This window comes from Chenopodium album, chromosome 23 (assembly GCF_948465745.1).
Source record: "Chenopodium album chromosome 23, dcCheAlbu1.1, whole genome shotgun sequence".
In the NCBI taxonomy this organism is placed as follows: domain Eukaryota; kingdom Viridiplantae; phylum Streptophyta; class Magnoliopsida; order Caryophyllales; family Amaranthaceae; genus Chenopodium; species Chenopodium album.
This window is the reverse complement of record NC_137856.1, coordinates 3,254,533-3,398,711: the sequence shown is the minus strand read 5'-3', so window position 1 is coordinate 3,398,711 and position 144,179 is coordinate 3,254,533. Positions and strand designations below refer to the sequence as shown.

The following is a 144,179-nucleotide window of genomic DNA, read 5'->3' as shown; positions in this document are numbered from 1 at the left end:
TTTTTTTCCATGTATGCAGGTTGAAGTTTGCATGTTTGGGAGGTTGCTGGAGTCCGCCAAGTTGTTTTTGTTGCTTTTGCCTGTTGAATTTGTAGAGTGCTTCACAGCATAAACCAAAAAATAATAATTTTTGGGAACATATATTGATTGTTGAGGTTGATATTGTAAACCTCTGAAAATCAATTGAATTACTGTTCTACATCTACATATTGAATATCAATCTTTCCAGTTTCGTGGATATGTAATGTGTTACTACATGCGTAATTTTTTTTGTTTTTATTTATTTATTTATTTATTTTTTGCTATACTATGTATTGCAGTGCACATATCCTTCTACTCTGTAACTCCTGTTGTAACTCTTTAAAGAACCCTTTTCTTACCACAGCCTGATCATTTGCATCATGCCGCATAATCAAGTGCAATAGTCAAGTATGATGATTATCGGGCATCTGAAGTATAAGTTCAAAAGCCAGGATAATAGTAAGGGAGCATCTTAATTCTTAAACATAAATCAAATCAGTTCACTATATAACATGATATAAATAGCAAAAATCAACTAAAAAATTAGCTACTTGTATTTCAGTTTTTTAATACTCTTATCTAACTCTCTACAGCTCAGAATTTAAAATGCCTTATAATTTACTACTCCCTCCGTCTCTTTATTAGAGTTTCCTTTTTAACATTTATTACTCACATAATAAAGAGAAAGGGGATTCTAATAAAGAGACAGAGGGAGTATAAATTTAGCCTAATATCGTTCGTGTTTTACGCTTTTAATCAATGTGAAAATTTCGACAAGGATGTTATAGCTTTTCCTTTCTTTCACAAGAAAGGTTATAACTAAATTCTAATTCAGGTTAAAGACCAAGGGCATACTTGTTTCATTTTAAGTTAAGATAAGTTGAGATAGTTTTTATTATTTTTTATTTTTTTATTATATTTATTTTTTTTATTTCCCCCTCAAAATCGTTAGATAGAATTGTATAGACAAAACAAATTCAAATAAAGTTCAAATAAAATAATATGAGATTATGAGTAAGTTTAAATAGATACGAAATGCAAGCTTAAAAAAAGTCTCCAATTAAAGTTTTTATTTTTTTTGTTTGATCCAAATAAGTTCATATAAGCTAAGCTCTATTTGGTTCTTGTAATTTTATCTGAAATGCTGATGTCAGTTCGCCAGATAGGCAGATACCATACAAGGTGAGAAGGACCTACATTTGTGAGGGGCACGTGCCCTGCGTTAGGTCAAATAGGATAAGGTGCTTAAAGTCGACTCGTTGCCTAAGCTTGGCACGAGCACTTCAAATGCCATTAATTTAGAGGACTTCCCTTCATACGACCCATATTTGAAGATGCAGTGCTATTTGTATTTATTCAAATATTCTACTTCAACTGGCCTAACTACTTGCATGCACCCCACTATGCAGCAATGTTGAGAGATCTTTGGTGTCATCCAGAATCTTCCACTTCTAAATTCTTGTTATAATTTGTCTAATTACAATTGAAAATTTATAAATTTTTTCTTATTTGAATTTTCTATGAAATTTATCAAATTTATATAATTCATTAGTTGACCATTATCATTTTACTTATATAAGTTGGTCAATTGTTGATTGAATACTTTGTAGTTGAAAAAAATTAGGTTTCATGAAGGATATGTATATATTGACGATGAGAATAGTTATTACTTTTTCTTATTCATGATTTTTGTGCAAGATTAAAAGTCAATTTGAGGAGGATTACGTAGATAAATTGATTAATATGCCTTCTCAATTTGAGGCGAGGATGCATTTAGAGTAAAATATGTGTCTAAAAAAAGTAGTATGTATTCAATAACTTGAACTCAACTAATATGAAGTATATAAGTATCTTACAAAGTAATTAACTTTCAAAAAAAAAAAAAAAAAAAAACGGTATCCTTTAATCTTATCAACATTTTAATACATTATAATAACTCTTAAATCATTTAAGTAAGGGGGGAGTTGACACTCTTAAAGTCAATGATCGAACATCATCCTTCAACGTCTTCTTTAATAATTGATTTAGCATCAAATTTATTCGACAAAGACATAAGATGCTAGAGGGTAGTTATATTGTACATACTTATCTAAAATACCCCCAATTTGACAAGTGTCTATATTTTATTTATCGTTTTATTTTTAAAATATTACAGTATATAATTGTAGTATAAAGTTATCCTCAAGATGTTATACCAATAAAAATGATTTAAGCACAATAAAAAATAATTACACCACAAGCTTTCACAAGAAATACACAAGCTCATTGCACGTATAATTATATAATCATGGAATATAAAATTTATATCGAAAGTTGTAATTCACTAAAAAATGGTTAATGATAATTAAGTTAAATAACGGCGTAAGAATTCACGAGCCAAGCAGGTTTAATCGTCACTCTTTATTTTTAATTACTTGTTATAATCCAAATACATTCATAAACATTATTAAATTAAACCACCTGTATATATAATCGATCTAATTAACAACTAACATAACATAACATTGTCATACATTGCATCTTATTAAAGTAAACAAACCCAAGAAAAAACTTACGCATTTTTATAAACCCAAAAACAAATTCAAGAAAAATGTTGGCAATGTCTACTTTATGCCCTACTACTTTAGGATGGGAGTATCCCTTAGAATTAGACACAAACCAAGATTTTGACAACTTCGATTTCGATATCGATTCTATGTTTCTTGCAAATGTTTCATCTTCTCAAGCTCAAGATTGTGGTGTTAATAATAATCAAGTAGTAGTGTCTAGTGATCATGCTAAGCAAAGCAATTCGCCACAAGGTACAAGCTCAACAGATCAATTTGATAATAATCCTTTGTTATCAAAGAAGCTTAATCATAATGCAAGTGAGAGAGATCGAAGAAAGAAGATCAATGACATGTATTCTTCTTTACGTGCTTTGCTCCCTGCAAATGATCATAGGGTAAGTACTTTTTTTAGAACAATTATTTTTTCTATCATTTCCTCTAATTTTTACAAGAAAAAGGGTTTATATCGTACTTATAACATACAAGTAAATTATAAAGATATATATTTTCGTGTCAACTAAATTCGCCTTGACTAGGTTTTGTACTTTTGTCAATTTATTGACATGATTTTTTACAAGACGACGTAAAAAAATTACAATTATATGGTGCTCATATCCAACATATGTTATTCTTACGTTTAAATTAAATATTTTACATTTTAATACAATCATTAATTAGTTTCTAACATGCTTAAATTACGTTGCAGAAAAAACTAAGCATTCCAGCAACAGTTGGACGGGTGCTTGAATATATACCTCAATTACAAAAGGAAGTGGAGAAATTAAGTCATAAGAAAGAAGTATTTTTATCAAAAATTTCAGCATTACAAGGAAATGTTGGGAAAATTATTCAAGAAGAAAAACCCAAAAAATGTGTAGTTAATGAAACGATGTCGTGTTCGATTTCTTCAAATAAATTGAGTGATAAAGAAATGGTGATCCAGATATCAACAGTAGAGAGATTATCAATTTGTGAGGCGCTTTTGGTTCTTGAGAAGAATGGTTATATTGTCATTGATGTTTCATCTTTTCAATCTTTTGGAGGGAGGACTTTCTACAATATCCATTTATGGGTAAGTTCTCTAAATTATAGTATTTTAATTTCATTATTATAGAGCATAAAAGGTGTATATATGTCTAGGACGACTTAGATAATTTACGAGGAAAAGTTAAAATCACTAGTCTAAATTAAAGTAAGTCCAAACTATATGGTTGGTCCACTTAAATACACGTAATTTTGAAATTGTCGTCTCTATTTGAGTGATCTGTATTGTTCATATTTTAGTTACCCTATCAATAGTACCAGTAGACCTATGTAAAGTATATCGATCACGTGACACGTTCTTATATCATATATGTTGAACCTTAAATTTATTTTATAAGGCTAAGTTCTAATTTTAGTACGTGTATGTTGTTGTAACAGACGGAAGGAGGTCAAGGAAGCTACAACCTAAACTTTGAAAAGTTAAATGAAGTGTTGTTGTCTCTGCTCCAAGAACAAAACCAGATGCAAATGCAGATGTATTCCTAGTGTATTTGGTGAAGGGATAACCAATTCACGTATACAACTCGTATATCCAAATGCTTTTTTTTTTTTTTTCTTTTTTCTTTTTGTTTTGCTTCTTGTATAGAAAGCTAAAAAAGATATATATAGAGGAGCAATATATAGTTGGAGCTAAATCCAAATCCTAGATATCAACTTACAAGATTTAATGATCTAAGTTAGTTGACATTCATGTAATTTAAGTGTTTCTAGAGCTGTTATAATTAATTTGAGAAATGTATGGAGCTCTAGATTTCAATCATGAAATATTTTCCTAAAAAAAAAAAAAATCAATTTTATTACGAGTAGATGTTAATCTAAAATTGTTTTTTTTTTTTTTTTTTTTTTTTATAAAAAATGTTAATTTAAAAGATGTCTATACATAGCTAGCAAGAAAGATACACTTTGTTGTGTATTATAAACAAAATAAAAAATAAAAACGCCTTAGGTGTTTGGGATAGAACACCTTTTTTTTTTTTTTCTTTTTTTTTCTTTTTGGGTGCGCATTGAGCTTTTTTATGCTCAGTATGTTGGTGCTTTAATAGTATAAAATACTTGGGTGGGAACCTGAACTGTTGGAGCTTGGGTTAAGATAGAGGAGAGACAACTAGTACATAAGTAAAGTTCCATCCTAAAATTCCATTAAACAAAAAAATAGGTTCCATTCTAAAATTATATGGCTATAAATGTAAGCTAATCACTTTCCCAAAACATTTTTTTTTTCAATTGATGTAAAATAATATGGAAAATAATTATTTTTGTTGAATCATATAGAGTTGTCAAAAACCAACCTAATTTAAATTGGTCCAAACAAATCCTAAGAGACTCAAACCTAAATCTAATCCATATACACACTAACCTGGCCGAACATGACCCAAATTCAATACAACATGAACATACAAGATTCGAATCGAATAATATAACTTACATCACTTACATGCTTGATTCAATAGCTTTAGCTATAAGGGCCTATTGACTTTAATTTCAGTTCAGTTCAGCTCCTTATTTCCAATCTCTCATAAAATATTCATTTCAGCTCTATTCAGTTTATTTCAATCAGTTCAGTTCAGTAAATATGAATAGGTCCTAAGTCTCTTGAAAGATTTGAAACATAAGAGGACTTGCTAAGAAGATAATATAAAGTAGAAACCAATTCAAATTGAAAGTACAACTATTAATTTAAGGGTAAAAGAGGGAGGGACACAGAGATTGTGAATTTTGAAAATGTTCTTATTTATTAATTTGGCAATTGGTTTATTACAGATCATATAAATATTAAGGAGGTTTTTTTTTAAAAAAAAATTATTTATTTTTAATCATGTTATATCATTATTTATAATGTATAATTTGAATTTTGGGTCAAAATTTAGTCTCCCTAACTTTTAATAGATTTAGGAGAATATATAAAATTAGTCTTTATATGCACCTGATATGTTCGTGAAGTCGTGAACCTATGAATACCAATAGTGATATAATAAATATAATTTTATATTTTTAATTTACATCTTTTTTGGTGTTTAGAGAGCCACAAGGGTGGGGGTGAGAATTGATCCCAGTATCTCCTGGAACCGGGAGGGAAGTTCTAACCACTTGAGCTATCTCTCACTCTCATATTTTTATTATATTAAGTAATTATTATTTTGTAGATGAAAATTATGATTAATGAGGGAATAATTTTCTATAATATATAGGGAAATCATGATTTATGGGTTAATTGATTTATTAAATGCACTGATTGTGGGGGTTTGATGAAAATACAAGGATTAATTGAAGATTATGGAGTGAATCAGATCATGACATAATCTTATGAGATCAATTGATTGAAGATTATAAAAAACTAATTGAATCGATTAATGGTATATAATTGATTGATGATTAATGAATGAATAATGTAGAATTACTTTTTAGCCTCATTTTATTATTAACCAAGGGGGGTTTTTAAGTCTTTTAGGCAGACACCGCAACCTCACCCCTTGGCTTATATAATTGAGATTTGAATATTTTGATGATAACTTTACTAAGCAGCATAAACTACCTGTAAAAATTTTAACACATAATATCTTTTTCAAGTTTGTTATGGTTGTTTATTTTTGAAAGTGAATTACTTGATTCATAGCCACAAATCTAAAAATAGAAATTATGCTTTCTATGTTGAATACCTTTAATAAGATACAAATATGATAGTTGACAGATGTATCCATACCTCCTCGATATACATTTAATCTCGATGAATTTTCAAAGTGACCAAATCCAATAGAAAATAATTAATATAATGATTACAAATTAAAGAGTAAAGAGGAAAGAAAGGCAAGTCAAGACTCAATAAGAGATGCATATAACAATATCAACTACTAGCCATTTCATGCTTTGTAAATTTGCTCCTTTTGCTTTTGCATGCTTTAATTTGGGACAAAAAGAAAACATGCAAACACACTTTCTAAGCAATACGTCCCCTCGTCTCCAAGCACATCACGTTCTATTTTCCTTTTGTAATTTGCAAGCTTATACATGGGCCTATACGTTAATAGTCGGTGGCTTGGTGCCATTAGCTTCCTAGTTACTTCGTATTAGCCATGTATACCAATTGCCAAAATCCATATTTAGTTGTGTGAGAGCATTATTCGAGCTTATTGTCAATTAGTTTATCATAAAAGTTGAATCAAATACTATGTTTATATTAACTATATAAATTATAACGACATTATTATTTTTTAGCTGGATAATCATTTAATCACAGTGCACACTAAGAAAAGGCCACATTTACAACCAACTATAAAGATGATGCGCGTTTCTAGTCGCAAATTGAAATATTTTGATGAGACATGATTACGGATTTAAACTGTATAATCAGTCACAAAATGATTAATAATGATTAAGTGCTTATAATATGTGAATTCCTGTTCTAAAATTAAAGTTTTCTTAAATTATATTGAACGATTTATGGTAAGTTTTAAATTGTTACTTATTTTTTCTGTTTCTTTTAGTTTGTCTCATTTATTTTCCTTTAAAAATAAAGACATAGTTAATAAGCAAGATCCTGCATACAATTGATTTTTTCTTACATAAATTGATTAATGCTCATGGATCAATATATTTCTCTCAAAAAAAAAAATATTTTAAATGGGACAAACATAAAGGATAGGAGGGAATAGTAGTTAGCTGTATTGTATTAACTATATACACATTATATGTTTTATCTACTTTCTATGGAAATTTTGGTTTACAAGGATGTGATATTTTTTACTTGATTTTTATTATTATTATTTTTTTTTATTAAACTAACTCTTTTTTTTAATTTTTTTTTTAATCACTAACATAATTTCACTTTTTGTGAATGACTATACATAATAATTATTCTTAATTCGCTTATGTAGCCAACCTCACTTATGGGCTTAAGGCATTGATTGATTGATTGATTGACTGACTAACATCGATTTTAACTATTATTAATTAGTTTTACCAATTGAATTATATACAATCTAAATATATTAGATAACAATTTTTTTAGGGAAATCAATTACTTATTTCTATCACATTTATTATTTCAATAGTATTTTTATTTATTTATTTATTTATTTATTTATTATTATTATTATTATTTTATTATTTTTTTTAGAAGCGACGAGAACATGTAATGAGAATTGATTCCAAGATTTTTAGAATTGGGAGTGAAACTCTAACCACTTGAACCACCCCTCATTCTCAAAATTAATAAAAAAAATCACTAAGTAATACTTCCTCCGTTTCTATTTAGTTAACGCATTTGATTTAGGCACATATATTAAGGAGAGGAGAGAGAGTGATAGAGAATGAAAAAGCAAGTGGGGTAGCTTGTAAATGCAAGGTAAAAAATTTACCCAAAAAGGAAACGTGTCAACTAAAAAGAAACTTCCTAAAAAGGCATACGTGTCAACTAAAAAGAAACGGAGGTAGTATTTCGTATTAGATTTACTTTTAGGTTGAGCTAACAATCAAAAGATAAAAGAGCATTTCCCAACTTGCATGTATCATTTTTTTTAACCTTGGTACTTTACATTTTCCATAAATCATCTCTATTATTGTATTATTACTACTATTGTTGTTGTTGTTGTTAACACTATATTTTTTTTTTAGTAAAACCTACATGTATCATTAAGAAGTAGAAAAATAAAAGTTTTGCAGCCTTGTAATATGGGGCGGTACCGTGGTAGGCCTTAACTTTGGTCCAAATGAGTTGAGACTTCCACTTCTTGTGGCCTTATACCTTCAAGAGGTCTTGTCTTGTGTTTAATTGAAGGACATAAACCTTTTCTTTTCTTTGTTTCCTTATTGTGTCACTTCAAATTCTTTTAAACCTTTATGGAGTACTAGTGTACTACCTTACTTCTTTATTTTCTTTGTTTCATTGTTGAGTCACTCACTTCAAAATTTCTCAATTTGTAATACATAATCTTTGATCATCACTATTCACTAACAATATTTAAAATGTTGATATCTTGAAAAGTACATAAAGACGAGTTAAACAGGATCTCACGTGACTTTATTTTTCATTAGATATTGTAAATAAGTCATTATGTATTGTTAAAGTAGAATATGTAAATATAATTAAAGTAATTTTTTGCACTCACAAAGATACAATGTAATAATGTATAAAAAACACAAAGATATGATGAATGTTATCTATTGCTACATACATTATTTTATCAATTTACATATATCTCTTATGAGAATTTCATATCAACTGCAAACTAGCCTCTTCTTATTACACACACTGTATATCACATGGGTTACCTTAAAAATGATGAATGATTGGATGAAGTAGTAGTATAAAAAAGCATATGTTGTACCTTGATTTTATAATAATACGGACTAAATTTAGCTAATTTGAAAATCTAAGTTAGGTTAAGAAAACTTGAAAATTGGCTGGAACTTCAATACAAACATTTCAAACTGTTGGGAAAAATGGGTTTGAAGATTAGAAATAAGAACATACAAATAAGACAAGAATGCATACCATGAACAGAATAATTGGTTTGTTAATTAGTTAGTTGTAGTAATCTAGAGTTATGCACGTAATTTTATCATGCATTCCTAAATCAATATCATTTTCTTTTCACCAAACGAACTTAACTTAGGGCCTGTTCACATAAACTGAATTGAGCTGAACTGAACTGAACTGATTGGAGCTGAACTGAACTGAAATAAGCTGAAATGAATATTTTATGAGAGAGGGAAATTAGGAGCTGAACTTTACTGAACTGAACTGATTAAAGCTGAACTGAACTGAAATTAAGTAAATGTGAACAGACCCTTAAACTCCAATGCAAATTAGGTTGAAATATTTTACGGTTTTGATTGGCTGATTAACACTTTAAGTGAGTGATAAGTATATTCGAATACATAATAAACATATTGGGTATGGTAATGAGCAAAAGTGTCAAAAATTGACCCGACGACTAACAAATTCCTCCTTTTTATTTCGACTTGTATCATGAACACAATAATTTAGCATGACTCAAATTTTAAATTAGACCCGATTCAACCTCACTGAATCCGACCCAATAATTTAGTACTCCCTCCGTTTTTAAATACTTGCTCCATTTTTATTTTTTGCACTATTCATTTATCCTACATTGACTAATGTTTGTGATTTATACATAAGAAAAAATATAGTCTTGTGGGTACTTGTTGGAATCATCTCAATAAATAGATTATTAATTTTCAATTGTTAGAATTTATACATATTGATAATTAAAGATATTAGTGATCAAAGATTAGCATCGGCATATATACGTGTCCAAGAGAAATGAAGCAATTATTTAAAAACGAGGGAGTATGAGCTAGCTAATCCTTTATTAAACGTTTAGAGGGTTTTTTTGGGTATTCTATAGGAGGTTTGACTTTTTTTTTTTTTTTTTTTTTTTTTTTGAGGAAAAAAGGAGGCCGTTTGACTTATATAGTGTTATAATTATAAATTCCATAGAACATTGAATTATTACTATAGATGGGATTATTGGAATATATGTGATTATGTACATATAGGACTACGGATCAAGTATGGAGGGGAGAAAACCTAATTCAAAAGTATAATGTTAGACCACTTTAAAATTTATATTTCAAAGGAAAAAACAAGCCATTCACTATAAAAAGACTTGGAAAATGACATCCATTGAGAAAGTGTGGCCTGAAGTTTTTTGGTAGCAAAGAAAATCTTTCATTCAAACGTCAAAGAATGATTTTGAGATGGATTGGTAAAGTAAAGCTGTGACGTAACAATTTTAACGTCAATTAAGTAGGTAACTTTGTTCATAAAAAGTAGATTAATTGAATGAAGCTAAGGCCATCTTCTAGAAGATACTAAACAGGGCAGTTAAAAACATAATCATCACAGGTTTCTTAAATAATTATGACATTAACACTTACAAATATTATAAGATTAAATTTAATGGTACAAATCACTTAAACAAACTAGTTTTAGGTTCAATAAGTTGTGTTAAAGTCCAATAAGGTACAATAAGTTCTATATTCCTAATTAGATTTACAGCTTCTACATTTATTCTCTCTACCTCTTGCAATTAGGTCTAATAAATTGCATTGTGATCCAATCTGTTCCAATAAGTTTTAATTTGCACTTAATAAGTTTATATACATTCAATTTAAATAAGTTCTTGAAATTTCAGACGAAGAGATCAGAGCGTATAAAAAATGAGCTGGCCCATGTTACTCATAATGAGTAACAAAGACTGTTACTCAAATGGCTATGTGGTAAATACTTGCCTTGAAAGACACAAATAATAATAATCTAAAGCACTGGTCTAGGAGAGAGGAAAGCAAAAGTCAGGAGAGAGAAAGCAAAAGTAAACAAAAGAAAGCGGAGAACCACGATCGGCGAAGCTACGACGTACGATTCTGCGGTGAAAGGTTCACCAAGAAGCCCAACAAAGCAACATCGGAGTCGCCGTCATGGTCTTCTTCCTCTTAAGTCACCGGATCGCCATTATAATCTTCTTCCTCCACAAGTTCAGGTTCAGGTCATAAAGTACTTGATCAAATAGATTTTCGGTTAAGATTAGGTCAGGTTCAAGTCAGGTTACAGGTCACTAGTTTCACTCCATTGCTTGAGTACGGGCTGGGTTCAGATCTTTGTCCTTTAAGGTCGATTTGGCAAAAAGTGTAAAGACCCCTAGGGCATACATCTCGGGGTCATATAATGTCGTTTGAAACCATATATGATCATTATATGTTGTCATAATTAAACTTACTTGGTAGGCTTGAGTTTACGAAATCAATGCAAGTTATGAGCAAGTAAAATGACCGTTTAAGGACATATTGGATGGTTCCACCGACCCAATTGGACACCCAGAGCGTAATAGGAACCATGGTAAACATCTCGGCAATTTTTACTTCCGGGAGAAAAAAGGTTAAAAAATTACAAAATTAAAGGCTATAATCCATGCCTTTTTAGGAAATTATGAGGTTTGGGGGTCTGGTGGCGAAAAGTGTTGAGACCTTAGGAAATATATCTCGGTATCATATAATGCCGTTTGAAACCATATATGATCATTATATGTTGTCATAAACAAACGTACGTAATACGCTTGAGTTTACGAAATCACTTCAAGTTGTGAACGGGTAAAATGACCATTTAAGGGCACATCGGACAGTTCTGCCGACCCAATTTGACTCGCGGAGGATATAAAGGACCATGATAAACATCTCGGAAATTTTTATTTCCGGGTGAAAAAAAGGTCAAAAAAATACAAAATTAAAGGCTATAATCCACCGTTTTTGAGGAAAATTTGAGGTTTCGGGGCCCGGTGGTGAAGAGTATTGAAATCTTAAGGCCGGGTTACATCTCGGGGTCATATAATGCCGTTCAAAATTATATATTATCATTATATGTTGTCTTAAACGTCCGTGGTAGGCTTGAGTTTTCGAAATCACTACAAGTTGTTAACGGGTTAAATGACCGTTTAAGGGCATATTAAATGGTTCCACCGACCCAATTGGACTCTTGGAGGGTACTAGGGACCATGGTTAATATCTCGACAATTTTTTTACGGGCGAAAAGAGGTTAAAAAATTAAAAAATTGAAGGCTATAATCAACGTTTTTTGAGGAAAATTTGAGGTTTCGGGGCCTGGTGGCGAAAAGCCTTAAAACCCTAAGGGATACATATCGAGGTCATATAATGTCGTTTTAAACCATATATGATCATTATATGTTGTCATAAACGTTCGCGGTAGGCTTGAGTTTACGAAATCACTGCAAGTTAGTTGTGAACGGGTAAAATGGCCGTTTAAGGGAATATCGGACCGGTGTCACCGACCCAATTTGACTCCCCGAGGATATTAGTGTCCACGGTAAACATCTCGGCAATTTTTATTTGTAGGCGAAAAAAAGACAAAAAATTACAAAATAGAAGGTTATAATCCACGCTTTTTGAAAAATTTTGAGGTTTCGTGGCACAGTGGCGAAAAGCCTTGAAACCCTAAGGAATACATCTCGGGGTCATATTATATATGATCATTATATGTTGTCATAAATGTACGTGGTAGGCATGAGTTTATGAAATCACTGCTAGTTGTGAACGGGAAATAAAATGACTGTTGAAGGGCATATTAGATGGTTCCACCGACCCAATTGGACTCCTGTAGGATATTAGGGAGCATGGTAAACATCTTGGTAATTTTTATTTCCAGGCGAAAAACGGTCAAAAAATTACAAAATTGAAGGCTATAATTCACGCTTTTGAGGAATTTTTAGGTTTTAGGGCCCGGTGGCGAAAAATCTTTAAACCCTAAAGGATACATCTCGAGGTCATATAATAACGTTTGAAACCACATATGATCATTATATGCTGTCATAAACGTACGTGGTAGGCTTGAGTTTACGAAATCACTGCAAGTTGTGAACGGGTAAAATGACCGTTTTAGGGCATATTGGATGGTACCACCAACCCAATTGGACTCTTAGAAGGTATTAGCTTAGGGACCATGGTTAAGATCTCAGCAATTTTTATTTACAGATGAAAAAGAGGTCAAAAAAGTACAAAGTTGAAGGCTATAATGTAAGCTTTTTGAGGAAATTTCGAGGTTTCGGGGCATGGTGGCGAAAAGCCTTGAAACCCTAAGGGATACATCTCGGGGTTATATAATGCCGTTTGAAACCATATATGATCATTATATGTTGCCATAAATGTCCCAGGTAGGCTCGAGTTTACGAAATCACTGCAAGTTGTGAACGGGTAAAATGACCATTTAAGGGTATATTTGACGGTTCCACCGACCTGATTTGACGCCTGGAGCGTATTAGAGACCATGGTAAACATCTCAGCAATTTTTATTTTCGGGCGAAAAAAGGTCAAAAAGTTACAAAATTGAAGGCTATAATAATCCACGTTTTTTTAGGAACTTTTGAGGTTTCGAGGCCCGGTGGCGAAAAACATTGAAACCCTAAGGCATACATCTCAGGGTCATATAATGCCATTTGAAATCATTTTGTCCGTGGTAGGGTTGAGTTTACGAAATCACTGCAAGTTGTGAACGAGTAAAATGACCGTTTAAGGGCATATTGATGGTTCTACCGACGCAATTGGACTCTTGGATGTTATTAGGGACCATGGTTAACATCTCGGCAATTTTTATTTATGGTCCAAAAGAGGAAAAAAAATTACAAAATTGAAGGCTATAATCCACGCTTTTTAAGGAAATTTTGAGGTTTCGGGGCACAGTGGCGAAAAACCTTGAAACCCTAAAAGATACATCTCGTGGTTATATAATTCCGTTTGAAACCATATATGATCATTATATGTTGTCATAAACATCCGTGGTAGGCTCGAGTTTACGAAATCACTGCAAATTTTTAATGGGTCAAATGACCGTTTAAGGGCACATTGGGCGGTTCCACCGACCCAATTTGACTCTCGTAGGATATAAGGGACCATGGTAAACATCTTGGTAATTTTTATTTCCGGGCGAAAAAAAAGTCAAAAAATTACAAAATTGAAGGCCTGGTGGCCCAGTGGCGAAAAGCCTTGAAACCTTAAGGGATACATCTCGAGGTCATATAATGCCGTTTGAAACCTTATATGATCATTATATGTTGTCATAAACATCCGTAGTAGGCTTGATTTTACGAAATCACTTCAAGTTGTGAACGGGTAAAATGATCGTTTATGGGTATATTGGATGGTTCCATCGACCCAATTGGACTCTTGGAGGGTATTAGGGATCATGGTAAACATCTCGACAATTTTTTTTTCCGTGCGTAAAAAGTCAAAAAATTGAAGGCTATAATCCACGCTTTTTAAGGAAATTTTGAGGTTTTGGGGCCCGATGGCGAAAAGTGGCAAAATTCAAGGCTATAATCCACCCCATTGGTAGGCTGGGTTCAGATCATTGTCGGTTAAGGTCGGGTCCTCGGGTCGGGTCAGTTTCTGACAGCTTTAAGGTCTCAATACATTTTCGCCATCGGCGAAACCTCAAAAATTCCTCAAAAACTGTGGATTATATAGCCTTCAATTTTGTAATTATTTGACCTTTTTTTGCCCAGAAATAAAAATTGTCGAGATGTTTACTATGGTCCCTAATACCCTCCGAGAGTTTAATTGGGTGGGTGGAACCATCCAATTTGCTTTTAAATGGTCATTTTACCCGTTTTCGTACATGCCTCTTGTATTGGCTATAAGCTCTCACGGGGCCTTTACGTTGCTGGATAATGGTCACTTATGGGTCCACCCAATTTTATATGATCCCGGGATTCATCCTGCAGTGTTCCATGAAATTCCAACACCAGCTCCCGACACCTCCTAAATCGCTCCGATTTTGTGTATTATAGTAGAGTTGTCGATTCGGGTATTCAATTCGAATTTGCATTGGGTCAAATCATGTTTTGGGTTAAATTAGGATCTGGTTTTGTCGGATCAATCTAGCCTCATATCAGGTTCAAGTTCGAGTTGGGTCAATTTCGGTTGAGTTTATTCTGGGTCGTTCACCTTTTTGAATATATGTCAGGTTCAATTCGAGCCAAATTCGGATCGGATCAATTTCAGGTTCGGGTTGTGTGAGAGTCAGGTTTGAGTGGGTTAATAGATGGTACATTTGGGTTCGAGTTAGTGTTGAGTTGGGTTTTGATTCAAGTTCAATTCCAATAAATATTGATGATGTGCTCAAGTTGAACCTATATAATTACGCCTTCCATAATTTGATCAGCTTTATTAAAATTTTATTAAACCTATATATGAGTAATAGAGAACAAAAGGTATACAAGCTTAATCGGATTGTGGGTTTACAGATTTGTACCCGTATATAAGTCGAACAAAAGGCATGTAAATTTTATTAAACCTTCCATGACTCGGGTACAGGTTCTAATTGGGTCGAGTACTAGTTTGGGTATAGATTTTTGTTAGGTCGGATTAAATCGGTTGACGGTTACTCTCAGGTCGGAAGCTGGTTCGGGTTCAGATCAAAAAGTATTGGATCAAATCGGTTGTCGGTTAACATATGGTCAGGTTCAGGTCGGGTAACAGGTCACTAGTTTCACCCCATTGTCCGAGTAGAGGTTGAGTTCAGATCATTGCCGGTTCAGGTCGAGTTTTCGGGTCGGATCAGTTTTTGACAGCTCTACTTGAGATATACATATAGTAGCATTATATTGTAGCCCTTTAACTGTTGGTCTTCCGAGGAAAAAGGTGGGGGGTTTTGGGGAGTAATTGAAGAAACATTATTGGAGAGTCATAGTCACAGTCCTAGCTAGTTCCATCCCACCTTGGTTGGACCAGGTGATATAGGCTGGTTAAATGGACCCACACTCCGATTATAAACGTGCTTCTAATTCATGGTGGTCAGTTCACTCTAACGCATGAAGAAGCATCTAGAATATGCTACCATGTTTATATATATATACAGATAATTTTTTTTTTTTTTTTTGAAACAATATATACAGATAATATAGTAACAATTAAACGTACTAAGATGTATGTGGAGCAATATATCAAGTTGTACTTGATCTAGTGATAAGAATTATATTGTATCTTTCAATTATGGAAATTTGGGATCAATCTTTACTAGGGACAACTTTGAAGGTGACGATTCTTTTCCCCTTCCTACTAATTTTAAGGAGCCTTGCCTACTGATTCACTTAGGTTAACTTGTGACAGATTTCGGTGTGATAGAAAGTCTTCTCCTTACCTACAAAAAAGGAGTGTGGAACGAATAATTATTAGCAACTAGCCTAGTGCTATCTAATTGTGTATATTTGTGGGACCGCCCGAACCAAATATGTTACGGTAACACAAACTCATTGCAATAATTGAGATTTTACTTCGTATATTATTATTCAAATCTTATGTTAAGGTCGATATGTATTTGAAATAATATAACCTTATGTATGTGCCCCTAGCAGCCTAATTGAGATTGACAAGCTAAGATTACTACATAACCTCAAATTAAAAAATAATTAAAAGAAATACTACCTCCGGTCCAATTTACTCGCAACAAAGGAATATTTTATGTCTCACAAATAATACCCCTTTGTTGTAAGTAAATTGGACCGGAGATAGTACGTTTAATTGCATGAAGAGTTGAAGACTATAGTATAGTAGTATGAGTCAACCAATAACCCATATCTTAATACACATGTATGCAATATGCGTCATTGGTTATTTGTATCAAGACACAAAAATAGCAGACAAGAAATGAAATATTAACATAATTGCTGTCCAATAAGTCCACAATTTCTCCATCTTTATTCCACATTTATATGGACCCCATCATAATATAAATCCCTTCATATCATTATCATGTACTAATTTCTCCTTCCATATATAAACCTCTAACAAATGTAGTTAATTTTGATTAAATAAAACTCATACATAAATTTTATTTTGTCTAGTTGTATTTGGTAATGGTAATCATGCACAAATGAAGCAAAATTCCATGAAAAATGAGACCCAAGTTTTGTGAAGGAAGTGGGTTTGGGTTGTTTATGGGGATGCTAGTAATAGCCATGTTTTTGCTAGTTTTGCCACAAGTATTGCCACCAACGCTACCGCCACCACCGTCGTTGCTACTCTTTCTTCCGGTCATAATAATGGTGGTGTTGTTGCATTTTGCCATACACTCGCCACCACAAGTTCCTATTGTCATTGATCCTAATCATGCCGTGACTACGGAGTTTTAACTTTTGAGTATGTTGTGTAAGCAATATTCCCTAGTTTTTTTTTTTTAATTTTTTTTTTCTTTTTGAGGAAATCCTTAGTTCCTAATTTCAACATAAATATGCATATAATTGAAGTCCATTGTTTTTCTTTTTTTCTTTAATCTTTTTAGGTTAGCATAGGTATGTATAAATTATTTTATAGAAGTCTCAAAAAGAAATAATGTAATTAATTTAATAATCAAGCTAAGATTTGATTTCAGATCAATTTTGAGTACTACTCCAAACTAAGCTTGAACACTTGTTTGCTTTATTTTGTACCTTTCTCTTTCTTTATAAGATATATTATATTACCTCCGTTTCGCATTATTTGCAACAAAGGGGTATTATTTGTGAGATATAAAATATTCCTTTGTTGCAGATAATGCGAAACGGAGGTAGTATATAGTTTAGTAAATGGGCAATTCATTATTCGACGAAAGAAATCCACTTTTTCAACGAAATTCACCAAATAACATATACTTCGTATATAGTTCTCAATATTGATTTATGCGAAAGAAATAATTTTTTTGTGAAAGAATCACTTGCCAAATAAATAAATAATGTAATATCTAATCTCTGAATCAATATAATGCAATCAATCAATCAATTAACCTATACTAAAAGCGAACCTAAAGTGATACTTGTCACGATGTCAATCAATTAACCTATACTAAAAGCGAACCTAAAGTGATACTTGTCACGATGTCATTAAAATTTTTCCCGCCTTTTTTTTTTGCCAAATTTTAATGACTTTCATTATATATCCTATAATAATACTTATTTCCATTTTGACAACACATATAATCCAATCATACTCAATTAATTTTTTTTTATTATTATTTTAACATATAGTTTACATACTAGAAATCTTTTAGTTACAAATATACTAACATAGATTATAATTAAGGTATTGAAATATATCATTATCCAAGATTATTATAATATTATCAATTTTCCAACTTAAAATTTCTTTTCATTAAAAATAGAAAAAATTACTTTGGTAGCATACTTTGTATAAATCTTAAAATTGTACATAACGTTTATAAGAAAAAATGAACAAAGTCATTTTACTATATTATACTCCTTCATTTTTTTTTTATAAGTTATAAGAGTAGTTGGATTTGCACATTTGTCGAGATACAACTTTGACCATCAATACCTTTAATTAGACACTACTGTTACATATATTTTTTTTTGGTTAAAATATTGTTGAATTAACACCATTCTTTATAATTTTTGTTGTAAAGTTTAATTATGACCGTACATGACACGGGACTTAACCTAGTTGATGGATATAATGGAGGTATGTAATGTTTGACCACTATCATAACAAATTGATTAAAATAACATCTATTCATTGCTAATTTAGAGTTCCATAATTGATCAGTGTTGTCAGGCCCGTCTTTAGACAAGTTTTTTCTCACACACGGAATAGGGCCCCCAAAAATCAGGGGCCCATCATAATTTAAAAAAAAAATTATAACCTTACATATTCACCTTCTTCCTCGTAAAAGACCACTATTTCCAAACTAAAACCTAAAAATTCATCTTTGATTATGAAGATATAATTGAGGATTTTACTTCAAATAATATTATAAGGATGACTTTTAAATAAAAAGTTTTTTTTTTTTTTTTGAAAAACTAATAAAAAGTTTTTGTTTGTTGTTTTATTGATATACTATTAAACTTAGTAATATGAATATTTAAGCTCTATAATAATTTGTAAACTGTACTTGAAAAAAAAAAGCCATTTTATAATAATAATATTTTTAACCTTTTAAAATAGTCGTCTAAAAATTAAAGGGCCCATTTTTAATTGTTAGAACAGGACCACTAAATTATCGGAGACGGCCCTGAGTGTTGTAAGTATAAATAGATTGGTGCTTGTTGTGTTTGGCCAAATACCAAGAATGGTGAAGGCTTTAAAGTCAATTTTACTACCAAGCAGGCGAACATGGACAAATGACACAACAATTAACTAGATAAGTCAATACTGGAGTTTGATTTTTAGGAAGAAGTGATCAAAGCCTTTGTTTTGATGATAGTATACTACAACAAAAAATGGCTTTAGTGGTATTTAATGTATGATATCTTTCGAGTATGAACCGAATAATATTAGATAGGTAAAATTTTAAGATTAGGTTATGTACAATCTCATGCGTTGTGGTTCGACATTTGAGATCGGAGGATAACCTATCAATCGTACAACCCAAAATGGATCGCCAGCAATACTACATTTTAAACTCGTTGCTTGACCCACTCAAAGCCAATGCAATACCTCTCATTATCTTTCTATTAAGTTTTGCTCAAGTTCTACTCGCGTAGTTGTATATACAAAGCAAATGAATCTTCTAAATCAAATCAAAGTCGAGCGCATACATGTATACAAATTTTTATTTTTATGGAATAGGTAGAAACCATTTACATATGACCTTGAAAGTGCTGAAAATCGTATGTGTGTAAATTTCATATTTGTAGCAGAGCTATCATCTTTATAATACAATTGATTTTAGATTAACAAAAACAAATTCTTAATAAAATGTAAATCAATTTTAAATCTTTACAGTAAATATTTATGTAAACATTTTTAATGGTATTAAAATTTGAAACAATTAATGTTATATATAAATTATATAATATATAATATATTGCACATATATATATATTTTCTATAGTAATATATAAAGTGAGAAGGGGTTTTAGGCGTAATTTTCACTTTCCCAAAATACTTTTCTGATTTCCTTTTCTTAATTTTAAAATAACTACCACCTTTTTTTTAAAAAAAAAACCTACCATTTTTTTTATATTTTTTTGAGATAATTTATACTCTATAATTTAGCGTCATGAACTCATAGACATATATTATTTAATAACATATGGTTTTATAATAGCAATTTTTTAAACAACAATTTCTAAACCCATTAATTATTTTATTTTACTTTTGGAAACTGTATTTTTAAGTGGATATACCAAAGGTCGTTAACATAATAATAATGGTCGAAGTGAGTAGGATGGAGAATTAGAAATTTAAAACATCACTAATATTTGCAATATGAACATTATTATATATGTTTGTGATGTTAAACTAATGATCAAATACTTATATATATACACCTTTTGAGCATGAATCGAATAATACTAGATAGGTAAAATTTTAAGATTAGGTTATGTACAATCTCATGCGTTGTGGTTCGACATTTGAGATCGGAGGATAACCTATCAATCGTACAACCCAAAATGGATCGCCAGCAATACTACCTTTTAAACTCGTTGCTTGACCCACTCAAAGCCAATGCAATACCTCTCATTATCTTTCTATTAAGTTTTGCTCAAGTTCTACTCGCGTAGTTGTATATACAAAGCAAATGAATCTTCTAAATCAGATCAAAGTCGAGCGCATACATGTATACAAATTTTTATTTTTATGGAATAGGTAGAAACCATTTACATATGACCTTGAAAGAGCTGAAAATCGTAAATGTGTGTAGATTTCATATTTGTAGCAGAGCTATCATCTTTATAATACAATTGATTTTAGATTAACTAAAACAAATTCTTAATAAAATGGAAATCAATTTTAAATTTTAAATCTTTACAGTAAATATTTATGTAGACATTTTTTATATAATTAAAATTTGATACCATTAATATTATATATAAATAATATAATATATATTATATTATATTGCATATATATATATATATATATATATATATATATATATATATATATATATATATATATATATATATATATATATATATATATATATATATATATATATATATATATACATGTGTATATACATGTATATTTACATATATATATATATGTGTGTGTGTGTATATATATATATATATATATATATATATATGTGTGTGTATATATGTGTGTGTATATATATACCTATTAGTTTAAATTTTCACAAAAGCACATAAATTCATTACTAATTTTGTATAATGATAAGTATATATATTTTAAATTTTGAAATATAATTTAAAATTTAATAAACAATCTGGACACCGCGCGGGCACAAAATTAGTTTTCCTATATTCCTAACAAGAAGTCTCGCAAAATTGACTCTACAAGTCTACAATTAGGGTTGTGAATGAAGTTGCATTGGAGATTTAATCAAATAGAGGAGAAATGATACACATTACTCGTGTGTGTAAGTGTGTCACAATAATTGTTGAGCCTATATAGGCTATATTAGACCCCCCTTCCCCCACTAGTCAATAAAATTAGGGAAAATCTTGCAATCACAGTAATTGTTGAGCCTATATTAGACCCCCCTTCCCCCACTAGTCAATAAAATTAGGGAAAATCTTGCAATCTTTAGTTTTGTAGAATTCCACATGGTAGGATACTAGGATTTATATTTTATTTTTGGGTTTTTCTAATTTATGGCCCAAACTTCTGCAAATCTAAGTTGTACCCATGCTTTTTTAAATGTCTAAGCTGTGCCCTCAACCTTACTAATTTTTATTAACAATAACTTTTGACGTTAACAATAACCTTTTTTTTTTGTTATTTTATTTCACTAGTAGAATAATGCAATTAGCCACCGAGCAATGGCCACCGATTTTTAAAAACTGGTGAGGAAAATATGGAGAATATGCGGGATTATGAGGAAAGGGTATTGCCACCGTTCAGTTTGAACCGGTGGGAAAAATATTAATCCCGCCGGTTCAAAACCGGTGGCTTTGTTTTTTTTTTTTTTTTTTTTAAAAAAAAAAAAAAAAAAAAAAAACCCCTAATCCTAAATCTCTCCTCTCCTCATCCTCTCTCTTTCTTTCTCCTGCTCTCAAAGGGTATTGTTGATAAAATATCGTGAGTTGGAGGGCACAACTTATAACTTTGAAAAAGTATAAGTACAACTTAGAAATCGAAGAACTTGGGGGCATAGCTTAAAAAAAAACCCTTTATTTTTTAATTTTTTTTACTTTTAATTTCTTAGTTCATGCATGATTTGGGATTTTGGGCTACACCCATCCATGGTCGGGGTGTTGGCTGCACTAAAGAGGTAAAGACATACATAGTTTAGTCTAATTATGCCTGACGAAAATAAATACAGAATGAGGAGAATAATGAGAATTTCCTTAACATTATTATTATTTCACAAATTCTTATAGAATTCCTTCGTCAACGTTTTAGGGGTTTTCTTCGTCAGTGTTATAGGGATAACTTTGTTTAATTACAAACGGTCACAGACCAATTATACACAAAACATGCTTATTTTTTTTTAAAGAAAAACATGCTATTTTTAAATAAAGAATAAATCATTAATTAAATTAAAATAAAATTTTAATCCCTTCAAAAAAAAAAAAAAATTTAAGGAGAAAAACCCATTAATTACAGTTGTAACCGCAACTTTAACACTCCCAATATTATCTCATTGTCTTTAAACCCCCATTAAAATTTTCATCTTACATTCCTTCCACCAATTAATACATTTTTCACCCAATAAATAAAATTAAATCTCCTTGCCTTACACAAATTTTCTAAAGTTTATCTTTTCAAAGAAATAGGTTTGAACTTGGAGAGCAAGGGTTTTAAAAGAGCCTATTTATTCTCCAAGTTTTCTTTTTATTATTTTTTAATTACGGAGTAATATACTTGTAATTAACAATGACTAATCACAAAAACAGTCAATGCATGAATTGGAGAAATGGTGGTTTTCACGGCGATACTAGTAGCAACGCCACACGTACTCGTGGATGTTCCGCCTCCGCCACCGCCTTTTGTCCTTTGTATTCCGCTTATCATCGTTGCAATCCTCTTTTTCTTGGGTTTTTACATGCCCTATAAAATCCCTGATCATCCTAACGCTGTTTTTGGTGCTTAGTTTAGTAATTTGATTAATTCCTTAATTGGGTGATTTTGTAATAAGTTACAAATTATTAATTGATGTATAGTTATTAAAATATCTTCGTTGTGACAATCATCCTTGTCTTTTTCTTTATATTTACGTATTCCATGAATAATTTTATCTTTGCTGGTTTTGCTGACTTTTCATTCTTACTAATGTGAATTAGTCGAAAAATTTACATAATTAATTAATAATTAATTAATGTCAAGTAATAATCCCATGTACATGCATGGATGTTTCTTTCAAAAATACGGTAGAGTCTTATTCAATTCACTACTGTACAAATTGGATAATATATCACTTTTTGTAAAAATTGAATGCGTAAATTGATAGAATTCTGATCATATTGATCCCGTTTATTTGATGAACAAACGGAAAATATAAAATTAACCAATTTTTGATGGAAATTCTCACACAGAGTACGAAAGTTAGGGCCTGTTCTGATTGACTAAACTGAACTGAACTTATTGGAGCTGAACTGAACTGAATATTTTATGAGAGAAGGAAATTAAAATAAGAACTGAACTAAACTTATTGGATTTTTTCCTTCTGTTCTACTTGTATTTTATGCGGGTTCATTGCATATATGTGAACAATTATATATATTTATTTACATATAAGTGTAAATTATGAAAATCTGACTTTGGCCTATTGGGATACCAGACAATAAAACAACTCTAACAATATCTTAAATTATAATTTTTGTCTTGTATATTGGTAATGAATTGAAATACAATCTCCTGTCAAAAAAAAAAAAAAAAAATGACGCCAATGGACAACTTTAAATGATAATATCATTATTTTTTTTTTCTTGAGAAAAGATAATGTCATTAATTAACAGTAAAAATAAGTACTCCGTATTATAAACTATAAAAAAAATCTAATATTTAAAAACTATTTATACATTGAGGTAAATCTAACAAATATCCACATTAGGCCTAACCCTTAGGCGGTGCAGCCCGCGCAACCCCACAGGGTCCATTAGCATGGAGTAAATTACTAACAATGGTCAAAGTAATTAAGTGGTTATGTGAATTATACAAAAAGTCAAAATTGGACATATATATTGAAATAGAGGGAGGATATGAATATCTTACCTCTATTTGACAATGTATGTGGTCTTATAACTTTATACAAAAAAAATTTGTAAGTTATGGCCTATTCACATTTACTAAACTGAGCCGAATTGAACTGAACTGAACTGATTGGAGCTGAACTGAACTAAACTGATTGGAGCTGAACTGAACTGAATTGAACTGAAATGAAATTAAGTAAATGTGAACAGGCCCTTAGGCTTTAAATTTGTATTTATGGGTAAGCAAAGATGAAAGGAGGAAGTAACAAAAATGCAAAATTAACAAGAATGACAACGTTGGTTAATTGGACCACATAATAATGGGTTTTGGAATCAACATTGGCTAGTAGGTCAAATGACTAGCGTATGGCCTGGTCTTATGGGGCAATACACACCGATTAGCATTTAACTGCATTAATTAGTAAATGCTTGATTCAATACTCCGTATTAATACGGATAAACATTGGGCAGTGAAAATTCACGAGGAAAACAAGGGAGTGGTTTGTTGGAGTTAGCACTTTAGCTGGCGCCTGAAATTGGAACATATGCATGTTTGACACTTCTTACTCTCTTTCTTTCTCATTTTTCACGTTTATTAACACAAGTAATAAGTTATTACATTATCAACAGCGACTAATTTAACTTAGCTGCCTAAAATGCATGAAAATTGAAAGGATGATAAAGCTAACAAAGTTAAAGTTGGTACGGCGTTAATAATCACCCTAGAAAAATACTTCATGGTCTTTGACATAAATAGTTAGTCTTTGACAACACTGATGCAATGTCTTTCACGGTTGCACCCTGTTTGGGCCAAGTCCACTGTCCTAAGCTCAATGTCCTGAAATTACAAAAATACCCTCCGTGGTCCAGCCCATCATTAATGGTTGCAAAGTACATATTTATTCTTAATCTGTCCAATTAAGTATAACTCATGCCACCTGAAAGTATAACTATAAATAGCTCTCCAATTATTGATGAAGGGGACTTTTCTCTCTCTCTACTTTCTCTCTCTAATTACTCCTTCTCTCACTACTTTCTCTCTCTAAAAAGGACATTCGCTGACTTTAGCATCCGAGGGGCTTTCCCGGGTCATACCCCCGGGGCAGCTAACCTTCACTGTTTTGCAGGCCTTAGCTCTCAGACTTGCAAGCGGAGCCCTCGGACTTCCTCAAGCCTAGCGGGGCTAAGGGATACTTAGATATTCGGACAATAGCTCTAGGGTACCTTGATATTTCTTGTAATATCCTAAGACTCCTAGGAGCACTTCTGTTTCCAGAAACACACCCGATAATGATTCTTGTTGCGCAAAGTGCATCAACCCCATTTGCATGCAGGTCATGCACCTATGGTTGATCATGTTATTAATATTAATTTTTCCTTTTAACTTGTGACAGTTAGGATAAAGTTTCACCAAGTGTGTCAAACCTTATTAATTCGACATTTATGAATTATGATACGTATTTCCTTGACAACTCATATAGAAGAGACTAAAAGAGGGAATAAAAATCTTTTGAAGTAACCAGGCATATAACTTTGTAGACTGTCCCTTAGCTTACCACTAAGCATTTCTTACTCAAGTACCCACCTGTCTATTTGGTGTCCAAAACAACATAATGTACTCTATATTATAACTACACTTGAGCTAAAAAGTTTTGGTGAGAATATCCATTTCAAGTCTTAGTTCTTTGCATCCATCCCACTTGTATATATATTTTTGCTAGTGCCAAAACTAGTTGTTTCAATCAAATAATAAGCATAATGTAGATTATCAATGCACCAAACAAGAAAGTATGAATCCATGATGTAGATTAATAAAGGTACAACCATCAAGTGGCCTTCGCAATATGCAAACAAGCAAAAAAGAGAATTAACTAGCTAGGATTTTATTGATCCTATACTATAATATCATATAATCAAGCAAATATAGTATTGTTTTACTCTCTATTATGGAGAATCTGATCCTCTAACATGATTATATAACCTAAAATACGTATAACCTAAAGCTTAAGCTGATGGTTGAGGCCCAAGAATATGTTTTATACTCTATTACACCCCCTCACACGAGAGCCCGTTGGGCTAGAAGTGTAGATGCAGCATGGGCCCTCCTCATACCCTGCGCTTAATATTCCACTTGAAAGTGGGGGTGGATGAGATTCGAACCCGTGACCTTTGTGTCACGCTGGCTCTGATACCATGTTAGTGGACCAACTCAACCAAAAGTTTAAGCTGATGGTTGAGGCCCAAGAATATGTTTTATACTCTATCAGTGATGAATAGTAATAATCGATTTTTTACAATGTGTCCAGGATTATCATTTGTCTCATACTTGTATAGATAGACTTAAATTGTACTTCGTAACAATTAAGGGTGCGTTATATATCTAATTAATACTTATTGGAACTAATCTTTTATATCCAATTCAATCTGATATGAATTTATCAGATCTTATTAGAACTTATTTTAGCTATTAAAATATACAATAATTTTTTCCGAATATTACAAAATAGTACTCCGTAGTCCGTATATGTAAATAATGTATTAGATACGAGTATACGACTAAATATTATAGAAGTGATAGAGTAATTAATTACATAAAATTGGCAACATATTGGATTAGATGTAGATTAATCATGCCAACTACTTTAATTTGTGCACCCAATAAAAGAAATTTTATTTCTTTAAAGAAAAGGCCAACTACTCGGGTAAGAAAAGGACAGGAATTTGGTAGAATCATTCCCTCAAATATAATTATATGAAATTTATATGCAAATAAGCAAAAGATGCATTGAATGTTGTAGGAAAGTATACATCACGTATCCAAAATTACCTCAAAATTTTCTTAAGTCGTACTTGTTGGTGGACTCCTTAAATCCATCGACTAAACAAACAAACTTGAACCTTATTTTTCATTTTGTCAGATTTTATACCAGCAAACGTGCTACTATGGACCCCTCTATATATTTTTTTTTTCGAATAAATTTATATTAAAAAAAATTATAAAAAAAAAAAGGGAAAAAATATTTGAAAACAAGATTTTGTAAGTTTGTTATGTGGGTGGTCCATATTCTCAAGGCCTACCCCTGAACTTAAGGGCACGACCCACAATTGAGCCATTTAATACTAATATAATTGCTGTTTATAATAATATATATAGCTAGTTAAGTAGTTAACTACTAATTCAAGGGGCGATGACAGCTTATACTCATGCATGCAGTTGTTTATGAGCTTTAGAATTCAAGGGGCGACCATAAAGCAAAATTATGGTAACACAGCGGATAAGGGTTTTGAGATAGATAATAACGCGTTTTATGTACTTGACTGACTAAATCTGAACTTAATAAGCTTATTAGAGATTACGTGAATGCATTATTTTTACAACATAATGAAATTAGTAGAATTGATTTTTTTTTTTATTAAATGAAAGGTTATATGCATGCATAAACACAAAATTCAAAATTGTATATAGAAATAAATAAAATTAATTAAATATATTGTTGATAAGTAGTAATACGGAGTACTACTAGCTTAGTCGTATTAATGGTTGTGCATGTACAAACACCAAAATCAAAATTCATGACAATGTAACTTGTAAAATGAAATCAATGTACCTAATGCTTATTGAAATGCATTAATAATATTGGTGATAATTACTCGTACAATTTTAAATTAGGCTATTGATGTTTTGTTTTTCCTTTGCGACTTTTTTTTTTTTGTTGAACTTAAATTGACCTCTTTCAAACAATGTTTATTATTACATGAGTAGCTACTATCATGATCTTCAACTTCACGCTAACCCTTTCTAGAATTTCAACCTTTTAATAACTATCAAAGGGGAAACTTATTTATTTGATCATGTATAAAAGTTTATACCGTTTCTTTTAATTTAGTAGAATTGTAATTATCTTTCTCATAATATATTCGTAATTACTAATAATAAATAATTTGGAGGATTTATGATTAGGTTAACTACCATTTGTTAATTTGCTAAATTTTCAAATAGATTAACATAGAGCATCTAAGAGAAGAGGAACCAAACAAGACTTGGGGCCTGTTCACATTTACTGAACTGATTGGAGCTAAACTATACTGAACTGAAATGAATATTTTATGAGAGAAGGAAATTAGGAGTTGATTGGAGCTGAACTGAATTAAAAATTAAGCTGAACTGAACAGGCCCTTAATCAATTACTTCTTAGTAACTCTGATCCACTAAATGATTTAGCGGTCCCAGTGCAATTCAAGGCTAGCCTTAATGCTTGTTAGTTCGTTGTGAGAGTTTACCTCCCCCTTTCACTTCTCATAAACTTGGCTCACAAATAATCAAATAAGTACTTAAATAAGTGACTCAGATTCAGAATTCATTCCATCACACGTAGGTATCTAAAAATAAAAACCATAAAGACAAGAGGAGGGCCAAGGTCACGTTAAATGGCGCCCAATAAGACAAAAAGGAAAACGAAGTTTTTTCAAAGGATTATAAAAAGGAATTAATTAAAAGGGTATTATATGGTTGTGGTATTTGTATATATATATATGGTTACTTTGACTCATTCCCTTCTTTAGCCATATATATCTCATAACCCAAATCTCTCTTTATTTTCCTCTCTCTCTTTCTTACTTTCTTTCTTGACTTGAAATTTCTGAAAAAGTTTCAAAAAAACACACAACATTGATTACTACACCAAAAGAGTCAAATCAAATATACAAGATGAGCTGAACTTAGAACAACTCATGAAGTAAGTAAGCATTTAACACACAAAAACAAAAACAAAAACAAAACTACACGCATTATCATTATTATTAATATTATCATCATCATTATTATCATTTTACATTTACATTTACATTTAGCCATAAAATTTGTTGGTACAACTTTACGACTACTACTAATACTAACACATTAGTATGTTGTAGGCGTCGTAGTAGTTGGCCTATTTATATTTACATAGTTATCAATTCAATAATATTGAGTATTATTAATTAGATGTGTTATTGTAGGACGATATCGGCCGCGATGGTGGTGTTGATGGTGTCTATTACGGCGTTGCTGTTGATTCTTCCGTTGTTATTGCCACCGCTTCTGCCGCCACCAGTGTTACTTTTATTTGTTCCAGTGTTGCTTTTGCTGCTTCTTTTTGCTTTGGCTTTTACTCCTAATACATTTCCTCCTCATCCTTCTAATACCTTTGTTTTTTCTAGCTAATTAACCAATTTTTAGTTTAATTTTGAGTTGATTAACCCATGTATATATATAATTCTTACTTTATTAGATTGATTGTCTGCAGAATTTTGAGAGAAAAACTGTAAGATGAATTATTCCTTTTACTAGATTAATATAGAAAAAATTCAGCAATTCTTTTTTTTTTTTTTTTTTTTTTTTTTTTTTTTGTTTATTTAATTATATATTGTTCAATTCTAGTCATTTTTGTACAATTGTAGGTGTACATGATCAATTGTTAATTTGTTAGAATATATATCAAATCTTTGCAGATTTTATTTATAACAGGTTTATTGTATACAACAAGTTTGTTCGTCTAAAATCAACTATGGAGTATTTTGAAATTCTTGTTCACAATTTATAAAAATTGTTATATATAGGTACTTAGAATAATTTATGGTATGCTTTAATTTGATTAGGATGAATGATGATAAACCCCTCCTATGATAATAGGGACATCCCCGTATCTTACCGTGTAAGTTCTAAATGTTGTTACCTGTTTTCACCTTTTTCTTTCACTCTAACTCTCACATTTGAATTCCAAATCTCATAAGAAATGTCATTCTTGTCGTTGATGCATTCAACTATACCTACATTGTATACCAATTCAAAATTCAAAATTGGCAACTTCATTTCACTTCAGCAATGGTAATCTTATACAATGCATGTTTTTGTTTTAACCCTCCATTTTGCTTGTTGGATGAAAATTTGATGAAGAAAATATGAATGGAAAGCAACGCATATGCCATGCGATGCTCCCTTGCACATTGAACCCTTTTCACGACGAGTCTTGTGTATCCTACACCATGCTGAAACCTCGATCTTACTGGATCGTAAGGGCCGGGCTGTGCAAGCTCACGTCGTGCCCAATGCAAGACAAGAAAAGGCGTGTTGTGTCAGATTTGTGCTGATCTTTCATAAATGGAGCCCATGTAGTGCACAACTTTAAACTATGTGTCGCACCATCAAACTTCTTTAATAATTTTTATTTCTTTTGTAAATTGGTTAAAAGTGAGTCGACCTTTATGTTGACAATTGACAAATTTAAAAATGGTATGTATATGCATGCCCCACCAGTTTATCTCACAATCCTGAGTCCGAACTTGTTATGGGTTCATGCAAAAGCCGATCAATTTTCTTGTAATGTTTGACTGGTATATTACAGGCCTAACCCATGCCCAACTCGACTCGTGAATGAGCCAAATAAATCTCATGTATCATGAATGTCTCCCTACCATTATTCCAAAGTTTTCTACTTAGGACTCTTTAATCAAAAGTATCGATATTATCAAGACACCAAGCAACCCATTCTATAAGTTGGTCAATTGAGAACGTATAGTTAACATTGTGATATGAGTTAAAAATTATAAACAAAATTAGTATGATTAAGCCCATTAAGGTTCCAAACTTACGTATTCTTTAATCTAATCTCTGTATCTTGTGGATTTAAGAAAAATTAAAATTTTCTTTAACAAACAATTACACAATGTTATATTCACAATATTCAAATTATTTTACGAAAAATAAGTTTGAATAAGGATCAATAAGTTCATACAACATACATTTAGAAAATAAGATTTATTAAAAGTTCGTAATAAGACTGCTGCTTGAATTTAATTAAAGGCATGGCAACTGATTAACAATTAAAATAAAGTCTAATAAATTTGAAAAAATTCAGATAAGCAAAAATCAGTTATCACCCTAAGGACATGTTCACATTTACTAAACTGGACTGAATTGAACTGAACTGAATTGATTGGAGCTAAATTGAACTGAACTAAATAGTGCTGAAATTGAAGTGAAAGGCCCTAAGTTTAAATTGTAAACATTCTAAACCAAACACCCAAATGATTATCCTTTATCTTAAACACATACACATTGGTCCGATCCTTTCATACCTATCCGAGGCCAACAAGTCAATCCCATACAATCCCTCATTCCCATAGTAGTAATAATAATACTACGTAATACATTAATACGCCTAGAAGATCCAAACTCGAGGAAAGGAAGGAAGGAGTGAGAAACAATCTGTCTAGACACACATGACACATGTATAGTTCACAACTTACTACTATACATTACAATTTTATTTTATTTTTTTTAAGGTAAGAAAAAGAACCCCTACTAAGCCGGCACCTCTCACAGGTTTAACCAGCCCAGCTTCGCAGGTCATCGCTTGAGAGTAGAGGAGGAAGGTCAGGGAATCCTTCTACTCCCAAGCATTTTGTAATTGGTGGGGCTCGAACTCGTGACCTCAAAATGACAAGGTGAGTTACCCACTACTTCCCCACCACTACATTACAATATTACATTACTCTAGATTACATAAATAAAGCCATGCATACATACGGCGTAAGAGAGAATTCAAAATTAAACAACGACACGCGGTGGCTCACATTTCCATGATTCCATACAATAAACCAAACGTGTATGTTTTTGATATGATTTATAAGTAGGCTATTAATAACAAATTTGGATTATATCTTCAACTTTAAAAATTAAAAACATTGAATGAATTACATTCGGTGATACATTGCATCTACTTCAATTTTCTGGTTAACATGAATTCATTCATGACAGTTTACAATACTTTGGCACTGAAAAGTGTATAATTTTGTAGTTAGTACAATTACCTACTTTTTTCTTTTAAAATATTCTTTCTTTTGTTTTTTTGGCTCCCCTTTTTATTCCGGGTCTTCCTCTTGTTTTGTCATCACTAAGCTACTAAAAAATTGCTCTACGTGTCGGTCCAAAAGTAGTGAAAGTAAATCTATATGTCCCAAAGTAGTCATTTTAAAATTGTATTGTATAAAACCTAATTGCCTCGTTTTGGGTTTTAAAGTAGTGATTGTTTTGATTTGGTGATCCGTATAAGAAAGTACATTATAGAATCTCATATGGTAGAGGTCCGAGATTTGTATCAAATGAGGGTGTTTAGGACTTGGGAGAAGAGATAAAAGTGTCTAACTTGCAAATAACGGATAAAAAAAAAAAAAAAAAAAAAAAAAAAAAAAAGATAAAAGTGTCTAACCACGTATAAGCTCAGTAGAGTTTCATACTCAAACTTATTGATCATAGCCTCACAGGTGATGTAGTCAAAAGTTGATAATCTTTCCTTAAAATCCCTTTGTAAATTATTTACTCAACAACCCCTTAGCATATTATCTTTTTTACTCAGTATTATTTATTCGAATGCTCGAGGGTCTACCCGTTATTGACCTAATTGCACTTAAAACCCAAACACTCCCAAGACCCCGGTCGAGCCATTGATAGCTAACGCTGAACCTGCAACAGTATTACAGAAATAGATAGATCTATGTATGTCAGGAACAACTGTACCTTCGTATTAGAAATGCTTGTTGATACCGTAGATTATAACTAGCAATAACTATCAGTCACACATCTGATTGTGGACATAATGATCTAACAGCAATCATGTTGCTTAAAATACAAAACAATTAGGAAACTTGGAAGCATGAACACAATCGACCATATCTTTTACCTACACAAGTAAAGTTCATACGGCTTTAATCAACAATAAAATGATAAGAGGTTACAAATTAACAAGTTTGATATAGAACTCGAAACAGATTATTCAGAGATACAGAGAATTTACAAAGTAAATACAGTTCTATGAGGATTAAAAAAAAAAAACTAGCTGACTGAACTTGAATAAATATACTGGGAGGAATATAGAATCCGAGGTATTTAACCTCAAAAACAGTAACTCCATCACTATACAGCTTTGTGACATGAGTAGCAGAATATATACAGATCGAATCAGTCCATAAGAAAAGGTTCCAAAATTTTGAAACTAGGAAGATTATTTAATGAGAGTTTTAGGCATCAAAGACGCATAATATTTACTTAAGTTATTCATAATTTGGACAAGTTGATGCACAAATTACATGCAGCACTTGTATGCAGGTCAACAATATACCTTTAGGATCTAAGATTAGATCTCAAGGAAAAAAACACCCCCCAAAAAACTGAGGACAGTAAGTATGAGAGAATTTACAGTTGCAATATATACGGTTCTCCTCACATTAAGACATTCATGAATAGATCAGGTCCCAAGTCGAAGAAATGAAGACCTTCATCTCGTGACAAAGGAACTCAGCTGAGGCACAGAGTGTGGCCTTAACAGGCTCCAAAAACAATCCCTATACATTGAGCAGAAGGTGCAGCTGACCGCTCCACACCTCTCACTCTTCTTCCAATTCAAATTGTGACGAGTAATCTGGACATCTTCAGGTGAAGAAATGACGTGTTGTAGCAATTCTCTCTATGCAGACTGTAAAGTGGCCTCCTCCTCAGTAGTTTGCTGCTCAAACATTGCAGAAGCCTCAGGAGTGTCTTCTTCACTAGGTGGCACCAGTTGCCAAAAGAGTGGCAGATACTTGTCCCAGTCCTTCAGAATAGTAGCACCTTTGGAACTTCCGGTTTTTTCCTGCATTTCAAAAGATAGGTTAGCAGGTTAACCATATGACATTAAAATCACAAATGGATGAGAACTGGATATAAGGCTACAGACGACTAAGCAATTCTTTTCTACAAACATGATTAGCATATGTTACATTGATCCTTTTCAGTAGTTTGTCTGTGATATAAGTCTTGAAGATTGTGGTGTCTTTTGTAAGAATTAAGACATGATAATGTTTTTGGGTGCTTAAATAATCAACACCATGCACAAAATTGACAAGCATTTTCTAACTTTGGAAATTAGTGTAACGCTTTGCATCATTTTTATAATTGTCAGTATCACAAGTACAAGGGTATCAGGTTAAAGATGAATTTGTGCCATTTTCACAAGTCAATTTTCAAGATTTTTTAGTGTCATTCTATGAGACATTGATATGCCATTATGTGTCATTTTATGAGGGTTAGTGCCAGTTTCACAAGTCATTTTTCCATTTGAAGGGTCACTTCTAAGACATTTTTAGATGAAAACCCAAACCTCATCATAAGACAAATAAAGGCACATTGTTTCTGCATAGTAATTTTGCTACTTGCATAGAATACTTACAACATGAGCTTCAATTAGGCTCTTGAGTTGCATCTGCCCAACAGGAGCTGTCACCCTCTGAACTTTCACAATTTCCTTGTTTACCTGGTTCAAATACACGCAGCAATTAGTATACACTTTCATCAAATTAAAACTTCGATAGAGAATTAACAAGCACACTGGAGTCAAACAGGGTGCTAATCTAAGATTATATGCCATTCTTGAGTTTCTTTACTGTCTTGCCAAAAAATTTACACTTAGAAGAGCAGAAGGTTCAACAAAAAGAATAGCCTTGCATAGCAAAGAACTGGGCTATGTCTACACATGCAGCATTTAATATGCTCTTGCAAATAGCCATCATCCCTAATAATGAGCACAAGGAAAACACATGCAGAATGAAATCCAACCTTTGGAATGAGTGTATCGTCTTCATCAAGTATGTATGCCAGACCTCCAGTCATGCCGGCAGCAACATTTCTACCAACTCTGTTGAAGGGAAAGAGAAAGGTAAGAATATTTTCTTCTTTTCTTTACAAGTGCAAGATATTTAATATTAGTTAATAAGACTACACTCACTTTCCAAGTATGACAACACAACCACCAGTCATATATTCACAACAGTGATCACCAGTACCCTCAACAACTGCCTCGGCAAGTGAATTTCTTACAGCAAATCGTTCCCCTGCTTTACCTCTTACAAAAATTTGACCTCCTGTTGCTCCATATAAACAGGTGTTCCCAACAATTGTAGCTTCTTCTGGGCAAAATCCAGGATTTTCTGCAGGAGTAACAATCAACTCACCTCCAGCCATACCCTGTGAATATTTAATTCAAAACAATTGTAAATATAGTGATAGGAAACTTAATAAGATAAACCTGAAATTTGGTGAAATGTAATGGATTTCTTATTATAATAAATTAACAAGTCTCTCATTAAGCAACAAAAGAGAATTTTACTCCACACCTGATCACTAATTTAGAAATTATCCACCAGAATGCAACCCAAACGAACTTACAGAGGAGAGGGAAAATGGATTAAAAGCCAAGCTGTGTTCATTTAATGATTTAATTACATAGTTGTTTTAATTAAAATCCAAACATGGATTCAGGTATTGATTCATATTGCCAGTACAGAGAGCATCAATGTTTAATTAAAGTTGATGAGGAATGGTCATGAGATGTTGCAAAATCTCTACTATACCAAGACTTAAAGTTCAAGAATGACAGATGGTCATGAGATGTTGCAAAATCTCTATTATTTGCATATCATTGTCATACGGTTCATACCTTTCCTACATAGTCATTAGCTTCTCCAACAAGGCGAATATTCATTCCAGGTGTCAAAAAGACTGCAAAAGATTGGCCTGCACTCCCTTCAAAACTGCAGACATGAATGAGGTTAATTGTTCTATTAGCCCAAACTTTCCATACGAGTAAAGAGTTGAGGAATGAGATGCAGTCTTGAGATGAATAATTTAAAACATCAAATAGACATATTACGTTATATTCAGCTGCCCAGCAAAACCAGTGTCACCATACTTCTTGGCAATAACACCTGCTACACGGCCACATACAGCTCGGTCCACATTGAATATCTTAACAGTTTTGTTAACAATCTTTTCGTTCTCAATAGCATCTATAATCTGCAGGAGTTGTGAGAGAGAACTTAGAGATTTAATTTAAATATTCATACCAATAAAACCTTCTGGACTTAAATGTATCCATATTTAAAAATACAATTGCAGAGCGCTTTTTGTAACAGACTTGCAGATAGTTAATTTACATTAAAAAAAAAAAAAAAATAAAATAAAATAAAATAAATAAATAAAAATAAGACATGGTATGTTTTAAAAAAACAGATTATCTTATGTTGCTTGATCATTTAGTCATACTTACGTAAATGTCACATTTACTATTCTCTCAATGCATTTAACACACTATTACACCAACACTTAATCCTGTAACTGCTTGTCCATAATATATTCTCCATGTTCACTAACAATAAATGACTAAATGAGTAGGCATTAACCAATAGTATGTTAATATAGAAGGAATAGTGATAGACTGAGGGAGTGTTTCTTTACACATTGCTGCTGGTCAACTCTGGCAATTATAGTAAAAGACAAAATTGAATACGAAGATTTAGCAATTTGCATGCTCCAAAGCCATTCTTTATAGCAACTACCTGGTGGGTTAGCTACATAACTCTTTGCCGTAAAAGTAGCCATTCTGGTCATAAAATGTAGCAACAATAGCTACAAAACTTTCCTGCCATTGGAGTAGCATTTCTAGCAATACATTATCATTTGCAATCCTAACCTTGTGGAATCAGAAATTTTGAACGAAACAGCAGCATCAACAAAAAAACACAAAGCATAAAAGTATAAAAAATGACCAAGTAAACAAATCAAAACCAGACTAGAAAAGCCTTCATGACCATGGTATTAAATCTCAGCCACATCACTGCATCACGACCCATGGTAAGGAATTTTGAGCCTACCATGACCAAAATATTAGGCCACAGCAACCGCATTGTTCGTGATATTGGTTCCGGAGCCATTACCGCAATCGCAGCGGCATCCAAGATTCAAAACCATGTTCATGGCCCAATTGATAAGTGGTAATGATTGATAAATTTGCAAGGAATATCTTGTGTAAATGCCTAAGGTAATGCTAATCAACCCCAAAATCTCTCTTTTTCAACATAAAATTTTTCTACCATTCATTTTCACTTGAGAGAAAGTATTTGGTGATGGAAATTTATGAAGAAAAACACAAGTTTGGGGAATGGGTGGCATTACCATGGACATTAAGATGAAACTTGTAAAACTAAACTCAAGTTTATTCCCAATACTTCCATATATACCACCTACCAAAGAGACCATCAATGCCACAACAAATTTTGCTTTTCTTATTGAAAAAAGAATTAATTTATGATTCCTAAATTTACCTCAGGATCTGAAAGTATTTGATCATCCAGCACCGGTCCATTGGTATGAACTTCCTGTTTCCTGATGGCAGTGCTGCTCATCCTTGGTAAACCAACACTCTGGAAATAGAGTTTTTTTTGGGGGGGGGGGGGGGGGGGTTTCCACACCAGTTAGAACAGAATTACGTGAAGTGATGAAGAAACAATCATATAATTATACATATAACAAGTTTGAACTGAACATACAGAAAGTACGTAGTTGAGATCAAGATGTTGAGTTTTCATCAATGAGATATCTCTTGGTTTTAGAATATCTGTTCTCCCAATCACATCATCCAACTTCTCAAAGCCCAACTGCGCCAAAATCCCTCTTACCTGGCAACCATTAAAAAAGGTCACTGCATAAAGACTACATTCATGATTTTGTTAATGTATAATCCAATGTCCAGCTACTACTATAAACCACAAAACCACATTATGTCCCAGTCCTCCCATAAACTGATTGTTTTTAGAATTCTCAGAATCTAAGTAAACAGTTAATTACCTCCTCAGCAACATATAAAAAGTAGTTCACCAGATCACCAGGCACACCAGGGAATCGGGCACGTAATTCTTCCCTCTGTTAGTGATTTATGCGAGAATGGAAGTGTAAGAAAGACAAACCGTGGAGAGAAGAAAAGTAATAAAGTGTAATAGCAAAAACGGTATACCTGGCTAGCAACACCAACAGGGCAGTTGTTCGTGTGGCAAATGCGAGCCATAACACAGCCTGTAGCTATCATTGCCAACGATCCAAAACCATACTCATCAGCACCCATTGCTGCAGCCATCATGACATCAACCCCACTTTTTAACCCACCATCAACTCTCAAAAGGACCCTTTCTCTAAGTCCATTTGCAATAAGGGTCTGTAAAATAATTTAGTCAGTAATGAAATGAGAAATTAGATAAGCAAAAAGAAACATTTTGAGACCTTCCTATGCTACACAAACCTGGTTGGTTTCTGTAAGTCCAAGTTCCCAAGGTCCACCAGCATGCTTAATTGAACTTATTGGGCTAGCTCCAGTTCCACCATCATGTCCTGAAACCTGCAAATCAAGCTGTGAATTGACTCCAGTCCTAAATTGAAAGTTTGGAGCACAAAAGGATATGTCGTCCCAATACAGGACAGAAAATGCAGTTGGTTCATTTCTTATGTCAAGCCACATTGATTCCGGCAGTCTTCCCATGTAGTGAGAGATCCACCTCATTGGTAGCTTCCCAAATCACCAATCTAATTAAATCTAAATGAGCTATCTAGGATTTCATTGGGTTTTTAATATCACTAGCTTCAAAGCTCACAAGATTCCATAAGTATTAAGTATCGCTCACTCTCAAGAAGAACACTTGCAGTTAAAAACCCACTACTTCCAGATCAAAAAAATATTATGATTCTATGACAAAAAAGAGGACTGCTCTGAGCTAAAAAATAAAAATTTAATTTGACTGTTTCCAACGCTGGCATGCAATCATGAAACTAACATCAAAATATCAAGAGAAGAAGGCCCACATTAATAATCATCACTGTCAGTTCAATAATATTCTTACTAAAAGGAAATTGTTCTGACATAAATATGTAAGGTACTAAGGTGACATTATATTTGTGCAAAAGTATGCCCTACTGCAAATTAAAATTAACAATTAAAAGTGACTACTAATCTGACAAATGTGACTCATACAAGTGCTTCATTTACATATTGACCATCTAGCCATGACTAAATTGTATAATTTGTTTTTCTTTCCATCTGTTCTGTTTATGTAGATGTTAGTGTAAGCCATTTTTAGAACACTCTAACAGTGATACAGAGGAATTCATACCTCAATATAACATATGGAAAGGACATATATACCTGAATGATGTCCGCATTACCCTTTGCAACACCAGAGGCAACAGTGCCAATACCAGCTTCTGCTACTAGTTTTACTGATACCTTGGCCTTTGGGTTAATCTGATAAATTTTCATAATGAGTGAAAGCTGTAATTACTTGTAAATGGATCTCTATGACATTGATAAATAGGATTTGTACCTGATGAAGGTCATAAATTAACTGTGCAAGATCTTCAATGGAGTAAATGTCATGATGAGGTGGTGGAGAAATAAGAGGAACCCCAGGTTTCGAGTTTCTCAATCGGGCAATATATGCACTAACTTTTTTTCCCGGCAACTGGCCTCCTTCACCAGGCTTAGCACCCTGTGCAATTTTGATTTCCAATTGATCGGCATTAACCAAAAACGTTGGAGTAACACCAAAACGTCCAGATGCAACCTGAAGAAAATAAAAAGCTTGTAAGATTCAAGAATTGCAGGTCAACCATTCAACGGAAATAATGCAAGATTTTAGACAAGAATTTATGCATGGCCTAAAAAAGGTGAGACTATAGGTGCTCATTTGAGACAATAAGAAGAATCTTTGTAGTTACATATATATATATATGTGTGTGTGTGTGTGTGTGTGTGTAAAAACAAGCTGATTATATAAAGTCACCTGCTTAATGGCACTAGTTGCTGTGTCTCCATTTTGAAGACCTTTTAGATGAGGCAGAGTAGGGGAATACCCATCAACTACATCGGTCAGGGGACGCCATCTAATTGGATCCTGAAAAAAAGGAACACCACCAATAACTAGGGCGCATATATTGTGAAAGATTGCAACATAAAAATGAAGCACAAAGATTGTTAGCCATGAAAAGTTTTTATAGAAGAGAGTGAATACCTCACCACCTTCTCCTGAGTTGGATTTTCCACCCAGCCTATTCATCGCAATGGCAATTGCTTCATGAGTCTCCCTAGAAATAGCTCCAAGGGACATTCCACCAGTACAAAAGCGTTCGACAATAGATGTAGCAGGTTCTACTCTACCCACAGGAATTGGCGCCCGGTCACTTTTGAACTCCAGAAGATCACGAAGAACCTGAAACAATTTCATCTCATATTATCTTTTCAGTACTTAAGTCTTTAGCAATATTTGCAGACACATTAAAATTTGTAACAAGATACAGAATAGCATATCCCTGGGGAGCTGAATGGAGTTCACAAAATACAGAATCAAGGATAGTGAGAACTCTAATCTAAAAAGTGATTCAGCTCTCTACTTGGAAACTGATTAGAAATGGTAACAGCCTCCTAAAATTTGTAAAAGGCTATGTCAAGAGATCTTGGGACTTTTGAAATTGTTGGCCTCCACAAGGATATAACTAACATTAGTATTTAGTACAACAGTAATACGATATGCAACACTTAGTGAGTAAGCCTCCCAAGTAATGCTTAAAAACTCCCAGCAGTGACAATAAACAATTCAAGAAGTAATAATTGACCCCCTTCCCCACCAAAGAAACAAAGGAGCATCAAAAGCACTAAAAAGGATCCTTTCACACATGTAACACACGCTATTAATGAGGCCCTCACAGGATTAAAATGGATGCGACTCATGCAAGACAATTAGCTCTTAAATCAACATGGATTCAAGAAAACTCACGCTGACAGGTCTGTTAGCCAGATGCTGCTGATAAACTGCATAAGCACTTTCGCTCTTGTTGCGGACAGCTTTGTGAAGCAGCTTTGACATCTCTGGGTTGTTTACATGATATTCCCCTTCAAAGAGAACATAAATAGTGTACGAAACCAATCAACATTCAGAATTCAAGGAAACAGAAAAATCAATAAGCTAAACGAAATTAAAAGAGTAACTGTTTACAGAACCAAAATCATGGACTGAGCATATTCACAAAGGAATCAAAATGCAGTTACATTGCCACAATTTTTTTATGTTGTTAAGTGCTGCAGAAGTATAGACATTAACAATAAACATAGTAAGATGAAAAATATAAGAGTTAAGGATTGGACTTGTTGACTTAAAGCCCAATAACCTTTCATATCCAATTTTTATAAGCAAGCATTTATAAAGGCTGTGATATTCATGACAACTTTTCAAAATCCCAATAATCTATTAAAGAGGCGTAAAAATAACGTCATGAATGCTCTGGCCTTCCCAATTAGAGCTGAACAATGCAAGGTCTTATTTTTTTAGATCAAGTTAAGAAGATCCAAAGCTTGTCAAAATGTTCAAATTTCAGAAGCAAAGCAGCAAGAAATTTATCCAACAAAATCCTACTAATAAAAAGTAAATTGGTCATTTGGACTCTTGAGCTTTTAAACTAAGATATTTTATTTTTATTTTTTACTAGAAAATTAGGTTACTTGGTTAGCAATCAAGTAAAAGGGGGGAGGAGAGGGAAGGAGTGAGCTAGCGTATTTCTTTGGTTTATTCAGAATCTAAAATCATACACCGTGAAATATGTACTCACTTGACAGGGAAAGTAGCAAAACAACATTCATGTCATCATCATCATGTCAAGAGTTTCGACAGGCAAAAATAAGACATCAGTGTGCAAGTCATACCTCCAGGCCTGAATTGTATAAACCCGAAATTTTCCAGTCTTTTGGCTGTATCCTCGGAAAATGCCTTAACCCAAAAAGACAATGTCTCTCTCGCAAGCTACAGATAAATATTCGCCAGAAAAAGTCAGGATAAGACATGGACTACAATCACCAGAACAAATAGAAAATTCCTACTATTACATATATTTGATTAATAATGAATCCCAAGATAGTTAATTGGCAAACCATGAGCCTTTATATGAGAAAACCATGCAGATGCCATAGGAGCTTATTCAATAGGATCAAACAGGTGGATCAAAGCAACATTAATCATTGGATAATGCATGATCCCCAAAAAGATGGGACTGCATCACTGCACAAAATTCCCACCAGAAGATTGGTTGGGAGCATGTCACAATGAGTCCTTGGAAATTCTTCAGGTGCATTGTGGGTGCTTAGGACATTCATGAGCATATATTGACGTAGAACTACAGGAAATAAGGCCTCCAGGCACAAAAATATATGGTAATCTCAGTACAATAGGTCATAAATTGTATCCAGACAACAATACATCATTAAGAACTGATATAGCTACTAATTATGCATATAAGCAGTCAAAGATATGATAGTCGTGATACAAGACAAATTATGCAGTATAAAGGAATATGTGTACAGGAGTGCTTCCTAACTTACCTCATCAAGAGTCATTCCACCAATGCTAGAGACACTTCCTCGGAAAGCTATATCAACAACATCTTTTCCCAACCCATATATCTCAAATATTTGAGCACCGCAGTAACTACATTGTGAAATGAGATTAAGATTATCAATTTAACTTGCCATAGCATAAACTTGAAAATAAATTAAGAAAACTTATGCAGCTTTGGAGTAAAGAGTGCATACCTAGAAAGCAGTGAGATACCCATTTTTGAAAGAATTTTAAGAAGACCAGATTTAACAGCCTACGAGCAAATAGAATAAAAATTATTAGTTTGGAAGTAAATCAATCGTACTTCTTTATTTTATTTTATTGGGGGAGAGGGTTTTTATCTTGCACTAATTTAAGGCTGTCATAAAGCTATTCTGGGAGTATGTTTGAGTTTTATTAATAAAATAGAATACATTAAAGAACGCAATATTAACTATGTATAGTTGTACAGCAATAACTAAAAATAAAATGAGGAACTAAAAGGCAACAACTCAAACAGCAAGTTGCACAGGCATCTTTTTCAGGGATGGGTAATCCGGGATTGGTATGCACAAACCTTGCAGAAGTTCTTTTGTGCTTGTTCAATTGTAACTGTGGGAATTTTTCCAGTTCGCATCAAATTCACGGTTTTATTGCTCAATCGCCATTGTCTACATGTCTCCAATGCCAAGTATGGGCAAATGGCACTGCAAAATTATATACATATATATACATTAACATCAACATATTGAAACAGGATCTAAGAAATACAACACAAAGTAAAAACAACTGAAACAACAAAGCCGGATCCCCTGCCTTTCCCAAGTAGCCACCATCTCAACCTATTCTCTCTCTCCTTCGCTCACCAAACGAAACAGGTAAAGATAGTAACAAATAAATGTGCTTGTTCCAATTGGCCATTAAAATTAACTTTTTTTCTGCTCACCCCACCTCTCTCACTCCTCTCCTCTCCTCTTCTTGCCAAACACCATGGATCCCCACCCTCTCACTCCTCTCCTCCCCCTCCCTTCTCAAAAAGCTACCACACACCACCCTCACATGGTCACACCAACACCATCCTTACTCCTCTCCCCCTGCACCAACTTGCAAATACACCCAACAATAATGGAATCTTTCAAAAACAATCCAACTTTGGGATCAAAAAGGTAGAAACAATACTTCGGATGTATCATGTTTTTCTTTTAAATTGTGACAAAACCCAATATTAACATATACGAAGTATTCAAATGAGACTTGTATTTAAGATTTACACGGGATTCCAGGGGAATTCTTACAGGATATCTGAGTCATCTGACGATATTAATAAAAAGCATCTTAGCACAATTTAGTTACTTTTTTTCCGATTAAGAAGTATCATTGTAATTTCTCAAAGTCTGAGTTAATTATTGTATGGTTAATCGAAGTTGTGCTAGATTATTATATTAGTTACCCAGCTACTTTTTCCTTAATCCTCATCGGCATTTTCTAAAGTGATAGCAAATTCTATGCAAAAAGGTGGTCCGTGGTCGTAGTTGCCATCATGGTGACAATTATGGTACCTTGGAAGCAACATCTTGTGTTAAGTTGCATTTCGAGGACATCGCAGTGAGATTTGACGTATTAAAGAGGTATTTTTTAATCGATATTATGTTTTGAACATAAATTTTAGAGTTTAGTTAGAGATTTTTTTTATCTTGCAAGTTTGTCAAATAAGAGGCTAAAAAAAATTGTAGTAGTAGTAACTAACATATGTGCGTAATTCTCATGCATGAACTCAATAATATTTACTCCGTATATGCTTAACGGCTTCAATAGCAGGTTAATAGCTTATGACAGATGATGCTAATTAGAAAGGTCCACAAAGGGTATTGGAAAAGCTATGTGCATAATGATGTGTTGATGATAAAGCTTAGTAAGTTTCAAATAGAGAAACATATCTGACCTTGCACCGTATCCAATCAAACAAGCAAACTGATGAGTGCTGAAACACTGAGCAGTATCAACCACAATTGACGTATATGTTCTCAAGCCGTTTTGAATTAGATGATGGTGAACAGCACCAACAGCAAGGAGTATAGGGATGGCAGGTCGAGTTGGTTCCTAGAGAAAAGAAGACATCAATTACAATTACTACATAAATTTAGCAACGTCAGCATAAAGAAAATAATTTCTATTCCAAAAGGGATCAGAAAGAAAGCAGCTTACCAACTCATCAGAACGATCAGACAAGACAAGCATCTGCGAGCCATTTCTAACAGCTTCATCAGCAGCTTCACATAGCCGATTAAGTCTTTTCTCTAGAGATCCTTCAACTCCTTTCTTTATATCAAAGAAGGTTGGCAGTACTTGGGCCTTTAGTAAGGGATCATTTACCAACGCTTCCAGCTCCCCTTCATTTAGTACTGGACTGGACAAAATAACCTAAATCACAATGGAATACGTCAAATATCAAACCTAGATAGCCATAAAGCAGACACTTGATCCAGATCCATGATCCTTAGTATACTGCGATAAATTATCACATTTAAAGCCAAGTGAGGGGTAATGTCAATCGACTAACCTGTGAGGCATTTTCAGGTCCAACCTCTAATATATTCCCACGCTTACCAATGTTAACTTCAAGAGACATAACTAGCCCTTCCCTAAGGGGATCAATGGCTGGGTTTGTAACCTGTAAAGATGAAAAGTGAGCCATATCATGAGATCCTTTAAGCTTAAGTAGCATAAGAAAAGTGCAACTGTAGGATTTAAGCATTCACTTCATACATATTTGTTTTTGAAATGTCCCAAAATGAATTTCACACTTCTATTTTGCGTAAATTTTTTGCTTCTGTCTCCAATTCTCCATCACATCAACCTTTTTTGTCTTTATATGAACACTTGCTCTTAATTTTCTCTCTATTCACTATCATATATATTACTCAGTTATCAACTTTTTTTAAAATTTTTGCCACATGAAGGGGTGTAGGGAATAATTCAATGGATCCCAAATTTTAATTCAAAAGTTTATAAAGCAAACCTGTGCAAATCGTTGCTTGAAGTAATCATACAGCATATGTGGTTTCTGGGACATCACTGCCAGAGGAATATCATCTCCCATGCAAAATGTAGGCTCCTTCCCTTGGGAAGCCATACTTTCAATAACCATTTGGACATCCTCACTTGAGTAACCAAAAGCCCTGTCAAAAAGAATTTTGAGAATTATACAAGAAAAACCAAATAGACATTGTCCAACAAAAATCCTCTTATCATCTCAGTATAGAACCGTGTCATGTTCATAGAATCATAGAAATAACAAACAATACAAGGCTTTATTTTCCATAAGCAAAAGCAACCAGTCTAAAGGCTTAAATGGGCCTCGTGACACACAATATCAAATCTCTGAACTACAAACAATCCCGATTTTTTTTTAAACGTCATGAAAAAGAGATTGATTACCATCATTAGCCCTGTAGATAACAATGACAGCATTTAGTGATATTTTATTGCTATCAAGATCTTATCTAACCCAACGCATGTCAGGACTATTCAAGGGCCTTGCTTTAATCTTTGATTTTGACCAGACAGACAGCCTGACCGAATTGGGCCGTAGAATAGAGTCATAATTACAAGTCTAGACCTAACTGTCCATGGGCTAGTGGACCCTTAATTCTACACAATAGAGGGCAAATACTAAAGCCAAGTTCAAATTAAAAATGAATAATAAAATTAATAAGGCAAATAAAGCATACCATATTATAAATTACAAGTTTGACAAGTAAGATAAATGGTTATTTAACAGAAATTAGGCCTTTCATATTCCTCACTCTTAAAGGTGGCATCCAACTACAGGGGACTAGATAATTATGCTTTCACCAAAGAAAAAAAAAAAGAGTTGATAATTATGCAAAAGGAGGAACCAAGACCTGTAAGATTGTGTGCTAATATACCCATTCAGGTAACACAGGAAATGGCATGTTCTAATTGCATACAAGTAGGTTCTAGTAGCTAATTGAGGGAAACATGCACATCAAGCTGCCAGAGAGAAAAAGTTGTAATTATCTAGACTCTAGATAGTGGATACATGTCTTACGATTATGTCCTAAGTCCACCACACCAAGGCAACCTAAAATAGCAAAGGGGCAAGAATCTTACTGTTGATTTCTTAAGATTGTGTCGCCTTCCAAAACTGCTCCTGAAAGAAAGTTTACAGCCTTCAATGAACGCAGATTTTCCTTTATCCACTCTCCATAAGGATTTGATGAAGCTACACGTTTCTTGACTTCAGTATTTTCATAAACCTGCAGTTACATCCATTAAAGATGATTGGCAGAAGCAACTTAACCCTTTCTGAATACCAGTGAAGCATTATTGTTACCGTGCTTTTACTGCTACAGCAATTAAAACAAGCAACTATCACTGCATCATTGCAGTAGAAAGACCTTGCAGATCAAGATAGAACATGGAAGCATAAGGCTAGCTATTTATTTAATTGCAAAGTCCAACTAGAATTAAAACAGAACTCCTATCACAGACAAACTCCAGGTAGAGGCTATTATATTAATTGATTTAAGTAATTGATTTTACAAATTCCTTTAATTTCTTAAAGATCTCACATCCTCACTTAGGTATTCTTTTGGCAAGAATCCATGGTTTTTGTACTCCTGTACACTCTGTATCCTCAGAACATGGTTCAAAGGGGAAATTCCTAAAACCTGAAAGATGGGAATCATGTTTGGAAGTGGTAAACTAAAGGGAAATGAGTCATCCTCTTAATACAAAACAGGCAAACACTTGGAGTTGGACAATCATAAAAATTAAGAAAAGTGAATATTATTACAGCACATGGAGAAAATTAAAACAATACGAATTCATATACGTATTAGTTATGAAATGTCATTTATACACAGCACATTCTAGCAAATCTTGTTCAAGTCTCGAAATGATGGGGTTACAGATGTCAACCAGAAAAACAAATCAGACAAAGTAATATGAGATACATTAATAAAGCAACTAATACGATGGAATTTCTTTTTATAAAATGAAAATGAAAATGAACCTACGGGGCACATTAATATTATTCACAAGAAAAAAACAAATTACAACAATATACAACATGAAAATGATCATCTTAGTACAGCAAAATATTTCAAACTCATTCTGAAACAATTTCGTAATAGTTAAGTGAACAAACCTGACCACTGGTGAGATCAACTGATATCATCATCCCTGGACCTAAACGCCCTTTCATTGTAACTTTTGATTCATCCATTGGTAAAACTCCCACCTATATGAAGACAACACCTGGAACAATTAATTTTTCTGTTGAATTTACTTCAGATAATAAGCTCAGGCTTTCCATGACACAACACTTGAATATATATTGATAATTGCATAATTCCAAGCATCGCCCTAATTAGCATTGCCCTATTTAGGGAAAATTAGAAATGGTAAGTAGTATAGACAGCTCCCAAACAAACATATATTGCCGATAGTCCAAGTGAATTGTTAACATTTACTCTGAGCGAACAAAAGTATATCGCTAAAATATCTTATCATTCAAAACCTTCACAGCAATCTTGGCCCCGCTGCCAAAGAGCTTCACCTAAAAGGCTATGTGACAGATAATCATTAGACCCCATAAATCTGCTCAATAGCTAGCCCACCTTTCTCTTATTCCTTTCTATCAATGGCACCTCAACAACCTTGGCCCTGCTGCCAAAGAGCTTCACCTAAAAGGCTACCCTCCCATGTCTGACATCAGGCAGAAGTTCCCATATTTGTGTAAGGGAATTTTGATTTTGAAGTTCCGAACAAATTTTGATGTGGAATAGATGTTTAGCAATTTAGATTTAAAAAAGTGACAGAAGGTCTCAAGCAAGTAGCGCCCCAGCCCTCCCTAAGCATACAACAGGAATCCCTAGGTTCTCACAATGGTTGGACCGTGGCATACAAAGTGCAGGGGGTGAAGCATAATCCACCAAATGGGTCCATCACCCAAATCATTTTTATTGGGATAATCTAGAAACAAATAAGATTTCTACTGAAGTAGGAAAAAAAAATCTGAAAGGCTCGATGAAATCACTTACTCTCTCCAATTTGTAATAATCGCAATTATAGGGAGGGCACAAAGTTTTAGCTAAAATATAGGGTGGGGACCAAAGGAGAAATTTTATACTACCTCCAGTTCGTATTATATGAAACTTTGGTGTATTATTTGTGAGATATAAAATATTCCAAAGTTGCATATAATACGAACCGGAGGTAGTACTTCCTCTGTTCACTTTTAGTTGCAACACTTCAAAAGTTATACTATTCACATTTTTACAATTAACCTTCTTTATTGATTAATATGTTGGGCAAAATATAGTCATGTGGGATATGGTTAGATTCGTCGAGTGAGACACCAGAATTCAAAGGCGTCAGATGCAACATAGACAACATTGTCCACAGATGTATTTTATATACAAGAAGTGTGTATTGCCAAACATACCTCAGATGCAACGTAGACGACATTGTCCACTGTGCGCCAATATCTGGCAGGACGAAGACCATTTCGATCCAAACAAGCACCAACAGTTTTTCCATCACTATGAGACATTTACAGCAGAGCAATAAAAAAAAAAAAAAAAAGTTTAGTAACTAATAGAGTATTATAGGAGGCTAATATAGAGAATGATAAGCTAATTCAAATAAGAAAAGTGGAACTCCACTACTTATGATGCCAACATTTACAACAGAACAATAATAAAGAAAGTTTAGTAACTGAAAGGGTATTATAGGAGGAAAACATAGAAAATGATAAGCTAATTCAAATAAGAAAAGTAGAGCTCCAATATTTATGGTGCTGAGCATTCATTGCTTCTTTCATTCTTGAAAGATATGCAGTCAAAAACAAATGAGTACCAACAGAAACCAAAAGACTAGATTTGACAAATAGGTGATTTCAAAAACAAAAGTTCTTAAAAAACAGGAGTATGTTTCATAAAAACTACTTCTGCCCACCACCATCCAGTTATTGTCCACATATCTTGAACTTTAAGTCTCGACAAGTCTTAACAGTCTAAACATCTAATCCATACAACAAACACCCTTACCTATGTCTGAGTAACATAGCTTCAGATACTATCTCGACCACATGAAATTCTTCCAATAACTTGATTTTACCAGAAAACTATACAGGACAAATCCTACAACTGAAAATGTAATATTGAGAATAGCATGAATGGTCTTAGGCTCTATATTATGTATAATTATACATAGATCTGTATCAAGATCTAGCTGACTAGCTGTTACTGAAGCCAGCATTGAGAAGCGGAAACAAACGATTTCATGACAGTGATATTAAACCCCCAGCTAAATCTTGTCTAGGCCCTATTTTACATTGAACACTGTCGATGTACAAAATAACACACTGACCTAGATGCACAAAATGAAAAATTAAACAAAGTAAAATAAATGCTAAATTTCTTTATTTCCAGGTTGAAGTGGCATTTATTTCCATGAACAAATGAAAAGGATTGCATGAAGAACATGCATGAGAGCATCTAGGAAGTAGGAACATAAACATCCAAAGAAGTATGGCCCAGAAAATGTTTCAAGAAACACAGTGGAGGATGAAAAATATATGCCGTCAATTCACCTGAATAAAAGCAAGGCAGGTCCATCCCAAGTTTCCATTTGCCCCTTGTAGTAATTATAGAAATCCGCAACCTACATAACAAGAGGAAGGAAATAGTTCCATTACTAAAAATCCAATGTAGTAATTATAGTTGCTTAAAACAGAATTCTAGACTTATTTTTATTACTGTAATTGGCATCTCCAAATCGATCAAATTTCAAACTAAAATTATTAAAAAGAACCTCGATATTTCCAGTAACATGTGCCAAATATATGCAAGTTCAGAATATCAACAAATATTAAACTTTGAATTATAAAAATAATCACCTCAGGGTATTTGATCATTAAGGTTGGATGGTTCTTATAAGCCTCAGGAACAAGAATCATTAAAGCTTCCTCAGGGGCACGCCCACTTCTTATCAACAACTGCAATAAATTAACAAGATCAGAGAAATGAAAAGGGAAGCAGAGCATAATTAGAGATCACTCCATCCCACTGTGTAAAGGGAAAAGGAGAGGAAAACAAAAAAAAGTACAGAATAACACAAAAGAAATGTGACCAATTGGCATTAACTCCCTCTTATTTCATATTCCACAAGAAAACATCTTAACAATTAGAACGTACAAGATACAACTAAACGATTAGGGTAACATACATAAGAACAAAATGCCGAGAATGGGCAAATGGATTAGAGGAACAAAAGGCAGAGAATGAACAAATGGCATATGTTAGTCATAGCATACAATTAGAAATTGTCTAAAAGTTTCTTCTTACAACAATAGAAACAACAGAAAACAAATGGAAGATATGAAAACTTTGTTTTAAGTACTCCATTTTCCTAACCCCACTTCCATTTTATTACCAAACAGGCACCCAGCCACCACTGACAAAACACCTCCCTTAAGAAACCATCAACAGTATAACGAGTAATAGGTAGGTAACTCCTTAATGGTTCTCTAAGGATATATGGAATATATTTCTGGAATGTTGGTTAAAGGGAAATGCCTCAAAATGTTGGTTAAACGGATAAGAATTTCACAAGTAAAACAGAAATAATTCTGGCATTTGAAAGATTCTATAGCATGCTTCCACGAGCAGTTTTATATATATGAAGTTAAAGCATTCGTCTGCTCAAAAAGAAATATTACTTTCCTTATTAAGACAGCATGCTTTCAGATAAACTTAAAAGTAATACTCACCTCTGCTGCACTATCAAGATTAGCAGAATCAGATGCCTTGGGATTTCCAAAAGGACGGATTTCACTTTCACGGCCACGCCAAACAGGCGACTGTAATGATGCTTCTCGAGATCGCATCCAATTCAAGTTTCCCTGTACATGGATCTCACAGTAAATTTTTGGTGACTAAAAAAATGTCATGCCGAAACTAAACTCAAAAGAAACCCAAATCTCAACCTGTATGGTATTGATCTCTCCATTATGACCAAGAAACCTCATCGGCTGAGCAAGTGGCCATCTAGGACTAGTGTTTGTGCTGTACCGCCGATGGTAAATGGCAAATGGTGATGTGTAACGTTCATCCTGAAGATCATAGTAAAACATTCCCAGAACTTCTGACCGAAGCATCCCCTTGTAAACAATAGTCTGATTGGATAAGGAGCAGAAGTAAAGCTCAGAACCCCAGGTTTCAGAACTGACAGCTCTTTCTATCAATTTCCGACAAATGTAGAGCTCTCTTTCAATATCATCAACACCTTCTTCTTTGATAACTCTAACAAAAACCTGCTGTATGTTGGGCATGGTTTCTTTAGCATTTCGACCAACAACAGATATATTAGTGGGGACAGACCTCCAGCCAAGCACCTCAATACCTTCTTGAGCAAAAATATTTAGTACGACTGCAAAAAAAAAAAAAAAGTATAGGGACCATAGAAAATCAGTTCAATCATACAAAAGATAGGTACACAAGGTTCTCTAATCTTACACAGTTTTCTCATCAGATCACTTGTCCAAAATTATCTACCTAAACAGAAAAAAATATTGTTACATACGTGCATCTCTTGGAAAAACCTCTCCAACTGCCTCAATAAGCAAGGGGTAAAGGCTAATTGCATTAAAACCTCCCCTCAATGAGATACATGATCGATTGCTTTTTTGATTTGAAACATATTATTGAACAAATGAATAGAAGTAGAAAATCCAAGGACCATCACAAGTCCCATCCACAAACAAATGGAAACCTTATAGCTAAAATTCGATAATTTCTAAAAATTTGCTTAGAAGGGTAATAGGTTTCCCAATGACAGCTTAGCAGTCAACTGCAAATGCAGCAAGCGGTAAAACAAATTTGAATCCCAAAAGTGGTTTGGACCATATCAGAGAAAAATAAGCTCATCCTTGAGTGTTGCGAATATTGATGAGATGAAAATCCAAATGCTATATAATCTTGTTATGTTAATCCATATAGCACCTACTTGTGAACAAAATAATGGACATGGCCTATATGACTTCAACCCTTCATTATTTTTTTTGTACCCATGTCAAACACTCAACACTCCAACAAGGTTATGGAATCCTTATTAGACACTTCAATGCTCACCCAGACATTTAAACTATCTAGAACCACATAACCATATAGAAACATGTAAAAATATATGGATGAAAAGGAAGAATATGTGTAATTTTAGCTAACAAATGGGCTTCGGAAAAGCCTTACAACAAGAATTAATAATCAAGTCGGCCTAAATTGTGTGTAAAGAGTATTTGTACATTAGAGTTCATGTGAAACAGTATTTTAAAATACTCTATAAGGTATGTTCCATTTATGCCACATCCCATACCCATGTCCAATTTTTGGACACTGTCCCTTGTGTCTGAAATAATCAGCCTTGACATATCAAATACTTGGATACGTAACCGCACCCAACACTCATACCCGTATTTGAGTAACATAGTACATGGCTACATAATTCTCACCTGAGCTTTCATACATCCCTGAAAACAGATTTCTGTTTTACAATACAATTATTAATTAGATATTTATACTCGCCATCATGTATTTTTGTGCCAATAAATGCTATATCTCATTCCCATAAACAAGAAAGTGACATTTAGTAAATTTCAAGAGAAATTTAAGATTACTGTCTTCTTGGTTTTTTACCTTGTTTGGCTTCTTCTGCCAGGTTATCTTCCTTGGGGAGAAAAATCATTCCAACACCAGTGTGTGTCCGATCAAAAGGACCAATCCCTTGGTCTTTGCCCCAATCATCAAAGAGATCCCAGGGTATTGCAGTCATTACTCCTGAGCCATCACCTGAATCGTCATCTGATCCACATCCCCCTCGATGCTCCATGCAACCAAGTGCAGTAAGAGCATCCCTAACTATCTGAAATGACCCCTTATTATCTAAATTGGCTATAAAACCAACACCACAAGCCCCTCTCTCTGCAAGTATATCCTCCAAATTTACAGCCTGGAATATATGAAGTCCAAATTGTGAGAAACAACACTACAATCAATCCTTTTTATCTCATATTCTTCAAACAAACAAACAAAATTGCTACTCTAATTTAAGAATTATACTTCTCAATTCTTGTGGTAATTATTTACATTGAAAAAATTTAAATATAGAACAAAAGAGACTATAGCGTCCGCGTTCTTTTAATAAGGTGAATAAAAAAAAAAAGTTGTTTTATGCTACTAAAATTCAGTCAACAATCTTCTGAAATTAACTCTGACCTCAAGCAACATTTCGACAATTTATAACACTGTTATAAGATACAGATTATCAATCTCAATTTATATAAAATTAAATTCAAATATGAAATAAATATAACCTAATTCATGCCAAATCACCCAGACAAATTAATAAAAAAAAAAAATAAAAAAAAAAATAAAGGACAATCCAATTAAATTTACAATATATTATATTTCATTTTTGGTTATCCTTCTTGATAAGTTTAAAGAAAAACACAGATATTGTTAGACGTGTTTTGATTTGTAGTTTTAAAATATAAAATTTATATAAATTTTATGCGTAGTTGAAGGTGTTAATTCCAATTTCTATCCAACCATGAACTACTCCCTTTGTTTTCTTTAGTCTACTCAAGTTGACTTTCACTATTATCAACGTACATTTTTTTACCATGATTGTGTTTGATTAGACACAAAAAAAAATAAAAAAATAAAAGTTAACACGGAGTATTTTTTAATGTAAATATCAAAACAAATCTAACCACTATTTCCTATGTTACTTGGACTCGGATGAAGTGTCAAATTAGACACGGGTGTCCAAGTATCGGACTCGCCCATTTTCTTGAAAAAAGTTGTGTTTTTAGTTAAAAATGAAGTGTCCAAGTGTCGGTGTCGGTGTCCGACACGTGTCTTGTCGACACGGACACGTGAGGTAAATGAAAGAGTCCGAGTAACATAGACTATTTCCCTTAGTTCACACGTTTTAACCATCATGTTTGCCAATTCATAACTTCAACTATTACTAACGGAAAATCTCAACCAGTATAGCCTTTAACAATCAAAATCATAAAAAGATGATATTTTGAAATCATAAATCGTGATGAATATTATAAAAATCACACATTTAAGTGTAAAATAAATGAATAAATAAAAATTAAAACGTGTCAACTAAAAAAAAAAGTATAAATCACAAAGGTGGTAAAAGAGAAACATTTAATCCCTCACTCCTGTATGGACCCTGATTGTCTCTATATAAAAAGAGTCAAAAACAAGAAAAGACTAAGGGAATAACAATTAACAGTGAGGTTGTTCAATTATAGTGACTAACATATAAACTATATACAACACCTTAGTAGTAATAGTGCAACATATCATCACAATATCACCTACCAAATTGTACAGAACTCGAATCTTCGAGAAAAAAACAAAATAAAATTAATAAAAAAATACAAACAAACAAACAAAAACAAAAAAAAAAACAGAAAAACGATCAAATATTCAGAATCACTGATTAATTCAAAGCATTATAATTAATCAAAATCGCATATAATAAGCTTTAATTAAAAAAAATGTTGAAGTTCAGAGTAATTGCATTTTAATTTGAAGTGAAAGCAGCTTAATCACCAAATAATCAAATCAAAATTAGAAATATTTTTAAAATAAAAGAATCGTCATAGTATACCAGCTGTTCGGAGGAATTAGAAGAAGTGGATTCTGTAGGAGTAGCAGAACCAGTAGAATGAGCACGGTCAACGTCATCAACAACAGCCTTGATCGCCGACGAAACAGCAGAAACCGCCGGAAAATTCCGGAAAGTTCCGGCGATTCTCCGGCGACGAGAACGCTTCTTAGAAAGACCGACGAAATCAGCGAAGACGAGACGGCGTTCATTGGCGGAGAATACAGACGGCGATGGAGTAGAGTATAGCAGCTTTGGCGCCGATTGTAGCGCCATTGTTGACGATTGATCAGCTCACACAATCACTCAACAAGCAAAACTCAAACAAAAATCAAAATCAAACAAATTCAAAAAACCAGAAATCAAACATAGAAAATTGGAGAAAAAGTGGAAGATTGAAGATGATGATGAAGAGAGAGTGTGTGGAGGAGAGAGAAAAAGAGGAGGATAAAATGGGGATGAAGGTTGAGAAGACCACAACCACAACAAACCCACTTGAATGGAAAAAATGAGGAGTTTTTTCAGTTGGATTTTGGTGTTTTTATTTGGGATTGAGAGAAAGAGTGGAGGAGTGTGGCCACTAGCCTTTTACTGTTCTGTTATATTCTCTCTACTTCTTTGGCCCTAATTTATTTGTCTTCTTTTTAATCCTTTTTAGGATAATAAAGGCTCTTGCCTACTTTTTTGGAGATTAAGCTCATTTTATATTGGGTTTTATCTTATTGTTACTCTATACACATGTCACACATGTATATGACTATATAGTGTTTATCGGCCAGACTTTAACCCTCACGGTTTTATTGGTTCACTAGTTACATGTTAGGCGCTTAGGAATAGAATGGAGGGTAAGGGATTCCCTACCCCCTACCCCTAAGAACCCTCACTTGGTCTAGTGTTTACATCTTATTGTTCATTCAAAGAACGTAACATTATGATAATGAATATATGCGGAGTACTCGTCTAGTCGTCTCGCATCTAATATTACTAGCAAATCTCTCATACCTTTCTTGATTATTATTGTTCATAAGTAGTCACAAAGGAAACGTAGCTAGTAGTATGGAGGTTTTTTTTTTCATTAAACTTCTGTTTTTCCGGTTGAAGCTGTTGAGATTCTTAAATGAGTTGAAAAAAAAAATCTTGTCAGTTGTCACAATTCTCACTTTAACGGATACGTGGTGAAAATTTGAGGAAGAATTCTCGATTATTATGGAATAATCTCTTATTTTGTATGGAATTCTAAATATTCCCAACCTTTGGTGGAATATATTGACTTATTTAAATATTACTTTTTCTTTTCTCCCAAATTATTTGTAAGTGATTGAAAATCATTTGGATGATTCTTTTGGACATTTGATAGGTTCTTTAACAAGGTGCTTTCTTCCTTACTCAAATTATAAAGATGCATGGAAAGTTGTTTAGTATATTGCCCAAGTATTCTATAAATATGCATTTGGAAAAGTTTTTTTTCTTTCTATCTCTTAATTTAAGTTAGGTGTATACTGAAATATTTATTTAATTTTGCGACAATCATTTTCCAACACAGCAAATGTGCATTTTTTTGCAATTAGGAAAGAGAAATATATACATCCCAATAATTCTAGATGAAAAGTAGCATGTAACACCTCCGATTTACTAACTAATAATAAACAATAAATAGAGGAAAAATAGACAACCTTTAAATAAAATTGCGGAAGCATACACCTAAATCGGAGGTATTGCCGCCACACTCGACAACTTGTCAAGTGTTAAGGCTTACAAAATCCCAATAATTACAACCCAATACATCTAGGTGAGCTATTTATACAACTTTATAAACTCATTATAGCATACTAATCGATCACTTGAGCTCCTTTAGCTACGATCACTTGATCAACCTGCTAAAACAGTCTTGTCTGCTCACCATTAAGGACAAATTCCAAAATAGATCGTCGCAGGGCCACCATAAGAAAAAGACATGGCCGCAAACACAAGTAGCACAACAACACACACGTCAGCAAAAGCTGAGTAATCACCACATATCAGAATACAAAGAATAATTGAATAATCTATATTACTAGCTCAATTAAATAATGTAGTTCGAAACTACATTACACATTGTACTCTGAAAATAACTTTTATCAACTCAACCTCGAATAATAATAATCCTTTACTCTACTCATAACCAATAGTGTGCCATGCTCTTTGTTCTATACATAGCCTTGGATATGGTAATTCGAATAAAACCAACAAGTATAAAAACTTGAATACTCCCAATAATTAGAAAACACCTTGAACCAGACCACATACGGGCCAATTCCCACTGTAGGGGACCATAGAAAAATAAATAAAATAAAGATTGTACCTCATTCTTAACTCATGATCATTATCTCATTACCAACATACCAAGGACTAGGTCTATAACGCCGAGCCTCAAACCAAGAACAAAATAATAATTTCTCAACCTTTTGATCTCATACTTGATCAAATAATCATTCACAACTAATAATGTATATCTCAACAATGGCACAGATTCCCAAATAACATAACAATTCGCTTAATAAATATCTCAACTCTTAGGGTAATAATACTAGCACCCAAAATAATCAAATCTCAACCCAAAAATAATACTCTGCATTAACAACCCTAAAACCTCGATAAAACAATACTCCAAATAGAGACAACATTAAAACCCTAGAAAAATAACACGATCAATCAATACAACAATTAAATTTTATAATACAATACATTAATCACATATATATAAATCTGGGTCAAACAAATAACAATTCATAAAATTTATACACAATCATACAAAGTACAATCAATACAAACAATAATCAATAACCAAACAACTCCAAGATGACGAGTGTGATTACCTTCCAAAAATAATACTCCAAGATTTATCAATAATGAAACTTGTTAGAGATAATATCGAAAAATATATTTGTGATATATTTTCCGTATTGATCTTATTAGGAGAATAATATATTTAGGTTTATTATATGTTAAGATATTATTTAAGTGTATCTTTTAGGAAGATTGTTTCCTATCTTACGTTCATAGGTTTTGTATAAATACTTTACCTATTGATGAATAATAAACAAGCCATTATATTCACTCTTCTCTATTAATTTGTCATGGTATCAAGAGCAGGTTAGATCTTGGGATACTTCACAAAAATTCCCCCTGCCGGTGGGTTAGAAAATTAAACTCACCGGCGGGATTCATAAATTTTACCCAAAAATTCCGCTGTGCAATTATATTCACTCTTCTCTATTAATTTGTCAAAACTAAGGTCACGCATGATTGCATATTTGCATGAACAATATTCTCTGCATACACATACTGCTTTTCAAGTTTTGCTAATGCACTTGCATATAAAACGAAATAAAGAAGTCAAAAGTCATCAAAAGAACTTTAATCCCCAAGATTTGAGTTGTTGTGCGTGAAACAAAGAGGTCTGTGAAAGCAATTGCAAAGATAAAGTTTTAATAAGAGTCACGGCTGCACAAATATTAATAGGGTTAAGATAGTTTATATACGCTTAAAAAAAAAAAAGTCATATTTAAATTAAAATAGGGTTTTAAAACTTTTCGAACTCTAAAATAAAATATGAGAATAGGAAAGTTATTTAATAAATAAATATAAACTATATATAAAATCATAAAATATTCGGGTATTACAATCTACCCTCCTTAAAACAAGTTTCGTCCTCGAAACTTAAAACAGAAAAGTTTAGGGTATTACATAGCACTATTAAAAAGAAGCAGAGAATTTCATCAACTATCTTTGAAGAGAAACATACGCTTTCAAATTAATCACAACGCAATTATTTTCCCTACATTTTTCTAGTTATTAATTGGAACACATTTTTTATTCAATAAGGATCTACACTTTTTTTAACATTTTACTTTTTAGTTTCACTGAACTTGCACTAAATATATATCTCTTCTAAAGAAAAAAAAAAAAAAAAAAAAAAAAAAATCTCTTATCAGTTAGGCCATGTTCAGTTTACCTTATTTATGTATATCTTTCTAACAACATCCACGTGTCACGTAAGCTTCCCTCACTACGCCACGTCACCCATGCAACTACTCATACCGCCAGGTGGCTCTCCCTTCCATTTATTTTCATCATATATCATTAAAAAAAATGTTCACCATAAGATTTTATCACACAACCTTTAATTCTACAACTAAGTGTCTTACCAACGAACTATGTGATTTTTTATTTAATATATTGAGTACAAAATATTAATATCTAGCAAATGACAATATGAACAACAAATTTAGTTACAAAGAAAATTTAATCATGAATTACAACATATATTAATGATTAGTTTCATGTAAAGATCCGGGCGATAGTTCAGACCTTACAAATTGCCTTATACGTACTATGTGTGACGGCGTTATCATAAATTGATAATATAATTACAATAATATACTTACAATCTTAGATCAAGGGCTTGAAACTTGAAAGTTTGAGCTGATTTAATAGGTTTGGAAATTGAGCCAAAAATTGGAGAATCTGCAACAACGATCAAGCAAAATGTTACACCTAGCAAAGAGGTGAGCGGAATCTTCAGAGTTATGACTAAATTAATTATGGAATAATTGTTTAAATATTGGTCAACACTCAGTAGGTGCTAATTAATTGAGTTAAGTTTGAGAACAGCACGGCAGCCTAGTCACATCTCACAAGTTAACACTTTAGATTTTATGACTGGTTTTAGGTTACATGACACATTAATCACCATAGGATACAAGTTTTTTACCAAAAATAAAATGATAAAATAAGAAGCTAAAAAGCCCAAAATAATATTAGTAAAAAATAAACATTAATTATACTGATTTATGCGTAATTTTGTCATAAATTTTCAAATTTATATGAACAAATGTTTAATGTATTCTTATATTTGCTCTTAAGACTACATATATCATCAATACTCACCTAAATTAATTAATAATACAAATAAATAATACTATCTACCATTTGGATAAATAATAATACACTTTAATCATTTGTATCCATACAAACTGAAATTATTATTGTTAGATGTTCAAATGAACTGGCTAAGTTTATTTGACTAGCTACCATTTGGATATTAGATGTTTTATGTAAAAGTGTCTGGTTAATAAATGTCAATTAATTAATAGCCTTTTGATTGAGAAGAATGATCATATGTGAATATTTTCAAAGCAATCAAATTTAATATAGAAGCAAGATTGTTATTTAACTCATTTAATTTCTCTCAATTATAATAAGTCTCCTCACCGAAAAGTTCATACTAATAACTTGTTTTAAATTCGTCTTTTGAACTCAAAACTCTCTAACAATCTAACACTTATATTATTTAAATTTGTCGAACCTCTATAACCTTTATATATTTTTTTCCAAACCTATCATAATTCATAAGTCATTACCAATTCAAGTATGTACGAAGTACATTGTAAATAGGTTTCACATTTTGACATAATCATATTTAAGAATATTTATATAATAATAGAAAAAGTTAAGCTTAGTCATGTATGTATGACGAAATGAGAGTGCTTGCTGAACGTACGCGTCATACTTGATCAAGGAAGAAGTACGGCATATTGCATGGCTGATGACGAACACTTGATGCAATCACAAAGGAGTTAGACATTGAACATCACATGTTCAAATTAATCATCAATATAAAACATTAGATCAATATTATGATTTATGAAAATATTTGATGGAAGTATGAAATGATATACTAAATAATTTAGTAAAAGCTCGAATATACACACTATAAAACTAAAAATGTTGCGATCAATAATTTAATGAAAACATATAATAAAGAATGTTTATAAATAATATATATAACTAAAAGTGTTGCAATCATTTAGAAAAAAGGAAGTACTAAATACAAACTTAATTTTCTTACAAAAAAACAATAAAAACTTAATCATTACATTATTCGTTCAATATTAATTGCAATAATTAGATTTTTATCTGTCTAAATGCACATCTTTGGTTATTGTTATTATTATTATCAAAATTAACTGTTTACAATTAAATTTGTTACTAGTTAATATTTGAAAAAATAAATTGAAACTAAGGGCCTGTTCACATTTACTTAATTTCAGTTCAGTTCAGCTCTAATCAGTTCAGTTCAGTTCAGTTCAGCTCTTAATTTTCCTCTCTCGGAAAATTTTCATTTCAGCTCCAATCAGTTCAGTTCAGCTCTTAATTTTCCTCTCTCGGAAAATTTTCATTTCAGCTCAATTCAGTTCAGTTCATCTCCAATCAGTTCAGTTCAGCTCAGTTCAGTAAATGTAAACAGGCCCTAAGCCAACAGGCCTCTTGCATAATAATGTTCGATTTCCATATATTTATGTTTTTTTTTTGAAGGATCATATAATGTACTTGTAATATGTATTGCAAAGTAGAATAATGTATGGCAAATTTAATTTATTGGTCAAAATTATTTTTTGAATAGTAAAATGACTCTTATGCTTAATGAATTCATGTCACACAAAGGTATGCACCCCCTCCATTCCTAAATGTTCACCTCGCTGTGCATTTGTGCAGTCTCCAGTGAACATCTTTGTTAAAGAAAATCTTCGGCTATAAGTGAATATTATAAAAAGCTGATATTAAAAAAAATTTATAATAAAGAAAATCTAGTAAGATCTCACATGTTTATTTATTTCTATTATATAGGTCATAAAATATGGTCAAATTTGTTTTATTTTTACCACATGAATGATAAGTGAGTTAAATTTTTATTTCAGAAACAAAGGTAGTATATAGTATGATTAGTATCGCAATAATATTAATTAATTTATGTAGTAGTTCTCAATAATTTATATCAATGAGTGCAATCTATAACTTTAATTTTGTACATAACTAAATTTTTTCTTGAGTGTTAGAGAGTATACACTATACAACACATGTCTTTTTTAATTTGCTTTTTTTATTTGTCCTTTTTAGTTTGTCCATGCAATGTAATAAATGATCACATAAATTCATCTCTTTACTCTCACAATCACCACATTTCGTTCAACAAGTTTCTCTATCATTTAGTTTGTTAATGACCAACTTACCCAAAAGCTTAAACTGATGATTAAGTCCCGTGATTATGTTTTATACTTTTATTATTAACACTATCAAACATAATAAACAAGTTGTTTTACAACAGGGCAAACAGAAAGGAACAAAAGAGTATAAGAACTAGTGTGCGTTTATTTAGTTGCATGAGTTGGAATATTGTAAGGCTTTTCCAAGTGTCTAAAGGTCAAATGTCAAATAGGTAATGCTTAATTATGGGGTCCAACTTCCTTTTTCCAATTGTGGGCATGTCCATGTCTTTACTCCTCACCTTTGATGGCTTATATCTTAACCATTATCACACAACCACAACCACATGAACTTCATCCTATAGAATCCAACCACATTCACAATTTTACTCAATTACATTAAATTTTATAATTATATACTACGTATAATAAATATATGCCTTGATTTTGATTTTAATGAACAAGGTCTTGAATAAATTGTAGGTCCTTTTATTCTCAAAAATCAGTTGTCATTTTCAATTCCGACACATCATTGCATGTCATTTTTAGTGGTTATGTATAAAGATTTTTATAGCTTCTTTTAGGAGAACAATTTAATGCTTTTATTTTACTGTATTAACTATATTTCCTCTATTTTTATTAAATGCATTACTTTCTAAATATAAAGTTTTAATTTAGTTGCATTACTTTCAAATTTAGTTTATAAATTCTCTTTATCTCCTATCAATCTATCATATGGTCCCGCCTCTTTATTTTTCCTCTCCACATCTCTAAACTTCAAAAATTGCTTAAAAGTCTGCAATTACAAAAGTGATTCAGCTAAATAAAAATGGAGGAAGTAGGAGTAATTGTTAGATTTTGGATCGAATAAATGTGTACACAACGTTGACTCGAATGAGCATCATTGTTCATTGAAGAGTAATATTCATGACACTACAGCGTTGTAAAACTTACTAATACGGTCATGGTCTAGTGGCAAAGACATAATGTATGATTATGATAGATTGCAGGTTCAAATTCCCCTTTTCTATTTGTAATTTGTAATGCATACTAAGGTTTTATTAGTTTTCTAGTTACAAAAGAGTATATAAAAAAAAAAAAAAGTTAATGCCGGGATTTTCATATCTGATATATAAATATAATAAAGTAGTTTTGATATAGTAGAAAATTGTTGAGCTTGAGCAAGCTTTAATTGAATTATAATTGAGCGCGGATAAACTTATACGGAGTAAATGAACTTAAATTAATTTTTCGCATATATTATCGAGTCAAACATTATGTTGTCCAAACTTTATTCATTTATTTGACAAGCTTAAGACTTTTGTTCGAACTAGTTTGTTACTTAACAAACAAATTTTGACCGAGCTGGTTCGTGTGTGGTTGGCTCATTTACACCCCCTACTTCAATATATGCGGTTCTCATAATTTAATTTAGCAAATCAATTTTAGTTCAGTATTAAATAAATGTAAAATCTAAGGCGATTTGAACTAACAAGATAATGTAACAAGCTTTGAGATAAGTCGAAGAAAACAAGTTCTAATTATGCATGTTACAAGTTTAATGTCCCATAATATGAATCAGCAGATAACACGAGGGAAAGGAACAAGTCCTATCTCTACTCTACACAAAATAAGGGCATTAGGCATTACTAATCAACCGCAGAAGTAGCTGTCACAGTTTCTTATATACACAAGACAAATTTACATACAACCCCCATCCTCCTAACAAATTCTATCATACACCACGGCAAAAAAGAAAAAGAAAGAGTTTAATCAACTTACACCACCTCCAATATGCTATACAATTGTTGATTAAACTCGTTGTCATTCCATCAAGATCCAAACACGGAAAATCAGCCCGATGGCTCTAAGCCGTGCCATGGCAAGCACTTGCAGGAAACCCGGGGCCAACTATTACACAAAAATGGCCCATAAGATCATACAATTTAACCAAAAGCCGACAACTAACTGGCAGCCCGAGTGAGTCCTGTTGAGGGTTCTTTGGAACCATACACCAATTGACCCAAAATAAGTGCTCTTATTTGGCAGCATACCAATTTTGAGCGCACTTGGCATCAACAGCAAGCTCAACTGTGAGAAGGTTTCTACCATTAAAAGGTTTGGACATGCATTCAACTACTAGAGCCTTTGCTTCTTCTGCTGACTCTGAAGGTCCCTCTAATATCACTTCATCATGAACCTGCTTTCAGAAAACATTATGAATTGTAAGCCTACACAATTTTTAAAACGGTACGAATTGTTCATCACAAAAAGGCCTGTTTGAGGTTGAAACACAAATTGGTGCAAATAAACATAGTATCCAACGTATTCATGAACTACGTAGCAACTTTCAGCACATTGGGATAATGACAATCTTGTGAACATATCGAAAACAGGAATTTATATATTCCAGTTAAACTCTGATGGAACTTCTAAAGACAACATATTATGTAATGATCCAGTGCTGTTTCAAACAAAAAATGTAATGATCCAGTGCTGTTTCAAACAAAAAATGTAATGATCCAGTGCTATCACATTAAATTTCAAAATCATCACTTACTGTTGTAACATTACTCCATAGTATGGTATAATAATGAGGTAATCATGCCATAATAAGGCTAGATATTATGGCAGAGCGGTTACCACTTACAAAGATGAAGAGATGTAAGGAGGTGGTTGTATAAATAGGTTGTGAATGTAATAATGTTGTAACATTAGTCCTACTCTCCTTTCTCAATCATAGATAATTTAAACATACTACTATGTACAAGTAGTATCTATACTGTTTATTTGAGCCAAAAGGTGTCACTTCTTTTATTAGATTGACGGTTGAAGCTTGCCATAAGTACAAGGTTTTGGGTTCAAGTATTGGTGATACCTCTACGGATATCTAGATATTATAACGAGTAACGACATTTCGTAAGGTTTTAGGTTCAAGTATTGGTGATACCTCTACGGACATCTAGATATTATAATGAGTAATGACATTTCCTTATCTTGTGTGATGAATTATTTTAGATGAAAAATCCACATGGCACTATGGTAGCCTTGTCAAAGGCTACACCTTTTAGAGAGAGTATAGATATGATGAATCATATTACAGATCATTTTTTTCACTTACTTTTCCAAAACTGTTTATCATGTTCCAACCTAAGGAAAGAAGGCACATTTCATAGTCAATTCCAAGGACAAAATTTTTTTGGCAGCCCAAAGCGTCATTTTATATGGACGATTGTGAAACCATTGAAGATTTGCAAAGTTGCAATAATTGCTCTAGCTCAATTCTTAGATCAGATGGAACTTATGAGGCATAGTCACCCAGGCCCTTAGTCTCTAAAATATTGAGAATTCACTAAAAATCAGTTTGAAACAGTAGAAAGCTGAAAGTATCAGTTCAACCACTAAAAATAATTTCACTCTAGTTAGTTCTAGAGAAGAGAACAGGACCTAACAGGGATATGTTTATAGAAAATGATATGATATATACAACCTGAGGGCTACATAAAAGGAGTTAAAAGTGAAAACATTAAGCTAAGTCGAACATTCATTACATTCATCCAAACGTGATATATCTACTAAGAAAAATCAACGCCAACATACATGTAATAAATGCTTATATGCAGGCAGTACTTCAATGCAGCTTAAAGAAGTGCAAGTTTTAGATAAATGAACAAGTGTTGAATGATTGTCATTGGAGGAAGTGATAAATTATCATTCTAGAAGCTCAAAAAAAGGGTGGGAAAAGCATACTGTTTACTGTTTTCTCTCAGTTGTTGATCTAACCTACTCTTTATATTGTACTTATTATTTGTTTAAACCACATTATTTATCCGTTGAGTATACGGTGGGATACACATTTTTTTAATGAGGTTGAGGGTTCAAGTAATACAAAACTACAGAAGTGTGCCCATATCATTAGAGGAAGCTCTATGTAAAAAATTGTACGAGACACTCATTGCATTGATAGTGAAATAAATAAATTCCCGCCAACATGCACCAATTACTGAATACTACTCCCTATGTTTTAAGGGTTAAGCTTAATTGTATTTGGGTTAAGGTGAATTTTCTATCCTATAGACACTCTTATTAATCAAATACAGTAATTGTTTCCACTTTCCTTTATACTTGCTTCATACTGGGTTGGAGATTTGAGTAGTTAGAATATAATTGGGACTCTAATGTAAAAATAGAGCCATGCTTTTATCATTCTAAGTGAATGCACTCTAAAACATCAACTACTTAGTAGCAACAAATAAAAAGACTATAATTATAATACGTCAACATTCGAAGCCAGAGAAAGTACTTCCTCTGTTCTACTTTATTTGCAACATTGGAAATTTGCACTATTCACATTCTCTCATTTGACCACCTTTCTTGGTTTACATGTTAGGAAAAATAAAGTCACGTGGGATCTTGTTAAATTCGTCTCAATTATACTTTTTACTTCTCATTTGACCACCTCCTGATGTTTTTTATATTTTCACTAATATAAATGGTTAAAATTATGCATTGGCACGCATGAAAGTCAAAATAATGCAACTAAAAGAGAACGGAGGAAGAATAAAAAGATTAGAAACTGAAATCTAGAGGGACAGCAAATTTGATGGTTTTGACAACTCTAACGGGAATACGGGATGGAGCAAGAAAAATGCAGATGGCAGACCAACAGGGGGAATATAAAAAAAGGGAGAAAGAGAAATAAAAAGTTGAGAAAACCAACTGAACCTGCAAAAGCAGCTTCCAACCAAGCTCTTTCAGTCGATTATTTGTATCTATTTCCAGCATGGCACACATGGCAACATCGGCGGCACTTCCCTGCATAGATCATTTAGATAAGGTTAAAAAAAAAAAAAACTAATTCATTTTCAACAATAGATGGATGGGAACAGATGAGAAACAAATAAAGTAACATATAAGTAGAGCACGGAGAAAAGAACCTGCACTGGCGTGTTGATTGCAGCACGTTCAATGTGACTCCTTTGTGGGGGTGAAGCGTGAGCCATTGAAGGGAAGCGACGAGCTCTCCCTAGCAGTGTGTGAACACAACCACGTTTTGCAGCTTCTTTCTTCCGTGCTTCTTGCCATTTCAGAACCTCCTGACGTTCTTTATACCACAAATCAACAGTTTCCTTTGCTTCTTTAACAGAAACCTAGAGCAGGTGAGCACAGTTACTAAACTAGAATCACTTTCAAGTTTGGGCACAAGGCATAGTTCAAAACTAGTCAGTTGCTACAGAAAAAAGGGCATATTTTGAACCTAGTCAATTTGCTATAGACAACTTAGATATCAAATTTTAAGGACATTCTAAAATTAAAACAAATTATTATACTTTGTCCCAATATACTTTACTTATATAAAAAATTCTATACTTTTTCTCTTAATGGGTCCCACTCTCAGCCACCCTATTTACTCTCTACGTTATCCCTTGCATAAAATCTTGTGCAAAACTGCAAATGGCTATGAGAAATAAATTGAGAAAGAGGGAGTAATATTAATGTACTACACCAGACCTTGCAGAGAGAAGCTAGAAAATACCTTCCAGTCTTTAGCAAGACCCATGGGAGTTTTCCCATATGCAATGGAAAAGTTCAGCATTTTTGCTTTCCTTCTTTCAGAACCAAAAGCATCCTGAAACAACATTTGTAGAATTAATCAGAACTCTGAGGTAACCTAGATAGAAATTCATTAGGGAGACTGTTTCTTATAAAAGTAAGGGCAAGCAAAGTTGGCTATCCCAAGTAACTAGAAACATGAGTTAACCCAACTAAAAATCTGGAATACACAATAATTAAAGAGAGCAAAGCAGTCATTCAAGATAAGTAGTCCAACATTAACATTTCTTAAGTAAGAAAATAATCTTATGCTAAAATAAAGGTTGGAATCTAATGTACCTTGAGTAAAGGAACAGGAGGCTTTTCTTCACCAGGTTGAGGATGCCATTCAAGAATTACTTCTTCCCGTTGAACAGCTTCCCGGATATATGGATACATATTCATAGCAGTTCTTGAATGGAAATCTCCACCAGCTTCAAATGCTTCTTTCATACTCTTACAATTAGCAAGGTGTGCAAGAATCCTAAGTTCCAGCTGTTCCAAGGGAAGCAAGATTAATGCTATATCATAACTTGGAAATTTCAGTAATATCAAAACATCTAAATAAAATATACTTGTATATAATAAATAAAACAAAATCAAAAGACAGTAAGCCAACCTGCCCATAATCTGCAACAATAAGTGAGTTTCCAGGGGAAGCGACAAATGCTTGGCGGATCTTATATCTGTCTTTCTCTAAAGCAGGTTGATTCTGATGGATGGCAAACAAATTCACGATAAAATCAAAATACTTAACAGAAAAGATTTGGCTTCAGTTATAGTATAGACATAGACACTACCTAGCAAAGTTGAGATATGCAGCATGTTCCAAACTATACAATGAAAAGTTGAAAACTATATTTACAGAACAGTAAAGAAATATCAATGCTCTTCAATGCAATAATATCTAATAGAGTTTTTGGTAACTGCTAATTGGACAAAGAATTACTTAACGACATGGCTAAAAATATACTCCCTAAAACATTCTACAGTTCTCCAGAAAATTTAGATATCATCATATGAAAAATGAGTACCTGTAAATTCGGTCTCCTAGCAGACAAGCGGCCGGTTTCTGTATTTATATTTAAGGAGCAATGGATGCGGCCATTCTTCCCCGACACATGACTTCCCTGATATGCAGAGCACAAATGTTCAGACGTGATCCACAGACCTTGAATTAAAAATGGCCAATTTATGTCATGAAGTACAATTCAGATATTATTAGTGACTAGCTCTCACAGTCCTAAATCCTTTACAATTCACAAAGAATATCGAATAAAAGGGAAGGTCTATGAGACTATGACCTGTTACAGTTCTACAAACAGCTCATGAGCACCTCATGTTTAATCAATCTTGCATGTCAGATTTATGACATCCTTCGGTTTTACCTTAGCACACTCAGACAACTGGAGAATAATAAAAGTTTGACGGTCCCTAGGCTGATTAAAAATCACATTCAACTCCAAAAGTTGATTCCCGGGTTTTAAAGCTAAAAATATCCTGGTCCAAATACTTGTACAATTTATTTAATTAAATAATATTGTCACCAACTAAAAAAACAGAGAAATTGGGAGACAGCGCACCACACTATCAACATTCCTACCAACACTTAGGTTGCATGACACTCTTATGTTAGGATGTTCAAAATCCAGGCACACAATCTTCTACGAAGCATAATCAAGATGATAATAGGAGCAACCACAGAAATAGCTGTAAAGCAGAATAGTGCAAGTGGACTTCATAAGTTTCCAGTCCCAACTGAACATATCCAACTTTATTTTGATAAATATGATCATATGAAAGTCAGGGAGCAAGATTTCATACTCAAGCTCTTCTAGATAAAGTAGGCTTAAACTGACACACTAGCTTCCATGCAGAGTTTTAGGAGAAATATATAGGGGATATGGGTAGGGTGGTTCCTTGGAGTGTTGAATATATGAGATAAGATAAATAATAAATAATGTTGGACCAGGGAGCATGAGGAGAGATAAATAATTATAAAGTAATAGTGGGGACCAAAAGAGACAAATATATGTGGTTTTTTTTTTTTACACAGACATATATATGATTAAAAATGGTATAATGTTTTCAAAAAAGAGAAAGTAAGTCATTTTACAAAAATAAAAAATTAATTAATTAAAACTGGAGGTTCGAGGAAAGTGTCATTAAAAAAACGGACGAGGAGTATCAAATAATGAGGCCCAAACCATGGTTAGAAAGCAATATATTGTCTTATAAAAGCCCTATTACTGGTCCAAACTTCAAGTTAAATTCATTTCTACACAAATACATTGTTTCTTAAAAGCTTGTATGTAACATTTAAGTGATGAGCTTCTTGCAATAAATAAAAGGAGCATTCTCGATATTGATTCCAATGTCTAACAATTCCTTCATACTTACGCATGGATACATGCACGCACACACACATAAGAAGATATGAAAGTATGCAGGGGTGGGGGGTGGCTTTCTGTATGTATGTATGTATACCTGCAAAGGCAGAATGAAATTGGATATTAACGAATCAATGGAGCAAACTTCACACAAAGAGGCAATAGCATGGCAGGCCTCCATTCCTTCCTGCCCTCCTCCAAAAGCAGCATAAGCAGTTCCATAAGCAGAAATGTCAACGTCTTTTCTTTCCGAGTTTTGTAGATCATCATTCAATGGATCTTCAACATCATCGCTTGAAAAATCATATTCTGCAGAGACCTTCCCAGCAATAGCTTTTAAGGCATCTCCACTAACAGAAGGCCAACCACTTGCCGTATAAAAGTCAGTTTGTAAACTAGAACCAATTTTATGCAATGTAATGTCACAATATTTTTTAGGAGTCTTCTTTCCATCTTCAATTACATTTTCAGTATTTGGGACTTTGAACTTTTTCTCTGTAGGGAGAAACTCATTATGGTTCTTCCTGTAAAAATAGCAAGAAAGTAAGCATCTGCAGGAAATATGTGCTTTTGTAAGATAATCAAAGCCCCTAATTCCTCGCAACAAGATCATTACAGTTATACTACAGAAAACCAGCACATACTTTAAGTTTAGGACCATATATATTCAATGACAATCTTCTTTATCATTAAAAAGCAAGAAATAGTGAAAACAGCATCAGTAATAACCAAGAAAAAAGAGAATACAAGATCCACCAAGTAAATATCACCATATATACAAGATCATCAGAGCAGTACAGGTTTGAGGATTGTAAAACATGATAATTCTTCTCCAATAACACATTTTCTCCTATGATCTCATTAGCACTACCATGGCCAAAAGTCTGGATCCAAATACTATTTCATCTTTTTTCTATCTACAACTTAATGAGGCTTGTTTGTCTCTTCACTATTACAATTGTACAGTATATATGGAGCATGTTCATGCAATTGGTCCTTTGGCAATTACTTGGAGATTATAAACAGAACAAAAATGGAGTTGTTGGAGGCTTAAAAACGAGATTATTAAACTAAAAGAAATTGCAATAAAATGTGTCCTGCCAGCCAACTCTTACTTCCATCTGCAATATGGCTGAATCAGCGGGGAAAATGGAGGTGCCCTTAAAATAAGGGAAGATGCAAAGTGCAATTTAATTTTTTTGGACACCAATGCTTAGAAAATACAAATAAATTTCAGATATACCCAGGTAAAGGAAATAAAGAAGTAAAAACATATTAAAACCGGTTATTTCAACACATTGATCCCACTGAAATGCTAGCTATTGCAAAGGCACCAATCAGAGTTCCAGACAATAGTTGCAATATTTAGGAAAGATATTTAACCCCACATCTAAGAAAGGAATATGTTTATCTTATCTTAACATAGATCTAAAGCATCGAGTGCTTTCCAAACACAATCTAATTAAAGAATGTTGCAGAAATATCTATACAACGGGAGTGTGTATAGGCTTCAAATGAAAGAAAATCTCCCAATATAGAGTACAATGTACTTTAGAAACAAAAAATAATTTGGATCACACAACATCAGAATAGCTTGAAGAATTCCTCAGACCTTAGTGTATCATTGATCTTTTTTGACACTTTTCAGATAAAACCCAAGATTCAAGAACAATTGCCTCTATTATAAATTATCAAGCAAAGCAAAAAAATACCACATTTATGGTACAAACTTGGTGTTGACTATGACGGCAAGCAAATTCTTTTAATTCAAGGCTAATCAGGACTTTCCCGTGGCAGGGGGATGACAAAAGGCATATAGCATTCTGTCAACCTACACGCAACATCGACTGGATCAACACCCTTTTCACACGAAAAAGGATGAATAAAAAAGCTATAAAGACAAGCTTATGAGTTATGATACCAAAAAAAAAATACCTGTTGCATATTCCACCAAAAAGGAGTGTTCTTAATTGTGCATCACTACCTACATTCATATATCTAGCATCAGGGCAATACTTAGAAGTCCAGTTCCGAAAACGATCAGCAGCAACTTGTTGTTGAGCAATAGCCACCTTCTCCACCTCTGAGAGATATGCTCGATCTACTAGCATACCTTCTGTTTCCATTTGCACGAGAAGTCTGCCAAAGGGCTGCCAATAGTTTTCATAGAAATTAAGCATATTCCCCCTATATTTACCCTCCATAATCCATGGCATTTTTGATAACTTGGATTTCAAGCTCTCATACAGCTTTAAAGTACTAATGGAATCTAAAGAAGAATAGCATATCCATGGTAGCCTTTCTTCCCTTTGCAGCTCTTCAACTGAAGGAAGAGAGACAGTTTTACCCAGGGATCCGTCTTTCTTTGCCTTTCTCTTGCCAAATATGGCTTTCATTGAAATTTTTCCCATCAGATCTTTTTCTTGGCACATAGTACTCTCAGACATTACATCTGGATTACCTGTTAATGCTTCAAGAGAGTAACCACCATCTGCTCGTCTAGAAGAATCCCATAATCGTGCCATGTGCATTGTATCAGCATGGAACCCAGAAGGTTTAATCCCATAGTTTTCTACAACATGGCAATCAAAGCTGTAGTTGTGCCACACCTACACAAAATCAGTCAAATATATAAAAAAGATGCTAGGTAGGTATCAAAGTAAAGCATAAGGAAACCACTATCTGCTTTATGTCAATCAAATACATACTACAAAACATTCTTAACCTTTTGATATTCCATCCTTCATTTTCTCTGAGACAGAAGACTTGTTATCCAAAATTATACAAGAAATAGGACTTCTAAAAACGAATGGATAAAGAGTAAGACTACATGGTCAAGCCAAATAAAAATTTGTGTAAACGAGATGGAACATATATATCTCCTAATTAAAAACAGCAACATAACCAGTTGCCAAATACTATGCTTGCAGATCTGTATAAGATGATACCAAAATGTGTCAGTAAAAAATCTAATATCATCAATTTGTTGACAGGCATTGATAATGAACAAACAGGCCAGAAGTACAGTGACATGATTTGCTTCAAACCCCACTAATGTGCAGACAGAGTATCAGACAAATGTAAAAGAATCCTGGTGTCATGGCTTCATAAATCTTTTTGGCGTGATAAAATGCTATACTAATTATCTAGAATTCATAAGGAAATACTCACCTTTTTTATTGATGAATCTTCAAAGAATGGAGCAAATTCAGCCAAAATATCATTGCCGCCACCATCTAGCACATCTACCCATATGCAAGTTTTCCCATTACCATAATCTGCTTTTTCGCCGGAATAAATACTGAAGCATATTATCTCTCCATGATCTACAGGTGTCTCCTGCTTCACGTCAATCTTGGACACCTATCATGATACAAATGTATAGTAATTAATATAACCAGCATTGAGGAATTCAGCTCAAAACTTATATATATCGCACATAGACAACAATTAAGACTGAAATGTTGTATTATTTTCCTGCATATTATTTTCTTTAACATAATTTTTGTATCAAAAATTAATTTATTTCAATGCCTCTTAGACCATAACCCTGGAAGTAATATGTAAACTTCCCCTGTTCTTAACAGGAATACCCAGCATCCTAATGAACTAAAGTGATAACATAAGAAAAAACAAAAATACACTTCCATAACAATACTTCCCCCCCACCCCTCTATTCCCCAAAAATAAAGTTTCAATAGCAGCAAACATGCCTCGGTATCACATGCATGTACGTGATGTCTATACTCATGTGTAAGCTTATGCACAACTTTCCTAGCGATGGTGACATTATCAACTACAAGAACTTTGTCAAAGATGCTGCAGAGCCTCATTTGAAGTTTTAGTTGATCATCCGTTTGTGCACCATCAAGAATATCAACCTCAGAAAACTTCTCATGTACACCATTTATTTCCAGATTTAATGAGGTTTCGTCCAATTCTTTTGTTGATGGTGCGCCATTGGCAGACAAAGTCTTTTTAGACTTCCTGGCAGTTTTTTTGCTCTCTGTAGCAGACTTCAGGCTCACATCATTCCTTTCATCAGATAAAAGTTCACCAGCTACATCTTTTCGTGATGATAAGCCATTAGCATAAAGGGCTCTTCTAGCAACATCTGTCCAGGATTAACAGGCAAACTGTTATATCATGAGTCCATTGCTCTACTTGGGAACAACAAAATCACAATAGAGATTGAAACACAAATAACAAAAAGTAGAAGAGCATATACCATCAACTTCATGCAGTGTTTCACCAAATGTCTCCTGTAGTTGTTCTAAGCCTGCTTCTATATCAACAGTGGTGGTTGCAAAACGTGGGGTGCTTGTAGCAGAAGTAATACCAGTAAACCCAGGAATCCCATTCAAGTTATCACTTGTTGAGTTATGACCGCGATTTTCTGTGGCTTCCTTGGATGGTAATAATTCTAGTTCCATCACACCATGCCTAAAGCCCATTTTACTCTTCTTCACCTTAAAAGTCTCTTGAGCCCAAACAGTTTTGTCAGTGTGTCTCGACACTCTTGGTTGGGCAGACTCTCCAGATCTCCATTGCCTCACAAACGTCCCTGCATTAAGAGAAACAGGAAAAGATCAGATCAGCATCCATAAAGTTTACAACTATACATCACACTACGACAAAAAATCTCTGTTCCAAAAACAGCACTGGGTGAAAACCAAGCACAGTGCAAAAAGTTCAAAGACCCTTGTTTTGGTTTTAAACAAATTGGAATTAAGCTAAAGAGGAATTATTTGTAAAAAGGAAGCACAACCAATGCATTTTCTTCTTTGACAAGGCACTCCCTTAATGGCTTTTTCAAATGACTTCAATAATTTTGAAAACAATATGTTAAGAAAACATTCTAAAAATCCCTATTTACACACTTTGGCCATTAATGTCTGAAATAACATATTTGATTGCAATACAGAAGTACATTCATTCTATTAATTTTACAAAAATATTTTATACAAGTATATTTATAATTCACTCACATAAAATAATATGGGTTGTGAGCAAAAGTCACCACAGAATGGCACTGTTCTCATAACCACCAAACTGCAATAATTACAATTAACGGCCCTGAAATCCTATTTCAACTTCTCATAGTCACCCTTTGACATATTCATCTATTTTATGGATAACAGATTCCCAGTTTTGTGGTGATATCCTATGATGGAGGTATTGAATCCAAATCAATAGAGAAGAGTTTAATAATCTTCCTTGAATCACATGAAACAGAATCAGGGCGTTATGATAACGAATATACACATCTTGCAAGCAAGGAAGAGAGCCTTTTTGTAAAGAGCCCATCATCTAAAAGCATTAAAAATACAACTATAACAAGAAACTGAAAGAAAGGAAAAAAAAAAAAGGGGCGTTCTTCAAAGAAACAACCTATAAAAGTTAAAGTGGCATTCTCTTCAGGAAAAATAAAGTATATAACAAAGACAACGAATGCACACCATTATATCTGGTTGAATTAGCATGTTGCCCTGTAGAAAACATTGGTTCAGGCTGTCTTAGCTGCACAACTTTGAACAATTCATCATCATGTGAAATCCCATATTGACTCTGAAGACGATGAACCTCCTTCCTGTAAGCTAATAAAAGCACATCTAAGCAACAGACATGATATAGATGAATACTTCACTACACAACTCTTTCTACTAAGTTAGAAAACATTTTTTTTTTTTTTTATGGCTATGTTGGAGAATTGTGATGACAATATTAATTTAGTATTTAGGTAATAGCAAAACCAAACAAAAATGTAATTAAATAGACATGTAGGAGATTCTACTAGAGCAAAGGGGCTCCACAAAAAGAAAAAAAATACCCTTTTTTCTAGTAAAGAAACCCTTTTCAGTTAGGCATCACCAAGCACTGCATCTATCACTCAAGAAATAGAGATAGTTCTTCTAGCAGAAGAAACCTGTTTCGCTCAACCAGAGGTGGCAATGAATTAGAATGCAAGTTGGAATATCCTCACTCTGATTTGTGTCAAAATTTCAAGGAATAACCTCCCACCCTACGCTATTGACACTATCCTAACCCTTCCAAATGTGACATATTCATTTCTATAGTAAATCTCAAATTAACACCAATTCAATTGATGTGTCAAATTTACAACTCTTCCATTCATTGGATACTTTTATTTTCCCAATATCCTTCCAATAAATATTGGTGTCTTTAAACCAAGAAGTCCGTGTCACCATTCACCCGTCACCAACCAATGGCCAAGTATCATGTCTCTTTAAAATGGTTTCTTTCACTAATTGAAACCCAATCCATTCATTCTACTTCAAAAATGTACCAAATTAGAAAGTGCAAGGGTCATTCAGAATTGGCATACCCTTTTAACAACATTAAATAGCCATCAATCAAAAATTACCACTAATGTAAATCATACTCCACCCATAGCTTCAACACCACCACTCCGATTCCACCATGAATTTACACCGCCCATTTCAGCATTTAGATTTATCCATATCTTACATTCTATTCCTACAAAAATCAGTTTTCCACCATTCCACCCTATCATCTCCTATTCTCCTCCCCCTCCCCCAACCCACCAAATAAAATTAAAATTTGAACTAATGCTGATTGACATCAAAGCTTTCTTTTTTTTTTTTTTCAGTTTTCTTATCTTTAAGTACGCTTATAACATTGTATCTTGCAAATAACTAAAAAAATACTCAATATTATGAAAAGTACTCCAATTAATAACCACAATATGTTGGTAGTCTTGGTACCTGAGCAATGCATTCAGTATGAAACAAGCATAAATGAACCCCACTAAAATAATAGTACAATGCAACCCAAAATTTGAAATTAAAAGGGAAAAAAACACACACTTTCAACATAAAATACCCACAAAATTACAACTCTAAAATTACCCACAAAAATAACAACTCTAAAAATGCCCACAAAAATACCAACTCTAAAACACCCACAAACATTTTAGAACATAAATTAACATTGTATACAAAATTTCATAAAAATGAATAAATAAAGGGGGTAAGAAGAAACTGACCATTTATGAGCAGCTCTAGAGCAGAAAAAGCGAGGACGAAGAGAAGCAGCCATAGAAGAGGAAGAAGAGAGAGAATGAGGGCAAACCCAGAAAAGAGGAGGAGAATAAGCAGCCCTAAAAGGGGAAGAAACCGCCATAGCTAAAGCTTCAGAAGCTCTGCAAAGCTTATGGCTTTTGCTGATAATACAACCCGCCGTTTTGTAGCTAATAATTTAGGAAAATTTGTCAAGAGCCAACCTTTGGGTGATTAGCTCAAAATAAGCCAACGTTTCAATTAACTAAGAATAAGTCAACTTTTATAAGGTATCTTGTCAAAATGAGTTATGACCTCTTGTTGATTTTAAAAGTAACCTGTAGTTTAGGTTAAGTATGCCACATGTCCTAATATGATTTGTTTGTTTTAAATTTCAAAATAAAATAATTTTTTAATTATAATTAGTGTTTTTATTAATTTTTTTCTCCTAAAATCCCCCTCCCCCAAATGAAGAACAGCCCCCCGTTTGCTACATCACACTAGCCTAAACACCCACTGGAGATCCGTTTCTCTTTCTCCCATCTCATCATCACTTCTGCTCCTCCCCTTTATCTTTTTTTTGTATAAGAATTTATGGGTGTTGGGTTTTTCAGGGTGGATTTTTCGGGTAGATGTTTTATTTTTCTGGGTGAATTTCGATGATTGGGGTCGGATTTGGGGTGGATATGGTGATATTTTGGTGGAGATTCGAGGTGGGTACAATAGTTTTGAGGTGGGTATATATAGTATCGATGTGGGTCTACAGGCCTGGTTTGGTTTCGCACTTTCGGCCGATGAAGGCCGGTGTTTAAGGATGGGGAAGAGAAAGGGGTTAGGTGGAGGAGAGTGGAGGTCGGCTGGCGTTCATAGAGGGGAGGAGAAAGACGTCAAGGGTGTAGGATTGGCGGTGAGACAGGTGGTCCGAGCGGTGGTTAGCGAGCTGTGGGGGTCAGTAATGGTTGTGGGATTTTTTTTTTATTTTTTTTTTTTTTAATAATAAGGTTTTAAGTAATTAATTTTAAAAATAATTTTTAATTAATAAAATGAAAGAAATGTCTTGTTTAGTAGGTTGTAGGTCATTTGACATATTTATAGAAAACATCCTTTAAAAGTGAACTTATTTTTAGTTAATTGAAAGGTTGACTTATTTTAAGCTAACTACACAAATGTTGGCTTATTTTTGACAAATTTTCCAATAATTTATAAAAGGGGTTAAATTTTTTTCACAAAATTGAAGAAATTTGAGGGTGAATAATTTTGAGGTGGAGGGTTTTTGGAGGGTTTTGAAGAGGTGGGATTTTGTCAGGAGTAGTAGTTCATGGCGAAACAAAGGAGGCAAATAGAGGAGAGAGAGAGAGAATTTGGGTATGATTGAATCAATTAAGGGTTAGCCTAAAACCCTTTCAACTGTAAAAATTAAAAGAGGGAGTTGAAATTATTCAATGTGCACTTGCCCAATTCAATGGGAAACATGTGATTTTTGTAAGAGTACTTAGTAATTTTGTATGGTGCATTGATAGGTTCTGCGTGGGTCGCATACTCGCATATACGAGTGCGATTAGTTTATTGTTTGACTTATTTATGCCGTTAAATTTACTGATTTTTGTTAAATTGAACTTTTTTTTTTTAAAACCTCATTAAACTGAACTTATTTTAGTTGAATTGAAATTATTTTTACAAAATATTGTATTTTTAAAGTGAAATGAACAGGCCTAAATTTAACTTATCTTTGCTACATTTATTTATTTTACGGATTTTAACTTGTTTTACATGAATTTAAGTCGTGTTCGATATTAGTTCAAAATAAAAATGTCAAGGTTCAATATACATAGTGTCGGCTAATTAAGATGAAATTAATTGTACTAAGGTTTTGTTTCTTCGACTTATTTTCACTCTTTTATCTAAGAATAATATTAATAAGTTTAGCTAAGATACTATTTCACATAAATAGATGAATAAGTTTCAATAAGGTCTAATAGTAGTTATTTGGCAATAATTGTGCAATTATTCAATATTCAATGATTGTGCCAATTACGAATGGAGTATACTCAATATAAAAAAGAGGCAATGTCCTTATAAAATGCTTGAAAGGACTAAAGTTTATAATTACGCATACAGATTTAGAGTTTAGGGTTTACCAGATGATTTGTTCCTGTAAAAACGAGGCACTTAATTTAATTTTTTATCAATTCCAAGTTTAATTTGGATCTTTAAGGGTTAAAATGGGCGCTAAAATCTTAACCAAATATTTTTCAACATGCTAACCGATGAAAAATTGAATCAGATTGCAATTAACAATGTATCACAACTTTTGGGCTGCAATTTGCAATTTTAATGTACCTATCGACATGTAAATGTCCTACTAATACCGATGTATGAAAAACTAACGAGCAAGATGGTTTGGAGCATGTCATGTAACCTTTATGGTTACGATTAACATGTCCAGCCAACATCATGTGATCCACAAATGTCCTATGGCATGACGAGCAGGTTAATGGTTTCTTGGGATACAAGACCTCCATCCTATCTAAGAGCTTCCATCTCCAGATAGTGCTTTACCATTTCTCTTGTTCGCCTCAAATCACCTAATCTCATATAACCCACAACAAGTATGTAACATTTATCTCTCAAAGTTATCCAAAGTTGCTACAAAAGAGAAAAAATAAGCTATTGTTACCTAACATGATATAACATACAACATACTTGTATAAATGTATAGTATCAAAGTATAAAGTGAAACCAATACTATGAACGTTCAAATTGTTTTTAAAAATCAATTTGTTCAAAAACTTTTAATGAAGCTAAGGATGCCCTAATTAGTGATGCCATTCAAGAGAGTTTGGTTTGTTGCTCACAAAAACTTGAGGTTGAGTGATTTAGATTTCATAGACTCCAGACTCAACCAGACCATGAAAAAGCAATGCCTTATTTTGGCGGGCAATAATTTAATAGATGCATTATTGTCAATGCAAAGTTCATAAATAGAAATGATGTTTCGTGACATTAAAGGCACGCATATAACATTGTTTAGTTTAAGAAGAGAAGATGAGTGATAAAGAGTAAAAGAACCAATGTGAGATTTATTTAAACCTGTACCATCACCAATAATAAGCTCGTCATAGCCATCATGGAGAGTATGAAGAGATAAGGTTTGGAGATCCAACGTGACATGGTGCGTGCATTAGGTTTCTGCTTGGAAAAGTTAGCAAGCATAGTGGTAGTAAATGGCATTGGTGGGTTGGAGCCATTAGAGGGTTGGTATAGTAAGAGGGAGGGTAGGTTGTGTGGGAATTTAGGCTTACGGAAGTGTTGGGGGTTTTGTTTTTAAGTGGATTTATACCTGGGAGACATGAATATATATAATGTGATGATTTTATTGGATGAATAATTGGTTTACAAAATGCATGGGAGTGGGTTTTTTCTTCTTAGTGCTCTTATTACAAATGCATGCATAGTATTTATAGCAGTAGGTTTGTTGTATGTCGGTGAGTTATCTGACTTAGGTAGATAAGTCTACACTACTCTAGATTGTTCTATTAGCTTATGATAGATTATTGTTCTTGACTTCTCTAGGATATTTTGCTCTTAGATTTTTTACATTACTTCCTAGATTTTTCTAGATTCTTCTTCTTTTTTCACAAGTTGCCATATATTTTATGTGGAAGAGAAGTGGAGATCGAAGAAGGAAAATAGGATCAAAAGTATCATACCATACATAGAGAATGTTTTGAATCATTGATAATTTCCTTCATTACGTTACAAGTATACATACATAGTAAATATTAAGCTAGAGAATATAAGTCAACACCTTAATCTAGGGTCACTAGGGAGTAATTGTATAGGAGTTAATTAATTAAGGAGGATAATATGTCAATCCTTATCACATATAACCATCATATACCAGTGAAATTAAACCATCATCATCATCTAACATAATATAACGTACTTGTATAATGTATAGCATAAAACAGTGAACCCATCATATAACAGTGAAAGTGTAAAACCATCATCATCTAACATAATATATAACATACTTGTATAATAATGTATACGAAGTATATAGCATAAAACAGTGAAACCATCATATAACAAACATATAACAGTGAAACCATCATCATCATCTAACATGATATAACATACTTGTATAATGTATATCATAAGAGGCAAGATTGAAATGGTGAGCAAATTTGCAAATTTACCTTCAACCATAGCTATCCCATGCCTCACGTCCCCGGGACGCCTCGAATGGACAAGGGCCCATGATATATTTACAAAATCGAAAGCAATTCAATAAAATTAGAATCGAAAGCAATTCAAAGACGTATACTTACAAAATCGAAAGCTATTCAAAGAAACTCCTTAAATGATGACACGAAAGTGGAGATGAATGTGATCGATCGATTGATGAAGTAACGAAGATAAATTTGAAGAGATTTCCAGCAATTGATAGACGTAGGTGAGAGAAATGAGGACGAAATTGAGAGGAATGAGTAGTAAATTTGATTAATTAAGTGTTAGTCAAACAGAGTATGTGAGTAGACCTGGTTATTGGGCGGGTCGGGTCAGGGTCGGTTGCGGGTCAGGGTCAAAGAGGGTCACATTTTATAGGGTCAATATAGGGTCGGGCCAATGCGGGTCGCAGGTCGATAATGGGCGGGCCTACAAAATATCAATTAAAATAAATATTGGACAAAGCCATTATTAAATACATATGAACACAAATTAATCTATATAATTATTTTTACATTATGTAATTTCTATATCAACCAAATTGGGAAACTATGTTGGTCCTATATGGACCCTACCCAATAAGGGCCCTGTTCAATAATAGCCCTGTCCATTAAAAGCCCTATAAGCTTGGCCCTAACCTTATTATCATTGGGCTACCCTGTCCAATAACCACCTCTATATGTGAGAGACTCTGAGAGAGTTTAGGGTGGAAAACTGGGATTGGTATTTTCTGTTTGTTGGGTTTGGGAATGAAATATTGCAAATGAATATGATTTAAATTGTTATTGTTAGATAGGATTAAGATAAAATATTGGATGAAGAAAGTATGAATAATTTTTCACCAATTAGTTTAAACTTTTTTTTTCTACTAAAATTTTTTCTATAAAATTATTAATAGATCAACATAAATTATTTACGGTCTCTACTTGACACCAGACTCACCATGAATCCAGCCTATATAATTAACATTAATAAAATTTTGATTTTCTTTTCATATTAAAATTTAATTCATTACGTTAGATCGATTTATATATTTTTATATTGGATTATGACATTCTTATATCGAATTTTGACTTTTTAGTATTTGATATCAACACTTCAATGTATAATATTAGCTTATTATTATAAAATCTAATGTCAAAAGGTTAATATCTAATATAACTTTTCAAATACTTGATATTGATATCATTTCCGTCACAAACACGAATGCACGATTGTACTTTTCTTCTTTGTGATGCGTTCTTAGACGGTTAGACCACTCTCCCTCATGGTCAAAAATATAAAATGTCATTCTCTCTCTACCCACTTTCTCACTCCTCTTTTCCACTTTTTTTCATGGGCGTTTTTTTTATACAAGTCCTCACATACTAATGGGCTAAAATAAACCCACAACAAAAGTAAATTTTTTAATAATAACGAATTAAGTAGAAAATTGTGATTTTTCGAAGTGCACAAAAATATAACAAAATGGGTGTCTACTTATAGATAAAAATAAATTATGAACATTGATAATTTTTATTTCTGTTTTTAAATATGTTAAATTGGTCAAAATAGGTATTTTTAGATTTAATTAGTGAGTACACAAGTTACTGTAGCATTCCAAAAATGCCATGGCCTTGGGCATTTCTGATTTTCCTCATGGGCATTTATTTTTTTGCTCATGAGTGGGATATATGTTTTTGGGTTTTTACCTTAAAATTCTCCTCATGGGCATATTTTTGACCATGAGTGAGAGTGCTCTTAATTCAACGATTTCACTAACGTCGATGAGCACTTATTTACTTGACCTTGTTTAGTTATTTGTGTCAGTATTTGAAGAGTTGATGAGGGAGATTAACAGTTATCAAACAAGAGCCCTCACTCTTTTTACTGCGCCTTTCGCATTTTCTCCGTGTTGCTCATCAGCTCCCTCTTCCACGAATTAGATCCAACAATATCTTCACCAATTAGAGTTAATTTTTCGGAGTGTCATGATGATTGGGTGAAGCTCCAATTAGCTAATTTGATGGTTGAATCATAACTATAAAATCTAAAGTATAATATGGAATGTAGGGCAACAAACCTTTTTTTTTTCCAAACCAAACAAGCAAGCTAGTATTAATTAGTAATGTTGTCCAACAATACATACAAAGTTATTTCTGGCAGACAAAAGTTTTCCCACACTTGCTCAATTCTGAAAGGTACTAGCTAGCTAAGCTAAATGGTGCGCAACAAAATTACCACCCCTCTTAACATGAGTACAATAGATAGATCTAAAAGAAGTACAAAAAGACATAATATCATTGAGGACAATGTCTAAGTCCGTGAGAAAGAGGGCACCACTTAAGAGAATATTCATGAGTGTTTGGCAATCAGATTCTAGCATTATATCTTCAAGGCAATATTTGCAAGCCAATCTAGCAGCCACGACAACTGCTTTTGCCTCGGCTACCACAAGGGGCGAGTAGGCTTTGATTCTCCTAGTTGCTGCAAACAAAACTTGCCATTCGTGATCACTGGCTACCACTCTAAGACCAACCGCCTCACCCAACCATCAACCGAGAGTGAGACATCTGCATTTAGCTTAATAATTCCAGCAAGAGGGCCCTGCCATGTTTTCGGGCTCATCTTGTAAATCCTTGCCGCACATTTTTCCTTGCTCTTCAACCATATTCAGAACTATGTCCACTAGAATCAAGTTGGGAGTGCTTTTATCCTCAAAAACCTTCCTATTACGTTCTTCCCATATGCACCACGCGAGAAAAGCCCCCTTTTGCTTCATCTTTAGGTCGAGTTCACCCCAACTATCCACCAAATCACACATTGAATTACAATTGCTCCAACCTGTCATAGTTTCACAACCACACTCAGCGAAAGATTGGTCACCCATGGGCAATCAAAGAGAGCATGCTAGCTCAAAACCAAACAAAACCACAAGAACTTATAATTTTGCGGGTTAAAAATAAATATTTCTTTTTTTGGTGTTCCAACCGGTTCATTCTTTGGGGTAATTCGGATTTGGGGATCAGTTTTGGGTGGTTAGGTTCCAATCCCTTCCCAATTGTTGTTGCGGGGATCGAACACAAGTCCTCCCTACCAAGTGTAGTCCCAATCACCACTACACCAGCAACTAATTGGTAAAAAAAAAACTACGGAGTAATTCATAGTAGAAATATGAGTACTCTCTCCGTATTTTAATAAGTGCCAAATCTGGCCGTGTTTTAATAAGTGTTACATTTCCTTTTTTTTGGCAAAAAACTACATTAAAATATTATACCTCTCTCCTCTTAGGGTCCCCACCCAAACCTAATACGGAGTACTACTTTTTTTTTATTATATCATTCCACCCACATTAATTACTTTTCAATAAACTATTAACCCCACTATATTTTTTTTATAATTTTTTAATACTCCAACTACTCCACTTACCCTTTATTTTATTTAAGTCAATTAAATTGCCTAAAACTATGTGCCGGTCAAACTGCAACAGTTAAAAAAACTCGGAAGAATAACATTTTCCTTTGTTTGACAAAATTGGAAACCATTGACTAAGTCCATGTCATTAATTTCAATCAATATATTTTTTTTTTACAAAATTTCAATCAATAAATCAAATTAAAATTACTAACGAATATAAAAAAATTAAAAAAAGCATTATTAACCATAGTACAAGTACAAAGTAGCATAATCTTTTTTTTTTTTTTTTTTTTATATGATGGTAAAACAAACGTATTAAGCCCTCTCTCTCCCTCTTATTTCGTGCGAACTCGTCGGCTTCCCGTCCCCAATTTCTCTCTCCTCTCTGTCTCTCTAAACTAAACTCTTTGGGGAAAAACACACAAATTTCTTCTTCCTTAATCGATCACATTCTTTCCCAATTTCTTCATCATTCCAGAATTTTCTCACCAAAACCCCTAATTTCTTTCATCCTTTTTCTTTCGATTTTGTAAGTATTTCACCTTCAATTTCACAGATCTAGGGTTTTTTTCTTGTATGCCTTGGATCTTTGATTTGCGATTATTATATTGGAATTGAATTATTCTAGCATATTGAATTTTTGTAATTTGCGTGTATTTTTGTTTTTTTCCGATGCGAATTCCGTGATTTTTGATCGTTTTTCTTTTTTTGAAGGATTTTAAATGTTGTGGATTGCTCCTGATGAAATAGTGCAGTTTTCTTGCTTGCAATTGATGGAAAATGGCTGTTCAGATGGATAAACCTTCAGTAATTTCTCCTAGGGAGCGTGCTCAGCGGCTTTACAATAAGGTATGATTTTCATTTTGTGTTCGAATTCTTGTGTTATTTTAATCTGTTGCCTTTAATTTATCGGCCGGTTTCGTCTTTAATATAGATATAAGTCTTCCATGATTATGTTGGAGTACATAGGAACTTGGTTGTTGTGACATTTTGTGGAATATATATGAGAATGGTTTATGGAATGGTTTTTGAATCGATAACGAAATATCGGTTTTAGGTGCATTAGGGTGATGGTATGGTGGTGGAGCTCATGTGGCTGTAACTGTGCTATGGATATTGCTTACATAAAGAAAGTCTTTTCCGTGATCTTGTGTGGGATGTCTTTTGGTTGAGTACGTGTTTTCCGGGTTCTTGTTGATGTTATATTTATGAATGTTTGGATCTTTGGTTGGTTCTTACTTGTGACGTGCTACCAAGCCTAGTGCTGCTCATTGGATAGTTTACTGTGTACAACTTTATGTTTCCTGACCCTGTTTATGGAAAGAAATGTTCAATAGCCTAAGTCGTTACCTTCTTGTTTGCATTGTCACATCTTATTCAGTTCTGCCTAATTATCAGTCTCTAAGTTCTAACAATGTGTGCGGCACTGTTGTTGTGTGGATTTTGGTGTTATTTTTGAGACATCCAAATTGCAGCATCACAGATATGAATTTTTATTGTGAATTGATGCTGTGCAGAATGTCGAGCTGGAAAATACCCGACGTAAATCTGCACATGCAAGAGTTCCTTCAGATCCTAATGTATGGCAACAACTGCGAGAAAACTATGAAGCTATAATACTGGAAGATCTTTCCTTCTCTGAGCAGCTTGAAATTGAGCTTGCTTTATGGCAGTTGCATTACCGTCGAATAGAAGAGCTAAGGGCACTCTATAATGCAGCTTCTTCTGCAAAGGTTTCTTCTGCTGCCCAAAACGGAAATGGTGGTCCTGCACGTCCTGATCGACTTGCTAGAATACGTTCTCAATTTAAAACATTTCTGTCAGAGGCAACAGGATTCTACCATGAGCTCATGTTGAAAATAAGGGCAAAATATGGCCTGTCTCTTGATTATTTCTCAGATGATCCTGATAATCAGATTTTGCTCTCGAAAGATGGACAAAAAATCGCTGATATAAAGAAAGGCTTGATTTCTTGCCACCGGTGCTTGATTTACCTTGGTGATCTTGCTCGCTATAAAGGTCTCTATGGGGATGGTGATTCCAAAACTCGAGACTTTGCTGCAGCTACTAGCTATTATGTGCAAGCATCTTCTCTGTGGCCGTCTGGTGGTAATCCACATCACCAGGTATTTCTTATTGGTGTTCACTATTTTTTTGTGCTGTAGACAAGTCATTTGAAATGGTCTGTTTTCTGTTGCATGACCCTTCATTTTATATTTGCTGTTTTCTAGCTTGCTATAGTGGCTGCATATCATGGCGATGAATTGGCTGCAACTTACCGCTATTTTCGGAGTTTGGCTGTTGAAAGCCCTTTTACAACTGCAAGGGACAATCTTATCATTGCATTTGAGAGGGTAAGTAATTAGATGATGAGGCTCATGCTATGTTCTTCTTTCAGCTTTATCCCCTTCTCTGTTTAGGAGGGGGTGGTTCTTTGCTCAGATGTATAATTTTTGTATCTTCTATGTACTAAAGCTTAATAAACTTGATCATATCTGATCCTTTTTTTTTCCTTAAGCATTTGTTGTTTGGGACTTTGGGTGACTATGAATGGTGTAAGGTCTAACAATACTTCTTAGCTAGCACGGAAGGAATTTACAAATCGTAATAGCCATAGCCTTTGGCCTTTCGAGGTTATAGCTCGATATCTGATTTAGTATAGCAGGACCCCTATTTCAAGAGTATAGGAAAAAGTTATGTTGAAAGCATTATGCCATTATGTCTTACCTCATTGTGATTATCAAAGAACCAACTCTTTCCCTTTGAATTGATTCTCATGTCCCCTTCTTAACCCAGTGAAGCTGTAAAGCTTGAAAATGATTGTGGTCTTTTGAGACTCCCATTACATAATGCTCTTAGTTTTACTTTTGAACAAATTCTACTTGACCTGAACAGTAAATTTTTTCCAATGCATCGTGCAAACAGTAAAGCGTTCTATTTCAACCCATTTACTTGGACAAAATTTGTGAGAATCCATCTTCAAGCATTGCAATAACCAATACTATCACTTAACAGTTGATACCTGTGCATATGCTCAATCCCTGTTCCCCTCTTGGGTGTTTTATAACCTTGCCTTACATACATTTATGCTACAAAATTGATTGAACTTATACGTGTTGCTTGAGGAGGGAGTGGAAGGGGGATTTGGAAAACCATGTCAATAGATTGCATGTGAAAAGTCTAATTATTCCTCTAATGTTTATATCAATGATTTCTCTCTCCAATTTTTCAATTGAATTTAGTTATTCACTCCATTCATATGTATGATATCTATCTTTTTTCAAGCTAAAACATTGATTTTTGTTTTCTCTCAATTTATTATTGAATCATACTGAGAATATCATTGTCCCATATCTATACTATGAATTTAGTTGTCAAAGTTTGACCTTGGAGAGTTTGATTCAGAGGCTCAGAGCACATCTAGCATCCTTGGAGGGGGATTAATGTTTTTGGTTAGTGAGTATAGACGTTGGTCAGTAGACTAGAAGTTTTACAGGTGAGGTGGCAGTGAACTGTCTTTTGAATTCTTACCAAAGTTTGTATTTGTAGTGTATACCACCATGATAGGCAGGAGATAAATTAAGAGCTGATTTTGTGAAAATTTGGACACTTCGCATCTCTGTTGTGATGAACTCACTACTTTTTGGGACAAAGTAGACTGTTTACTTGGTCAGTTAAGTGTACTGTAGCAAATGTTAGTATTTAATATAGCTGATTACTATGATGACTATTATGCAGCATGATTTTTGTTTGGGAGATTCCTATATGATTTTGTTGGTGTTCATATATGGCTTTTGCATGCTAATATGTTTGAAATCACTTTGATGCTGTGTTTAAAGTTGCTTTCTTAGTTAAGACTAAGCATTGTAGACACTAGGCAGTGTCATGATTGAAAATTTATAAAGCTTGTGTCATCTTCTCATACACTGAAGATGCATGCTGCCTTCTTGTTTTGATGCTTACTTTATTTTCTTTGCTTCTGTATTATTATCCTTATTTTATGTATGAGAAAATTGTTTCTGCGTTGAAGTCTACAATCTTAGTATGACGTTTGACAATAATTTGTAACAAAATTTTTTGTTTTCTGTGGCAGAATCGTCAGAATTATACACAGCTTCTAGGGGAGTCTAAATCTCCAATAGTAAAAGCAGCCACCTCACGGATGTCTGGAAAAGGGAAAGGAAGAGGTGATAGTAGGGGGGCTTTGTCGAAAGAAAACAGACGCCAAACCAGTCCAAGTAAAGAAAAGGCACCTAGTATTCCTGAAACTTTGAAAGCGTTCTGCATTAAGTTTGTCAGAGTGAATGGCATATTGTTCACTCGCACGAGGTATCATTACTATCATATATAGTAATTTGGTTTGATCTTCTCTTGTATTAATGATTTGTATTTAACTTTTATTGCTTATGTGTCCAGTCTGGAAACCTTTGCAGATGTGTTATCAATGGCCAAGAATGATTTTCTTGTGCTTCTTTCGTCTGGCCTGGAAGACCAATACAATTTTGGGTCAGATGCTGCTGAATGTGGGCTTGTTATTGTCAGGCTGGTGGCAATTCTTATATTTACGGTACACAATGTGAAAAGAGAATCTGAGAATCAGTCATATGCTGAAATCCTACAGCGTTCGGTCCTCCTTCAGAATGCGTATACTGCTGTTTTTGAGTTTATGGGACATATTATTGAGCGATGCTTGCAGTTATGCGATCCTTTATCATGTTATCTAATGCCTGGAATTTTAGTCTTTGTGGAATGGTTAGCTTGCCATCCAGATGTTGCGACTTGCAGCGAAGCAGGGGAAATTCAAGCTAATGCTAGAATTTTCTTTTGGAATTCCTGTATAACCTTTTTCAACAAGCTGCTGTCAAGTGGGTTGCTTTCTACTGATGAAGATGAGACATGCTTTTCCAACATGAGCAAGTATGAAGAAGGTGAAACATCCAATCGCCTTGCTCTATGGGAAGACTTTGAGTTGAGGGGATTTCTGCCCCTCCACCCTGCACATCAAATCCTTGACTTCTTTAGGAAGCATACATTTGGGAATGGTAATGATGGTGGAATTAAGGAGAAAACAACTCGTGTCCAGAGGATAATAGCTGCTGGCAAGGTCTTTGCTAATGTTGTTCGGGTTGAGCAGCAGGGTGTTTATTTTGATTCTGACTTGAAGAAATTCATTTTTGGTGCTGAGGCACAATTATGTCTTGAATCCTCCCCTGAAACATTGATGTCAAATGTCATGGGCCAAGAATTATCAGGTGAAAAGAAATCAAGTCCGAGAGCTTTGGGACCAGCGAAGGTGGCCAAGGTTGATGATGAAGAAGAGGTTATTGTTTTTAAGCCTTCAGCTGCAGATAAGCAAGTTGATGTTGGTTATCCAGCTTTGACTTCTTGTGAGGATCTTGGGCTTGTTGCTAATGTGTCTGGCGGAAATTTGGGAGTTTTTAATCGACCTGTGTCAGCATCACCAAATGGGAACCTTCTTAATGGAGTTTTTACCAATGGAATTGTTCAGAATGGTCTTGATGCAACGTTGAGGCCATCCATGTCTGTTGCTAACGCGTCCTCCCAACATGTGCAACCTACACAACTTCCTAGTTCTGGCTGGTTGCCTGAGCAGCGGGCTTCTGTGTTGAATGGATTTAGGAATCTGAGTTTGATGGGTAATGGGCATATAATGAACCAAAAGCCTTCAGAACATTTCACTCCTTTGCAATCTGCTGCCCTATCACTTCCGTTCTCGCATGCTGTCAATTCCAATACTAGTAATGGCTACCCAGTGCAGGTTTCAGAAGCTGTCATGCCATCTAAAACTGACTTTATTGTATCGTCTGGGCCTGACTTGAACATTTCCACTATCATCAAGCCCCAGTCAGTCTTTCCAGTTGGTTCTCAAAAAAATCCAGTCAGTCGGCCAATCAGACGCATAGGCCCTCCACCAGGTTTTACACCTGCTACTCCTAAATATGCTATTGAACCTCAGCATGAGCCAAGTGTGAAGGATGGAAACCCAATGATGGATGATTATAGCTGGCTTGATGGATATCAGATGCCATCCTCAACAAAGCAAGACACAGGGTTTGACCTCTGCACCAATTTTAATGGTTCTTTATATAGTCATGTTAGCAAGTGGAATCACTCGCCAGGGGCAATTAGCTTTCCTTTTCCTGGAAAACAGGCTTCAGTAATCCAAACCCCAGTTGAGAACAATAGACACTGGCAAGACTACCAATTTCCTGATCAGCTGAATCTCTGTGAGCAACAACGGCAGCTAGGAAATCAGAAGGCAATTCCATTTGCACCACAGTTTCAAGGCCAATCGCTGTGGGAAGGTCGTTTTCTGGTGTGAAAACTATGTCAAAGGCTTTAGAAGGTCTGTTAACTTATCTCAGCTTTCCAGTTTTTGTATGGATCAATCATTGTGAGGTGAAGATTTACTGACTAGTCTTCTTTGTGAAGAATCCACTGAGGTGATTATCCACAGGCAGATGCTAAAGTTTCTGCGCTGCTTTGGTCCTGCATTGATATTAAGTTTTTGTTGAAGCTTGAGTGATCTTGGGAGTGTTGCAGGCCCCTGCTATTGAAACAGGTATATATTATCTATCTCTAGTGTAATATGTTTTTATATAAGCCGCCAATTTGGTCAATACTTTTGTCTGGCATGACAAATTTTTTTTTTCCCCTTTCTCACACCACTCTGATTATCCATATAGATGGATTTATTTTAAGGCTGTAGCATGAACTTTTAGTACAACAACAACAAAGCCTTAGTCCCAAAAATGATAGCACGAACTTTTAGTAAACGCAAAAATTTGGAAGTTTTTGGCTGTGAGTAATTTGATTAATGTTGAAGGCTTGGGCGTGAAATCTAGGATCTATCATTGGCGAATATGTTATTCTTTGTTTTGAATATTCATCCTCTGCCCTTTGATCTGTGGGCTTGAAAGGAATTTGACTCGTCTTATAGATCTGTTTTTGAATTTACCCCCTTGGATTTCTGCTGGTTTACTTGCAAATGAAGTACATTTGTTGTAACTTACTGCCTTGCCAATTAATTTCTTTCCCTCTTTGATATATAAGTTAAGTTTATAAAAGGATTATTCACAATTAAAATATTCAGATCAGTGCAATAAGTTTAGGGCTAGTACATTCTGATTAAATCTGTCAGCTGGGGATTTTAGGTGGAAAAAAGAAGCCTACTGCTGTTGGTAGGATTTTTTTTTGATGTTCTCTATTAGATTCTTGGATATTTTATGATTTGAATGTTGTTAGTCTATGATCACTACTATTATTAAATCTACCTATCTATCTTTTGCATGTAGAAATAGAGAAAAAACTTGCGGGGGTGTGCAACATACCCTTCTTGAACAATTGAATTAAACATGAATCTTTTGTTGCAAGAAATTATATGTTAAATTAAGTTGTGGGACATCCCCCCAATCGGAAGATGTTAACACAATAGTGGGACTAAATGTTTTGTTTGGCAAAATTTTAGGATTGACACGGCTTCAATGGGTAGAATCGACTTTTAGGTGTCATAAGTTTCACTCAGTCTATTTTATTGTTTTTGGTTTGATTCAATTGAGGAATGTGCTGTAGTTTCATTTTCACTCCTGTCACAACAATGTTTTAAGTTTTTGGCCATGAAATGCATGCCAATACCTAGTGGAACTACTTTTGGTTACTTAGAACGAATGTCGGATTTTGGTGGGGATAGCGTCCTAAATTTATATGTGTGGAACCATGGCATAAGTTTAGTTTATTATCGTTTTTAGAAATTTACATAAATTTTAATGTATTAGGCTCACGTGATATTGTTAATTCTTGTTGAAATGCTTAATGATGCCTTTTTTAGGTCACATATGGCATATATTCTTTTTTTTTTTTTTCTTCTACGGTTATGAGGTTCAATTATATTCAAGTGTCTGAGAACAATGAATTGTTGGGTATGGATTCCATAACCCTTTTCGAAGTGTTTAGTGTTTGATACCAGCACGGATGATTGATCAGCATAGGGAACGATTACACACTCCCTTTATTTTGGACTGTTGAGCTTATTTTTCACTTGGAGTGTTGCAAGAGTTTGACTCACTTTTATATTTTATTTATAGCAACCCCATATTATCATCTTACCCCCTCCCTCCCTACCTTCACCTCACAATGTTTACACCTTTCGGATCACTCTTTTTACTTCATCAACCTTTTCTTTTTTTAACGTCCATGCCCTATCTTACTAATCCTTTCATACTTTCCCCACCCTTAATATGGTGTATCTTTGACAGATCTTGTATAATTTGAACGCCTTACCCCTCCTCCCGCCCTTAATCTCATAATATCTACACCTTTCTGGTCACTCTTTTTACTTCATTGACCTTATTCTTTCACGTCCATCCCATTCTTACTCCATACTTTTCTACCATTAATAAGATATATCTTTGACAGACCTTGAATCATACGCATTAATAAGTTCTGTACTTCTAAATTTTACAAGTTTGATACTCCTAAATACCTTCCCATATTTGTGTTAGTGTCAATTCTATATTACAGGGTCCTATAATACAGGTCTGACCACTACCTATTTTGCGATTTAAAGATGGGGCACACTTGGATGTGCACATGAATGGTTGCATTTGATGTGTATCCCTGAGTCCAAGATGCTTTACTGCTTTAGTGTTTGATGGTTTAGGACAAATCATTTTTAGGGAAATTTTTGTCAACAAGGTGGTGATTACTATATTGGCTTTTTAGAATTTTGTTTTTAGGTGGGCTGTCCATCTAGGTTATATGCGATTGTAAACGGAAGGTGCTTCTTATTTTTTGAGGTCTCAGTTCTACAAAATTATCTATTTGCCTTAATAAAGCCATGTCTCTAGAGTATGTTGACCGCTGAGTCCTTTTTTCTTCTATGAGTTTCAGTGTGCCGCCATTTTTAACACATGCTTACAACTACTTCCATTTGATGATGCAACAAGTACAATCAGCTGACAGCATAAAATAGTTGATCAGTGATGACGCTGTTCAAGTTTCTGGGATTGATAGTCCCTGAGAAGCTTGGCTGCGTTTGACTTTGGTCTGGGGATGGGGTTAGATGTTATTTGTGGTGATACTGTGATGTGTGAGATTTTGTTGATATGAATGTACTGTATAAAGTAAGTGCACTCACAAAGTCATAATTGTTTCTGCAGGTGCCGAGTTAACCAGGATGGGATGGATGGAGTCAACGGACAAGTAGGGGGGACTGCATCGGAAATCTAAAGGGTTAGTGCTATTCTGCCTGAATGGATGGGGGCATGTCTCTTTAGATCGGGATGTGGTTGGATCGGCTTTTTATGCTCGATAAGTATTAGCTTACACTACTAGGCCTTGGATCGATGATATGCAAATACGGGATGTTAGTAGGCATTGCAAAAACCATCAATAAAATCAGTTGAGGAAGCTGATTTAAGTGATGGTATCTGGGCAATTGCTTTTGGGCAGCCTTAAGTTTCTACATATTAAATTTCATCTGTTTTTTGAAGCAAAAGGTTATGCACAATGCTTATATTAGTAATAGTTGAGATAACCCCAGGTCTACTATCGCGTTATGGCATTTTTAGCCTGTGGGGAGTACTCTTAGAAATAACTGGTCACTGGAGTATGTTCCTTAGACCAGACTTTGTTTCATGTTTTCCAGACTTGGTTTGTTTGTTTTTTTTTTTTTTCAAGACTTGGCTTGCTTGCTGCTGTTTCGCCCATTGTGGGCAAATTAGCTTTTATAGTATTGCAGGATTTTTATTACTATCGATTGAAATTGTACTCCATTTGCTTGTTATTATTGTTTCTCACCTTCCTTTTCATTGATAACTATATGCTGCTACGACCAGTTTGTTTGAGTAAGCTGGAATCGGATTATTTATTCCTCATCTTAATTGTGGTATTTTTAGATCAAAATCTTTGCACATATAGAAGCAATATGAGCAAATTTGCACCGTGCATTGTTATGTAATGAGTGGTTCTAGAATGACTGAGGTGAGACCTGGGGTATGGCTAATGATCTGACTTGTGCTGTTAATCCTCATTGCTGGTCTCTGTTACTGGTCTTAATACTGTCTGGAGACTGGAGCTATATTTGTTGGTGTTGCTAGGATTTTTTTCATACATAAGAGTACTTTCGATTACTCATATTGGAATGAAACTGTACTCATTTGAGATAGCATTATTATGTGATGGAATCATCCACAATTTAGAGGGACGAGTGAGAGCTTAATCATGTTTATGTGTACAAGAGCATGTTCATCATACCCTGCATCTTAAATGCCATGTTTTTTTCCCTGTAATTTTCAATTTCCCCTTTAAGCCACCTCTAAAGACTAGAGAAAGTTATGAAGGGAAGAAAATACTTTGTATATTTGGGCTAAATATTATTATTGACGCAAGAATTACAAAAATTTCTTTTCTGCCTGTGAAAGTAGACATTGAAACTGCACAATGAAGAAAACGTTTCCAGCACAAGAGATGAATGCAATACATATTATTATTTTTATTTTTTTTTTATTTTTTTGGCCAATAATAACACGACACGTGGCTTTATGGGTCCACTTAACGGATTTTTAAACGAAATCTTTAAGTGGTGGTAAAACCTATATTCTTGTTTTTTATGAGGTGGTAAAGTAATACTTGTTTTTTGGGAGGTGGTAAAAGAGATTTTTGTGTTTTTGTGAGGCGGTAAAATACAAAATTTCCTTTGATTTATTAACAAAGCTCCTGTAAAAATGTTATACAGTATACCCGATTGTGCAAAGTCTACCAAAAATCTAGCACCTTGAATTATGGAATGAGATTATTCAAACATCGGTCTTGCATTCACGAGGACAAATCGAGCTAAGTCCGATTGCGCATAACATGTTTACCTCTCATGGGAGACTGTATCTCGTTGCGTTTGTGCTTCCAAATGACTGTATGCCTGTGTACATGTTGAGGCTCAAGAATTCAAGATTGTGCAATTAAATCTTTATATGTAATCGATATCAAATTCTTTACGACATTATAGATATTATAACTTGTGGGTAGAATTATTGATATCATTAGTCCCCTAAACGTTGAGAAATTAATAGGATTATAGAGAAGCCAAATAGAGTTGTCGTAATTTTTTTGACAAAATCCACATTTGATTATAATTCGCTAATCATTATTACTTGAATGCTTGATGGGAACGAGAGATGAAGTAAGCAATAGAGAGGAAGAGTACGAAGGTTTCAATTCTGAAGATTATTTTATCCTGATACTCTCATGAGTTGGACGAACAATTTGTGTAGAGTGAGATAAAAATGACAAATAATACGAACATAATTCAATCTCAAATCTTTAATATCAATAAAAAATATTTAACCAAGCACATCTAACATCCATATAATTGTAAGATTTGTATCCAATTATGATCAACATTGTAAACAAAATAATAAGTTGTCTCGTCCAACAAATTATATTACATGGCGTTATTTAACCAACATAATAATTGAGTTTATACAATACAACTTACAAAATTTCTTAACACTAATCACACAAAATTATATAACAGCTATTAATGTCCTTATTACCAATTTAGCGTGCTCATTCTTCTAGGAAATTTTGTTTTATTTTTATTTGTTTGATTTCATGATATATGATTTAAAACCAAACTATTCAATGCTTAAATTTAAAAGTTTGAAGGTCAAAATAACAATATATAGCATTAGCAATTTAGCATATGAAGGTGTAACTAATCTCACATATTTTCAATTCGTCAACGAGGATTATCACACATCTCCTAGTTTATAGGGATACCAAGTTCTAAAAATGGCAAAAAATATTACTGAGTGTCCGTTCATTTCTTGCTTGTTTTGTGGGAATTAGAAGTTGTAGCTCATTGTTAGAATAGCTCTTCTTCTTGTCATTTGTAGATTAGCAATTTCCTCCGCTTTTCGCGAATGGTATTTTTGCAACCACTATTGTGTAGGAAAATTTTCCATTCACTTGTGTGTTACAATCAAAACAAAATTAAAACAAGATTAGCCTAAATATCTAGGAAAAACTTTTATAAAAAAAATATATAATTTATATTATAATTATAATATGTGCTAGAAATTGTTTTTGGTTTGGTAAAATTTTACATCTAAGTGTTTGATCATATAGATTTTCCAGAGGACGAGCAGAGTGTATCACATTCATCTGTTGCAATGTACAAAATCGAAGATTTGATGATTTTTTACGTGTGGGAATTTCTCAGAATGATTTATGATTGACAACAGGTACATGTAACATAAACATTTTATGATCATCTTAGATAAACTTGTACATAACATTATATATCTTTGATGAAATGAATAAAAATTGTGTGTTTGTTACAAGAAAAGTAGTGCATTCCTAGAATAGATTCTATTTCTAACCCAATATAAGCAGAGATCATTATCAAATCTTGTGGAATGGCGAAAGCATGGGAGGCAACATTGCGAAAAACACAAGCTGCTGCAAAGAAACGAGCACATAGCATATTTGGCTCGACATCTATGGCCCATGTGCACGAAGACTTCTTTGATGATCATGGTCATATTATCTTTGATGATGGACACAACAAAAACCATGGAAGTGAGAACATTGAGCTTGTACCGGTGGAGAAGTTTCTTCCGAATGGAGATTACTATGTAGGACAATGGTTCGAGTATTGCCCCCATGGACATGGGAAGTACTTGTGGACTGATGGGTGCATTTACGTAGGGGAGTGGTTTCGAGGCCAAGCCATAGGTAAAGGTAGGTTTAGTTGGCCTTCAGGGGCTGTGTATGAAGGTGAGTTTAAGAGCGGTTATATGGATGGGAAAGGTACTTATACCGGCCCTGAAGGGGAGTCGTATAAAGGGTTTTGGGTGATGAACATGAAGCATGGTTATGGTGTTATGACTTATGAGAATGGGGACTTTTATGATGGAGAATGGAGGCATGGTGTGCAAGAAGGTCAGGGGAAATATCAGTGGAGCAATGGGATTTGTTTCGTAGGAGAATGGAAGAATGGGGTGATTTCGGGTCCTGGTGTGATGATTTGGGCGAATGGAAACTGCTTCGAAGGAAATTGGGTTGATTCTTTGCCTGAAGGAGACGGTATATACAAATGGGATAATGGATGTTACTACGAGGGGTATTGGAGTAGAGACCCGAAAGAGATGCTTGGGACTTATCATTGTCCTGAACCTGAACTGTTAGATCAGGGAAATTGGGATCCTCAAGAGTTGTATAATGATATTTTGAGTGGGTGTAAGGTATATGCAACTGAAAAGATTACTGTTTTTCCATCGCAGAAGAAGCTCGCGGCATGGAAGTCACCCAAAGGAACGGATCCAAGGAGTAGGCCTGCACGAATGTCAGTTGACTCGAGAATGACTCCTGGTGGACACATGTTGGATTCAGAAGGAAGTTTTTCAAGTGATGGTAGTAACAGAAGGAATTCTGACAGTGGAAAAGATGGTGATTTTGATGGTTTAAGTCTTGAAAATTGGACTAGTTTTAAGATGGCAGCACCTGGGACTCCAGGGAAACCACTTAGGATACCGAAAGTAGGGAAGAAACAAGGAGAGATTATTACTAGAGGTCATAAAAACTTTGAGCTTATGCTCAATCTACAGTTAGGAATCAGGTACTTTTCGCCTCTTTTTGCCCCATTTTAGTTTCATTTGTGGTCTACTTTCGATATATTGTAATCATGTTATCCTGTTAATGCATCTTATTTGGCCCTAGTAAACTGTAGTCATAGTATTAGGCCATTAATAATTAGTCATCTTTTCTTTTCGGACTAGTTACTGTGTACTGATTTTGGCATACTGATGATAAATTCGGAGAGTGATTCTGCAGGCATGCTGTTGGTAGACCTGCTCCACCAACATCCCTTGATCTGAGGTCGTCTGCTTTCGATCCCAAGGAAAAAGTATGGACAAAATTTCCATCAGAAGGCTCTAAGTATACTCCTCCACATAGTTCCTGTGAATTTAAGTGGAAAGACTATTGCCCTTTAGTTTTCAGGTTAGCTTAATGTATTCATCTTATTACTCCGAATTCTTTTATAATCTGATAATTTTATAATAGCCTGACCATTCAATCTTTACTAGAGCTTTGAGGAAGCTTTTTAAGGTGGATGCAGCTGATTACATGTTATCAATCTGTGGGAACGAAGCCCTTCGTGAGCTGTCCTCCCCTGGAAAAAGTGGAAGCTTCTTTTACTTGAGTAGTGATGATCGTTACATGATTAAGACAATTAAGAAGACAGAAGCAAAAGTAATTCTCGTTCCCTTTAATTAATCTTGTTTAGAACATACTAACCTTGTTTGGTAACCGGATTTTTGCACCATTCAGATAAAAATTTGGTATGTTTTACATGTATGTAGGTACTCTTAAGGATGTTATCAGCGTACTACAATCATGTTCGAGCATTTGAGAACACGTTAGTGACCAAGTTTTTCGGCCTACATTGTGTTAAATTGACAGGAACAATCCAGAAGAAAGTAAGATAAGAAATTTGCTGTACTTTTTTTCTTCTAGTGGAAGTTGTTCTTGCTAGGCATACAGTTAATGATACACAAGAGTCCAGGTACGCTTCATCATAATGGGGAACCTATTCTGCACCGAGCACACCATTCATCGACGTTTTGACTTGAAAGGATCTTCACTAGGCCGTTCAACGGATAAGCCTGAGGAAGAGTTAGATGCAAGTACAATACTCAAAGACCTTGATCTCAACTTCATTTTTCGCTTGCAGAAGTCATGGTTTCAAGATTTCTGCAGGTAATAACATGTCCTTTGATTTGCTTTATTTTCTGGTTGAACAATTTTCAGTTTCATAATTCATTTCTGTTTCTTATATATGCAGACAAGTTGATAGAGATTGCGAGTTTTTGGAACAGGAGAGAATTATGGACTACAGCTTGCTAGTTGGCCTTCACTTTAGGGAAGCCTCCAAAGCAGGGGACCTGATTCCTTCTGGATCCCGGTCACCTATTGGTTAGTCACACATACTATTATAGAATGTCCGAAAAAAGCTGTCACCTTTTCCACATAGTTAATGATTATGATTATAATTCCTACTGTGACATGACAATATGACTTCAATTAACAGTCTTTTAGTAAAAACATTAAAGGGTCAGAACAATGTGACAACTATTTACGGACATAACATGTTATTTATCTTCATTATTTAGTCAAACATAACTCGATTTCAACTCTCAGGCTGTGATGAACAAGAAAGTGAACCAGGAGCTCCTCGTCTTTCCAAAGTAGATATGGATCAACTTCTAATTGATCCAGCTTGGTGAGTGTTTCGAAAGCTGTCATCTTAGGAGCAGTTTACTTTTGCATTGATCTTATTTGAAAGCTAATAATTCTTCATTTTATCTTACAATCATAATCATATCTAGCTTCTGTTAAGCTGCAGCAGCAGCAGCAGCACTGACTAGTTAGTCTGACGCGCTTCACATTGTTTTCAGGTGGGCTAGTGTTAAATTAGGAATAAACATGCCAGCACAAGTTGAGAGAGCTGTGAGGAAAATGGATGGTGAATCACAGGTATTGGAACCAGTTGGAGAATACTACGACGTTGTTATGTTCTTTGGGATCATAGACATACTTCAAGATTATGACATTAGCAAAAAACTCGAGCATGCTTACAAGGCAATGCAGTATGATGCTACCTCAATATCAGCTGTAGATCCAAAACTCTACTCCAAACGTTTTCGTGACTTTATTTTTAAGATATTTGCGGAAGATGCTTAAAACCTAACAACATTTGATATCACCAACATATTTTGTCTCCTGGTTTGGGTAACAGGTCATTATAAATAGGAAAGACTACTGTGTGCTTTCCAGCAAGCGCGAAGAACACCCTAAGATTGCTCCTATAAGGCCAGGGATGCCTCAATTTAGTGTACGTAGTATTTGTTACGCGTATAACATTAGCTGTTGCAGTATTGCTTTCATTGTCCTGAAGCTAAATGTACACAGCAGTATATAACAAAAGACAGCTTACAACATCAAATATTATTTCTTGTGGAGTCCAACATTAAGCATTCAATTTGTATTCTATAAATTCTTTTTCAATTTTCCATTTTCGGATCAAGTATTGTGTAATGAGGAGAAAAGAGCAAAAGACTACTTTAGGAGATTTTTTGTTGAGTAAATAACTGTAAGTTTGTATGATTTTCAGTCAGATTTTGTAATGAAAAGACATTTTTCTTTCTACTTGTATTTTTTATTGGCCTTTTGACTCTTTAATTGCATACATGTTTGGTAAAATTAGTAGTCGATTATCAAACAAAGAAATGTGCAGTGTGACATATTTATTAAGGCATGTATAGGTTTGCTTGTGATATTTCATTATTACACCCAAAACAATGTACATTGTGAGCTTCATGTTACAACAAACTAAACACGCGTTACATAATAATATACTATAGAGTACATGATTAATCGATGATTATATATATCATATCTTGTTAAATTTGGAAAGAGCAAATACAGTAGCAGAGGTAACAGCAGGGATGAAAAAACCGTCGGGAATCGCTCTAGGAAAAACTCCTTTTTTGATGAGAAATGTAGTTGCAGGAATTCCAAAGATGTAAAGTATAACATCCTTTGCTCCAATGCCTGTAAATCCTGTTTCCATTATTGCATCTTGAAGAATCTTCTGGAACTCTTGTTCGGACAAATGGTCTTTGTCTTTGTGGTGTGTCTGCATTTATTATTTGTCACACATTTTATTTGTTTGCCCGTGCTCCTACGGATCATGGATAAGTGCGTGACTAAAATAGATATATACGTGTGAGTTTGTCATAAATTTTTTAGCGTAGCAAAGATTAATAACAAATTTGTATATGCATGTGTTGTTTGTTAACTAACTTTATCAATACAATTGTGGGATATGGTATCCAAATCATGAAGTTGAATCATGTCTGCATCATTGCAGTGTGAGTTCATAAAAGTCCCATTTTAATCATGCACACACTTCGTAGAAAAAATAAAATTATACGGACGATAGAGTAATAAAGAACGAAAACCCATCTTACTTCGAATGCTTTCTTAAGAACTTCTTCCTTTGGTAATCGAAATTGGGTGTTGCCAACGCTACTATTGACCTCTCTGCACAACAAAAATATAAATAAATCAACACCTTTTTGTCATATATGGACCTCATAATTTTTTATTTATTTACCAAAATAACCCATGCTGATTAGACAAAATGACAAAAATATAAATAAATCAATAACTTTTTGTCTGATATGAGTTCCATATTTTTTGATATATTTACCAAAATATCATAATGACATTTTCTCAAAAAAAAAAAATATCATAATGACAACACAAAATTGTTGATTTATCTACAATTTTAACACTTTATAAACATATATATCAACGGGATAAACTGGGACTTCCTCGAAAGGGAAAGAAATTGGAGTTGTAAGACATACTCTACTGCTTCACAAACTGCTCTGTAGAACTCACAAAATAGTTCGGGTTCCGTCAAGTCTTTATTGTTTAACTTGTTTGAGAATTCCTCATAACATTTTCCTGCTATTTCACCCAACTTAGACTTTGTCACCTCATTTCCTACAAAACATTATTAAAAAAGATTGTGTTTACCATAAGTTACTAGGCTTTGTCTGTTATATGATCTTCAAAATCATTAAAATCAACAATTGATCGATCGGTTGATAATTTATTGTAGAGAACAAGTTAGTAAAATGTTTCAATTGTGCAATTATTTAAGGCAACTTATAAATAAATAAAATTAATTAATTAAGCTAACTTAAGATTTGATGATGATATTTGCTTTGTTGATGTGTAGCTAGGTCTTTAAAAACATTCGATAAGATCAAAACGATTTATACTAATACATATTACTATTAACAAATTTGGATGGTATGTCTTATAAATTAGAAAATTGTAAAATGTTTATTATATTATTTAAATAGTCATTACGTAGAAATTTAACAATAACAAAGTACTTGTAGTATATTATGCATATAAAAAGAAGTAGTTTGACCTAGAGTTGATTACTTTTGGTAACTCGAAATTTCCATTTAAACCATAATTTATATAAACCTTTTTTTAAAAAAAATTAAAGCTCGACACAAACCGGCCAACTAGTGATCAACTCTAGGGTTACCAAAGAAGAAGGGATTGTACCAGGAGTTAGTTTCAACAACGATTGACCCATGTCTTCAAATTTGATGATCTTCCTTATTTCTTGAGCTCCCTCTTTTCTTGTAATGTTAGTTTGAATATAAGTTGCAATAAACGAAACCAATGCAAGAATTTGACGCAACATACGTTGCATAGATAAGCTTAAAAGAACAATAAGAGAAAGACTTGTGGGTTGGGATTAGTACAATGCATTTCCTCAAAATGAAGGCAACTTGATTCTCTTTATATATATATTTCTAATGATTTTTCTATACTTGTATTTATATTCTTACTCTTTCTTATGCTTGGTTTAGAAGGTTTATGGGTTTATCATTTGTGATTTTTGTATTGCATTGATGGTCAACGTTACATTACAAAGTTTTATCTTAAAATAAAGTCAAACAATTGCTTGCTAGAGTTTTCAAATTTTTATTTCAATATTAAAATAATATGTAACAATGTGTTCATCTATAAGCACTAAAAAAAAAAAAAAATTGCTTTGTCTAATTGACATGATTTTAATGAAAAATGAAGAAAAAAAGTTCTAAAATAAATACTATTTTTTTTATATAAATATTAAAATAATACAATATCATATTATATTAACATTCATCAATGTCCCAAAAAATAAAAATAAAAATCTAAGCTTCCCATTGTCAATCATCATAATTAAATTGACTTGATTAAGATTAAAAATAATGAAACAATCTAACTTATTATACTTAATCTTGATTGTATCTCAACCCTCACGTTTTTTGGTGATATATTTTTGTGGTTAAATATTTGGAATTAAGGGGAAGGTAAGAGAATTCTTATCCCCAAAGTCCCAACACCATCCCTTGAGATATTCGAACTCCAAAACTTGTAGGATATGATGTAAGACTTTTACTAAGTTAAACCTCGTTAAGTCGTTTTGTTGAAACTGCTAACAATTCTTTTACTACAAGAGTGTGGTCACACTACACCACATCGTTAATTTAATCAAATTTTACGTGTTCATGACAGCTTAGTGTGATCCAAACCATATAATATGCACTTTGGTGCAATTTTCTAAATTTGGACTCCTTACCACTAAAGCTATATGTGGATCGTACCTCGTGTTGGTTCTGCGTTCCTTGGAATTGGCTAGGATTGCCGGCCCATAGTCCTTGTTACATCTCAAGTTTACCGAAGCACATGTCATGCATTTTTTTTTTAGTGAAGAGAAGTGTTAGGACATGTTGTGTAATATCATGTTTCTCCAAGAAATAGTGACTCAAACCCACCTCATACCCCTAACATGTACAATATATTAACATGTAGTGTCATGCCTCATGCGCCCATGTTATGTCATGCGAGTATGCGTTTGAAGCCCCAAATTAGAAACACATGTCATACATTGTTGTGCTAGCATTTCAAATCATGTTATAATATATCGTGTCATATCATGTTTCTCCAAGAAAGAATCACTCAAACCCACCTCATACAATCATACCCCTAACATATACAAGTACAGTATATTAACATGTCGTGTCATGTGCCCATGTTATGTCATGTCATGCAATCGTGCCCACATCATGCTTTTTTTTTTCGTCATTTACATCATGGGCCGACCCGGCCCAATACTATCTTTACTTATCCCTAGGCCCTAGGAATGATACTCCGCAACAACTAATTACAGTCTTACAAAGAGAATTTTACACCTCACTACCTCAGTCTAGAACATTACAAGAAAATCATAAACTGAGAAAATCTCGGAAAACAAATGAAAACAGGGCACACTTCTTACCAAGCTATAAAAAGCAGAGCAAACACAAACATTACAACCCAACAACAATGGCTTCAACGGTCCAATCAAACCAATGATCAAACTTTCTTTCTAGACTCCTCTTTCACTTTCTCTCTCCTCCCATTTTGTCCATTTCTTCCTTTTTTGATTAATTTATCATTTCCATAATCATCGTCTCACCGCCTCCTCTGTTTCTTTAACCTAAAAGATTGGAAAAAGTTTCAATCTTTATTCATAATAAATTAAAAAAACTTCTGGGTGCTTAATATTAAATTCTGGGTTTTAATTGCTGAAATTTGCAGCAGTTGTTATGGCGGGAAAATATAGAGATGATACCCAGTTTGATTTGGAAGATGAACATGATTTAGAAGAAAACAAGGTTCTTAGTTGTAGCAGTGATGATAATGAAGATGATGATAATGATGATGATGATGATTATAACAATGTTGATGATGATGAACGTGAAACTTTTACCTCTCAAACTTGGCCTCAGAGTTTCAGGTAATTTTTTCTATTTTTCTGGATTTTTTTTTTATACTGTGATTGAATAGTTGAGTTTGTGATTGTTTATACTCCGTAATTGTTTAATTATTTGAGATTCTGTTACTTTTAGCAATTCTAAAAAGTGTGCATACTTTTGAGTAATTAATTTTGGAAATTATATGATTTTTTAAACTCTATGTATTTTTAGCTAATTATTAAGGAATTTGAATGCACAGTGAAATAAAAACAGTCTAATTGTGTATAGATGAGTGGTGACTTGTTTCCATTAATTGTTGGGGGAATTAATTATATTTTGCCCAATTCAATTTTAGTGGCAAAAAATTTGGTTTGAACTTGTGGGGTTTTATTGGGTTGGGCTTAATTTGTAAAATTTGTTTTACATGAACTTATATGAGTAATAATTGTTGGTTTTGAAAAAATAATTACATCGTATTACCTTAGTAATTAGAATTTTAAGTGTTTGGGTTAAGAAAAAAATTAATCTTGTCAGAAATTCAGAATTAACAGTAGAAGTAGCTAAATCCAACAGAAGAAATTAAACAAATGTAGGTTTATAAGGAATTGATGTATAAGTTTGCTTCTTTGGTTTGTTTGAGTAGGAGTGATAGGATTATGATATGTACTTGTGCTTTGTAGTTTGTACTATCTCCGTTCCTTTTTGTTGATTACGTTTTCTACTTTCGTCTGTGCCTTAATCTTGGTTTCACTTTTGCTTTTTGATTGTACTTTGATGGTTTTTATCTAATGATAAATTAGGTCAAGTAGTGGTCAACTTGATTTGTAACACCTGGTCACTATAGTTACTAGAATTGAATTGTTGTCAACTTGCTATATTTACTATATTGGAGTAATTGTGTGATGGGAAAAGCTTTATGTCTTCATAACTGTCTTTTGTGTTTCATGTTTTCGATAGAGAGACAACGGATTCGTATACTCTAGCTGCGTCCCCAGGGTTTGGACTGCTTGGTCGAACTCCTAGCTTGCTTAGCTTTCGCAGCAGAAGTAACATAGATGTTGATGGAAATAAGACTCCCTTGCTTTCAGAATATGGGAGCAGATACCAGAAAGAAGACTATGACAAGTTATCAAAAGTGTCATCGAGGATATCTGCATTAGGATCCTTGCATGAACATCTTGCTGGAGAGCTACCTATTGGTCAAGGATGCACTTTCACTCAAACTGTATTCAATGGTGAGAATAGCTTGTTTAAACTTTGACAAGCTTTCATACCATGATCTTTAAATGACTGAAATAATTCTCAGATTTCAACTATAATTTTCCATTCTTTAACAATCGAGCTTTTTTCAATGTGTGTTTTCTTGCAGGGATAAATGTTATGGCTGGAGTTGGGCTTCTATCTACTCCTTATACAATAGAAGAAGCTGGTTGGCTGAGCCTGTTATTCTTATTCCTCTTTGCAATGGTATGTTGTTATACAGCCTCACTTATGAGATATTGCTTCGAAAGTAAAGCTGGGATTATAACTTATCCAGACATTGGTGAAGCTGCATTTGGAAAATATGGACGTCTATTCCTATCAGTGAGTTCTTTGATTGTTTAATGTGATATTAAATTCCTTCTTCTTTTTTTGTTGTTCTTGGAAATAGTAAGACCTCTAAGAGTCTATGATATTGATATTTGCTGGAAATTATTGTCGAGAGCATGACTATGCAAGCATACCCAACTGTTTTAGAATATGCTATTAGCCTCTTTGTTTTCTTTCGTTGAGAAAGAAAAATATAAACTAACCTAAATTATTGTTTTCATTCCCTCTGCAGATTGCCTTGTATGTGGAGCTATATGTAAGTGAAAGTTGAGATTCTTATTACTTGAACTACAGTTTTCCTTCAAAATTTCCTAAATGTTTGTATGATTTGTGCAGTCATATTGTGTAGAATTCATTATATTGGAGGGGGACAATCTTACCAGGCTATTCCCTGGGACGTCGTTAAGTTGGGGTGGCTTTTACCTTGATTCAACACATGTGTTTGCATTGCTCACTGCCCTTATTGTTCTACCAACGGTGTGGTTGAAAAATTTACGCGTAATTTCTTACCTTTCAGGTAAATCATCAATTTCTTCATGTCCAATACAGTTTTTATATGTATTTTTACTTGGAATAACCCATATGGTACGCTTAATTTTTTTTTCCTGTGCAGCTGGTGGAGTTATTGCAACAGTGATGATTGTTTTTTGTGTTCTGTATCTTGGAACGGTGGATGGGCTTGGCTTTCATCACACAGGAAAGCTTGTAAATTGGAGTGGCATGCCCTTTGCTATCGGTGTGTATGGATTCTGCTACTCAGGTCATTCAGTATTCCCCAATATCTATCAATCAATGGCTGACAAGAAACAATTTACAGCAGCATTGATAACCAGGTATGAAAACCTGTAGACTCAGAAGCAGTATTTGGAGCTTTGTGGTTCTTATTTGTTTCTCGTTATTAATGTGAACTCCTATCTGCTGTGCAGTTTTTCTCTGTGTGTTTTGATATATGGAAGCGTTGCTGTCATGGGATTTCTTATGTTTGGCGAGGGGACACTATCCCAAATCACTCTAAACATGCCAAAGGATTTGGTTGTTTCTAATGTTGCACTCTGGACAACTGTATGTGATAGGTTTCAACTTTTTTTTAAAATTTTATTTGCCCAATATTCAAGTATATTGGAAGGAACGCTTATAATTTTCTGTTTTCTTCTGTGCAGGTGATCAACCCATTTACAAAATATCCTTTTCTTTTTATTTTTTTCATTAGAAGTCATTTCTTTGTTTTAATGTCAAACACAGATATATATGATACTTGATACATGCATTCGTCTTGGACTTGTTTTGTGAATCCTTGACCTAAAGTACGTATGCATTATTGTTGAACCCACTAGCTCGAGGAATAGAGGAGCTGTTGCCAGCCCATATTGCTAACAGCAACTGGTGTTTCTTTGTTCTGCGGACAAGTCTTGTTGTTTCCACACTTGCTGTAGCTTTCTCAGTTCCATTTTTCGGTATGTTCTTTACACTGGTATTCAACTGCTAAAATTTTCAAATCCAACATGGTATAGTTGTGGTTTGAAGAATATAAATGAAGAAGAAACAGATAGTTTTAAGTTGGAGTTAGATATGCCAGAAGTTATCTTACTTTTTGTGGATCATGTCTTAACTCTTAGAAGATCATAGAAAAAGAAAAAAGAAAAAAAAAAAAAGAAAAAAAAAAAGAGTGAAATAGGCTTAATTCTTGGTGCCTTTTTCTTTCTTCTGATTAGCTTGACTGAATTTTCCAATATGCTCCCTTCCTCCCTCCAACGTTAATAGTCTCATATTACTTCATATCACATATTCTTTCTTAGGATATTTGGTAGAAGTTATCACTTTTATTTAATTTTGCAATATGCCACTACGTTAAGCAAGCAATGGGGAAGTTCAAAAAAGGCACAAATGGACTTTTGTAAAATTTAACTATAAGGATTGGGACAAAGTGACAACTAAGTTTACATGGAGGGTTTGGAGATTTTGTTGCTCTAGTTTGTTATGGACGTCTGGTTAATGTTTGATAACTGTTGTGCGGTACTTTTATATCACTGTATGTTCTTCGTATTTTATAAGCATATGTCTTTAATATCTTTGAGATTCAGTTTCCTTAATTTAAATTTGGCCAGTATTCGTTAATTTTCTTGTCTTATGGCTGCAGGTCTGCTGATGGCTTTAATCGGTTCACTTTTGAGTATTCTTGTGGTAAGCATGCTCATATGTGGATACGACTAGTACACACTATATTGCATGACATTGCAGTTTAATTTGGATATACCTTGGTGTTCTTCCCCTAGTTTACTTCTCATGCCACGATGGATTCTGATTAGCAGCCTATGAACCTATGCTTATCTATATTTGTTCATGTGTCCTTTTGTGATGCAGGCTATGATCTTTCCAGCTCTATGCTTTTTAAAAATTATGGATAAGAAGGCGACAAAGATGCAGGTTTGCCAACCCAATCTGTTTTACTTATTTGTGGTGATTGTGGAGTGTTTTGTCATTAGAGAGTTGTTTTTTCATTAGCCTTACTTCATACGGGGTAAAAGAGTTCAGGAAATTGACAAAAACTAGACAATCATGCTTGTACAAACTTCCATACGCATCAGAGGCTCCTATGTCTTCTGTTGTTGCAGGGAATCGAGCAACCACTCGTCTCACAATAGTGAGCAGAGGTCCCTTGCTGTGCAACAGGTCAACAGCTGGTTGCATTCTTAGTGATTGCAGTAAAATGAAACTTTTGTTCCTTTCACTGGAACTCATGTTGAGGTGGAACTTACATGGAGATTACAGTTCAGTAAAAAAAAAGCTGTATAACTTTTTCATATTGTTGAGGTTAAAAAAGGACATCTCTAAGGATATTTCAACACGTATAGAGATGAATGTTAGCTTACATGCAGCTTATTTACATGAATCTCTTTTGTTTTCAAAGTTCGTTTTAATTAGCTCATCCTTGTTTCTTTTCTTTACTCTTAGGTGGTAATAAGCACTGCCATTGTCGTGTTGGGTGTTGTCAGTGGAGCCTTGGGGACGTATTCTTCAGCCAAAAAGATTATCGGGAGTTACTGATGCATTAATATGATGACATGACTACTGACTCCAGTTTTTGCTTGCCAGAGGGCTTTGCTTTAGAATTCTTTAAAAATCTTTAGCTGCTCGCAAAAGATATATGTATCCGTACATAAACTCAGAAAATCTTCTATAGTCTTTTACTGATTGGGAGTAAGGCTGCATATAGTGGATACTTCTCGAGCCCTGCCTTAGTGAATTACAACTAGGTGTGGGGGTGGGGTACTGGTGGTGGTTGTGGTGGTGATGGTTGTGGTTGTTGTCATTGTTGTTGTTGTTGTTAACTTGTGTCGTAAACTTATAGAAAACTAGAAAGTACAATAATTTTGACACAATGCAGGCTACATGCCTAGTTGCCTGCATCTCTTGGTGGAATATGCTTACAGATTTTTCGTGTACAATGTCTAGTATGGCAAGTGAAAAACAAGATTTTGCTTGTGAAACGGGATCATCGATTATAGGCTTGCCATTTTTCGGTGTGTAGCTCAATTGTGTATTTTTGTAACCATTTTGACACAAAAAAACATTTGGCACAAATGCCATAAAAGCCCATAACATAATGGAACACCCCTTTAAGAGAATTTGCTACCCCCTTGTTTCCTTTTACTTCGTATATTATTTTGCTCCAATGGGGTGGAGTCACACTTTTTAATTTTCGGTTGATTAGAGAGAAAAGTGGTGGGGTTAGATGTAGTGGTTGTGAGATATGGTTTAATTATTCGGTGCCTTTTTGGTGCAGCAGGCCACACCATGTGGCATGCTGCCAAGTCAGCAAAATAACTGACCTAGAGGTTACTATTCACGCGCATGTAGGAGTTATTGGTATTGTCAGGGTTACTTGTATTTTTCAGGTTATTTTTTTTTTTTTTTTTCAGGAGTTACTTGTATGATTACTTATTTAGGGGTTACTTGTAATTTTTTTTTTTTTTCAAGAGTTACTTGTATAGATTACTTATTCAGGGGTTATTTGTATTTTTCAGGGGTTACTTAATTTTTTTTTTTTCAAAGGTTACTTTTATGGATTACTTATTTAAGGGTTACTTGTATTTTTCAGGGGTTACTTTTTTTTTTTTTCTTCTTCTTCTTCAGGGGTTACTTGTATGGATTGCTTATTCGGAGGTTACTTGAATGGGTTAATTAAAGGGTTACTTGTATGATTACTTATTCAAGGGTTACTTGTATGGGTTACTTTAGGGGTTACTTGTATGAGTTATTTATTCAAGAGTTGCTTATAGACCTCATACCAAACCAGTAACACCCTACAAGTAACCCCCGACCAAAACCAGTAACACCCTACAAGGCTACAAGTAACCCCTGACCAAAACCAGTAACACCATACTAGTAACCCCTGACCAAACCAGTAACACCTACAAGTAATCCCTGACAAAACCAGTAACACCGTACAAGTAACCCCTAACTAAACCGGTAACACCCTACAAGTAACACTTTTTTTTTTTTGACAAGTAACACTCTATAATATGCTCATACTACTATTGTTGTTTATGTTGCTGATTGTTTTACGAAGAATGTTCGATCGAAGATTCCACGAAGAATACAAGCTCAAATTTCTCCGGTTCTCATTGATTTCACTACTTCAAATGTTGTTGATGATCTTAAGCTTAATTAATCGCAATTTTCACAGCAATTTAACACCCAAATTCTACAATTTTGGGCTTTAATTGCATCAATTTGGCAAAGAGAAGAGAGAAAATGGGTTGAGTAGAGATATACTTATTGGTGATGTGTGGTCTGATTTGAAGAAGAAACTAAGAAAAGAGGAGAGAGAAAATGGGTGGAGTAGAAATATGGTTGTTGGTGATGTGTGGTTTGGCTTGGAGAAGAAGCTAAAAAAAGAGAGTGAGATAAAGGAAAGAGAAGACTTATGTATTTTTTAATAAAATTGTGGCTGGCCACACCATGTGGCCAGCCACATACAAAAATTTGTGTTAATTATTTATAACCAAAAATTGTATGGGGGTTAAACTCAAAAGATTGAATTATATGGGAAAATAGGGCAAAAATTTAGGAATGGTGGGAGTATTATGCAAATATTTGACAATTTTGGTGGCTTAGTGTATAATGCTTTAAGGGAGAGAAGTAAGATGATGTCTAAATGTAGAGAGATGAGTGATTAGTTTGTTTTGAACAATAATAATTGTAAGTTTGTAACCAAAATTCTTTGAAGGTTAGGGATTTACATTAATTTGTTATCCTTATGATAGAAAATGAAAATATTTTTCTTCTACTTCCAAAATCAATAAAAGATGAATAAATTATTTCATATTTGAGCTTGCTTTAAAGTCTACTTAACATGTTCATAATTTTACTTTATTACATTCCCTCCAAAAAAAAAAAAAAAAAAAAAAAAAACTTTATTACATTTTTCACCTCACATAAATGCAAATAAAATAAACTAAAAGTAAAAAAAGTATATATCCTTTCAAAAAAAAGTAGAGAAGTAAAGTAAATATGTCGTGTCAAATATGTGTTCGTGTTAGATTAATAAATAAATCTTTAATACTTCGTAGTAACTTAATTCATTTGATTAAATGGGTCAAAATGCTTGACATAAACCTAATATAATTAGTTAATGATTAGACATGTAGACTCTCTTACCTATTTGAAATGTAATTTGATTGTTAATCATCACCACATCATCTTCTATATTAGAGATATCCAAAATTGACCTGACTAAACCTAACCCGAAAATGATTTGATTTAGATTTCAAACTACATGAATATAATGTTTTAACATAACTCAAATTTTTATTTATTTATTTATTTATTTTTTATATAAAAAAAAGACTTGACTTGCCTAGACCCAACCAAATGTAACCTAGTGACCCAAATTAACACTTCTAACTTGCGTTCTTAATGTTTCATATGCCAATCACTGTATGATCTATATCAATTACTGTTTAATTAATCATTAACTTGCTTTTATCTTAATGTCTCGTGTCGTATCGTATCATGTTTTGATGTTAAGGTTTGTTCATATTTGCTTAATTTCAGTTCAGTTCAGCTCCAATCATTTCAGTTCAGCTCCAATCAATTCAGTTCAGTTCAGGTCCTAATTTCCTTCTCTCATAAAATATTCATTTCAACTTAGTTCAGTTCAGTTCAGCTCCAAATAGTTCATTTCAGTTCAGTAAATGTAAACAGACCCTTATTGTATGGTTTAGAATCCACCACCTTTTTTTCTACCCAAAGTTAGTTCTTAATTTATGGTTCTTGGGGTTGTAGGCGACAGAAATTAGAACCTACCTCCCCTTTTCTTTCCACAATGTAATCTGATTGTTAACCGACATCACATCATCATCCCAACCCCCCCTTTTTTCAATTTCCTCTTCTTACTATTTCCTCTCTCTTTCTGCGGAATAACCGCGAAAGAGAACAAACCATTAACTGTTTGTATTATCCCTCCCTTTTCTTGTTTCAGAATTATGAGGAACAATGCTTTTTTTGCATTCAGAATCATAATTTAAGCAAATAAATTCATGGGTATTTCTGGGGTTTTCTTGAAATTGGTTGATTCGTTGATTAGTTGATTGATTGCAAGAATTTTGTTATTTTTATTTTAAATTACTTGGTTTTAGAATAGGATGAGATTCATAAAAGATGGGGTCTGTTGGATGTTGTGAAAAACAAGGAAAAATGTCTGAATTGGTAGCACGCACTGGTCGACAACAGCAACGCTATGAAGATGGCTGTCGTCTTGTTGCTGGGTATTTTCTTTTTTCATGCAATTTTTATGCTTTTAGTGTAGTGTATGCAGAATAATTATATAAATGTTTCCATTTTTGTGTATTATTATTGTCAATTTATTTGTGTGTGGATGTCGGCTAGCTTAGTTGGTACAGATGCTAATTTTGACTTGAAATCAAATCCCGTCTACCTTATTATCATTCCGCTTTGGGTCTTTCTGTACATAGGAAAATGAATTTTGTTATTTTATTTTTTGGGTCAAGTGGCTGATAATTGTTTCAATGCTCTGGATTTGTTTAATGATTATTGCTGAATGGTATACATTTTTTTTATTATAAAATGAAAAGGGGATGTGGGAATTTGGGGTTGTTAGAATGTTAGTACATAATTGTCATTGCTAGAATTGGTCAAGTTATATGGTTATTGGTATATAACAACTCGTATGGAATAGTGCTTAGAATTTCTGTCATTTATTTGGGAAGATGTTCAAGTCTTTGAATTTGGGACATATAATTGGGGAGGTTGATTGGTTTAAGCAACGATTGCATTTGAAACTGCTTAAAGCTTGTCTTGCAGCCATATTGAAAGTTGATGATGTGAAATGAGGTTTGAGCACTCAGTTGGGTTTTTTTTGCTGCCTTGACCCTAATAAGGTGTTTGGGTTTGGTTGCTCTATAATGTTTTGAGAAAAGAGTAGTGCAAATGTCAAAGTCTTGTGTTGTTGGCTAATGTGGAATGATTCTAAGCAAAGTTCTCAACAACATCTCCGGAGTATGAACCCATTGTGTGTCAGGTTTGGAGAGGTTTTTATATTCACATCATCACCCCATGACCCATACTATTTAGAATTAGTTGAAAGATTACCTCAAGCTTTTTTTTCTAAGAGATCTTTTGAAAAACTAAATAGATTTCTCTTTATTGGTAGTAGTTGTAGACTAGTAGCACAAGCTTCCGTTTCTGAAAGAGGGACTAGCTAGCTGTCACACAAATTAACCTTTCTGTTTCGTTTTTGAGGACTGGCAATATGAGAAGCGAGAGAGAAAAAGGAGGGGCGGGGGGTACCGTATAAATAATGGCTGCAGATGATTCTCTTACAATTGGTAAGCACATTCAAAAGGTGTGGCGGTAGGGCCTTTTTTGGAGGGAGGGAGGGTGTTGGGGTTGCAACATTGATCCTTGACATGCTCTTAGTTTGAGCATATTGAAAGTTTATGTTTAATAAGGTCTGAGACTTTGAGCATTATTGCTCAGTTGGGTAATTTGTTTTTTTGCTGGACCCTTTTCAAGTTGTTTGTGTTTGTTTGCTCTAAATGTTTTGAGCATAGAGTAGTGCAAATGCCAAATACTTATGTTGTTTGCTAACGCATAATGATTCTCAGCAAATCTCAAAATCTCTCGAGTATGAACTCATTCTGTGTTGGGTTTAGAGAGGTTTTTTTATATTCTCATCTTTACCCCATACTAGTTGGAAGTAGTGTAAAGCTTACTTCTAGATTTTTCTTTTTTCTTTTTTTTTTTTTAAGAGCACTTTTGAAAAACAAAATAAATTTCTCTTTATTGGTAGTGGTGGTAGACTAGTAGCACAAGGATCCATCTCTAAAAGAATGACTAGTTATCGCACAAATAACCTTTCTTTTTCAATTTTGAGGATTGGCAACATGAAAAGTGAGAAGGGAGGTTAGAAATAAGGGCTACAAATGATTTACTTATGATTGGTAAGAACATAGAAAAGGTGGAGCTTTTGTTTAATTCTTTTCCAATTTTGAGGATTGGCAACATGAGAAGTGAGAGGGGTACAAATGATTCACTTATGATTGGTAAGAACATACAAAAGGTGGAGCCTTTGTTTGCGTGTGGCGGTTGTTGGGGGGGGGGGGGGGGGAGTTGCAGCAACTCACACACACACACGCTCGAACAAACAAACGAAGAGATCTTGAGTTCACCTCTTGTAATTTTTTATAGATCTTACATTTAGGACATGCTGAAATTTAGTATTACCTTTTTACATTTTCTCAATAATCAGGAGAATTGCAGAATTTAACTATAAATTTATTTGCAGTTGTATCCCTTTTAGATATAGAAATTCTGAAGAAAGTGATGGAACAGAATCTGAGAAGATTGTGGAAGTGCTTATGATCAACTCAACTAGTGGACCAGGTCTTCTGTTTCCTAAGGTGATTCTGTTGACACTTTCTTGGTTAAGCTTGAATTTTCTTGGATCTAGAGATGGCAACACTAATGCATGATTTGCATCTAGTCATAAAGATGGCTGTTTCCTTTGATTACATTTCTCATTATTGCAAGTCTTTCATTACAGCCCCCAAGTAAAGCAAAAAATAAATAAAAAAAACTTTTTACAATGATATTGAGCGACTTGATGACCAACTTTGTCTATGTTACTTGACCATATCATCTATATCTTTCCCAAAGCCACTCTCTTTAAGAATGTTCTACTATTAGAGTAACCCTTCCCTTCTGATGTGCACTTTGCCTTAGATTTTTCCTTGGATTTTGCCTTAGATAACTGGTATATGTAAGCTTCCACACCAACATAGAAACCTTATTAACCTTCACTGAAAGTAGTTACAGGAGCTTATGAAGTACATTATGCTGAAAGATGTGAAGAAATGATGCGAATAGGAAATTTTAATGTATACACTAGAGTGTTGCCCATGAGTGATGAACATTTATCCATCTTGGCACAGTCTCTACTTGCTCTTTATTTCTTGATGCCTAAGAGTATGTACTTTGGTCTCTCTTTCTCTTTCTCAACCCAAAAAACCCCAATTATGGTCATTGTCTCTCCATGGAGATTTACCTAAGTGCAGGCTTTAAAATATTGGAGAGCCATAGAAACGCGTCATGCTACGAAGGAGTAGAACTAGCTCTCCTTGAAATTGGTGGCTCTTGGCTGAGAGAGTGAGAGACTTTCTCAAGTCTCTCTCCATGGATAGGTGCTCGAGAATCAAGATACAACCAGGATTCCCATTGTTGAGGTAGAGCTAGTTGTATAATTTTTCATTTTTAGAGATACCCTTGGAAAGCTCCTCCAAGTCACCCATTGAACAGCCTTATGGATTGAGTTTCACAACTACTAGACAGACAAATCATGAAACTATTTTGGTCTATAATTATGTATTGAGGGATAGGGAAATGTGGGAGATTTAGTGGCATAGGTGAATTTATCTGCTTAGAAGTACTTTATTCTTTGAATCAGCTGTGCATCTGAAGGAATTAAATAATGTCATAGACTGGAAACTTAAAGTAAGATAAAAAAGATGACGATTCTTAGTTTTAAATTGGAAAATAGATGTAATTGAAGGTTGGTTTATAATGTAATATTTAGAAGAGAATTTAGGGAAAAATCGAATCATTATTTTGAGTGATACAATCTCAGGCCTTCTAGTGACCTGGCACTTCCAAACTAAGCAACTAAACTCCTTACAGTATTCTTTATTCATTTTTTCTCCTTGTTCCCCTTTTTATAGATATATTCTGATTTTTTTTCCCGTAAACTCTACTTATTCCCTGAGTTATCTATAGCCCACAACTTAATTATAAAGTCATTCTATTACAACCAGCTTGTCTTTGAGTATCTGTTGGAGAACTGAAATATATTTTGAGCCGATTTGATTTTGTGCTTGTTATTGTGTTCAACCATAAGTTTTGAACTAGGGCATGGCATGGTTCTTGTATCCTATGAAATTTTGAAAGGCTCTAATTATGATGAAGATAATGGCCATGGAAACTGTGTGTTAAGGGGATGCCATAGTGGCTTCTATTTTGAGATGATCTTTCTTGAATCTTTCTTGCAATGTTTATCATCATAATCCTTAGCTGTTAAGAGAGTATGACTATTGGTCCATGCATGGTATTAGAAATGTGGTCTTCTCCTTTTTAGTTGCTTAACAGTTAACACTAATTCACTGGTGTTGGAGATCTCTGTGTATCACAGCTGCTTGTCATTTCTCAGTGGTCAGAGTACTTCATATTTCTTTTAAGTAGAAGTTCTGACAATTTCTTTAATTATTAATCTATATTTATTTTGTGTTCCCTATATTCTATTTTCTCCAAGTTAGAAACAACCTTTCCGGCTGGGAGCTCAAAAGGAATAGTCTTGGCCAAGGATATGGAATGAATATGATAAGAACGATGTATTATATAGACTAATAAACCGCTCAAATAAGCCGTAACTTGTAAGCAATAAGACACAGAGGAAATGTATAGAAGTGGGTGGCAATTGCAGAAGTATACAAAGAATCATTTGTTTAGTTTCTACCGACTTGGATCAAAGTAATGTGTAGAATTTGGAATATATATATTTTTCTTCTTCATCTACCAATAAACCAACAATATATAAATCTTAATCATATTTAAATAGCATTTCTGGGGACTTCCTCCCCCGTCTTTCTCTATACCTATGGTTTCTTCCAACTAATAAACTTTTAGTCATCAATGAAGAAAGATTGGTGTTTTGACATATTGATTAAACTCCTGTCTACCTAGTGCATTTAAAGATTTTTTAGCAGATGTGGAACTTGCTATAATATATTTAATTTTGTCACTGCTCAGCTGGGACCTTGTATGTTTACCTGAATTAAATTATTTTGAGTAGAAGCTAACTTCTCTGCTCTAGGTTTTTTTTTTTTTTTTTTAATGGAAACTGACGTCTATGCATCACTTCTTCTTTTTTTTTTTTTTTTTTTTTGGAACTTATTATAGAGGTTCCTAGTTGCCAAATATATCGCTTCTTTCTTATGAATGTGGTTGATGGTGACTTGGAAAGTTACCCTCTTCTGGTGCATTTGAGGTCTGTTTCAGGTTTTGCTGAGTGTAAGATTTGGTTACTAAAGTTCAAAATATATCACTTTAATTTTAAAGAACACTTTTCTAATTGTACGTTTGCTTAAATTTTTATTCCTTTGTCAAAATCTAGGGTGGTTGGGAGAATGATGAAACTGTAGAGGAGGCTGCAAGGCGTGAAGCAATTGAAGAGGCTGGTGTCAAAGGCGACATATTGGTTAGGACTTTGAATTTTGCTTAGAATATTCTGGTATTCTTGCAGATAATGTGAATTGTTTGCATTTTTCATTTCTGAAAACCAATGAATTTGCTTTTTTTAAAAAAGCTTTGGTGTATTGAAATTCTTGCTTTTGAAATCAATGACTATCATTTGGGAATTTTTGGGCTTTGGTTTTGTTGTTGTTTGTACTAAATTTAAATATTAATGATGCGACTATCTTGAAGCAATAATTAGTTTTATTGGCTCCAAACAAATATTGTTCATACTTCATGTTTATGTTGCAATATATAGCTATTTTGGCTCCAAACAACTCTAGGATTCCTTTATTTCATCTTATTTTTAATTCTTATTGGTGCTAGTTGATAAATCTCTCAGTTATCTTTGGTCCTCACTATAAATCTTAGTGCCAATATTATTGTTCACAGAGTTGACTCGGCTAACAACTGGCCATTCTAGAACTTTGAATTGTGAAGGACAACTAAATATCTCACTGAATTATACTCTTATCTTTGGCAATAAGGATGTTAGATGATCCTTTACAGTCTTGTCTTCTGCCTTTCTGTGTTGCACAATGTTTTATCATATAAAATCTCCAGGCAACTACATAGCCGCATAGGTAAGCCTCCTTATGTCTAGGCTATTTGTATGGGGTATAGTGTTGTATTACTTTGCTATATACAGTATGGATAATTTAAAGAGGCTTTTGAAGATGTCATGTCATACATCTGAAATACATACATTAAATAAACCAAAAGAAGAATAAGAAGAAAACCAGATGCAAAAGTTTCTAGACAGATAGTTTCTTCCTCTAAACTAATTTTTTTATTTGAAAATTTATGCTTGTGGGGTCACTCTGGCATTTTAAATCTGCGACTATACCATTTTACTGACTTCTGCGATGTCCGAAAATTTATGCTCTTTAGTCTCTATTAGATGGTGCTCTTTCAGAACAGTCTCTTTTAGATATTAAATCCTCCATCACACCTTTGCAGCTTTTACCTTTGGTTTTGGCCATCTTGTGGCCCTTGTGGCCCTTGTGGCTTAAGGTTGACCTCCTTTCCCAAGAATAAGGCTGTCAACAAGCATGTCATAGTTAATAAAAAATGTCCCTGTGTTTTTTTTTTTTTTGCTCTCAAGTTTATACATGCAGAACCAAAGGATATTTGTTGGAGTTTCTTGTTCTTTAAAGGCTTCTCTCATTTCCAGGATTGTTTGGGTTACTATGACTTTAAGAGCAAAACCCTGCAAGATGATTTTAGCCCGGAAGGTTTATGCAAGGCTGCTATGTTTGCATTGCTTGTGAAGGAGGAGCTGGAGTACTGGCCAGAACAGAGTACACGGCAGAGGAGTTGGTTAACCATACCCGAAGCTCTAGATTGTTGCCGGCACCCATGGATGCGACAAGCCCTTGAAGAAGGTTTCATGAAGTGGCATGCGAGTAGGACAACAAGCAGCGAGTAAGAAAATGATGTATCGCTTCACAGAAACTGAGGGATTTGGTTCAAGAGAGAATTATGTTGCCAAGACAGCTTTTCTGCATCGTTGTTTCTTCCTTGCTTCTGGGTGTTAAGTTGCGAAAGATGGTAATTGGTGTGTGTCTTTAAGGGTTTTGACATGGTTGTTTAGATTTCATTCTCAGGATTTCTTTAGGCGTTTTTGTCCCCGAGAAGAGGTTTTTCATCATCTTCTTTTTCATTTTTGGCTCAACTGACCTCTTTGCTTTTGAGCTCTCCCAACTGTTTTTAGAACTGTCTTCTGATTTCCATAAGAAAACTGTACATTGTGAAAATTACTATGGAGATTATACACAACTAATTGTTCTCCTTTTTGTGACTTGTTTGTTTATCACATTGATAATGACTTGATTATGCTTTGCAAATGATTTCCCCATCATCTTTTTGTGACCTGTTCGTTTACCACCTTTATCATTCTACCTTTTCTTTTCTTTTCTTTTCTTTTTTTTTTTTTTTTTGGGATAACGAGAAAAGAGTATATCGTTCTATAGTCTTTAATCATTTCATTTTTCACCCTAGTCAATGGATATCTAAACAACTAAACCGTTGTTGTAACTCTAATTTGTAAAATGTGTACTTGTATATATATATATTGGAATGTAATTCCTACGTAATATTTATTTGGAACTTGCAAGACTGCAACGACTTTATATGGCATAATTAAACCATTGAAACTGCGGTTATAATAAACTAAAATTACGTAATAAGTTAGAACGAATTACATGACTATATTTTTATGCATGTATACATTGATCAAAGATGATTCAAGAATAGTGTGTAAATGGTATAAAAGCTAAAAATTTGCAAGACAAAATAAACAAAGCTACTAGCTAGTATAAAATATAGACGAACTTAAAAAGACTCTACAGAATTAAAAGAAATTGTTTTACCTAAACGAGTTAACGAATACTAGCTTTCTTCTCTTATATCCTTATCCCTCCCATTATACCTCCTAAATAAACACCATCTTAAATGTCAAGATTGTCAACTAGACTCAAATTACAGGATACTTGATTTTATTACAATCTAGCCACAAAGTGTAATCTACGGCATTTAAAGATGTACTATATGGAAACATGGAAAAATTCAAAAAATAAATAAAAATAAAAGTACTACACACTTGTATATGGAAGTAGAGTTGCTTGATTTTATTGTAGAATCCAACTACAAAGTATAATAAATTAATAATGTTGATTTGCAAGTGGTACTACTGCTACATAATACATGTGGGACTGGGGGAAATGGGACATTTTAACACATTATTATAGTACTTAAAAAGATTCCAAAAACTCATCAAATGTTAACGTCACAAAACCTTCCATTCCACACGTAAGAATAAAAACGTAACCATCCAATTCCTTGAATATGTGTGTGTAAGGTCTCCTAAGTTCCTAGGCATTAGATTTTTGTCACCCCTAGCTTACAAATAATTGAGCGTGGGTAACAATCACCTCGTAGCATGATTAAGTTTCGAAAGGTGATATTATCTTCTGTAAAGGAAAAGCAATTGTTGACTCGTACTCAATACGTTCTGAAAGATGACTTATTTCGAATAAAATTATGCCTTGTAGAAGAGATTTTTATGAAAATTGTTTCAAAGGAAATGATTCTTTTTATATCTTAGCTATGATAACAACCTATAAGATTGGACTCAAAGGTCTTGGTTAGGAGACTGGTGTGGATATTTTGAAGTTTAGGAGGCTGGTGTGGTTATTTTGAACTTTGAAGTAAAGAACTTGTTTTTTTATCCTTCTTCTATAAGGCGTGCTTTTATTTATAAATGTTCATAAAGAATAATTGAAATTAATTGTTTGAGGTCTAGGGATCAAATCTCATGGGACTCATTTGAGGGATTTCCCCTTATATGAGCCCCTTATGACCTGACATTACCTTACCAAACCCGATCCGAACATCCGAATTGACATCCCTATATAAAATATACTTAGAATATTGTATAACGTATTTGTAATCAATCAAGCAAAACTCACAACGATAATCAACAAAAAAAAACCAAGTAGACAATAATATGAAAATTGTAATGACAAGAAAGAAGTGGGGGATACACAATCAATGCCCTTGAATGTGGGTTATCTAACCCAAGTAGGCAACAATAATATGTGCACAAATGAAAAAAAGAAAAAAAGTACTAAAATCCAAGGAAAGAGCTTTTAACTATATTGAGAGAGACAAGAGTAAGTGATGTAGTGCCAAGCTTCAATGGACCTACACTACTTTCCCAACTAGCTCACTTTAGTACATCAACTTGAACCCAATTCACCTTTTTTTGCTTACTAGATAATTGTACGGACCTTGTTTAAAAATGAGCAAGTTGAAATCTTGAGGTACAAATAATCAAGACTCATGAAAATGGCATTAAATTTGTACACCCTTGGTATTTAATTATTATGATAGGATAACTATAATTTCGGCTGTCAAGTTTCATGAGCATTTATAATACTAAGTAGTACTCCTTTCGTCTCTTTATTAATGTCCACTTTCTATCATTTATTACTCACATAATAGAGATAAAAAGTGGACATTAATAAAGAGAATGGGGAGTAATAATAATAATGGGAATTTAAGTAATGGTATTGAGTTATTTGGTACGAAGTACAAGTGTATATATATAGTACTACCTCCGGTCCAAATTACTCGCAACTTTGGAATATTTTATATCTCACAAATAATACCCCAAAGTTGCAAGTAATTTGGACCGGAGGTAGTATATATTTTTATTTTTCAACCCTATCCTAAAGTTTTGTTCTTTTCATCTAAAATAAGATGTTATGAGCAGTCTGATTTTTAAAGTATAATCAATCGATCTAGCTAGTTTAGTGCATGGTGTTATGTTGGCTTATCTTTGATTGAGCTTTGTTCATATTTGTACGGCGATATAAGAGAAAATGTCGAGTGACCGCTTGTCATATTCATCTTAATATGTACTTTATCTTTCAATTACCTAATGTTCATATGAATAAATTTTTTTAAATAAAATTTTATTGGCAATAAACAAATACTACCTCCGTTACAGGTTATGTGCAATGATTAGACATTCTTTCTCTCTACTTTATGTCAAATCGTTGCACATAACCTGTAACGGAGGTAGTATATATATTTTAAGGAATATCGATTGATAAATCATGTATGTAAGTTTGATTCTATCGAAATTGAGATAAGACAAGAGAAATGTAATCTAGAAGGCCTACCTTTCCCAATATCATCGAAGCATAAGCTAGCTATTTTTTTTTGTTTTTGAGTTAATTTTTATGGCAAGGTAACCAGCTAGATGAGGAGAGTAGCTTGAGACAACATTCATGCATTTAAACAACCCCAATAGAAAAGCTACCTCTCATATTATTGTACTAAAATACAAAAGAATAATTGAGTATGTAGAAAGGAAACTTTTTGTACGGACAATTTATTTGCTATGAACAACAAGAAACAAATTAAAAGACATATTGGGGGAGTGGGATTCACTCATCTTCCCCCACTCCTCCAAATTGTCTAGCCCGCTAATCTAGGCTGGAAGGATCTGGAGAGGTTCAAGCCCGGAAGAGCGTTTCTCCTTACCCCAAAAAAAATAAGGGACATATGAAGTATATACTTTCTTTATTTCTCAATAACATCATTCTAATTATTATCTAGCTAATTACTAATTTGATTACCTTCTATTACTATTCATATGTTATTATTTTAACTTTTTTTTGAAGGCGTTATAATTTTAATTATTGTTAAATTTGTCTCTATATAATGTTATAAAGAGTACATTTAAGATTTCAATTTTAACTTTCTATTAGATCTAATAACACTATTGTTTAACTAATGATCAAAGTCTTTGTTAAAACAAAAAAAATGATCAAAATTGTGCAATGGTAAATATAACAGCTCAATTATGCAAATATTATTGAATAGAAATATGTATAGTTAAGTGAGATCAAATCACTATTAATTTGTGAAGATATGTTAAGCCTTATATTGTTTCCTGACAAGATCAGATAATATAACATACTCCGAGTCCTTCGTCACTTATTGATGGTCTCTTATGGCCAATTTTTAGTCCCAAAATTATAGTCTCATTTGCTTTTTTCAAAAACCATTAATATCAATTTTTTTAACCAAAATTCCCTCCAATTTGCAATAATATTTGTGCAAATCTAACATTCTCATGTAAATTTTGTTTTTTCAAGTATGTTTATTACTTTCTCTCTCTACTTTTTTGCATCCTCAATATAAATTTACCATTTAATGTACTTTACAACTTTTATTTATGTTTATTAATTCCCGTGAAAATTGCCCATATGGGACTATCATTGGCATACATGCGCAGCAATATGAAAAATAAATTACTGTAGAATAAATTATTGTTTGGAGTGAAAAGTTTGAGCATAATCTATAATCTCTAAGAACATATGTCAATTAAACCCACTTAAGTATGTGCTTAGGTCATAATGAAAATTGGTACAGTATATAAGTATATAGGCGTGTAGTGTAGCCGTGTAGGCGTTGAAATAATGAAATTGATCCCACCATATGTCGGTATGTCCATATACCAAACAAATGGGTTCTTTAGGGTTATGTCTTTTCGACTCTTTGCCGGCAAGTACACTTTAATCGATCGACAAAGCTCTATATGAACATTCTAAGGATTCATTATTCCGTTCTTGATGGGTTAGGTTCGATTATTCGAACACTAGTCGAGCTTCGTTGTGACAATGTATCTACTTCGTGTCTAATCTAATTAACCTAACTCTTGTTCAGCATGATCGTGATAAATTATACATACGAAGTACTGCCTCTGTTAATTGTTATGTGCAACTTTGGGGTATTATTTGTGAGATATAAAATATTTCAAAGTTGCACATAATATTTAACGGAGGTAGTACATTGAAATCATTATGAAGCGTGTTACTCACCGTGAACTTTCTGTTTGGAGGAAATTTTGTACCTACTCGGTTAAGCTAAAAGAGAACCCGAGTTTTAAATTAAAGATTAGGGCTATATATTCTATACGGTTTTCTTTTTTTTATTTTTTATTATTGTGATTAATTTAATTTCATACATAAATTTCTTTCAATCAGAAAATATTAGTTCACAAAATAAATTCAAGACAACATTGTAGGAGTATTTTCATAGTTTTAAAGAAGATAAAAGCTAAGTGAAGAATAGATCAGATTATGCACACTCAACCTATAATATATTATGGCTTCAACCTATAATTAAGTAATTAATTATGGCTTAGTGCTAGATTTGATACGTCCTGTTAAACAACATACATTGTCTACGAGTTTTATGATTTAAACTATCACTTGATTAGTAATTAATTAATCCTTGTGTCAAAACAAAGCTGCTCCGATCCAATTCATAACATAAATTCATAGTATAAGAAAAGAAAATAAGACCAATAATTGCCATGCACGGACAAAATTATGTTTTAGAGATCGTGAAAAGACAAAGAGTCGTAAGTAGGAAGTATAATACTCCGTATATAAGAACTAGCACGACTTCAAAGACGTTGAGCTAATGTTATAAAGGCATAATTGCGTGAACTTAATGATCAAAATGAAATTTCAAATACTTTAATTACACCATGAAAAATATGTGTGAACTAATAATACATACTTCGTACTCCATTGATATTTTGATGAACTATACATGATATTTTCTTGCACGTGCATTGAATATTGAGGTCTTTAAAGCAGATTAATTTGACTTATTTTGGCAAATTACTTTTTAAATACTTGATTAACACTTTTGGACTAAATATAAAGATGGTAATATATATAAATTACCATGAGATAGGAAAACTCCGTGATTCTTCACAGTTGTCCAATTGTCAATTCAACTGATGATGATAAGGGACATGATATGATTTCATGTACTACTATCAAAAATAGCTTTTTATTATGGAAAATGCTATATATAGCCCTTAGGGCTACATATAAGCATTAAATTTACACTAGAAAACCGTAAAAAGTTAGAAAATCATGAAAATATAAACACTAATTACACTGATTTACGCGTGTTCTTGTCATGAATTCCTAATTTTATACAATTTTCTAGAGTATATTTAATGCTTATATATAGCCCTTAGGGCTACATATAGCATTACCCTTTTATTATATTTCGTAATAATAATTGTGTCATTTCTATACGAGTAAATAAGCTTTAATGATTGATTTAATGGTTAGAACTTAAATAATTGTCGGCCTAATATTTATGTAGAGGCCAATGAAATTTATAAATAATACTCCGTAATTCTTAGCTTAGAGCATCTCATTAATTCACTATCCAAAGTATGAACATAACTTGTATTTAATTTGCTAGTAGAGGAATTCTAATACGAAGTAATTGGCAACTCTAATGAGAAATATAAAGAAAATTTGATATTATCAAAATGACTAGAAATTTGCCTTTATATTCCATTATTTATGAATATAAAAACTCATTAGTCATTAGACTCATTACTACACCCTCATATGTCATATTTAACCATTAAGGATTGTCATAAAAGAAATTAAACACATACAATAATGTTTATTTAAAGTTTTGTAAATCTTACATTAAGCAACACATCATTAATTATTAAGTGATATTACAAATTTGTAAAATTAAGATGACAATTGTTCTCCAACGCAATTTCTAATTAAATTGTAATAATCCACCTAAAATAAAATAAAGAGATAATTTCACAAATTGATGATAATATTTTAATAATTAAACAAATGATAACAAATTAAGCTATAAAACCTAAATTAAAAGGCTTAATTAGTTAGCTAGTTAATTAATCAAGACAAATCAAATACAACAATTGAACCATGGCTTTCTTTCATTTATATAATTAAGATTTTGTGCAAAAGATTTTTCCAATACATTACTTACTATACTACAAATCTACAAATTTCTTAGAAACTAACATCAATTATTGCTTCGAAAAAACCTTTCATCCATCAGCGCGTGCACTTACCAAATTTACATCTCTGAAAACCATGCATCCAATCCATATCATCATTAACATCGAGAACGAATCTAACAAGTCCACAAATTCCAATCTCCAAGCACTAATGAAGCAATAATGATAGATTATTGATCATCATCACCCATAAAAGCTCGAAGATCCGATCCTCCATAACAACCATATAGTTCAACATCATCAACATTGAAGTGATTCCCAAAGTAATCAAAGCTCATAAGATGATGATCAGACGGTCCGAAACAAGCCGAGAAATTATTAACAACCTCATCTTCTTGATGATCATCTTGTTGACTACCATTGACCTCATTACTTTGATCATCCGTACTATTGTTACCACCATCAGTTGAATCATCATTAGTCGCCACCACTTGGCTTTCCTCATGGTCTATAGGCCACTCCACTACAGCGTCGCGGCCGGTGAGCCCTTGTACAAGGGCTCGAAATCCGGCCGCGGCAACTTGGAACTTCATAGGGTTAGAAATATGAACCACTTTGAGTGGCCTATTGTTGTTTTTGTTGTTGTTGTTGTTGTTCAACATCATAAGGTGGTTGTTGTTGTTGTTGTTGTTGTTGTTGTTGATGTTGTTCTTGTTTCTAGATCTTGTTGATGATTTTTTGGTGGGTTTATTTTTTAGCACAACATGTTTGTTGCTAAGTTTGTGGGGTGGTTTGGAGAGGTGAAAATTAGGGTTTTGGCTAACATCAGACATTTATTTGAGGAAAAAAATAAATAAAAATTTTGGGAGAGATTTGAAGAATGAAGAGATTATTATATATAATAAAAAAAATGTGGTGGAAAAAAAAGGAGATGATATTTATAGGGTGTCGGTGGGGTTGTAATAATAACAAGGCTTTTTGGATTGGATGAGGAAAGATAAGAGAGGATATATAGGACAAGTAGAAGAAAGAAATGAAGGAATTGAAGTGGCCTGATGAGAGTGAGAGAAATTGAGCCCCATTCATCATCACTCTCTCTACTCTACTCTACTAAATCCTTCAAACTTACCTCCACTCACTATATCTAGCGCGTCATACAATGAAATTGAGCCTCATCCATAATCTGTGTAGCCGACTACACTGTGTGACCAGCTGATACACACCAAACACTGACCGAATAATCCCTGTTCGAGTAACCACTGATCGACTAAGTAACCTCTGACATACCGAATAATCCCTGATCGACCGAGTAACTTCTGACCGATCAGGTGACACCTTATTACAAATATGTGTGTCTTTTTTACTAATACATTCGTTCCATTTTATTACATGTTATTTGTTTCGCAATTTTCAATACATAAACGTCTTTGAATATGAATTGCAATGTATATTATATTATTAAATATAATTCGTATTAAAATTGCATATTGAAACAAAATTAATAATATCCTATAGTACATGATTTTTTCAAATATACTGATGAATAATAATGATTAAAGTTGTGCTAATTACTTTTAATCTAGAATCTTATTATTAATCATTTTTTTACTATTGGAATTTCTGATCTAACTATTCCAAATTATCAAGGACATCAACTACTCGTAGCTGATATGAAGGCCCTGTTCTTTTGAGCTTCTGGGCAGAGCCGAGTAGATTAGGGCTAGGTTTTCACACACTGCATGCGGAGCAGAGCAACTCTAAAGAATAGGGACAAAGTAGTGTAATTTAAACTAACAACATGATCAAAACGAATTAGTGTAATTAGAAGTTAGAACTAACAACTTGATGACCAAATCCATATGTGGAGTTGATGAGCCTAAGCTAGTGTTGACTCCTTATCCTTTCCGCTAGTTCTTGAACAGGAGTGTAAGAGAGTTTTCACCACCAATATTGTTTTGTTTGAAGTAGTGCTAATTAATGATGATGAACATAGTAGTGATCTTAATTAAGTATTGACTTGTTGTAGGTTGGTTTTAAATCAAATATTATTAGCCAAGAAAAATGTAAAAGTCTCTCCAATACTTCAATAAACAGAAGTCAACGCAATCTTTTGTGTGGATTACTGCAGGACATGCATGATCTGTTATCATAATCAATATTAAACCATTGACCTTTTATAATTCTGTAATATGTAGCGAGAAAACTAAAACGAACTGAATGTGTTATACTGAGTATGAATTATACTTTTATTTTTTTAAGAAAAGAATCATACGTAATATAATTCATCTCAACACAATTTTACTTATTAAAATGAACTAAGTAGCCTTAATCGGGGTTTATCTTTCTAGTAATGAACTAAGTAGCCTTAGGGCCTGTTCACATTTACTTAATTTCAGTTCAGCTCTATTCAGTTCAGTTCAGCTCCTAATTTCCCTCTCTCATAAAATATTCATTTCCGCTCAGCTCAGTTCAGTTCAGTTCAGCTCCAATCAGTTCAGTTCAGTTCAGCTCCAATCAGTTTATTTCAGATCGGTTCAGCTCAGTTCAGTAAATGTGAACAGGCTCTTAATCGGAGCTTATCTCATTTGGCTGATGAGTTTATATTCATGAAGCAGAACTTATTTATGTGGGCTTAGAAAATTAAATGAAAGTAGGCTTGATTGTGATGGATGTAGAATATAATATCTTATCAAATATTTCCTCCGTTCTACATTGATGTTCCTGTTTGGAATCTTTGACTTTTTAAAAATAAGAGAGAATCTTTGAAATTTCTCTTAATCTATAAGAACAAATATAGTTATGTGGGATCTAGTTTGAATTGTCTTGGTGAGTAGATTATTAATATCTAACTTTTACAATTTTTGCTAGTGTAAGATTAAAGATATTTGCGGTAAAAGATAGGTCAAATCTTGCATCGATTTCCGTAAACAGGAACATCATTTTTGAAACGGAGGGAGTACATCTACAAGTGTACTTTTGACATATAGGAATTAAACTCAAATTAAAATATAAAATCATTAATAATTGCATAGGATGATGGTAGTTAACTACTTGTAAGTCGTAGCACCCAAGTGAATCACACAAAAAATTCCTCAAAATTAATGAAAAAATTGTTTCGCATTTCCTTTAATGTATTCTTAATATTTTCTATTTTAGCTTTTATACACAGCCCTTTTATCATTTTCCTCCTTTAATTTTTTGTTTTTTTTTTTTTCAAATATTCTTATTTAACACAAGTGTGATTTTTTACTTCTTTAAATAGAGTAAGGCCCTGATCTTTTGAGTTTCTGGACAAGCAGAACAGATTCATCAGAGCAGGTGTCAACGGAGCAAAGCAGATTTTAGCAAAGCAGAGCAACTTTAAAGAATATAGTCTAACCTTATCAATGAGGGTAACTTTTGATCATTTTAATAGTAACTCTACAATAAATATAACATATTTATTCTACAACATACTTGTTTAAAAGTTTGTGTATTGTTTATTATCGCACCACTAAAATAAACAGAACACGTAAAAAAGAGCATGCACCCTAACATGTTAGCAATTTAGCCTTAAAACAATATGACGACGAGACAGAAAAGAAGCATGTGAAGTGGACGCGCAGTAGGGTGAGAGTGTGCGAGAAAGAGGAAGTGAAACATAAAAAGAGTGGTCATTTTCAACCACTTTGATCAGTATTCAAATACACTTGCACCAGCCCAGGCCCAGACCCAGGCCCCCATCACCTACTAAAGCTACTATACTGCCCACTTGATTTTCTTTTCCACACTAAATTTAAAATTTTATTAAAATTAGAAATAAAACATACCAGTACGAAATGCCACTTGTAATCGTCAGATTTGTAATGACATACTTGATGACGTAATGTGGAAAGTACCGAGTGACCTCATGTAGCCGCCTCTACTGGAATTTTGGCTGTCCACTAAAACCTTCCTCTAAAATATCTACAGACTACAGCATATTATATCCACTGCACGTGTCAACACTCAATACCGACCTGAAAAAAGAAAATTAAATTGGGATTTATATTTGTATGGACATCCATTCAAAAAAATAATAAAACTTTTGTAAAAAAACATAAAAAGAAAATATTGTATGGAAATAGTAATATAGTATTTCTCCATACACGGAGTTTTAGGAGAAATTGGAGCAAGTAATAAAATATGGAAGTAACCAGTGATACGAGTGGAAGAATAAAAAATTGTAAAAGCAAAAGTAGAAAGAATTGGAGGTGAAAAAAAATATGAAATTAATAAAATGTGATTTATGTTGGGTCCACTAAAGGTTTGTTCATATTTACTTAATTTCAGTTCAATTCGGTTCAGCTCCAATCAGTTTAGTTTAGTTCAGTTCAGTTCAGCTCTTAATTTCCCTCTCACATAAAATATTCATTTCAGCTTAATTCAGTTCAGTTCAGTTCAGCTCCAATCAGTTCAGTTCAGTTCAGTTCAGCTCAGTTCAGTAAATATGAACAGGCCTTAAGTGAGAGAAATTAATTAAATATTGTAAAAGCTTTTTAAATAAGAAAATTGAGCAAGTATTTAAAAACGACCAGAAATGAAAAGTGGAACAAGTATTTAAAAACGAAGGAGTAGCATACTTAAATTTAAAATAGATTCAACTCAATCCATTTTCAGTGATTTCACTGAGACCCATTGGTATTAGTATTAATAACTAAAACAGTTAATACTATAGCTATGGGTCTCACTGAAATCAGTGAAAATAGTTGGTTTGACTAGCTGGTTATATTTGATTTTGATTTGCTGTTTGTAAATAGATGATTGTATAAAAGTATTCCGTAAATATGAGTAGTTGTTTATTGTTAGCTTTTTCAGTGTATTTAATACTCAAAAGTTCATTAATTTCAAAAAGCTCTATAACGAATTTTTTTTAATACTCCGTAAGCTATTCACCAAACATCCAAATTAGCTTTTAAAAATAATCAAACCTCTAAGGCTCTAATAGTGTTCAATAAGTTAAAAGCTTTTCAAAAAATAAATAAATAAATAAAAATAAAAAACTTTATCTCTCCCAATCTCCCTCTATTTAGATTTTTTTTTTTTTTTTTTTTTTTTTTTTTTTTGAAACCTCTCCCTCTATTTTGTTAACAAACTTTTGTTATAAAGTTGTATTTATTTCATTAAAACAAAATTTTTTTTTCCGAAAATAGCATAGATCCACATTTTTTTTTCCCCTTATTTACGGAGTATATGGCTTTCCTTTTCACCCAGTTAGAGTGCGGCCAATGGATGACTTGGTCATTGGTCATGAGGAGAGAGAAAGAGGAGTTTTAATATTAAAAAAATGAAACAAAGAAAAAATTGGATGAGAGAGTCATGACCTAGTCTTGAAGATGACCAAGCTCAAATTTTGGTCATGAAAATGTTAATGACAAGTGGCAGTCTATTATTGGAAGAAGAAAATGGCAACCATTGGGAGTATGGTAAAAAAGTAGGAGAGAGAAAATCATGACCAAAGTTATTTTGGTCAACCATTGGGAGTTTTTGGTCATGCTTGGTCATGTGCCTTAGTCATGGATGAGTGGAAAGAGAAAATAATACTCCCTCCGTCTCTAAATTACATTCCTCTTTCTAGCATTTATTCCTCACATAATAGAGAGAAAGAAGAATGTAATTTAGGGACGGAGGGAGTAATATAATAATCCATGCTCAAATATTTTGGGTCATCCATTGGGTATACTCTTACAAATAACAACTAAAAATGGTAACTCCATCTTTTTGGTTTATAATTAAAAACGGTACTCCATATTTTTCTTTAATGGATATACACACTGGTAATATTGCATTGGCTGGAGGGAACGACGCTCGATGTCAGGCGATTGGATATGGTTTCATTCCCTTCTCCTTTTCTTCGCTTGGGGAATTAGAGAAGGAGGTTGTTGCGTTACTGAAGCGGATTCAGAGGTTCTCGACGACGCAAGACATTGGGGCTCGTGCTGCAGCTCATATCTTTACTAGGGTAGGATTTGCTATAGCTAGAGGAGTGGGGGGGCCAGATTGTATCTCGGCTTCCCACTAATTTATTGTAGGTTGTATGACTTTTGTTTTTGAGATATAATAATAATAATAATAATAATAATAATAATAATAATACAGAAGACCAAAATTAATAAATAGCTTTCCAAAAAATAAAGGGCAACTGATACACTTAACACTCTACATCTATAGACAAAACCTTTCAAAGAACCCCAAGGCTACTTACTTATCTGCTGAGCATATCAATGATCAACCACAACATCAAAATACTACTCTGTACTACATATCTGCTGAGCATAACAATGATCAACCGCAGTCATCAAACACTTAAGAACAATAACATAAGCCACAACATGGAGACGGATCACGGGATCAGCATATATACGCATTCATTAGCACACTCTGATTTGTCCAACCACCACATCACTCTTGAAGCGAACACCGACATTTGACACAGGACACACCCCAAAATGCAATCATCTGAGAGCAATTATTCACAGGATCATAATCCTGCTAAAAAAAACAACAAAATTCAGTACAAATTGTTGTTAACTTGTTACCTGGAGCATGGACTTGCGTAGATTTCACAAAAGAGAACCTAATGAAAAATTTAAATATGATGCATGTTAGATACAATGCCATGCAAATATGCTTATAAAAACAATATGCTCAGGTTAGTATAAAGCAACTGCAGAGCACAGAGCAACAAATCAAATTATGTTTCAGTTTATGCGAAGTACAAACCATACCATATACTTATATAGTAACATCCTTAAGAGTTAAGATAGATCGTAGTATTCATTTGTATCTCCCCTTGAGAATAATCGAGAAAGCTCAAGCTACCTTAGCCCATAAAGAAGATAGCAAAGTAACTCTATCCCATAGCATATGGCAACACCCATTAAGAGTCTTTTTCGAAGATAGCTAGCCAATTCTCATCGAAGTAAAACACGTGAACAAGCAACTAAGAGTAGGCTCTTAATTTACTTTTTGAGCAGAAGGGGCTATTGGTGGCAACTAATATGGCATGACAGACAGTAACGATCACAATACAGGACTTAGTTCTGCATAATGCACAACATCCAGGTGAGCAGCAATAACTATTGTTCTCTCCTTGGATAAACGACAAATACGGTATATTGAATCTTAGGACTTGGGACTTAACAAGTCAACTTTCTGAACAGCTAAAATACAGACAAGAATTTCAGTAATTACAGGACTGCAATTGAAAGTTTTCAAATTACAAAAACAGCATTAAAGTAGTTAAATTGGTCAAAAGCCAATCCTACTTCGTATACTTAGTAAAAGCAGCAAGTACATATAGCTAACGGAAAGTGATTTCTATGCTACCATTTCCTGAAAGAGGGAGTAACATATAACCTGAAAGCATTATAGCACTTTCTAATAATGAATACTGATATGGTAATACAAATGCTCATTTCAAAACGAAGATGTTATTCAGGAATCAAAAGGGTTTCAATAGTCCAAAGCAGGAGGATATCTGGACATGTATCAAGGAATCTCTTGATTACTGAACTAAATGGTTTTCTGAAGCCACCCAAAGGACAATGCCATAACTTTCAACATAACTTTTTGAAGAAACCAACCAGAGAAAGAACAAAAAAAGAAAAGGATTTAACCAGAATTATTATTGTTAATATTTAGGGTCTGAGACTTGTACATTTACATACAAATCGCTAATCAAATTACAATGATCCATACAACTTAGAAAAGCAGCAAATCAGTATAATATAAAACATGAGCATACCTGAACGTAAGGGAATAAATATCCTTGAGCTTGCACTGGAGTTTATATATATCAGGGAGCTTCAACTTGGCTTCATAACAATCCGCAGTGCATTGGACAAGATTACAGTAGTTCCTTGTAGGTGATTCTGTATAAACATGACTTCCTTCTTCCCCTTACTCCTACTCATTCTCCCGGCAGAGGCTCTAAGGAGCATAGTTAGACCACACATCAAAATATCAAATGAAGCCTTATAACTGGCCAGTACTTACTGCCATGAAAGCTCTTTTTATATTCTCATAGAATTAAGTTGGATATTTGTTCCAAAAAATATTCCAATGATGGTTCATTGGGCTAGGATATGGAACGCGATTTATTTCATCAAATTAGAGATTAATTAATAAGGTTAATTCTTCTTTCTTTATAATATTAATAAGGTCCAATTAGAAATCTAATAATACTGTCTTTGCCATCTAACCTCAGCTGAGCGTAAAAGAAACCCAAGCTCATAAATAATGGTGGCAAATATATGGATGTTTATAGGAGTAGTAGTCTTTTGCTTACTAGGAGACACAGAACCAAGAAAGACATGGTCTTAATAGGATTTATGCACTCGAGTTACCATCATGTTTCTTTTTGGTGAGGACAAAGACAAAAAGGTGACTTGCAATTAGCCAATTACTATGCTGATTTGATCCAGGTCAACCACAATCCTTGAAGTAATCACAGTTCCGAGCTTAACATAGCTAATTCTTGCAATAAAGGAACATTGTCATGAACATTCCTCCTCGTTAGATTAGCATCAAGAGGTTGAAGAACCAATGTCCCCTAGGCCGGCCCCTGTCAAAGAGTCCATATTGCCAGGTTTAATGGGATTTACAGCACACACATAAAAAAGAACAAAGTTAGAAACACAGCCTGAATAAGACTTGACTGGTACAGTGGAAACTTCTCATCTCAGTTCATAGGTTTTAACAAGTAATCCCCAAAAAAGATGGTCCTTAGACAAGGAAAACATTGCGCTTCTTCCAATGCATTCAGGATTGGTATACACCATGCGTCTACCAGTGCAGCCAGACAAAGAAAATGATTAAATACAACAAGATTCTAACAATCACCCCCATGGACTAACCTTACAGTATTCCTCAACGCAAATGAAGTACAAACTCTCAACTCGAATAGAGAGGTACATTTTCCTTTAGAAAAATATATGAACAGAATATCCTCACCTCAATTTAGAAACGACTATTTCACCAAATGCCACTGACAAATTTAAAAATTCATCAAATGCCATCGCACTTTTCACAATTCACCAAATGCCACTCAGTTTTTTAAAAATTCACCGAGTGCCATTAATGACCAACGGCCGTTAACTCCGTTAGTCAATAGGGGTTAATCATGACACATGTCATGATATAATTGGTCCATTTATCTTAATTCATAAAAAAAAAAATTGAAAATATAAAAAAAAAAAAACAAAATCAGAAAATTAAAAAAAAAACCCCAAAAATTATTTCAAAAACCCCGACCAGCCAAAACCCCCATCAGCCACAACCACCCTCCCCGCTGCCGTTCCCGCCGTCCCAGCTACCGGATTCTGTTGTCCCACAGCACCGACGCCGCCCAAGAAGCTCTCCCGCAGCGCCGACGCCGTTCCTCCCCCTCCCCCTCCCACGAAACTCCCTCCCCACCAGCACGAAACTCCCTCCCCACCGCCACGAAACCCAGTCCTCAACCCTCAAAATCCTTTCTCTGTCCCAATCCCAGCCCCCTTCCCTTCCCCAATCCCTTTTCCGGCTACCTCCCCTTCCCCACGCTCCGATTTCGACCCTTATCCCCTTCTAACTTGGCGATTTTGGCCCTCCTCCTCTTCACAACCTTGATTTCGTTAATGGTTGTGGTGGGTAAAAGGGTAGGGGAGGGTTGGAAAGCAGCTCCGAGTTGGAGAACGGCGCGGCAAATCTGGCTGCTCTGGGCCTCGTCTGACTGGTGGTAGGGGTGGCGAGGTGGTTGAGGTCGCGGTGGGGCTAGGGTCTGGGGTTAATTTTAGGTTTTGTAGGGTCGGGGAAGTTTGTGTGGGTGGTTTTTGGGGTCGACGGTGGGTCAGGTGGGGCGCAAAAGGGTCGGCCGGTTGATTTTCGGTGGTTAAGGTGGTGGCCGGCCGTTTTCCGACGATATAAGGGGAGGGGCTAGGGTTTGGCGGTGGTAGGGGTGGCTGGGAAAATTTTGGGTTTTTTTTTTTTTTTTTTTTTTTAATTTTCTGTTTTTTTTATAATTATTTTCTAATTATTTTCAGCTTTTTTTTTTAAATTTTATTAATAAAGATAAATGGACCAATAATATCATGACATGTGTCATGATTAAACCCTAATGACTAACGGAGTTAACAGCCGTTGGTCATTAATGGCACCCGGTGAATTTTTAAAAAACTGAGTGGCATTTGATGAATTCTGAAAAGTGCGATGGCATTTGATGAATTTTTAAATTTGTCAGTGGCATTTGGTGAAATAGCCGTTTAGAAAATAGTGTACTTACAAGCCTGACACCCATATAGGTCTATAATGGCTTTGCTAGAGAATTGAGAGCAAATCGCCTGAGAATTGCACCAATAACCAACACTGATAAAACGGATGGAATGTGCTTTCTAAGGCTTTGAACTTTCGACAGTAAAGCGCTTGTTTGCCCTTGACACAACTTTCACCCGAATATAACAGAAAATTACAACCTCAATGTTTTAATCTGCAACTTCAATACATAAACATGCCATTTCTTGTTGTTTGGAACTCACTTTTTTCTCGGCCATGAAATAATTTGTTACACCTACAAGAGGGAAGATTTTGATTCGAGATACTTGATCAAAAAGAGCTATAGATACCCCAACAACAGCAGCAACCTCAATATGTCTCAACAGATTTACATCAAGCATTAAACCTTCTAGCTCAATAAGTAAACTGGTTCGCTTCTTACATTAGCTCCAAATTGCATGGATACACTATATATGTATCAATGTATATGTACATATGGAATTTTGGTCTAAAACCAGAGGAGTATTGAATACCTCTGTTCAAATTGAATGATACGATTCAAGTATTGAATAGCAACGAGGATTTTCACGCTCAAATTCAGAAAACTACAACAACCCAAATCATAATATTAAATAAAATTAATCATGTAAAATTACATTATCTCCGACCCCATTATTAACCCTAATATTGATTCTACTTTGAAGCATAATCTTTACTAGCCTCAAGTCCTTAAGATACATTTGCATCAAAATTTCAATTGATGAGCTTTTCCGCAAGAACAAAAAATCCATTATTTTATTAAAATGGGTATGAATCAAGTAAAACAGAAAATTATAATTGAATCAAATTAATACCAAAAAAAAAAAAAAAAAAAAAAAAAAAAAAAGCATAAAATAAAATAAAATTAAAAAAAAATGAAGCAAATACAGAAATAAAATGGAGATTAAAATTATAACGTTGATAGCACTGATTACATAAATTAAGAGAGAGAAGCAAGAACACCTTGTTTCTTCAGTGGCAATGACGGAATCAATGCATCCTTGCTTAATGCATCGCCATTGATAAACAAAGCTTCAAATTCCAAAGGAGAGATTAAACACAATCCGTCTTGTTAGGCCCAACTAACTCAAATGTCATAAAATAAGCCCAAAGTTGAGCCCAAAAACGAAACCCAATTCAAGGTTTTTTTTTTTTTTTTTTTTTTTTTTTTTGATAGCGGGTAAAAAGAGACTAGCTCCCAACAGACTCGACACAAGAAATAAAACTACAGATAGACTTAAACCTCTTCGCAGAGTTAGTAAAAACGTTGGACTACTAACATGATCATCTAAGGGGGGGGATACAATGAGATTGACTAATTCCAGTATAGATGTTAGACATGAGATACTCGAGGTTTGATCCTTTACGCTTTCTTATCCTGCAAAACTGATTCCTATGATGAGAAAAAGTTGGCTTCTTCCTCTTCTTCTTCTTCGCATGCGACCTACTCAACCTTAAAGCCATGGGATCATCCTAATTAGATCCTACCGACTCCACTTCAACTTGATCAGTAACGTGAAAGTTGTTTATAGGCGTTTCGTTACCATTCTCAATGCATGTGGATGCATTATTGTAGTTAGTGGTGCTTAAGCGTACGTGATCATCTGATTTATCAAAATCAATAGTGGAAGTAGTGCCACTGCCAACAAGCTGGTCAGCATCTAGTGGGGGGGTGGGGGGGTGGGGTGGGGAGACCTTCTTCTTCAGCTTAAGTTCAGTTAAGTTTAGTTCCAATCAGTTCAATTCAGTTCAGCTCCAATTAGTTCAGTTATGTTCAGTTCAGCTCCTAATTTTCTTCTCTCATAAAATATTCATTTCAGCTCTATTAAGTTTAGTTCAGTTTTGCTCTGTTTAGTTCAGTTCACTACAGTTCTGCTTCAATCAGTTCAGTTCATCTCAGTTTAGCTTAGTTCAGTATATCAGATTAGACCCTTATTAGATTTAATTACTGAAAACATGATGAATAAAACAACCCTGACTTATCCAACAACTATCAAGTATAAAATGTTATGCTTTTAAGAGTCTGTTCACATTTACTGAACTGAGCTGAACTGATTGGAGCTGAACTGAACTGATTAGAGCTGAACTGAATTGAACTGTACTGAATTGAGCTGAAATAAATATTTTATGAGAGAGGGAAATTAAGAGCTGAATTGAATTGATTGGAGCTGAACTGAACTGAAAGTAAATGTGAACAGACCCTTAGTCAAAGTCAGTACTTTGTATGAAAATAATGTTAGAATTAATTTTGTTTTTATCTCAATTATCATTATACTCGTATTATTTTAGCAATTCGTATCACTTATTTTGAAATGATGAGAATAATATTTATAATTAAGGTTTTATGAAGGAATATTTTTAATTTAAGGTTGGATTTTAGCATAATGGTTAGTTAAGAGCGTTTTATATACTCTAATAAACTTTTTTTTTTTTATTTTTAAATCCTAAATTGAATTCTAGTTATGCTACTAGTAGTACAATCAAGGAATTAAAAAATTGGCGACTTTGAAAAATGGGAAAAATTAATCAGAAAGAAAAGGACGTTTTTTAGGAGAATGATCTCTCTCTTTCTCTCTCATCATTATTCATTTATTTTCTCTTCAATTCTTTAAGAAGGTCCAAAATTCGAGGTGGGTCTTGTTGAATTTCACACGAAGTCTAAACTCCCACCCCGAAAATAAAAAAAAAAAAAAACAAATACAACAACAACAATAAAAAGATACCCACCAAGTCAAAGTGATCAAAATTTTGGATCTTTTGAAAAAAACTTTGTATAATTATTAATTCAGGGTCCTTTTTGTATAATTTTCTGTCAAAGTTTGCTTCTGGGTAATCTCCATATTCTTTTTTGAGGTCTCAAATATAACTGCTGTTGACTTTTTTTTGTCAATTTTGATGGGTTCTAGGATATCAATTTTTGCATAAAGGTTGCTTGTTGTATAATCAGGGTTTTATAGGGTCTTAGATACATACCCAGTTTGTTATAATTTGTAAAATTGTAAGATTAATTTAATTTCTTCTTTTGTTGTATCATTAAAAAATTTCATCTTCTACAATTTTTCTGGGTTTTCTGGAATATTTTGTTTTCTGAAGCTTTTAGTTTGTTGTAATATATTTGGGCTTTCTATCTGGGTTATTGAAGGTTTTTAGTTGTTGTCAATATTTGGTTATTGAAAGAATTTAAAAATTATTAGTTTTTTTTTGGTTTTCGGAATCAAAAAGGGTGTTTCTTTTGATTTAGAGTGAATTAAAATTGAGTTGGGATTTTCAAGGATTTATAATTTTCCAACTTTTGGTTGGGAGAAGTTGAGGTGATTATGAGAGTTATATGGGTAGCAGAAAAGTGAAATCTGGAGCAAAAAATGGTGCAAGCTTAACATCAGGGATGCCTAGCTTTATTCCTACCATCCCTATCTCTAATTCCATGTAAGCTTTCTCTTTTTTCCTTTATCAATTTTGTCACTTTTCCAGCTTTTCTTAATTCTCTACAGCAATACTTGTAGTATGTAGCAGACCTATGTAAATTGTTCTGTTTGTTGTTGAAAAGTTATATTTGTGTACTATTGTAATGTATTCAACATGTTAGACTCTTAGGTTACTCAAAGTCGAGAACTCGTGTTAGACAGGGTATGTGTTCAAGTCTCCAACTCGGCTATTAAAGTGTTGAAGTGTCCATACGCATGTTGGATAGTCGCATGGTTGCTTAAGTAAAAGATAGAGTTGGAGTAACATGATTTAGATTATAATTTTGTGTGTTGAGTTTGTGTTGGTTCCCATAGAAACAATTAATCTCAGTATAGTCTTGAGTTATATGTTTTAAGGAGGAAAGTTCGTTGAAGAATATTCTTAGCAATTATCATAGAGGGTGGTGGGTAGGGAATCTGCTGCTTTTGAGGATGGTGGTACTATATGGGTTTGGATTAAGCATGATTGTAATGACTGGATGCTCAGCTGAGTGTTTTTTTGCAAAAAATCTGAAGATAGCTGAGTACTGATTAAGAAATATGTGGCTGTTTCTTGAGTAGAGATTCTTATCAATCCAGATTTTGCTGTACCTCGTAGCCTTGGGAACTTTATATGAGTAAGAGCTGAGAAGCATTCTCTGCCACTACTTAAGTTTCTGTTTCACTGAGCTCTCAAATACAAGAACACGGCTAACAGTTCTTGGGGGAAATAGCTTGGCCTATCACTATCTGAAGTATCATGTTATTGTGATTTATGAGTGGATGTTGTGCAATATGGAAGTGAATATTTTCCTAGGGATGGTGGAATCATGAGCCTAAATTCCTTTTACAGCCATATTGGCCACAAGTAAAAAGGGTTCACTTCCAGCCATGTACAAGACCTATGAATAAACATGGCTCAAATTTTTTGAGAATATCCACATTTTCGGGACCATAGCTGGGTATGCATCCTAGATTTTCCTCTGACTTCCTTCCTAAGCATAATGAGTAGTGAAGATGCTGTTCTAGTATTTCTTTGTTAAGGGCAGCACACATTTTGTTTACGTCTCTTAACATGATTACAACTTATGATTACAACTTAGTAAGTTTCTGAAATTTTATGCTATGTTTTTTCGGAGTTACATGGATTGGGGGGGGGGGGGGATACTCAAGTCTCTAGTTTACAATGAGTACCCATGTAAGATAGATGACACTCCGACATGAGTATGAACCCTTGACACTTTTAAGAAACATCAGAGGCATTCCCTGATTCAACTTTTTATAGATAAGCTCAGTTTTATGAGAGTTGGGGGCATATTATACATTGTCAGATACTGTTCTGTAGACAATAGACAACATATCAATATTATTGCTCAGAATGTGGAAGTTTCTGGTACTTGGAAACTATACAAGCGTACGACAGAAAATATAGCTTATCTTAACTCCTAAATAAAGTGAGACTCTAATTATAAGCCTGGTTTGGAAAAGAGTTGTTAGCTGCTAGATGGAGCTGAATATGAGAGCTGACTTGAACATCTGGTTGGCTTGCTTGACTAGCTGATTCCTTGTTAAGTGTTTGGTAGAATTAGGCGATTGCCTTTTGGAAGAGCAGATATGTAAGTTATTTTGCTATAGGTACATTAATCTTCAAATGTGAGTTTACAAAAAGCTTCAAATCTGAGTTTACAATAAGCTTCAAATGTGCGTTTATTAGACTCTTAATACTAATAAAATATATGTACTATTGAATTCTTTGGATTGCTGATATATTATTTTGTTTGACTTGCATGTATGATGATCATATATGGAAATGTTATCCCAATATCACTTTATATGACATTGTGAACATGGTCCGCAGGCTTAAATTGTCTAAAGTTCTCCTAATACCAATTTGTATAAGTGATGATCCACAATGTGGATCGATGAATCCCAGTTTGGATTAGGTCACTTGCAAGCGAATAATAGCAAATTTGCTTTATGACCAGAATCTTTATATCCCGATATTTTTCTGAAGTTGCACTATCAATACATCCTATTTATAGGTTAGAGGCAAATGTCCTATCCACATAAACTTCATCTTCAGAACCCCTCTCCTCCGAAAAGCTCATTTGGGCCACTTGTCCATGCTCCTCCCTGCTTTGAGGACATCAAACTTCCTTATAAATCATAATAGATATTGTTTGATACATGCAAGAAGTCATATTCTTGTGTTTTCAATAATTGGTGAATTTTGTGGTTGATGCCAAAATTCATTATTTTTGTTCTTCCTGAATTTTTTCATACCTTTGTATGAGGTCTTCTAATGCTGATCTTTGATTTTCTCAGTGTAACAGAGGATAACAACACAAGTTCATCTCGGATTTCTGAACTTGGTGCTTTTGAGCAATCACTTGATTTTCGTATAGAAGATGCTGTCGATCTCAGGAGTGAGTCTTGCTAGATTGTAACTGTTATTAACGTGTTATAATCCTTCTACTTTAAGAATTGTTCATTGTTTCGTAGGTCTTTGACTGTAGTAAGCTTTATGGGATGCCAATGAGAACTATAAACTCTACAAAATGTGAGACATAAAGTTTTGAAGGTTTGGGGCCATCTTTAAAGTATTGTTGAGGAGCTTTGTCCCAAGTATTTCTCGAGAGGACTGAGATCATTAATAATTACATCGTCATCATATGTTGCTGATTTCCTAGGTTCTTTTGTAGCAAAAAAGACTGGCTGTTTGGGAATCATAATAATTCTTGAGGCGTACAATCATATTTGGAAAAGCCTGATTGCTCACAAACTAATTCTTAATTCTTGTATTATGAAGCCGCACTTTTTAGTAGCATACTAAGAGTTTTCAAGATATATTTAGGAACTTAGAATAAGCTTTAATCCGTTAAAGAAATAGCAGACCTACTGTTTCCAATTAGATATACTGAATGCATAGAGAAGCACAATCTTAAAAGGTTGAAAAGTTTGGTTTTCATGCCTGTATTGGAGAGTCATCTTTTAGAGCTTATTCAGATCTTGTGTATGAGACTATGGTGTTTAACTCACTAAAAAAACAGGATGTTGACGAGAATTTTCTTAGAATATAAACTCAAATGAGTGTATTGTTCTGCTCTCTGTGTCCTTTCTTTTTATCTTTTGTGTCTAGTAGCAAATTCCTATTCTTACCTAGTGGGTTCAGGCTTGGTCTTGTAATTTTCTGCAGTTCACTTGAACATGTTGGAGAAAGTTTAGCTTAACTTATTATTGATCTTGTGTTTTAGATCCTCTATTCAGTTCGTTGAAGCCTTCTAGTCTGGCTGTAGGCCCTGATCCACCATTTGGATCTTTCAATAAGGTAATTCTGCATCATTGACTATGAATGTTAAGCTTCTGAATATTTCCTGCCCATTATAAAGTCTGACTTGTGCTTAAAAAATATGTCTCAGCTATTG

General features: G+C 33.7%; 9 protein-coding genes and 2 long non-coding RNA genes across 12 annotated transcripts in view; 8 read left to right on the top strand and 3 right to left on the bottom strand.

Moving 5' to 3' along the window:
• Positions 1-238, top strand: part of LOC145608085 (uncharacterized) — a 5,144-nt gene extending 4,906 nt beyond the window's left edge. The window contains exon 2 of the long non-coding RNA XR_014105721.1: positions 20-238. This is a non-coding gene — a long non-coding RNA (uncharacterized LOC145608085). The remainder of the gene's footprint in view (positions 1-19) is intronic.
• Positions 239-2,611: 2,373 nt separating this feature from the next.
• Positions 2,612-4,100, top strand: LOC145609603 (transcription factor ORG2-like). The gene is made up of 3 exons (XM_081665053.1): positions 2,612-2,965; positions 3,277-3,642; positions 3,993-4,100. Exons 1-3 carry the CDS (start codon positions 2,612-2,614, stop codon positions 4,098-4,100), a joined length of 828 nt encoding a protein of 275 aa, XP_081521179.1.
• Positions 4,101-28,790: 24,690 nt separating this feature from the next.
• On the top strand, positions 28,791-29,588 carry LOC145609615 (uncharacterized). Its single transcript, XR_014106040.1, has 2 exons — positions 28,791-28,971; positions 29,234-29,588. It is a non-coding gene; the product is annotated as an uncharacterized LOC145609615 (long non-coding RNA).
• A 3,408-nt stretch (positions 29,589-32,996) lies between these two features.
• Positions 32,997-55,783, bottom strand: LOC145609270 (ferredoxin-dependent glutamate synthase, chloroplastic). Its single transcript, XM_081664797.1, has 33 exons — positions 55,211-55,783; positions 53,215-53,527; positions 51,510-51,952; positions 51,294-51,425; positions 50,421-50,519; positions 50,115-50,185; positions 48,966-49,062; positions 47,667-47,759; positions 46,628-46,773; positions 45,513-45,672; positions 45,054-45,164; positions 44,699-44,914; positions 44,436-44,593; positions 43,071-43,200; positions 42,709-42,767; positions 42,499-42,604; positions 41,827-41,923; positions 40,904-41,019; positions 40,142-40,339; positions 39,914-40,024; positions 39,455-39,694; positions 39,277-39,375; positions 38,380-38,475; positions 38,098-38,295; positions 37,932-38,006; positions 37,634-37,762; positions 37,409-37,507; positions 35,959-36,101; positions 35,746-35,839; positions 35,035-35,273; positions 34,866-34,944; positions 34,480-34,563; positions 32,997-33,903 (listed from the first exon to the last, which is right to left on the bottom strand). The coding sequence occupies exons 1-33, from the start codon at positions 55,481-55,483 to the stop codon at positions 33,739-33,741; spliced, it is 4,869 nt and encodes a 1,622-aa protein (XP_081520923.1). The 5' UTR covers positions 55,484-55,783; the 3' UTR covers positions 32,997-33,738.
• Positions 55,784-63,749: 7,966 nt separating this feature from the next.
• Positions 63,750-78,552, bottom strand: LOC145606676 (DNA polymerase I A, chloroplastic/mitochondrial-like). 2 transcript variants are annotated; one of them, XM_081662489.1, is made up of 15 exons: positions 78,458-78,552; positions 77,242-77,456; positions 75,674-75,804; positions 74,443-74,778; positions 73,928-74,328; positions 73,386-73,577; positions 72,150-72,823; positions 70,312-70,738; positions 68,859-68,954; positions 68,444-68,536; positions 68,125-68,319; positions 67,769-67,861; positions 67,170-67,382; positions 66,958-67,047; positions 63,750-64,432 (listed from the first exon to the last, which is right to left on the bottom strand). In XM_081662489.1, the coding sequence occupies exons 2-15, from the start codon at positions 77,376-77,378 to the stop codon at positions 64,271-64,273; spliced, it is 3,240 nt and encodes a 1,079-aa protein (XP_081518615.1). In that variant the 5' UTR covers positions 77,379-77,456; positions 78,458-78,552; the 3' UTR covers positions 63,750-64,270. The 2 variants fall into 2 exon arrangements, with proteins under 2 accessions (XP_081518615.1, XP_081518614.1); XM_081662488.1 differs by lacking the exon at positions 78,458-78,552 and having other exon boundaries at positions 77,242-78,231.
• Positions 78,553-85,212: 6,660 nt separating this feature from the next.
• Positions 85,213-94,672, top strand: LOC145608358 (nonsense-mediated mRNA decay factor SMG7-like). The gene is made up of 8 exons (XM_081663970.1): positions 85,213-85,409; positions 85,595-85,729; positions 86,398-87,006; positions 87,112-87,234; positions 88,974-89,209; positions 89,297-91,247; positions 91,334-91,463; positions 94,060-94,672. Exons 2-6 carry the CDS (start codon positions 85,661-85,663, stop codon positions 91,221-91,223), a joined length of 2,964 nt encoding a protein of 987 aa, XP_081520096.1. The 5' UTR covers positions 85,213-85,409; positions 85,595-85,660; the 3' UTR covers positions 91,224-91,247; positions 91,334-91,463; positions 94,060-94,672.
• On the top strand, positions 91,229-100,642 carry LOC145609601 (phosphatidylinositol 4-phosphate 5-kinase 4-like). Its single transcript, XM_081665052.1, has 11 exons — positions 91,229-91,247; positions 91,334-91,344; positions 91,445-91,463; positions 97,292-98,516; positions 98,732-98,899; positions 98,986-99,151; positions 99,262-99,378; positions 99,465-99,658; positions 99,744-99,874; positions 100,100-100,181; positions 100,357-100,642. Exons 1-11 carry the CDS (start codon positions 91,229-91,231, stop codon positions 100,640-100,642), a joined length of 2,418 nt encoding a protein of 805 aa, XP_081521178.1.
• Positions 100,643-101,146: 504 nt separating this feature from the next.
• On the bottom strand, positions 101,147-103,247 carry LOC145609427 (uncharacterized). The gene is made up of 4 exons (XM_081664916.1): positions 103,052-103,247; positions 102,334-102,472; positions 101,932-102,004; positions 101,147-101,597 (listed from the first exon to the last, which is right to left on the bottom strand). The coding sequence occupies exons 1-4, from the start codon at positions 103,200-103,202 to the stop codon at positions 101,352-101,354; spliced, it is 609 nt and encodes a 202-aa protein (XP_081521042.1). The 5' UTR covers positions 103,203-103,247; the 3' UTR covers positions 101,147-101,351.
• A 1,552-nt stretch (positions 103,248-104,799) lies between these two features.
• Positions 104,800-110,480, top strand: LOC145608865 (amino acid transporter AVT1A-like). The gene is made up of 12 exons (XM_081664458.1): positions 104,800-105,317; positions 106,234-106,511; positions 106,646-106,860; positions 107,099-107,122; positions 107,203-107,383; positions 107,480-107,699; positions 107,793-107,928; positions 108,027-108,046; positions 108,175-108,320; positions 109,004-109,047; positions 109,228-109,290; positions 109,819-110,480. The coding sequence occupies exons 1-12, from the start codon at positions 105,127-105,129 to the stop codon at positions 109,909-109,911; spliced, it is 1,611 nt and encodes a 536-aa protein (XP_081520584.1). The 5' UTR covers positions 104,800-105,126; the 3' UTR covers positions 109,912-110,480.
• Positions 110,481-113,166: 2,686 nt separating this feature from the next.
• On the top strand, positions 113,167-120,467 carry LOC145608506 (nudix hydrolase 16, mitochondrial-like). Its single transcript, XM_081664121.1, has 4 exons — positions 113,167-113,636; positions 115,676-115,790; positions 118,553-118,636; positions 119,846-120,467. Exons 1-4 carry the CDS (start codon positions 113,530-113,532, stop codon positions 120,098-120,100), a joined length of 561 nt encoding a protein of 186 aa, XP_081520247.1. The 5' UTR covers positions 113,167-113,529; the 3' UTR covers positions 120,101-120,467.
• Positions 120,468-139,956: 19,489 nt separating this feature from the next.
• The window catches only part of LOC145609647 (transcription factor TGA2.3-like), a 7,665-nt gene continuing 3,442 nt past the window's right edge, over positions 139,957-144,179 (top strand). The window contains exons 1-4 of the mRNA XM_081665099.1: positions 139,957-140,737; positions 143,080-143,180; positions 144,009-144,082; positions 144,174-144,179. The exon at positions 144,174-144,179 is cut by the window's right edge and continues 138 nt beyond it. Coding sequence (XP_081521225.1) covers positions 140,640-140,737; positions 143,080-143,180; positions 144,009-144,082; positions 144,174-144,179 — 279 coding nt within the window. The 5' untranslated portion in view covers positions 139,957-140,639. The remainder of the gene's footprint in view (positions 140,738-143,079; positions 143,181-144,008; positions 144,083-144,173) is intronic.

What these genes read in the sequence shown, in the direction of transcription:
- LOC145608506 (XM_081664121.1), top strand. Translation starts at nt 113,530, where the DNA reads ATGGGGTCTGTTGGATGTTGTGAAAAACAAGGAAAAATGTCTGAATTG. An exon ending in GGCTGTCGTCTTGTTGCTGG is followed by an intron (nt 113,637 to 115,675) that starts GTATTTTCTTTT and finishes ATTTATTTGCAG; the next exon opens with TTGTATCCCTTTTAGATATA. An exon ending in GTGTCAAAGGCGACATATTG is followed by an intron (nt 118,637 to 119,845) that starts GTTAGGACTTTG and finishes TCTCATTTCCAG; the next exon opens with GATTGTTTGGGTTACTATGA.
- LOC145608865 (XM_081664458.1), top strand. Translation starts at nt 105,127, where the DNA reads ATGGCGGGAAAATATAGAGATGATACCCAGTTTGATTTGGAAGATGAA. An exon ending in ACTTGGCCTCAGAGTTTCAG is followed by an intron (nt 105,318 to 106,233) that starts GTAATTTTTTCT and finishes TGTTTTCGATAG; the next exon opens with AGAGACAACGGATTCGTATA. An exon ending in GTGATCAACCCATTTACAAA is followed by an intron (nt 108,047 to 108,174) that starts ATATCCTTTTCT and finishes GACCTAAAGTAC; the next exon opens with GTATGCATTATTGTTGAACC.
- LOC145606676 (XM_081662489.1), bottom strand. Translation starts at nt 77,378, where the DNA reads ATGGCGGTTTCTTCCCCTTTTAGGGCTGCTTATTCTCCTCCTCTTTTC. An exon ending in TTTGGTGGAATATGCAACAG is followed by an intron (nt 70,739 to 72,149) that starts GTATTTTTTTTT and finishes CTATTTTTACAG; the next exon opens with GAAGAACCATAATGAGTTTC. An exon ending in ATTTCATTCTGCCTTTGCAG is followed by an intron (nt 68,955 to 70,311) that starts GTATACATACAT and finishes TCTGCATATCAG; the next exon opens with GGAAGTCATGTGTCGGGGAA.
- LOC145609603 (XM_081665053.1), top strand. Translation starts at nt 2,612, where the DNA reads ATGTTGGCAATGTCTACTTTATGCCCTACTACTTTAGGATGGGAGTAT. An exon ending in TCCCTGCAAATGATCATAGG is followed by an intron (nt 2,966 to 3,276) that starts GTAAGTACTTTT and finishes ATTACGTTGCAG; the next exon opens with AAAAAACTAAGCATTCCAGC. An exon ending in TCTACAATATCCATTTATGG is followed by an intron (nt 3,643 to 3,992) that starts GTAAGTTCTCTA and finishes TTGTTGTAACAG; the next exon opens with ACGGAAGGAGGTCAAGGAAG.
- LOC145608358 (XM_081663970.1), top strand. Translation starts at nt 85,661, where the DNA reads ATGGCTGTTCAGATGGATAAACCTTCAGTAATTTCTCCTAGGGAGCGT. An exon ending in CTCAGCGGCTTTACAATAAG is followed by an intron (nt 85,730 to 86,397) that starts GTATGATTTTCA and finishes GATGCTGTGCAG; the next exon opens with AATGTCGAGCTGGAAAATAC. An exon ending in GTGGTAATCCACATCACCAG is followed by an intron (nt 87,007 to 87,111) that starts GTATTTCTTATT and finishes GCTGTTTTCTAG; the next exon opens with CTTGCTATAGTGGCTGCATA.
- LOC145609270 (XM_081664797.1), bottom strand. Translation starts at nt 55,483, where the DNA reads ATGGCGCTACAATCGGCGCCAAAGCTGCTATACTCTACTCCATCGCCG. An exon ending in ATCTTGATAGTGCAGCAGAG is followed by an intron (nt 50,520 to 51,293) that starts GTGAGTATTACT and finishes AATTTATTGCAG; the next exon opens with TTGTTGATAAGAAGTGGGCG. An exon ending in TCGTCTACGTTGCATCTGAG is followed by an intron (nt 47,760 to 48,965) that starts GTATGTTTGGCA and finishes GTCTTCATATAG; the next exon opens with GTGGGAGTTTTACCAATGGA.
- LOC145609427 (XM_081664916.1), bottom strand. Translation starts at nt 103,202, where the DNA reads ATGCAACGTATGTTGCGTCAAATTCTTGCATTGGTTTCGTTTATTGCA. An exon ending in GCAGTTTGTGAAGCAGTAGA is followed by an intron (nt 102,005 to 102,333) that starts GTATGTCTTACA and finishes TTTGTTGTGCAG; the next exon opens with AGAGGTCAATAGTAGCGTTG. An exon ending in TTCTTAAGAAAGCATTCGAA is followed by an intron (nt 101,598 to 101,931) that starts GTAAGATGGGTT and finishes TAATAAATGCAG; the next exon opens with ACACACCACAAAGACAAAGA.
- LOC145609601 (XM_081665052.1), top strand. An exon ending in CAGGAACAATCCAGAAGAAA is followed by an intron (nt 99,379 to 99,464) that starts GTAAGATAAGAA and finishes ACAAGAGTCCAG; the next exon opens with GTACGCTTCATCATAATGGG. An exon ending in CTTCTAATTGATCCAGCTTG is followed by an intron (nt 100,182 to 100,356) that starts GTGAGTGTTTCG and finishes CATTGTTTTCAG; the next exon opens with GTGGGCTAGTGTTAAATTAG.